This window comes from Hemiscyllium ocellatum, chromosome 10 (genome assembly GCF_020745735.1).
Source record: "Hemiscyllium ocellatum isolate sHemOce1 chromosome 10, sHemOce1.pat.X.cur, whole genome shotgun sequence".
Lineage (NCBI taxonomy): Eukaryota > Metazoa > Chordata > Chondrichthyes > Orectolobiformes > Hemiscylliidae > Hemiscyllium > Hemiscyllium ocellatum.
Genome location: NC_083410.1, coordinates 38772331 through 38916509, shown reverse-complemented (window position 1 = coordinate 38916509; position 144179 = coordinate 38772331). Strand labels below are relative to the sequence as shown.

Genomic DNA, 144179 nt, shown 5'->3' with positions numbered 1-144179 from the left:
GAGATTCTAAGGCGTAGTGCTCCCAGGGTGGCTTTCAGGAAGGGGAGACTGCACCTCCCACCCCTCCAACTTGTTTGAGGATGCCCTGTCCTCCTGCAATGCCAACCAATCAGTTTAGCTGGCAGCTCTAGCAGACCCACCAATGGGAACTGAGTAGTGGATGCTGCTGGGACTGCAAACACATCCCAGTATGAAAACACACATGGTGGCCAAATGCAGTAAAGGACTGGGTTTCAAACAGGGAAAGATTGGGGAACATAGGGAGGCCACATGATGGGTAGGGGGCATTTTTTGCATATCAAGTGGGATGGAAGCAAAAGAGTGGGATGGGGGCATTTCTTGTGAGATGATGATCCTGATGTGCAAACAAAAAAATGGTGGAAATGAAAGTACTTTTTCCTTGTTCCTTCATGGCAAGTGGACACTGTTAGCTGGGCTAGCATTTATTGTACATCCCTCACTTGCCTTGAGAAGGTACTGGTGAGCTGCCATCTTGAATCGCTGCAGTTCATGTGCTGTTGGAGGACCACAATTCCATTGGGGAGGGAGTTCTGTGTCCTGCTCAGTATTTTGAAGCTCTATATTGAAGTATACAAGATGAGGAGGACCATTGACATCAATGACAGGCTTTACTGTTACTTCCTTCTAAGAAAAGATTTGTTTTCCCTTCCTTCCAGCATTTTCAAGAAAGCTGGATCTTCTGAATTCCACCTGCATTGTGGTTCACACAGCATGTTCTTTTGGTCAGTCAGTTTTACATTTTTCAAAAATGGCACACTGGCTACTTAGTCTGGCACCCACCTACCTGCTACTTTCTGGGACCGCAGTACAGGTGACCAGGAAGTTGGGGTGCTAACTGCCAACATATTTTACATGCCCCCTAACTAAAAACTTGCCTGGCAAGGGGCTATGAAATCTAGCCCATGGTGGTTTTTTTTCCCCCGTTACATGTGTCCAGGAGCAAGGTCTTGGTGACTGCAACAAAGCTACCTGTGTTGTATTTTTGTAATGTCTGCCATTTTAACCTGACAACTGATGAGCTTACCTACACAGGCTAACAACATTTTTTATTACATTTCTGGCCACAATTGTTTCTCTGGCCTCAGGGAGCACCTGAGGTCAGAAAAATAAAATTGTATTCATGATCTTATTTTAACAACTGCACATGTGAAGATTATGTCTGCACAGATTTGCCAAAACTCTCAACGGCATACATGTCCTCAAAATAATGGCTTAAAAGATGGCATTTACCATAAGTAATATAAATGCATTCTGCAGGTATTTTCACAGATTAAATAACTTTCTAAAACAAAGCTGAGCATGGCACCTTGTGTTTTTTTAAGATGCTTCATTTCTAAGCTAAGTTGCTCCCCCTTCTACAAAACCAAGCTCAACTGTGTATAATGATGGATAATAAATGTTCAGTCAGTATAAACAAGATGTCATCCCTAATTTGATATATATTTGTTAACGTAGAGTGCAGATTTCCAGCTACGCTTTTAACACAATTTTGTACTGTCTGCCCTGATTGTCTGTCTCGTCTGAAGTCTTCAACAATGATTGCAAGCAACAACTATATAAACACTGTCAGGAACAGAGCTTATTGTGATACTTAGGCTAGATGGGTCACACTGTGTAAGTACCCAAGTTCAAAAAGCTATGGTCAAGCCACACTTGTTACCTACAGAGTTAACTGTCACTGTTAATGCTTACCAAAGCCATTTAGTTTATAGGAGAGGTGGGACTTTGGTCTAGACCAAAGTTTAATGACATTGTTATTGCTTGGCAATAAAAAAGATCAGTTCAATTGTTTTCTCTCAACTGCTTGAAGGTCACATGCATATTGAAGTCTAGACCCTTCAAGCTCAGTAATTTTGGAATAACCACCATAAGTCTAAGTGACAGAGATGGCCAGCACTGCAATAATTATTTAACCCAGGCTGACGGCATTCAAAAACTATACAGAGCTAAAATAGACTCTCTTTGCCATGATTTGATCGAAGAGAGAAGGTTTGAGAATTAAAATTTGCCTAATATCCTGATTATTTTACCCTGAATATACCATGGTTTCAGACCAGATACTCTAAATTGTCGAAGTCCTGAGTGAATGGGTGAATTAGCTTCCTCTGAAGAAGGGTCTGAAATTCTGAAGAAGTGTCGCTGGACCATAACATTAACTTTGATTTCTCTCCACAGATGCTGTCAGACTAGTTGAAATTTTCCAGCAAGTTTTGATTTTGTCTCAGATTTTCTGCATCAGCAGTTCTTTCGATTTTGAATTCGTTCCCATTCTATATTCGGTGGGTCACAGGGTCACAACAAAGTTAATTTAGAAAGGATCTTTCTCCTGTGGCAGTACATGGGGTATTTGGGAACATTGTTTTGAGGGTATAGTGGCGCCACTCATGCCTTGATGTCTGCATCTTAGTGATGTCCAAGTTTCTGATGACATCCTGGAATATCCTGGATATGAAATTTGATCTCTGATCTAACTGGCTTTCAGTGGGCAGACCACACCCAGAGAAGAGTTGGGTCAATTCCTCCAGCATGACTCTAAGGGCAACACTCTCTGAGAAACAGGTAGTCAAATCCATGATGTAAAGATATACTGATGGCCCTGTTTTGTCTTGGGTGAGTTCACGTACAGTTCAAAAACATCTTGGTGAATTATTCACCAAAATGTACCAGAATCATAGTTCAAGGACTTTCCTCAGGTTGGGTTTTTCCACAAGCAGGTTCTGCATAACCTTGTCTGATATTTTGGCAAGTGAAATCGCTGGTTGGTGCGGGCATGGTTTTGTGTATATATCACATACCCAGTGATTAGGATCTTGTGAACTAGCTTCAGTATTTCCCCTAAGGTACCTCAGTAGCACCAATACTTGGTGAATCACAGTCAGCTCCTCATTTGCTGGTCTGTGAGGGAGGTCTCCATTTCCTCATCAGAACTTAATTTTCAATGGAGTAACATTCAGGAGTTGATTCTGTCTCAGTTTTAATGTGAGAGCAGTCTGAACTGGTGTCTTTAACAGTGGGTAGGCTTGTTGGACTGCTACCAAGGAAGTTCTATGTATTACCTCCTTCAGGTCTTCGAAACTCCTGAAAAGGTTTCAGATAACTTGACCAGAAAGTCTTTTGTTTGCAGTCCAACCTCAACCTCCACTGGCTGACTTTGTCTGGCCAAGTACAGCATGACCACAGAATCAGCAAGAGCGAGTAAACTTCCGAAGCTTTCCCTGAATGCTTACTCAGCAGTAATAAATACCATTCTTTGACTGGCTATGTTAACTACAATGCTACCCACTCCCAGGAGATAAAGAAAGCTTCCAACTCTACCTCACAAACATAGGAAGTAAACAAGCACACTGAGCTTCCTTCGCCCTTAAGCCAGTGATATCTTCAGGGGACACAATATCATTCCTTGTCCTCGGTTGGAGCTGTCTCCTTATAACCTACCTTTCTTGTTGTCTTTCCTGAAGTTCTTTCTTTTCTCTCCTTGACCTTTCCTCTCTTTCGCAACACTCATTTTCTCTCTCTTTTTCTTGAAATTCAAATTTCCCCTGCTCCACCTTCATATCTGGACTGTTACTCTTTCCATTTCATTATCCTCAATTTCCACCTCTATGTCATAGAGTCATAGAGATGTACAGCACAGAAACAGACCCTTTGGTCCAATTTGTCCATGCCGACCGGATATCCTAAATTAATCTAGTCCCATTTGCCAGCACTTGTCTCATATCCATCTAAAAGGTTACTATACTCATCCAGATGCCTTTTAAATGTTGCAATTGTACAAGCCTCCACCACTTCCTCTGGCAGCTCATTCCATACATGCACCACCCTCAGTGTGAAAAAGGTCCCTTTTAACTTTTTCTCCTTTCACCCTAAACCTGTACTCCTCAAGTTCTGGACTCCCCCTTAGCCAAGGAAAAGACCTCAGAGAAAAGTCTAATTATCCTATCCATGCCCCTCATGATTTTATAAATCTCTATAATGTCACCCCTCAGCCCCCAACGCTCCAGGGAAAGCAGCCCCAACCTGTTCAACCTCTTCCTATTGCTCAAATCCTCCAACCCTGGCAACATCCTTGTAAATCTTTTCTGAACCTTTTCAAGTTTCACAACATCCTTCCGCTAGGAAGGAGACCAGAATTGCACACACGACAGGTGTCCCCCTGTTCCGTGGGTGATACATTCCAAGAGCTGCCAGGGATGCCCAAAACCTTGGATAGTAGCGAACCCTATCATTTATATGGGAAATTTACCTCCCCAGCAGCCCCTGGTATTATTTCTGGAATGTTCCATGTAATATATTCAGTCTGCAGTAAACTATGGATAACTGAAACCGTGAAAAATGAATCCACAGATATTGGGGTTCCACTGTATTCCAAACGTGGCCTAACCAATGTCCTGTGCAGTCACAACATGACATCCCAACTCCTATACTTGTCATTGGCCACAACTTTGCAAATTTTGGGTTTGCTGGTTTTTAGGTGAAATTCGAATCCCAGTGCCTCACTAAATCTTTTAACTGCTTGAGGAACAGAACTTTTAAATCCTCGAATATAACTTCCCCTAATTGTCCTAGAACCACATTGGCATTGAATGTGAATATTTCAACTCTGAGATAATGCAAACTTTAAAAAGCTTTTGGCAGATTTTTGAAAGATTGGTCTCAAAGATACAGCATACCCACTCTAATTCTCTTGTTTTATTTGTGTGTTTGAATCATGGATGTGAACCCCTGATTTGTTATGACTAGTCTCTGGACGAGTTTCCCAAATTTATTGCAGTTCCTGATGGGATGTGCCAAATTGTCAAGCTTCCAGGCAAGGATGGATGAACCATTCATTCTTTATTCACCTGACCCCTCAGCTGTTTGCAACAAGGTTCATTTCTACAGGATCCTCTCCCTTCCTCTCAGACCAAGTGAATATATGTTTTAAAAGGAGCCAATTTAACCGGACTTCCTTGATTTGGCAAAAGAATGAGTTTATTAGTTACTACAAAATGCAGAAATAATGATGCAACACACATTAGAAATATGAGTCCAAAAAAAATGTAAATTAAAGAAGATAGACAGATCAGTCTCTGAGTTCCTTGAAGACTGGATGATAATGTTGCTGATGGATATTGGACAGTAATGGTAGCACAGATGTTGGTAGATTCCAGGCTGATTTTGAGATGATTGGTTTTGCAGAAAGGCCTTTGACCTGTTTCCTTTATTCTGCATTTTTGCTTGCTTTCCTGGTTTCAGCAGAGAGAGAGAATGGGAGAGACACTCCTCTTTTTATCCTTTTTCTCAGCTACGACCCTCACAGCACACACCTTTAGTGCCAGGGTTGTAATTGTCTCTTAACCACTGTTCTTGAAAAGGGAAAATATAAACAATTCCCTGCTCTCTTTCCTCCCAGCGTATCCACAACATGAGATAATTCACTGGGGATTACAGTTCAGTTTGCAGTGCAGTTCTCTTTTTGAAGTCCTTCTCTTTGACGTTTCTTGGCCCCTGTCAAGTGTGAATATCCACAATTCCCTTTGAGGCTGGGGATAATCCACACTGTCCTTCCAGATGATCACTGAATCACATTGCTCGGAATTTACACTCTCAGTCATATCTTGGCCGCATTTTTGAAAAAAAAAGCGCTTCTTGGAATTAAAGTTTCAATATGTCCATGGATGATCCAGGGTTTTGATCTGTTAGCAAAACTATAAATACCATATTGACCAATTAAAATGTTTTTTTAATCGCTTACAGCTCAGAGAGTCCTATTATGCCCACATCCCTGTTCCATCACTTTCTCATTAAATTAACTGGAAATTGAGTATAATCTTTGGAATTTCAAGTGTTGAAAATTGGGCATACCGCCAGATGAATCACAGATAGCCAAACAAAAATAATGTATGCTGTTTCATTCACAGGACTGAGTTTAACACAAGGTATACCGGACTTTCATAATTAAAGTTAGAGTCCAAAGGGCTGTGGTTCAAAATTGTGCAGCATATTTCGCAATCTAAAGGATAACAGGATGCTTTTATGATGAAAAATGTGGGAGCGAGAACAAACTTTACTAAGTTAATTTAGGATCTACTGGACGTCTTTCTGGAAGATAGCCAATCATGTCACAGCTCAGAGAGATATATTGGGGAATGATCTTTTCACAGGCCCTAAAGAACCTCAAAGTAAAGTTATCAGCTCAAGTTTCAGCTGGAGGAGTAACTGTCTGATATTTTCAGTTTGGCATTTTCCCAGTGTCAATAGTCATGTGGAAAGAAGTGTCCAAAAACACTTCATAACTTTTGTATAAATTTTGTCCATTATTTACAACTGTGCTTCAAAAATCCCAACAGTCTAGCCTTCTGTCCTCTGCTTGTCACGGCATTTCTGCAGCGGTCAATTTGGTAATGGCACACTCACCACCACCTTTGATGCTATGTTCCCAATGAAACCATTATTCTCTATCACTTTGTCAATCCCCTGCTTGTTTAAGCTCAGGCGATGCAGAAATCGAAAAAAAAAGATGAGGCAATGTAACAGTGTAGCAATGTAGGTCGGTAGGACAGGAAGGGGCAGAATGTTTAACAGTAATTGGTCATCAGTGAGTAAAGTCCATGTAAGGACTAATAGTATAGAAAATAATGTAAAGGTTTTTTACCTGACTGCATTAGAACATAAATGATTTAGTCATACAATCGAGCTAGATTGTTTGGGTTTCAATAACAGGGGAAATGTGCTGAATCAACTCCCCACTTTTAAACTCCCTTGGTCAGCTGCAGCAAAGATTTCAAATACTTTTTAGACAACAGTTATATCACACTGGAACTAAATGTAGTTTGCTACATCAAAATTAAGTAGCCAAATATAAGACTTTCTTGAATGATTGAGAAAGAAATTTTATTACCTACTTCCCTCAAGAAAAATAATAAAATGTGACATCAAACACACAAAAACACAGAAATACAGTTTGAAAAAGGGAGATAGTGTCTCATACAAAATAGAAGATCAAGGATGGGCATTTTACAAGTTCTCCTGGTCCTTGATCTGTTAGGTTTTAATCTAAAACCATAATTATTTACTTTTATCCTTAGCAGGAAGGCAATTTGTAGATATCTTTGAGTTCTCAGTGAGTGAATATTCTTCTGATTTGTTTTTCACTGGGTATTGCCTTCTGAGACTCTGAGAGAAACAGGGAGAGAGAATCTTCCAGTTCTTCTGTTACCAATTTATCTTCCTTCTCTCTCTACCCAAAAGCTGTTTGCCTGAAATACAGTTCACTTGTGTATTCCCATGTCTGTTCTTTTATTCAAGATGGATAAATTGTCTAAGCCCTTAATTTCAATATGTGAAACTTCCAAAAAGGTGTGAATCAACCCCAAGTACGAATGTGAGTATCAATGCCTTCTGATACTGATGTTAATTTTTGGTTCAGACTGATTCTTGTTTATTTGTGTCTCCATGAGCTTCATTTAACTTGGTCAGGTGGCCAGTGAAACCCTCTTAAATTAGTGTTTCACCTTTCAGAAAACTATTTTAGTCCATTTAAAATCTCAGGTCTGAAAATCTGATGATGGAAATCAAATATGCAGTTTTACTGTCTTCATAACAAGGCATAATCACCATTGCACGTGCATGATGCTGGGAAATAAGTATGACAAGGTACAAAATGTTTTGAGAAAGGAAGACAGAATGGCAAAGGATAAGTGATAGCCCTGACAGCAAAGGACAATGAAAGGACAGTAAGGCAGGATCTTGACTTCAAAGATTATGAAGCTTAAAAATGATGAATGGTTGTGAGAAATAGCAAGCATTAGAATCATTAAGAGACCCCCTAACAGTTGTTATAGATATTATCTCATCAACCTATGCAGACACATGATTACACAACCATAAGCAGGTGGGACTTAAACTCAGGCCATCAGTTACAGAGTTTGGAACACTACCACTGCAAAAGAGCCCCCTCATGGTAGCTCTGCCTAGTTTTGAACTGAACACCTTTTGTGTGTGTTACATGAATGTGATAGTCACTATGCCATAGAAACAAAACATAACAGTTGTTAGGAGAAAGTGAGGACTGCAGGTGCTGTTGTTAAACCATTAAACTGAGAATTAAACAAGAAGATTTTGCAGTATACACTGAAGGCAATGTAATAATTGTGTGAGTCTTTACTTTTCATATCGACTGGCTCAATCAAATTGGCAAGGCTGCTCCAGAGTATGAGGTTGTAGAATGTTCTTGTTACAATTTCCTGAAACAATGGCAAAACTATTTTATGACTTTTAATGTGTCATGAGACAGGATTAATTAGTGACCTAATAGTAAAAGATCCAATGGGAACTAATAACCATAATACATTTGAATTCCACACTAGATTTGGTGGTGGGATACTTCAGTTACAAACAAAAAATCTGAAACAAAAACAAAGTAATTGCAGAGGTATAAGAGAGCTGACAAAAGTTAAATGAGTAAATAGACTAAGAGGTATCGCAGTAAATAAACCTTTAAAAAAAATTCAAAATGCTCAGCAAAAACACATTCTGTTGAAAGCAAAAAGAAACTGAGCAAGAAAGATCTATCTGTGGTTTACTGAGGAAGTTAAGGATAGCATTTGAATAAAAGGAGAGACCTCTAACATAAAACTTAACAGCAAACCTGAGGGTTGAAATATTTCAAAAAGCAGCAAAGAGTAATCAAAAAGTTAATAAAAGGGAGAAAAAAAATAGAATATGAGAGTAAGCCAGCCAGGAATATAAAGACAGATTGTAAAATCTTTTACAAGTATACAATGTTTAACAGACTGATTTCTCCATGTTGAATTAGGCAGTGAATGACTGTCAAAGATGATAAGAGGATTTTAACAACAAATCTATAGTTAAGCACAATTACCAATTTCTACCTTTCCCTTTAAGACCCCTTCCATGGCCAGAAACTAATTGCCCAGTGGGAAAGAATCCAGCTTTCTTTTTCTTTGAAAAGCTACAACCAAACCACCTTAAAAAAACAGCTTCCAGCACTGCTGACCAGGGGCACTGAAACTATAACAAAAACTAAGGAGGAGGTAAATAAAGGATAAAGGGTAGAGTGTCAGGAAGGGGATTAAATTAAAATGGGGTTGGAAGGGACAAAGAATCTAGGTCTCATTTTTAATAAATTAAGTTACTCACATAATCAGCCGGACAAAAATAAATGAACAACCACTGCCCATCAGGTGCAATGCAGTACTAACTCAAAATAGGAGAGTTCAAGAAGAAAGGGTGGTGATTACATTAAAAGTTTAGTTGGAGGGGATAATAATGCAAACCAGTCCCCCCAGTGCCATAGAATCCAGATTTTATTTTTTATTACATCACTAGCACCAAATCACCCATGTTTCTGATTAAATATTAACAAATTGCCAGTATTTCCTTCCAGGGACAGTGCAACAAGAGGAAAGAGACTAAATTAAAATGGGGTTGGAAGGGGATATAATGCTCTTCAGCTGCTGCAGTAACTACCTTTCTCTAAATAGATCATCGAATCCCAACAGTGTGGAGACAGGCCATCTGGCCCAACAAGCCCACACCATCCCTCCGAAGGGTAACCCACCCTACCCTATTACTCAACACTTACCACTAGCCTAAATATCCCTGAGCACTATGGGCAATTTTAGCATGGCCAATTCACCTGACCTGCACATCTTTGGATTTTGGGAGGAAGCCCACACAGACAAGGGGAGAATGTGCAAACTCCAAACAGAGAGTTGCTCGTGGTTGGAATTGAACCCAGGACCCTGATGCTGTGAGACAGCAGTACTAACCACTGAGCAACCATACCACTCAGGTGTTTATTGTTCTTAAATATCTATCATCTATTTGACAATTGAGACAATTGATTAGGGATAGTCAATATGGTTTTGTGAAGGGTAGGTCATGCCTCACAAACCTTATTGAGTTCTTTGAAAAGGTGACCAAGCAGGTGGATGAGTGTAAAGGAATTGAAGTGGTATATATGGATTTCAGTAAGGTGTTTGATAAGGTTCCCTATGGTAGGCAACTGCACAAAATACAGAGGCATGGGATTGAGGGTGATATAGCAGTTTGGATCAGAAATTGGCTAGCTGAAAGAAGATAGAGGGTGATGGTTGATGGGAAATGTTCATCCTGGAGTTCAGTTATTAGTGGTGTACCTCAAGGCTATGTCTTGGGTCCGCTTCTGTTTGTCATTTTTATAAATGAGAGTGCAGAAGAATGGGTTAGTAAATCTGCGGATTTACTAAGGTCGGTGGAGTTATGGATAGTGGCGAAGGTTGTTAAGGTTACAGAGGGACATAGGCAAGCTGCAGAGCTGAGCTGAGATTTGGCAAATGTGGTTTAATGTAGAAAAGTGTGAGGTGATTCGCTTTGGAAGGAACAACAGGAATAAAGAGTACTGGGGTAATGGTAAAATTCTTGGTAGTGTAGATGAGCAGAGTGATCTCGCTGTCCATGTACATAGATCCCTGAAAGTTGCCAGGGTTGGTAAGAAGCCATAGAGTGTGTTAGCTTTTATTGGTGGAGGGACTGGTTTTCGAAGCCATGACATCATGTTGCAGCTGTACAAAACTTTGGTGCAGCCACATTTGGAGTATTGTGTACAGTTCTTGTCACTGCATTATAGGAAGGATGTGGAAAGGGTTCAGAGGGTATTTACTAGGATGTTAACTGGTATGGAGGGAAGGTCTTATGAGGAAAGGCTGAGGGACATGAGGCTGTTATCATTACAGAGAAGTAGGTTGAGAGATAACTTAATTGAGATATATAAGATAGTCAGATGATTAGATGGTGGACAGTGTGAGCCTTTTTCCTCAGATGGTGATGGCTAGCACAAGGGGACATAACTTTAAATTGAGGGGTGTTAGATATAGGACAATGTCTGGGGTAATTTCTTTACTCAGAGATTAGTAGGGGTGTGGAACACACTGTCTGCAACAGAAATAGACTCACCAACTTTAAGGGCATTTAAATGGTCATTGGATAAACATATGGATGAAAATAGAATAGTGTTGGATAGATAGGCTTTCAGATTGGTTCCATAGGTTGCTGCAACATCGAGAGTCGAAGGGTTTGGGCTGCACGTTCATGTTTTATTTTCTATGTTCTAACCAACACTACCCATCAGGGACAGAGCAACAAGAATACAAAATAAGGGAGGCTAGGAAGAGAGGGAGGGCACTAAATTAAAATGGAGTTAGAGGGGGAAATAATGCACGCTCATTGCCATAGTGCCATAGAAATTAGATCCTTTTCTACAGTTCTACAGTTAAACACCACTAAGAGACCAGTGTAGCTATTAAATTATAGGCTGGCCTATAACCTTGAGTTCTAAAAGTGATAGCCAAAGAACTAATGGATGCATTATTATGATATTTTCACAAAATCCCCTTGTTTCCCTAGTAAATTGGAAGCTAGCAAGTTCAATAGTTCACCTCTGTTCAAGAGAGAAGGGAGAGAGAAGCAGGAAACCACAAGCCTGTTAGCTAGACCTGTCACTTGGTAGATTCTGGGATCTGTTGTCAAAGACATGTCAGGAATGTATTTAGAAAATTGCAGCCTGATCAGATAACATCAACACTGCTTTACATAAGCAAATCATGTTGGACAACCATTAGAGTTTTTTTGACGATGCAACTAGTAGATAGATAAAAAGGAAACAGCAGACGTAATATATTTAGACTTCCAAAAGCACTTGATAAGGTGTCACATAAAGGATTAATATGCAGGTTAAGGGTTCCTGCATTTGGATTGTACCAGCCTCCACCATTTCCTCTGGCAGCTCATTGCATACGCACCGTCCTTTGCATGAAAGGTTTCCCCTTAGGTGCCTTATAAATATTTTCCCTCTCACCTTAGATGTATACCCTCTTGCTTTGGATGTCCCTACCTTGGGAAAAAGACCTTGGCTATTCACCCTATCCATGCCCCTCATGATATTATAAACTTCTATCAGGTCACCTCTCAGCCTCAAAGGCTCCAGTGAAAAAAGCCCCAGCCTATTCAGCCTCTCCCAAAGCTCAAACCCTTTCCATTTCTCTTTCTTCCTTGATGATTCTACTTAGAGGCCATCTCTTTGACCAACATTTAGTCATCTGCTCTAATATTATCTAATGTAGTTTAGAATCTATATGTGTGTCTAAATATAGAACCCATGAAGAACTTGTGGATACTTTATTACATCAATGATGCTTTTCAATGTAAGTTGTTGTATATTTTATGTATTGTTCCATTATTTGGTGGCCATTAAATTGTAGAAACAGAAAATCTAATGCACTGAAGGTGGCCAAGTTTATATTATGTAATCTAATATTGAAGATAAAGCATATCAATGAAAGGTCTTTTGCATCACTTCAGTACAGCCCAGCTGAGAAAGATCTTGAGTAGGAAGCAAAGTCTTTGGCTTTTACTCGAAATTAAATGTCAAAAGTGCTGAACTAGAAAGATCCCATCCATGGATAACATTCACATTATCAGACATCCTTTCAGGAAAATTAGACATTTTGCATACAAAGTACACTCACAACTCATTCGTCTTAGTTTGATTTAACAACTAAGGTAATCCAGAGCCCTTCATCATTCTTGATGAAGGGCTCTGGCCCGAAACGTCGAATTTCCTGTTCCTTGGATGCTGCCTGACCTGCTGTGCTTTAACCAGCAACATATTTTCAGCTAATTCAGAAGTTAAACAAATAACCAGTCCAGTTAAAAATTAAGTTGAATTTAACACACTCTGAGAAATACTGGGCATCCATTCCAATTTAATCCAGTTTTGACTGATTGAAGAAAAACATGCGACACACCACTTTTCCTTTGTACAGATTTTTTAATGTCAACTTTACTACAACAAGCATTGGTCTTGATCGTTTATTTACAAAGTATATGTTCAGAAATTCATGCAAAGTCTCTGCATAACAATGCTGTAAAAAGGGACCTGTGGCATTTACTTCAGAGGAGATTTGAATATGGTCTGCATTTGTCGTTTTAAACTGAAACAGAGGGCACCATTAACTTTCTGAAATTTGTTCACCAGAAACCTTGCTGTTAATTCGCACACATCCATCCTCATGTAAGCAATCAGCTTGCACGGGGTTCATGGATTGCCAGTACGGTTGGGAACAGTTAGGAGTATAATTTTAAAATCCTGTTCCCAGAAAGAAACTCTAGATCTTAACGCCACTGGGACTGTCTGTGTGTAGTTTGCACATGTCTGGGTGGGTTTTCTCTGGATGTTCCAGTTTCCTCCCACAGTCCAAAGATGTGCAGGTTGGGTGGATTGGCCATGCTAAATTGCCCATAGTGTCCTGGGATATGCAAGCATGGTGGATTTGCCATGGGAAATGCAGGGTTACAGGGATAGAATAGGGGGTGGGTCTGGGTGGGATGTTCTTCAGAGGATTAGTGTTGGACTCAATGGGCCAATTGGACTGCTTCCACACTTAGGGATTCTATGATTCTATATTCTGATTTTTAAAGTGAGTGGGGAGGGGGAGATTTAACTAGCCTCGAACTAAAATTCCTGATGAAGAGCTTAAACTCAAAACGTCGACTTTCCTGTTCCTCAGGGGTTGCCTAACCGGCTGTGCTTCTCCACCACCACACGTTTTGACTCCAACCAACAGTCTGTTATCATAGGAATTTGACAAACTGACCCAGGACAAGCCATTGCTCTGCAGGTGTATCATTGATAGGCTCCCAGCCCAAAGAACATCTGGGTCATGGTCATCCACATGGAATGCAAATTAGGGATCATTCAAATTATACTGTTCAATACCTGAGCAGTGTCCCTGCCAAGGCCAGCATGAAAAATCGGTGCGGGCAAAAATCATTTCAAAATTTTTACTTTTAATGTTTGGAAGATTAACCAGCGGTCACTGTATCTGAACTGTTTCTATTTTTAAGTAAATATTTACCCCTTAATCAGTTTATTAGTTCACCCATTTTACTGGGGCAAATTTAGGAAGAGCTGCTTCAACATTGGTTTCATCTCACCTCGAATATTTTGTGGCTCTTTGGCCGGTTTAGTCAACGCCAACCAGAAGGTCTTGAAAGGCTTCTGGCCTGAGATATACAGTCTTTTTGTATTCAGTCAGGGCAATGACTTTCTTGTTCATATGCTTGACAGTCCCAAGCCACATGCTTTGAGGCAGGCCATCCTGGGATGAAGGATCAATAACCAGGAATCCTGTCTCCAAGAGCTATCAACCAATCAGAGGTCAACACCTCTTCAATGTAGGGAGTGCCTTTGGAAGAGTTTTAGAGAGAAAAAAACCTGCAGATGCTGGAATCCAAGGTAGACAGGCAGGAGACTGGAAGATCACAACAAGCCAGGCAGGATCAGGAGGTGGAGAAGTCGACGTTTTGTGTGTAACCCTTCTTCGGACTGGAAGAGTGTGGCAGCTGCTGACCACACATCCAGCACGGGGCCTTTGCCAAAAAAGGAACTGAGGCCAGAAGTAAGAGCAAACTGCAAGTCGAAGAAAAAAAGATTTTGTTGGCCGGGGATGAGGGGGTGCGCATGATTCTCAGAGAGACACCTCTTCTTGATACAAGTTCCCCATCAGCTTTGAACAATGTATCCCTCCTTGGGAGCAAGCAAGCAATTCTCAGACTCCCCTTGGGCAGGCTGTCCCATTGCTCATTGGTTGAATCTCAGCAGCACTGGCCTCAATGGGCATTAATTGCCCACTTAGGGGCCTCAAACAACATCAGAGTAGAAGGTCATTCATGAGCTTTCTTGCCTGCACTTAATTGGGGCTGGGCAAGGCAAGTGTAGAATGTCCCCATCTGCATCCTCTCATTCTAATAAATCCCTCTAAACACGCCTCAAAGGAGGGCATTAAATTCTGGTTGCATTCTGTTACATCACGTGTATTCATTTATTGAGGTGATCTCCCATGATGGCATAAGGTAATTCAATACAGTATTCAAACAGCAGCAATATTATCGCCACTGCACCACAATTGTATTCATAGCCTCACATTTGTTGTCAGTACTTATACAAAAATACTACCATAACCTACAATAAAAACACTGGGAACACAATTAAAGGTGAAACCAACTCATAAGTTGCAGTCATTAAGATTTTCTCAGTGGTTAGCACTGCTGCCTCACAGTGCCAGGGACCCAGGTTCAATTCCTGCCTCAGGCCACTGTCTGTGTGGAGTTTGCACATTCTGCCAGTGTCTGCGTGAGTTTCCGCCAGGTGCACTGGTTTCCTCCCACTATCCAAAGATGTGCAGGTTAGGTAAATTGGTCATGGTAAATTGCTCATAGTATTAGGTGCATTTGTCAGGGAAATGGGTCTGGGTGGGTTACTCTTTGGAGGGTTGGTGAGGATATGTTGGGCCGAAGGGCTTGTTTCCACAATGTAGGGAATCTAATCTAATCTCTCAAACTTTGCAAATTCCCAGAGTTTGTGAGCCTGGAATCCCCAGGAATTAAAGATACACTTGAATGTTTACATGTCTCTATAGGTTGATCAGCACTGGCTTGACCACATGTCTGCAATACTTCAATGATGGGTAGCTATCATGACAAGCAAAAAGAACACTCCTCAGGATTCTGGGTTGTTGCAGGTTTTGTTAAAGTTAATTTTGGATTTGTTGAAGATATGCCTGGAGCTGAGGTTTGTTAAGTTTGTAAAAATGTCTACTCTGCAGACTTTTATGTTCTGCTATCAGAATTATTGGCTTTCCAAACTGCAATAAAATGTTATAGAATATCTTTATGAGGGTTGACATGCATTGTTCCTTTTAACTCCTTACTTATGCTTTTGAGAAGACTATGACACTAATAAACTAATGTTACACAAGAGTTAATACAAAAAAGCAGAACATTTGAGAGATCGTGAATTCAAACCCAACCCATCTCATAACTCATGGCTGGAGACAACATTTTAATCCAGAGCCTGAGTGTTGATCTTCTCTGTCCATGCTCGGGAGCCATCTTTGTGCCAGAGCCTCAGCATCTGCCTCACGGACAATGCTGCACATCAGAGGAGTGTGACTGCAGGTTAGAAATTCCTCAGCTTGCTAGTAAATAGCAATTAGTCTGCCAGGTCAGAGAAAGTCCATTGAATGCTCTAACTGAACAAGAGCTGGAAAATGGCTTTAGACCAATAAGCTCTTTTAAATAAGAATGCAGCCATAAGTGGTCCATTCATCCCATCAAGCCTGCTCCACCATTCAATTAGATCATGGCACATCTTCCAACTCAATACCTCAATGTCTTTGAAGGCTGCATTTTTATATATCTCCTTCACCCAAGTCTTTGCCACATATGGCAATTTCTCAAAGTGGTCGCCACCATCTTTCCCCTCCATCCTGATTTGAGATAGTGGCAGTGAGGTCTGTGATAGCCTTTCCACTCCACCTCCAGTTTTTTTTATTAATTCATAGGAATGTGAGTGCCATTGGTTGGGCTAGCATTTACTGTCCATCCCTCGCTGCCCTCAAGAAGGTGATAGTGCACTGCCTTCTTAAACTGCTGCTGTCCTTGTGCTGTGGGTAGACCCTAATGCTGTCAGGGACAAAATTCCAGAATTTTGACCACGTGACAGTGAAGGAATGCCAATATAATTCCAAGTCGGGATGGTCAGTGGCTTGGGGGGGTCTTGCAGGTGGAGGTGTTCTAGTTCAGGCATTTACGTTCCCAACTGATGTACAGCTAAAGGCTTCATCCCACTGCCTCAGATATTAACCAACAGCAGACAGGGTCTCACTATGTGAGATGCATAACAAGTAAACCTTAGCACCACTGAAAGATAGCCCATGCTCTTGCTGCTGACTCCCCCAACACCCCCCTCCTCCACCAGCACCCTGTAACCCCCATACTTTGACACCTCCTTCTGCCGTCATTCACTGTGCCTGCGTATCTCATGATCTGAGGCCTCTGGTGTGTGTAGTACCAGCAGCTGCCATCATCTCTCCAGTGGCAGTCTTGAGAAAAGACGAGCTGAGAACACCTGATTGGCTGGCAGTTCTTGGCAAGATGGAGTTTGAGGACGGATTGATTCCAGTGAAAAGCTCACTACTGGCCTGTTAAATGCCTGAATTGAGCAAGATTCCAATGTCCTTCTCAAAAAGTGTCAGCTCTCCAGATGACAACCACCACCCCACAAGATTCTTCCCAGAGTCTGACCTAGCATGTGCACACATACAATCCCATGGCACTATTCTGAAGAAGTGTAAGGGTAATTGTTTTCAGTATCCTGACCAATATTTATCCCTCAATTAACATCAGAAGAAATGCATTCTTTGCTTATTACCACATTGCTATTGTGATGGCATTTTGGGAGCTTGCTGTACGTACATTGGCTGCCATGCTGTCTGCATTGCAACACAACTGCCTTTCAAAAGTACGTTGTTGCCTGCAAAGTATCCTGGGGCCATGACAGGGTGCTAAATTAATGCAGCAGCTGTTTTGACCATGGTGGTTATTCAATCCATCCCTTAGATTAGATTATGATTAGATTAGATTACTTACAGTGTGGAAACAGGCCCTTCGGCCCAACAAGTCCACACCGACCCGCCGAAGCGCAACCCACCCATACCCTTACATATACCCCTTACCTAACACTACGGGCAATTTAGCATGGCCAATTCACCTGACCCACACATCTTTGGACTGTGGGAGGAAACCAGAGCACCCGGAGGAAACCCACGCAGACACGGGGAGAACGTGCAAACTCCACACAGTCAGTCGCCTGAGGCGGGAATCGAACCCAGGTCCCTGGCGCTGTGAGGCAGCAGTGCTAACCACTGTGCCACCGTGCACAGTGACATATATTTACCACCCTGCCATCTGAAAAGTCAACAAAGGCACCTTTGGCAAACATGGCACTCCACAGCCATCTCATGCCCCCTGGTGTGTTAATTGATTGGAGATGATACTCATGCTCCTTACACAGGCAAAAACTTCAGAAAACTGTTGGTCAACCTGATTTTGTGGGAGCTTTTTAGTCCCAGCAACATATATGGAAACAGCCAAGCGGACTGAGCCTGCAATCACTCCCCAGATTCAATGTCCTGGAGTCCATTACATGGATCTCACAGTGGGAACGAGGTGAGATGTGGAGCAAGGGGTTTGTGGAGACGAGGTGGGAGAATTAATGTAGAGACAGGAATGAGGGAACACCCACAAAGGCCAGACCCTGGAGGATGGAATCACCCAATGTGGAAATTGGGGCCTCGGGGATGGTAACCCCATCTTTTTTCGACCAAGGCCAATGCAGGGTAATATGATGGATTTTTCCCCATCTTTGAGCTCTGGCCACCAGCTTCATGTGGGACAAGGATGGACCTACTCACACACCCTCCCGGATTGTTGCAAATGGTTTGGAACGGGTGTGGGGGAAGGGGAGGTGGTGGCAGGAAACCTGTGGTAAGATAAAGTAACAAAAAAATTCAGCCCACGGATTTCCATGCAAGAGTTGTTTATTAATGAACAACGACCGAAAATCTGGCTATCCTTTACAATTCAAGGTCATCTCAGCCAATTGTGGCATTAGTATGCCTCTACTGAAATAACAAACTCAGCAGTGACCAGCAATCAGTGTTCCTTGGCTATATGGGATAGCAACTCATTTCACTAGCTAACCAGAACAGTTATTCACCAGTGTTACATTTTCAAAATATTTTCGTTGTCTCAGATTTTCCTTTCTTGTGAAAGAGAGTAGACTTTGGTTTAATTTAAATTGTTCTATTCTGTTGCTGCTGCTATATTCTCTTGTGGTTCAAGAAAACAGCAGCTCTTGATTAATGCTTTCTCAGCAGAGGACTCACAGCTTGTGTCTACATTCCAGTAAGTTTCTCATGATATTGTAAAGTAACAACAGTTACGAATGTTTCTTTTAACTCACCTGATAGTTAGATCTGTTGAAGTTTGGATTACTGGAATGATTTTTTAAAACCATACATTATTGACATTCTAATAAGCATAATTCTGTTTGTGAACTCACCAGTGAAAAGTCTCAATAAATTATTCCTTTCACTTGCTACATAAACCCATAATTCTTGCATTCATTAACTTATTATGGCTTTTACAATTCACTTGCCCATATATGTGTCATTGTAGGATCATTAGGTATTTCTGTGAAAAGCAGCAAATGATGAATTAAGTTAGTATGTGATCCATCTGTATTATCGCAGAGGTAAAGGCAAAACCACCACAGACTTACAGAACCATACGGCTGCTCTCTTACTGGACAGAGATGATTGGTAATGGTTTAACCTGAAGGTGACCATGTGTCTTGCAAAGGGAGGCGTCTAGAAGGAGAGCCGTTCATATCACTTCTATGAAGTGTTTTTCCAAATCCAGCTAGAGCACTGGGTAATGATATGGTCATTAGTTACGAAAATTATCCACTCTGCTTATTTTTGGAATGGAACCACCAATCATTAATGAACTCATGATATTCCCAAATATTACTGTATAGCCTGAGGAACAACAAATCTTTTAGCTTGTTCTGAAGAAGAGTCTTGAAATGCTCACTCTATTTCTCTGTCCACAGGTGCTACCTGACCTGCTGTTTTCTCTATGGTTGTTTGTTTCAGATTTCCAGCGTCTGCAGTAATTTGCCTTTATTCATTTAGTCTGAGTTCTTTGTCTCTCATCTCAGTGGCTTCTCTACTTTGCACATATTTCCTCATGAGAAAATCCTCAAAATGCCATGTTCTGTCATAAGACAAAATAGAGTGAGAAAAGGGTAATCAGTTCTCAGACCTATTCCTTTAATTAGTAATGTGCAGTCTATTTTAGCTCAGTTGGCTGGATGGTTGGTTTACGAAGCAGTGTGATGCTGACAGGGTCAGTTCAATTCCCATCACCAGCTGAAGTTACCATGAAGGACTCTGCTCTCAACTTCTCCCCTTGCCTTAGGTATGGTGGCCGTTGAAAATGTGTTGCTGGTTAAAGCACAGCAGGTTAGGCAGCATCCAAGGACGGCTGGAGGAGGAGCGCCTCATCTTCTGCCTGGAAACCCTCCAACCACAAGGGATGAACTCAGATTTCTCCAGTTTCCTCATTTCCCCTCCCCCCACCTTGTCTCAGTCGGTTCCCTCAACTCAGCACCATCCTCCTAACCTGCAATCTTCTTCCTAACCTCTCCGCCCCCACCCCACTCCGGCCTATCACCCTCACCTTGACCTCCTTCCACCTATCACATCTCCATCGCCCCTCCCCCAAGTCCCTCCTCCCTACCTTTTATCTTAGCCTGCTTGGCACACTCTCCTCATTCCTGATGAAGGGCTTATGCCCAAAATGTCGAATTTCCTATTCCTTGGATGCTGCCTAACCTGCTGTGCTTTAACCAGCAACACATTTTCAACTGTGATCTCCAGCATCTGCAGACCTCATTTTTTACCCTTAGGTATGGTGGCCCTTAGGTTAAGTCATCAGTTTTCTTTCTCTCTCTCTAAAGAATACAGTTCTAGGATCTGCTATGGCTATGGCTATTTGACTTGTCAATCTATGATATTTTGGGAAGATTGTTAGGAGGTTGACAGCAAATGGGAATTCCATCTTTTAAGTGACGATGCATTTTGCTTTTAGTCTTTAAAGTTTAGAATTTGGAAAGCTTTACTTACAGTCACAGTCTTCACATAAATCAAAAAAATATTGTTGTCATATTGATCTTATTTCATCCTGAACTCTGTCATCACTTGTGCACATTCAGAGTCTAACCTAATCTGTGGTAAAGCTGTAATATGGAATATAACTTTGAGCCTAACCACAGTTACTCCCATTAGTCCATGGAATCATGGATGGTAAATGTTGAGACATCCAAAAATGTTTGATAAAATATATAAAATGTATATTATTTAAACATCATTCAATGTGAAAATAATATAAATGGAAAGATACAATAAAGCAAGATTATACATCATGTTTGAGGAAGGTGGAGGAGAAGCAAGTTTAGAAAATTGAGTTCAATTACATTTTTTATTTATTCAGAGAATGTGATTTTTGGCAGGAGGAACCGTATTTATCGCCAATCCTTAATTGTCCTTGAGACAGTATTACGAATATAAGAAGCAGGAGGCAGAGTAGCTCATTCAGCTTCTCCAGCCTGCTCTGCCATTCAACAAGCTGATGGTGAGGCCCCAAGCCTCAACTCTTCTTTTGTCCAGCTCAGCATAGATGACAACTTGCTGCTATTTTTAAAAATCTATTCACTTACTCTTTAAGTTCTTCCAAGTATTCTAACCTCCACAATCTCTTGAGTGAGAATTCCAGATATTTGCTACCTTCTCATAGAATCCCGACAGCGTGAAAGCAGGCCATTTCGCTCGTCAAGTCTACATCAACCATCCAAAGAGCATCCCACCCAGGCATACCCTCCATATCCCTGTAATCCTGCATTTTCCGTGGCTAGTCCACCTAACCTGCACATCTTTGGACAGTGTGAGGAAACTAGAGCACCCAAAGGGAACCCATGCAGACACAGGGAGAATGTGCAAATCCTACATAGATTATCAGGGTGTAATCGAACCTGGGTCCTTTGCTATGTCAGGCAGCAGCGTTAACAACTGTGCCACCCTTTCGGGAAGATATTTCTTTGCATCTCAGTTTTAAATGAGTAACTTTGGAAAGCTTTGTCACTATGCTCCAACAGTTCAAGATTCTCCCACTAGTGGAAACATTTTCTCAACATTTACCCTGTCATGGCTCCACAGAACTTCATTTGTTTCAGTAAGGTCACCCCTTATTCTTCACATCTCTAATGAAAAGTATCTTAGCTGTTATTGATTAGTCATCCCAGGAATCAATCGAATGAATGAATGATTCAATTTAAAGTACAGGAAGCAAAACTGTACACCATACTCCAGGTGCGGCCTCAGCACACCTACTACAGTTGTAACAAGACTATCCTACTTTTAAAGTTTAACTCCTAGAAATAAAAGCCAACATTTTCCTTCTTAATTACTGTTGCACTTGCATGCTAACTTTTGTGTTTCATGCACAAGAACACTCCGAATCCTGGTGTTGCACATTTTTGGAGTCTCTATTCATTTAAAGAAGAATCTGCCTTTTGATTCTCTTACCGAAATGCATGCACCTCACACTTTCCTATATTAAACTCCATCTGCCAAGCTGATTCTAAATAATTCAGGCTCTACAATTAATCCTTGTTGCACTCCACAAGTTGCACCTTTCCAATCTGAAAAGACCCATTCATTAATCCTGACTTTGTGTCTTCTGTGTGTAAACCAATCCTCAATCCATGCTAATATATTATCCTCAGTACCGTGAACTCCTATCTTGTGCAATAATCTTTTGTGGGCACCTTCTTGAATGCCTTCTGAATGCACCCTTAATGAACTCCACTAGTTATATCCTCAAGAGCTCTAGAAAACTTTCCTTTTACAAAATCATGTTGACTTTGTTTGATTGCAGTAAGGTTCTCTAAACAGCCACAACCACCTGATGAAGGAGAGTGCTCCGAAAGCTAGTTCTTCCTATTAAATCTGTTGGACAATAATCTGGTGTCATGTGATTTTTAACTTTGTATACCCCAGTCCAACACCGGCATCTCCACTTTCCTGCTATTTCTTCCTGAATGATGGACTTGAACATTTTCCTGATGGGGAAATATATTTGGCTAACTGGTCTTTAGCTTCTTGCTTTCTGTCTCCCTGCCTTCTTAAAGGGATGGGTCGCACTAGTGGTTTTCCAATCTGCTGGAACTCTCCAGGATCCAGTAAGTTCTAGAACATTGTAACAATGCCTCCAATACTTCTGCAACTACTTCCAATAAAACCTTTGGATGCAAGCTATCAGATCCTGGTGACTTGTCTGTCTTTAGTCCCATAAGGTTGTCAAATACCTTGTCCCTCATAACAGAAACTGCAATACGATCTTTCCTCCCATTAGCGCTTATCTAATATCTTTGAAATGTTTATAGTGCTCTCCAACATGAAGAACAATGCAAAATATTGAGCTAACTTATCTGCCATTTATCTATTTTCCAATATCACCTAATTGCACATGCAACTGAGATTTCGATTGGATACTCTCCCTCGTTGCCTTTGTTAACCATGGGTGATGCATCCTTCATATTAACTTGCTTTGACCAGGATAAATTTTTGCTGAACATTATGAAATATTTGTTTAAATTAAAATCTACTATTACTTATCCACTGATTTTCCCTTTTGTCTATGTTCCAAGCTGGCTTTCGAGGACCCTGTCTTCATGAGTCTGCAACTGTCCTTACTGAAGTTGGGGACACTTGTTAAAACTTGGTTGCTCTCCTTAAAACTGAGTTTAAAATTCTCCCCGTGAGGATCCTTAATCTTATTAATCCTACCTGATTACACATTACTGGATCTAAAGTAGCCAAATCCTGAGTGTGTAACATACTGCTGGAAAAAGCAATCCCCGATGCTCTCTACAAATTCATTTTCTATATCACTCATGCCCAGCTGATTTATCCAGTCAATATGCAGCTTAAAATCACTTACAGCAGTTATAGTGTCCTCATTATATATATCCATTATTTCCTGATTTGTACTTTGTGAGGTGACTCTCAGGGGCCTATTGACAACTCCCACCATGACTTTTTATTCTGCTGCTCCTTATTTCTACCCAAACTAATTCCCCATGATGACTTATTGCACCTATATCATTACCAACCACCAGCATTGATATTTTCCCTTATTAACAAAGCTACCTACTTGCTTTTCCTTTTTATCTATTTTTCTGGCATGTTGAAAACTGAGATCCTAGTCACTGTCACCCAATAGCCACATTTCTGTAATAGCTATTAAGCAATTTTCATTTTTTTAACTAAATGCGCCAGACTCATTTCCAGACTTCTGCTGAAAAGCAGAAGTAACATTGTGTCAAAAAAATACCAATCACTAACCAAGAAAAGAGAATCTAACCATTGTTCCTTGCTATTCAATGGATTATAATCACTGCATCCCTCATGATCAACATTCTGTGCTTTATCATTGACCAGAAACTAAACTGGATCAGCTATATAAATAGGAGAAAGCGAAGACTGCAGATGCTGGAAATCAGAGTCGAGGGAGTGGAACTGGAAAAGCACAGCAGGTCAGGCAACATTTGAGGAGCAGGAGAATCAATGTTTTGGGCATAAGCCCTTCATCAGGAATGAGGCTTGTGGGCCGGGGGGTGGCTGAGAGATAAATGGGAGTGGGGTGTGGAGTTGGGGGGGGGGGGGCAAGAGAGCTGAGAATGCTGAGAAGGTGAGGGAGAAGGCGATAGGTCAGGGAGAAGAGTGGATAGATGGGAAAGGTGATGGATAGGTCATGAGGGTGGTACCGAGTTGGAGGCTTGGACAGGGATAATGTGAGGAGAGGGGAAATGAGGAAACTGGTGAAATCCACATTGATCCCATGTGTTTGCAGGGTCCCAAGGCATCAGATGGTAAAGGTTTGGCAATGGAAGAGGCATGTCCTTGGCGAAGAGGGAGGGGGCATTGAAGTGTTCAGCCAAGGGGTGGTGGGGTTGGTTGGTGCAGGTGTCCCAGAGATGTTTTCTGAAACAATTTGCAAGTAGACATCCTGTCTTCCTGATGTAGAGGAGACCACATCTAGTGCAATGGATACAGTAAATGACATATGAGCTATATAAATACAATGGCTACAAGAGCTGTCAGAAGATATGAAGCTTGCAGGGCCATGACGAACAAAATTTAGCATCTATGCCATTGTACTGACAATCCAGTCTTTCAATTCTTTGACTGTAAGGAAATGCCATTTATATCCATACTTACTGCAGTGGTGCTTATTTATATTATTGAAGCCCTCTTTTCTGGGTTTGTCAGATCTTTTTCATGGTAGCACAGGTCACTTCTGAGAACCTTACCATCTCTTTGAACGCAAGGTCATTCTGAAATTTGAAATACTTTTTTGAAGGCTGTTTTTTGTCATATATTTGTACGAAAATTAACCAGCTCTGGATAAACAGTGAATGGACATATCAATAACCTTCCACCCATTACAGAATTGGCATGTGTATCACTTCACTGTCACCAACTCAATGTTCTGGTGGACACCATTGTGGACACACCATCATGAAAGAATTGTAGTGGTTTTAGAAGAATGTCCAACAACATACTCATGTCAAGAGGTGATGGACCACAAAGTTGCCCCAAGCATTATCCAGATACCACAAGTAAATTTAAAAAGGTTCAGAGAGGTATATGAGGCAATGCTCCTTTAACAAAATAATGTGAATGACAATAATGATGAAAGCTAATTTTTAAAAGCACTTCAAATTTCCACTGTGATCCAAAATAGTCAAATAACATTTAGTATCCTTATTTTATCCTTGTTTAATTTCCTATGTGCTTGCAGCCAAACCACACGGCATTTTTTTTGGCTTCTGTAACCAGAGATAATCTTTGTGGGTTACTTTGCAATGTGCCTGACACTCTCACAATAAGCTGGGTGTACTCTGAACGTAACACTCAATGGATTTTCTTACAATTTTCCATACACCATCAAGTGCAAATATGGATGTGAGTGGTCTTTTTGTTCCTTCTATCAGGTATGTAGAAAAAGTGTCTTTGTCAATCTTTCAGACAATGTCATCAGGGCAAACAGCAGCCCAGTGCAGAGTAGACTGTTTTTTTTTCATAAATTAGGCAGATTCTCAATTGAACAATCACAGACAAAGTTCATGTGAAATAAGCATAAACCCAAATGACAATAGTCAGACACAGTGAGCAGGATTTTTTTTTGTGGTTAGGACATGAACGTCAGCACCAAGGTTGAAAATAATTTATTTTGAAGAGTTCATCTTTAGATTTTCCACAGGACTATTTTTGATTATCATGGTCTTCTGTTCCATTGTCGCTAACTCAGTTATTAGGTGATGCAGTCACATACTATCGATGTCTTCTGTATTTGTGTTAACATATAGAGGGTTTTGCAATCACACTGTTGCAAAATTAGAAGAATTAATTAGTAATCATCACTGCTTCATTAAAATTAAAGCACAATATACAATTAAAGCACTAATTTCCCTGACACCATGCTATTTTAAATGGCACAAGACAAAAGGCGCAAGTTAATCACAAGTGATATTTTAAAACATAATACACTTGCATGCACAAAAATTCAGCATCTTAAACACACTGGCTGTGGACTGGGGAGTCATGGCTCCATGTTTGTTTCTAACACTGTCTCTGCTACACAAGCCTGTATGACACTTTGTATCATGATAACTTGTAAATCCAAATCGTTTGAAAATGGATCAATATTAAATGATACAATTGACAAGTTATTCGCTATAAATTCACACATACAATTTTCGCCCAAATGGTAGTTCCTGAACTCATGCAGCGTTCGGTGAGAGGCAGCAAGTAATCTGAAAAGAATTAATTACTTCAGTTTTCCTGGTTCCCAGTTGGCTGGGTATTCCCTTTTTGAAATGTTTAAACTCCTCTCTCCCCTTTCCAGCTCTTTGCTTCTCTTTTGTCCCTTTCCCTTTTGCAGACTTGCTCTCCTTTTTGCAGACCATTTCTCCCATTGCACCTCCTCTCTCAAACTTGCAGCCTTGCTTCATTTCTGTCTCCCAGGCCTCCAACCTCACTCCCCAAACCATGACCACACCAGCCTCACTCCCTGACTCCTGGCCTCACCAACTCCACTTCCCATTCCCACCTTCCCCTAGTAACCTCGTTCTCCCTCCTTCCCTAGCCCAGTGCCTGGAGGTAGGATCTCATCTCCTACATTCCGCTGACCTTGTCTCAACCCATTCCCCCATCCAGTCTGTGCATCCCACAAACTCATCCTGTCAGCCTTGTCCCTGTTGATCTAGTTTTCCCCCTACCCCCAACTCTTTGGTGGTTTTGAGGTTGAGTTCACACACAAAACTCCTGTGTATCTTCAGTGTTGAACTTCACATCACATCGGTCCTCAGGCCCAATAAAATTTGCGTGCATCCAGCCAATGGGCATGTGTTACTGGATGGTTCAGGTTGTAGGTGGTTACCTGTGGCTGGAAGTCTAATAGAAGACCTTCCAACCCTGAGTGATCAACAGCCTCACTGTTGGAGGTAGGAACTTCTGGTGTTAGTAAGACAGGAAAGGCACTTCAATAGGGGCTGGAGGGACCACCCTCTGAAAATGTTTCTGAATTTAAAGTTGAAACTTATATACATCATAGCTGCGGACCTCCAATTTCAAGGGGTAACTCCACCATTGTGTGACTTATGGCTATTATAGTCCAACAGACATAGCTATTATGGAGGTTAAAAAAGGCATTTGAGACACTCGCCCAAGCTGCCTCACTGACCTGACTGGGATTCAGCTGTTGGGCCTGACCACTGACTGAGCAGCTCCCCAAGGCCCTCAATGTACACTTTAGGAGATTTTACTGGCTAGCTCCTGGTTGTGTGCGGTTCACTGTCATGCCCAGTGCCCCACCCTAAACATTCTCTATTTAAAAGTGTCCAGAAGGAAACAGGTAAATCATTCCACAAGGCCAATTTTATACCCGCGTACCACCCACCCCTTCTCCCCTCAACCATCTCCCAGGCAAATCAAAATTTGGGCCACACTACTATCCCCTACATCCTGATGTTTAAGTCATTTTTGGATTTTACCTGTTGAACCATTCCCTGTTAAGCACTGAACCAGCTTTCTCTGTGCAACAGTGAGACAAAACACTGAAAATTAGCACAATTTCTTCAACTTGATTGAAGGAATCCAGGTTCTGGGCTCCAATCATCAGCCATCAAGAAACAGTATAAAGCATTATTTGAATAACTGCAAGATTTGGCACATTGTTGTTGACAGTGGCAAAATTGTAAATATTTGTTGCACTGCTTTGCAGTGAAATAGAAGTCAGTTTATTGTGACAGCCATACAAAACACAGTGAAGTGTAAACAATTTATGCTGAAACACTTGTGCACCAATGGTAATCAGGTGACCTTTTCAAGTCAGACTGATGCCATTGATGACTACCATGCGTGCCATGAAACAAGCATTGATGCACTTAAATGACCTATTGGAGTCAAAGAACAGCCACAAATTCATGCAAGGTTAAGAGAAATCCATTCAAGCAAAGACTGCAACTTTGCAAGCAGTTACAAAAATTAACAAATAATGTATCTTTGTGAGCAAGGGCACACCTAAAGGAGCTGATCTACCACTCAATAATTATTAAAGACAGAGTGAGTCAACAGAACATTGTTTGTAAATTTTAATAGCATATTGGAGTCCTCTCCTAATCTGCATTTTAATTAGAATTTAACAAACTTTGTGTACCATTAGGTTCCAAGTGCTTCAGCCATATCTGGGTCAGATTACTATGTGCACTGTACGATGATGCTTTGAAGGTCCCAGCATCCAAACGGTAAGTTCCCCATGCCTGATGAGCACTACAGTTTAGGAAACAGAAATTTGTATTATTCATCTCTAAATTTGTTCAGGAAATGGTTGGATACTTTGATGGACATCTGTAGGTTCTTTATGCGTGAATAGGAATAGATTGAACTTCCCTTGTCATCCCTCTTGTATCAGGGTTAGTTTTCATATGTACACTGATGACAGCCAGTTCCTCATCAGACCACCTCTCTCAACTACTTCACTGTTGATAAATTATCAAATTGTTTATCCAATCTCCAGTGCTGCATTGAATCTCTAATTAAATATCGACCAAACCCTTTGTTTTGCTTTCTGCTCACAGCTCCATTCCCTATTTGCCAAATTTATCCTTCTCCCTGAAACTGTCTCAGACTAAACAAGATTGTTAGTAGCTTTGACAATGTTGTTGACCATGACAAAAGCTTTCCACTGTATATTTGCAACATATTTACATTTAAGGCAGCACAGTGGCTCAGTGGTTAGCACTGCTGCCTCACAGCGCCAGGGACCCAGGTTTGATTCTAGCCTTGGGCAATTGTCTGTATGGAGTTCGCATGATTTCTATGAACCAAGATGAACTATTTCCACCTCTGTAAGATTGCTCAACTTCACCCAGCCTCAGCTCATCCTTCTTGTCTTGATTACTCTCTTGAAGTCATCCAAAATTGTGTCACATCCTAATGCGCACCAATTTTCTTCCACTATGCTCAAAGACCTACATAGGCTCCTGACCAAGCTCTGTTTTGATTTAAAATTCTCTTTCAGTTTGCAAATTCCTTCAAGATCTTTCCCTCCCTCACTCTCTCTATCGCACGATCTCCTCCAGGCCCATAGACGGCCAAAATATCTACATGCATTGAATTCTGATTTCTTGAGCATCAAAGATTTTAACTAGGTCACAAGTGGTAGCTGTGCTTTCAGGTGCCTAGATTCCAAGCTCTGGAATTGAATCCCTACACCTCTCACGTAATTTTCCTCCTTTAAGATGTGCCTTAAAACCAACCTCTTTGACCCTTTGGTCAAACAGCATAGCATCTATTTGTATTGCTCAGCATCATATTTTGTTTTTATAAGAACATTGATGAATCACCTTGCAATGTTTTGTTGCATTAAGGACACTATATAAATGTTAATTCTTTTGATGGTGAAATGCCATTGTTTATTTGAAATGGAAGATATTAATGCTCTTCCAGCAATGCTGAAGATCAACTCCTTCACTAATTTGCTGTGTAAAGTACTGCTCTGTCTTATCATTGAAGCATATGAAGAGGTTATTATATGCAACGAGCAAAGAATGACCAAAGCCAGAGACAGTCTGTGGTATACCAGTTTCTCTCAAGCATTGCTTCTCCAATGATTAAGGACAGCTGTCTGAGCACACACCGGTGTGAGGTGTTTAATTAACTTTTTAAATATATTCACTCAACAAGTGGTACACAAAAGCATACACAACAAAGGTTTCCATAAACCTGATTTGCATTTCCTTATATTCTTAGCCCCCTTATTGTTAGGGCTCCACAGGTAGAATTTCCAAGCAAAGTGAAAAATTAAATAAATCACAGGCTTCTTTTCAGTATCATTAAACATTCCTCTGTGTTTGCACAATTAACTGATAAAGCTCCTAAAGCTTCGATGAAAAGACACAAAGTCTTGCACTGAGATCTTAATCTGCCCCAAGATGTGATTGAATATTTACTGCTTGTGTACAGTTGGATTAGTCTCTGCTAAGCTGCTGCTGTCCTGAAAGGGAGATGGGAGGAGGGGATGAAAGAGAAAAAAACAAAAGAGGCAATTAAAAACGCACAAAGCTGATTTTATTTCTCATTCCCTCAAATTGACAGATAAATGCCTTTAAAAAACACAAGAGATCCAGCTGCTGCACCATCTGTCTCATCATTGACGTGGTTGACAGGGCCCTGAGCCGAGTCTGACCCATCTCCCTCACTCCTGCCCTCATCCTTTTCCTTCCCTTCCATAACAGCAGCATGGCTTCCCGGTCCTAAATTACCATCCCACCAGCATCTACATGCAAAGGATCATTAGCCACCATTTCCATCACCCTCAGCAGTTTGCCATAAACAGACACATATTTCCCCCCTCCTCCCTTGTCAACATTCCATAGGAACCGTTCCCTCTGGGACATCTGGGACCATACCTCCTCCATTCCCAACACCTCCTCACACTCCCATGGCACTTTCCCATGAAATTGGCTATTTACTTCTCCCTCCTCAGTATCTTAGGCCCCAGACACATCTTCCAGGTAAAGCAGCCATCTACTTGCACTTCATTCAATCTAATCTACTGCATTCGCTGTTCACAATGTGGACTCCTCTACACTGGGGAGACAAAACACATTAAGTTCTGTCTAAAAATGGCCCCAAGCTTCCAGTTGCCTAACATTTCATCACACTATTGTGGTCCTGTGGCAATATTTCTGTTGCAAAACTGCTGCAGTGTTCCAGTGAGCATCAAAGCAAGCTCAAAGAACAACATCGTATTTTCCACTTCGGAATCCTGCAGCCTCTGAGATTCTCAACATTGAATTCAATAACTTTTAGAGGCAGATTCTGTCCTTCCATACTTTTTACCCACTCCTCCACCTAGAGCCTGTCATGACATGGCTTGGTTTCAGCACATCAAATCCATTCTCACCATTTCTCAGCTCTTATTATGACTTAGCCAGCTTCTCATCTGTCCTAGCTTGCTATCAATAATAGCTTCCTGAAGAAGGGCTCATGCCCGAAACGTCGATTCTCCTGCTCCTTGGATGCTGCCTGACCTGCGGCGCTTTTCCAGCAACACATTTTCAGCTCTGATCTCCAGCATCTGCAGTCCTCACTTTCTCCTACTATCAATAATCCCCTCATCTGTCTACCCCTTTCATGTCTCTCTCTTACTCGCTGGGCTCTCTCTCTCTCTCTCTCTGGGCTCAGTCTCCACTTACCATTCATCCCTCTCCCCACACTCTCCCAATTTCTCTTCAACATACAAATGGCTGTGCCATCACACTGACCCTCCTCTCCAATTTCCTCATGGTATGTCATTTCCCACAACTTTCCCATAGGCACAGTTCTTTCTTCTAAGCATATATGAAAATAGGTCTTTATTAAAGACACTAAGATCCTCTTCCACCTAGCCCCCATGGCACAACGTCTCCCCTCATCAATTAAACTCACTGTGAGTTCCTGGAGAACGTGGAACATTTTCCATATTTTGGGTGTCTTCCCTCGATGAAGACAGACATGGGCAACAAAGTGTTCATTGCCTCTAATGTATCATAGAGTCATAGAGTCATAGAGATGTACAGAATGGAAATAGACCCTTCGGTCCAACCCGTCCATGCTGACCAGATATCCCAACCCAATCTAGTCCCACCTGCCAGCACCCGCCCATATCCCTCCAAACCCTTTCTATTCATCCAAATGCCTCTTAAATGTTGCAACTGTACCAGCTTCCACCACATCCTCTGACAGCTCATTCCATACACGTACCACCCTCTGCATGAAAAAGTTGCCCCTTAGGTCTCTTTTATATCTTTCCCCTCTCACCCTAAACCTATGCCCTCTAGTTCTGGGCTCCCCGACCCCAGGGAGAAGACTTTGTATATTTATCCTATTTATCCATGCCCCTCATAATTTTGTAAACCTCTATAAGGTCACCTCTCAGCCTCTGACGCTCCAGGGAAAACAGCTCCAGCCTGTTCAGCCTCTCCCTGTAGCAGAGATCCCCCAACCCTGGCAACATCCTTGTAAATCTTTTCTGAACCCTTTCAAGTTTCACAACATCTTTCCGATAGGAAGGAGACCAGAATTGCACACAATATTTCAACAGTGGCCTAACCAATGTCCTGTACAGCCGCAATATGATCTCCCAACTTCTGTACACAATACTCTGACCAATAAAGGAAAGCATAGCAAACGCCTTCTTCATTATCCTATCCACCTGTGACTCCACTTTCAAGGAGCAATGAACCTGCACTCCAAGGTCTCTTTGTTCAGCAACACTCCCTAGGACCTTACTATTAAGTGTCTAAGTCCTGCTAAGATTTGCTTTCCCAAAATGCAGCACCTCACATTTATCTGAATTAAACTCCATCTGCCACGTTTCAGCCCATTGGCCCATCTGTCCAGATCCTGCTGTAATCTGAGGTAACCCTCTTTGCTGTCCACTACACCTCCAATTTTGGTGTCATCTGCAAACTTACTAACTGTACCCCTTATGCTCGCATCCAAATCATTTCTGTAAATGACAAAAAGTAGAGGGCCCAGCACCGATCCTTGTGGCACTCTACTGGTCACAGGTCTTCAGTCTGAAAAACTACCCTCCACCACCACCCTCTGTCTTCTACCTTTGAGCCAGTTCTGTATCCAAATAGCTAGTTCTCCCTGTATTCCATGAGATCTAACCTTGCTAATTAGTCTCCCATGGGGAACCTTGTCGAACGTCTTACTGAAGTCCATATAGATCACATTTCCTGCTCTGCCCTCATCAATCTTCTTTGTTACTTCCTCAAAAAACTCAATCAAATTTGTGAGACATGATTTCCCACGCACAAAGCCATGTTGACTATCCCGAATCAATCCTTGCCTTTCCAAATACATGTACATCCTATCCCTTAGGATTCCCTCCAACAACTTGCCCACCACCGAGGTCAGGCTCACCGGACTATAGTTCCCTGGCTTGTCTTTACCGCCCTTCTTAAACAGTGACAGCTCAGACATTGATTGAAAGATAAAGACAGTATTTAATTATCAGTATATCACACTCAAGGCTAAGATCATCGTTCACTGGACTGCAGTCATCCCCATGTTTTCTAAATGCTACATAGATGTGGACACTGTGGCAGGCACGCCAGGGTGATGGAGAAGCACAATTAGCTGCATCTTTAAATGATCCATCAAACCGGCTGGCATGAAAGGGCACCCTTTTGTAAGCCAGCACCACAAACTAGTTACTCAGAATCTATTCCACTGGGTGGACATGTCATTCCCGAAACAGCTGTTTTATCTAATACTCAGTCACAGCAGGAGACTTTCAGAAAGGCAGCAAAAATATTTTAAGGATGCCTACAAAGAACCTAAGAAAAAGTCAAACATACTCACCTGTCCCTGGATTGTGCCAAATCAGAACGGTGAAGCTTCATTTAGGCTAGAAAGGCTGAGTAGTTTACTCCTGCTCCTTGTTCATATGTTCTTCTAAAAAATTTAATGAATTACATTTAAATATCCATTTACATACATCCATTGCATTTCTATTTTAGCAGTGAGCTCAATTATTTCCTTAATAATTATATTAAGTTTCTCTGAGATCATTTTCCTTTCACATTTTTGTACTGGTTGTCCTTAGCTGTCTTTTTTAAGTGAAAACTGATTTTGTTGTAATTTAGGTGTCTGGAAGCTTTAACCATTATCCACGTTAGACTAATTGGTTCAGAGTTGCTTGGTTTAACTTCTTCTCCCTCAATGAACAAGGGTGTGATATTTTAATCCTCCAGTACTCAAATACAACTTCCATTTCCAGAGGTGATTGAAAGATTGTGGTCAAATCCTTTGCTATTTCCTGCCTTACTTCCTTTACTATTCAATGATGCTTTCCATCTGTATGTGGCACTGATTCACTTTAAGATTCAACAACCTTTTCACAAGTATTTTTTTAATCTATAGTAACCCCATTTCATTTACCTAAGTTCTTCTCTTTTAAATCAGGAAATGGAGTAAAGATGGGAACCTCAGGAAAATTAGGTGGTACTGAGCTGCAGTTGACAAGTCCCTGCTTCCTGATGGACTTCATATTATGGTCTTAAAAGGAGTGGTTCATTAGATTTTGATGCATTGGTTCACATTTTCCAAAATTCCTTCGATTTAGGGTAGGTTCCAATAGATTGGAAAATGGCGAATTCCTTTACTCAAAACACAGGGAGAAGGAAGGCAACTGCAGTTAACTTAACATCTGTCATAGGAAAAATGTTAGAAGCTATTGCTAAAGATGTTATAACTGGGCACTTAAATAAACTCAAGGTAATCAGGCAGAATCAACATTTTTTGGAGTCTTTGTAGTTTTTTAAAGAAGTAAGACATGCTGACAAAAGGGAACCAGTGGATGGAGAATTTGTCTACTGCCTTTGTCCTTCCAGATGGATAGTGTTCACGGACTTGGAAGGCACTGTCTAAAGATTTTGGCAAATTTCTTCAGTACATCTTGTAGATAGTACACACTAATGCTCCTCAACATCCGTGGTATAGAGAGTTTTTGCTTGTGGACCTGTTGTCGACCAAGCAACAGTCTTGTCACAGATGATGTTAAGCTTCTTGAGTGTTCTTGGAGTTGCACCCATCCAGGCAAGTCAGGTGTATTGCACCACATGCCTGAATCATGCCTTGTAGATGGTGGATAGGTTTTGGGATTCAGAAGGTGAGTTACTTCCTGCAGCGTTCCTAGCCTCTTACCTGTTTTTGTTATGACAGCATTAATATGTCAAGTCCAGTTGAATTTCTCATCAGTTGTAACCTCCAGAATGTTGATAGTGGGGGATTTAGTGGTGGTAATGCCAATGAATGTTAACAGGCGGTGGTTAGATGTCACTGCCTGACAGTTGTGCAGTGTAAATGTTATGTTCCACTTGTCTGCCCAAGCCTGGATATTATCCAGATCTTATTCCACTTCTGCTTCAGACTGCTTCAGTGTCTAAGGAGTCGCAAATGGTGCCAAACATTGTGCAATCATTAGTGAACATCCCACTTCTGACCTTATGATGGAGGGCAGGTCATTGATGAAGCAGTTGAAGATGGTTGAGCCTCTGACATACCCTGAGGTACTCCTATGGAGATGTCCAGGAGCAGAGATGATTGTCTTCCAACAACCACAACCATCTTCATAAGTGAAAGGTATGGCTCCAACCAGCAGAGAGTTTTCCCCCATATACCCATTGATTCCAGTTTTGCTCAGGCTCCTTAATGCCACACTTGGTCGAAGGCAGCCTTGATATCAAAGGCTGTCTCTCTCAGCTCATCTCTGGAATTCAGTTCTTTTGTCCATGTTTGAACCAAGGCTGTAATGAGATCAGAAGCTGATTGACCCTGGCAGAAACTAAACTGGGCTTCAGTGAGCAGGTTATTATGAGCAAGTGCTGCTTGATAGTACTGTTGATGACACCTTCCATCACTTTACTGATGATCAAGAGTAGACTGATGGGTTGTAGTTGACTGGACAGCATTTGTCCTACTCTTTATGTACAGAACATAGCTGGGCAATTTTCCATATTGTCAGGAAGATGCCAGTCTTGTAGTTGTACTGGAAGAGTAAAAAGTGAGGTCTGCAGATGCTGGAGATCAGAGCTGAAAATGTGTTGCTGGTTAAAGCGCAGCAGGTCAGGCAGCATCCAAGGAACAGGAAATTTGACATTTCGGGCACAAGCCCTTCATCAGGAATGAGGAAAGTATGTCCAGAAGGCTAAGATAAAAGGTAGGGAGGAGGGACTTGGGGGAGGGGCGATGGAGATGTGATAGGTGGAAGGAGGTCAAGGTGAGGGTGATAGGCCGGAGTGGGGTGGGGGCGGAGAGGTCAGGAAGAAAATTGCAGGTTAGGAGGGCGGTGCTGAGTTCGAGGGAATCGACTGAGACAAGGTGGGGGGAGGGGAAATGAGGAAACTGGAGAAATCTGAGTTCATCCCTTGTAGTTGGAGGGTTCCCAGGCGGAAGATGAGGCACTCTTCCTCCAACCGTCGAGTTGTTATGTTTTGGTGATGGAGGAGTCCAAGGACCTGCATGTCCTTGGTGGAGTGGGAGGGAGAGTTAAAGTGTTGAGCCACAGGGTGGTTGGGTTGGTTGGTCCAGGCGTCCCAGAGGTGTTCCCTGAAGCGTTCCGCAAGTAGGCGGCCCGTCTCCCCAATATAGAGGAGGCCACATCGGGTGCAGCGGATGCAATAGATGATGTGTGTGGAGGTGCAGGTGAATTTGTGGTGGATATGGAAGGATCCCTTGGGGCCTTGGAGAGAGGTAAGGGAGGAGGTGTGGGCACAAGTTTTGCATTTCCTGCGGTTGCAGGGGAAGGTACCCGGAGTAGAGGTTGGGTTGGTGGGGGGTGTGGACCTGACGAGGGAGTCACGAAGGGACTGGTCTTTGCGGAACGCTGATAGGGGAGGGGAGGGAAATATATCCCTGGTGGTGGGGTCCGTTTGGAGGTGGCGGAAATGACGGCGGATGATACGCTGTATACGGAGGTTGGTGGGGTGGTAGGTGAGAACCAGTGGCGTTCTGTCCTGGTGGCGGTTGGAGGGGCGGAGCTCAAGGGCGGAGGAGCGGGAAGTGGAGGAGATGCGGTGGAGGGCATCTCCCGGCAAGGCTGGGAGCTAGGACCTGGTGTGGGACTGGAGCTGGGAGTGGGGGCGGGGTTAGGGGCAGGGGCGGGGGGAATCTGCGGTCTTTGAAGAAGGAGGCCATCTGGACTGTACAGTATTGGAACTGGTCCTCCTGGGAGCAGATGCGGCGGAGACGAAGGAATTGGGAATATGGGATGGCGTTTTTACAGGGGGCAGGGTGGGAGGAGGTGTTGTCCAGGTAGCTGTGGGAGTCAGTCGGTTTATAGTAGATGTCTGTGTTGATTCGGTCGCCCGAGATCGAGATGGAAAGGTCTAGGAAGGGGAGGGAGGAGTCTGAGACAGTCCAGGTGAATTTGAGGTCGGGATGGAAGGTGTTGGTAAAGTTGATGAACTGTTCAACCTCCTCGTGGGAGCACGAGGCAGCGCCGCATGCCAACTTTCGTAACCCCGCCCCCGTGCCGACTTCTGTCACCACGCATAACCCCGCCCCTACGCCGACTTCCGTCACCACGTGTGACCCCGCCCCCACACCGAGCTTCGCCTCCACGTCTAACCCCGACCTTACGTCGATCTCCGTCCCCGCCCCTGCTCCTAACCCCGCCCCCACTGCCAGCTCCAGTCCCACACCAGGTCCTAGCTCCCAGTCTTGCCAGATCTTCACCATCCCTCCAGACCTCCCCCTCTCTGAGGATAAAAGATCAGTCCTCAGCAGAGGCCTCACCTTCATTCCCCTACGCCCTCGGATCAATGAGTTCAACACGCGGCGAGATATTGAACAATTCTTCTGCCGCCTTCGCCTCCGTGCCTACTTTTACAACCAAGACTCCCGACCACTCTCTGACGACCCCTTCTCCCGCCTCCAACACACCCCATCCACCTGGACACCCCGTGCTGGCCTCTTACCCGCCATCGATCTATTTATAGCCAACTGCCGCCGCTACATTAACCGACTCAATCTGTCCACCCCTCTTACCCACTCCAACCTCTCACCCTCAGAACGTACAGCCCTCCACTCCCTCCGCTCCAACCCCAACCTTACCATTAAACCGGCAGACAAGGGAGGCGCGGTAGTAGTTTGGCGCACCGACCTTTATACCGCTGTGGCCAAACGCCAGCTCACGGACGCCTCCTCCTATTGCCCCCTTGACCATGGCCCCACCTCCCACCACCAAACCATCATCTCCCAGACCATCCATAACCTCATCACCTCAGGGGATCTCCCATCCACCGCCTCCAACCTCATAGTTCCACAACCCCGTACCGCCCGTTTCTACCTCCTGCCCAAGATCCACAAACCTGACTGCCCCGGCCGACCCATTGTCTCAGCCTGCTCCTGCCCCACCGAACTCATCTCCGCGTACCTCGACACGGTTCTGTCCCCCTTAGTCCAAGAACTCCCCACCTACGTTCAGGACACCACCCACGCCCTCCACCTCGTCCATGATTTTCGCTTCCCCGGTCCCCAACGCCTTATCTTCACGATGGACATCCAGTCCCTGTACACCTCCATCCCCCATCACGAAGGACTCAAAGCCCTCCGCTTCTTCCTTTCCCGCCGCACCAACCAGTATCCTTCCACTGACACCCTCCTTCGACTGACTGAACTGGTCCTCACTCTGAACAACTTCTCTTTCCAATCCTCCCACTTCCTCCAAACTAAAGGAGTTGCCATGGGCACCCGCATGGGCCCCAGCTATGCCTGTCTCTTTGTAGGATATGTGGAACAGTCCATCTTCCGCAACTACACTGGCACCACCCCCCACCTTTTCCTCTGTTACATCGATGACTGTATCGGCGCTGCCTCGTGCTCCCACGAGGAGGTTGAACAGTTCATCAACTTTACCAACACCTTCCATCCCGACCTCAAATTCACCTGGGCTGTCTCAGACTCCTCCCTCCCCTTCCTAGACCTTTCCATCTCTATCTCGGGCGACCGAATCAACACAGACATCTACAATAAACCGACTGACTCCCACAGCTACCTGGACTACAGCTCCTCCCACCCTACCCCCTGTAAAAACGCCATCCCATATTCCCAATTCCTTCGTCTCCGCCGCATCTGCTCCCAGGAGGACCAGTTCCAATACCGTACAGTCCATATGGCCTCCTTCTTCAAAGACCGCAGATTCCCCCCTGACGTGATCGACGATGCCCTCCACCGCATCTCCTCCACTTCCCGCTCCTCCGCCCTTGAGCCCCGCCCCTCCAACCGCCACCAGGACAGAACGCCACTGGTTCTCACCTACCACCCCACCAACCTCCATATACAGCATATCATACGCCGTCATTTCCGCCACCTCCAAACGGACCCCACCACCAGGGATATATTTCCCTCCCCTCCCCTAACAGCGTTCCACAAAGACCAGTCCCTTCGTGACTCCCTCGTCAGGTCCACACCCCCCACCAACCCAACCTCTACTCCCGGCACCTTCCCCTGCAACCGCAGGAAATGCAAAACTTGTGCTCACACCTCCTCCCTTACCTCCTCTAAGGCCCCAAGGGATCCTTCCATATCCACCACAAATTCACCTGCACCTCCACACACATCATCTATTGCATCCGCTGCACCCGATGTGGCCTCCTCTATATTGGGGAGACGGGCCGCCTACTTGCGGAACGCTTCAGGGAACACCTCTGGGACGCCTGGACCAACCAACCCAACCACCCCGTGGCTCTACACTTTAACTCTCCCTCCCACTCCACCGAGGACATGCAGGTCCTTGGACTCCTCCATCGCCAAAACATAACAACACGACGGCTGGAGGAAGTGCGCCTCATCTTCCGCCTGGGAACCCTCCAACCACAAGGGATGAACTCAGATTTCTCCAGTTTCCTCATTTCCCCTCCCCCCACCTTGTCTCAGTCGATTCCCTCGAACTCAGCACCGCCCTCCTAACCTGCAATTTTCTTCCTGACCTCTCCGCCCCCACCCCACTCCAGCCTATCACCCTCACCTTGACCTCCTTCCACCTATCACATCTCCATCGCCCCTCCCCCAAGTCCCTCCTCCCTACCTTTTATCTTAGCCTGCTGGACACACTTTCCTCATTCCTGATGAAGGGCTTGTGCCCGAAACGTCGAATTTCCTGTTCCTTGGATGCTGCCTGACCTGCTGCGCTTTAACCAGCAACACATTGTCAGCTCAGTTGTACTGGAAGAGCTTGGCCAGGCACGTGGCAAATTCTGGAGGACAACTCTTCAATACTATTGACAGAATGTTGTCTTGGCCATAGGATTTGCAGCATCCAGTGTCTCCAGTCATTTCCTAATATTATTTAGAGTGAATTGAATTGGCGGAAGACTGGAATCTATAATACTGGGAACCACTGGAGGGGACCAAGATGGGTCATCCCCTCGATGCTTCTGGCTGAAGACTGATATAAACGCTTCAGCCTTACCTTCTGCACTGATGTGCTGTGCTCCCTCATCATTGAGGATGAGGTTACTTTTGGAGCATTCTCCTCCAGTGAGTTGTTTAATTGCCCATTATCATCCGCGACTAGATATGGCAGGACTGCAGGACTTAAATCTGATCCATTGGTTGTATCATTGATGCTTATGCAGTTTGGCAGACAAGTTGTCCTTTTCTCTTAGCTTCACCAGGTTGACACCTCATCTTCAGAGATGCTTGGTGCTGATCCTGACATGCACCCCCCTGCACTCTCCATTAATCAGGGTTGATCCACTGGCTTGATGGCAATGGTTGAGTGGAGGATATTCCAGATCATGAGGTTGCAAATTGTGTTGCAGGATGATTCTGCTGCTGTTGTTGGCCCACAGCACCTCCTAGATGCCCAGTCAAGTTGCTAAATCTGTTTGAAGCCTGTCACTTTTAGCATAGTGATAATGCCACACAACACGATAGAGGGTATTTGTCTCTACAGGGACTGTGCAGTGTTCACTCTTACTGATATTCTTTCTCTCATGGACAGATGCACCTGTAGCTGGTGGATTGGTAAGGGTGAGATTAAGTTTGCTTTTCCATCTAGTTGGTTCCCTCACCACCTACTGCTGACCCAGTCTTGCAGATACGTCCTTTAGGACCCAACCAACTCAATCATTACTGTTGCTGTTGAGCCACTCTTGTTGGTGGTCACTGAAATCTCCCACCTAGAGTACATCTTGCACCCTCAGTGATTCCTTCAAGTGTTGTTCAATGTGGAGGAGGACTGATTTATCAGCGGAGGGAAGATGGTGCATGGTAATCAGCAGGAGATTTCCTTGCTCTGAGACATGGGATCCAATGTTGAGGATTCCCAGGACAACTTTCTGCCAATTTTATGCCCCACTATGCCACCACCTCTGTCCTGCTTATGTGACAGGATATATCCAGAGATGATGATGTTGGTGTCTGCCAAATTGCCTGTAAGGTATGATTTTGTGACTGTGATTATATCAAGCTGATGTTTGACTATTCTGTGAGGCAGCTCTCCCAATGTTGGCACTAGCCCCAAATGTTTGTAAGGTGGACAGGACTACTTTTGCAGTTTCCGGTGCTCAGGTCCATGTCAGGTAGCCCATGTCAGTTTCATTTCTTTGTTGAGGCTATTTAAAGATGGTTAGAATTGAGGCATTTCAGAAGTGAGGATGGCAGATTTAGTTCCCTAAGTGAACCAGCTGAGTTTTCCCCCTGAAAATCAATAATGGTTTTGTCAATCATTAGATTCTTAATTCGAGATATTGAATTCAGATTCCACCGTGGTGGGATTTGAATCCAGGACATTGGCTGAGAAACTGGATTAATAGTCCAGAGATAATACGATGGCCTCCCCTAATGTGCGACAGTCGGTGAACATCCCCATTTCTGACCTTATGATGGAGGGAAGATGGTGAATAAAAACAAGTCTGATCTGTAATCAGTCCCAATATTTATTTAGGTGTAAGACTTGCCGCATTGTTGGTGCAGTCCACTCGCTCCACTTCACTGAAATAATAAAACATCTTCTCGCTGACGGTCAAATGTCTACTTCAAACGAAGCTCTGTCCGCTTCCCGAGCATTTCAACCTTTTTTGTTTTGCATTTGACTTGGGAAAGGTTACTTAAAGTCTTATTTGCCTGCAATATTACACAGATTCGGCGTCAAATCTCCATATTGTCCATCCCCACATCTTCCTGAGTCCATACACATACAAACGCCGCCTTTCCCAGACCAGAGCATTTTCAGCCCTGTTTACTGTTTGGGGTTTCAGATTGCCTACATCTGCAGTATTTTTGGTTTGCAAGCTGTACGTGAATGTTAACATTCACCTCACTGCAGAACTGGCAATGAAAGCTGCAAACCTGTCTAGACGGAATCAATCAGTATTCGCTCACTGTTTAGAGGCGCGAGAACCCAGTCTCAGGGAACCGGCCAATCTCAGCAATGACCTTCCAGTGATACCTGCTCAACCCACTGTCACACAGGAAGAGTCCAAGGAATGGTTTTGAAGGGACAGATTAGTGAAAAATCAGAAGAATCTTCAGATCTCCAATTATCCGTGAAGAATCGGCTGCTCATGTAAATTATTTTGAGGCGAATATATTTTGGACCCTAGCTTTTGACAGAAATTCCTGCACACTGTATTGTACAAGGCGGGACTTGTAAAAAAAAGGCAAGGGACAAACCCAACCAGGCTACAAGTTGCTATTGGGGTTGGAGCTGGAGCTGATAATGCATAGGTTATATAAAGAAAATGCATACAACCTGATGGTTTCACACACAGTCCGGAAGACTGCTGATGGAAAAACTGACAGTGACGAAAAACATGAACATAATCTTCCAATTATGCTCGGTAACTAGCCAAACAAATTTGTTGATGACTTCGAGATACTGCCTCAACGTCTGGTGCCCTTCCCGTTTACACAATGTCGTGCAATTGCATTTTTAATTTCGGCTTGAAATAATAAATATTAGACAAAGCCAGGGGCAGACATAACTTCAATTAAGGACCACACTTCAAGTCGCCCATCCTGTAAAGTAAATGATGTAAGACTAATGATGTTTGTTTGACAAGTACTACACTGGCTACAAAAAAATGCTGTTTTGGAGTAACTAGTTTTGGAAAAGGCAAAACGATGTGTTTAAACAAAGATTAAAACAATCGTATCCCACAACTGTTTTTACAACACGCTTCGAAGGTTCAATACAACAATTGGGAGATCTCCTCTTCACCTTACCTCACTTTCTGCCCCAGACTGCAACAGAAAACTACTTCCTAAAATCTCTCTGTGATATGCTGCCAACGGACCTCGCAATGTCATGAATTTTAACCGCAGTTTTATCCCGCAGCACATTAGCTTTTCGCTCATATCTCTCACAATAGCCATTTTCATCCACCGCTCTCCCAGTGGATCAGATCCGTGTGGATGGGCGTAACAGAATATTTCTAAACCAACACTTCTGACTGTTTCGATTGAAACGGAAAAGCAGTCAATGGAAAAGCTGGATCTTCGGCCCTCGGCCCTCGAGCCTGCCGCCTTTTTGGCTGTAATATGATCGTCTTTAATTATTGAAAGAAAACAATTATTTCATACAATTATTTAGAGTCGTTTTTCTCCCCGAAATCTAAAAGAATACGCAATATGTTAACGACAATTAATTAATGTGTACATATTAAAGTTGCCAAAAATAAGGCGGCTGGTGAAAAGTGAACCAACTTACACTATTTTTTAACCTTTTTTTCATTCACTGTATTAATAAAGCGCATTGTGCTTGTGATGAGAGGGCTTCTTAAGTATTAACACTGATTGGATGGGGTAGTGTGGCTATTTTAATGTGCTTACTGTTCCTCATTTTGCCAACTGGTGGTTGGAAAATAATGTCCTGTTTGGGAAGGGGAGCGTGAGTATCGTGTTAAAACTTAGTGCTAATTCCAACGCGGAGCTCTTCAAATGATTAGCATTCAATATACCTGAAATTCCTGAACCAGACAATTCCACCTGATGAAGGAGCAGCGCTTCAAAAACTAGTCCTTCCAAATAAACCTGATGGACTATAACCTGGTGTTGTGTGATTTTTAACCTTCTTAACACGGGAAAGCATCGGCACCGCCTGACCTCAACCGCTTTCCTACAGGCGTTTGGAAGTTGTACATTTTTTGTGTAATGGGATAATTAATATTATCCATTATTAATGAACGGATAAGGAAAAGGTTCTCAGAATCAGCTTTAATAGTCGTAACATTGAAGTCTGAGTTTGAAACTTGCGCTCTGGCAAGAAATGAGTCAGCAAATTGACCTTTCGTTTGTAACTGTAACAGGCTCTTTAAACGTGCACATTTACAATCCGAGCTGCATCGTCAAGCGGTCGCCTTGCTGAGAATGTACAACCTGACAATCTCACGGTATCGCCTTTTGTGATAAAAACTGCGTTTGGTGACATTGAGCAAGTCGAGTTGCTTGTGCTGAACGGGAGTAAGAGCCGACTCTCCCAGTCTCGTGTACTAGCCACCTATATTTGTCTATAAGTACATGGCAGATAAAAGACTGAAACCCAATCCAGTGCTAAATTTGGTGCATTTGTAAACTGCTGTCAAACCCGGTTCGTCCAATAACTCGCCGCCCTCGAGCTACCCTCCAGGACACCGATTGCTTAGCACCGTTTCCAGCGCCTGTCACGGATCATTGCAGAACCGAGATTACCAATCACGTTGACTTATGTTTGAAATTTGTCACATTCAATATTTAGATCGGTGTATGTTGCAGAGCGGCCTGGCGCTCGGCAGTTCCTGGAACGTTTAGAAGGGGTGGTTTATGTTGGAAATGGAATAACACAGCCAGGCCAGCGCGTCACTCCCATAACGAATCCTGTGTAAAATGTATCTTTGCAATCAGTCCTGAGGTGGCAGGAACAAATCACCGAGAAAGGTAGAAACAAGGGGGAAGATGAGCTAGAGAGCTGCTTTCCTGCTTCAGTAAAATGCCAGGAAACACAAGATAAAGACTAAGCATGTTGTATATATCCTGACAGTTCAAACCACTGAATATATCCCCAGTCATGTGGTACTGACTCCTCAACAACAGAAATTACATTTTCCAACTATAATATCCAACCTCAGATATTCGGTTTTTGTTTACTCGTTCTAAAGGAATTCGAAACATGATTTTTGGACCTTTTTTCTAAAACAGTTGGTGGGAGCAGGGTGTCTAATTGGTTGCTTTTGTATTCGTCCAAATGAACGTACGCATTCGTTAAAAAGTTACACTCAAAACGAACACGTTTCATGTCGATTTTTGTATATGAATACAAGATCGTGTATATGAATCAAAATAAGCGCTGTGGTGAGATTATGCCAGACCGGGGTGTGTTTTAATGCGGGCGTCAACATGGGAAGCTCGGTTATGCATCGTGTAGGGAACATGAGCTCGGTGTCTACACAAGTTGTCTGCTGTGGGTAATGGAGCAGTGGGAATGGCACTGCTCTGAAATGAGCTGGATTTATTACTTTCAGTGCTCTTGTCAGTCCCTCCGGCCACAGCGTGAAACAGTAGATGGCGTATTTCTTAATTGCAGATCATTTCTGCACTTTCGGTCACCAAATGTGTTTCTTGTTCCGATAGTACCACCCTAACCACAGTAAAGCAAAAATGTGCCATCAAAATAGACCTAACCTCAGTAAACTGCAACTTTGAAAAGAAGGCAAAAGAAAATTTGTTTTAAAAAGTCGGAAATAGTGCAGAAATCGCCTTAAAGCGATTTATGAATTAATTTTAAAAATCCACATAAATTAACAGGAAGGCCTCAAAGACAGACTGAAAAGGGAAGTGCAAGAACGATATTGTACAATGATTTGGGACTTTGGAAGTAAGTCGCCGATGTGATTCAATGATTTGGATTCAGACAAGGGTTGAAGCCAAGCGAAAACACAAACTAAAATTTGAAGCAGCAAACACTAAAAAAAACCTGGCAGCCAGCGTGTGTGGAGAGAGAAAAAAACACGCTCAGGGTTTGAAATGTAGATGCTTTACCCGAATTCTTCAGCCTCTTTTACATGATGTGTCAGTGCTTATTCAAATAACTCTTTACTCTCCTTTTCCACCATACCATCTTAGATTTTTTCCGATAAAGCGTAAGCTCAGGGAATTCTGCTTCGACTGGAGATGGTGTAACTCTCCTTTATCAATCTATTATCGTCTACTTCACATATGTAAGAAAGGCAAAATCCTGCCGTTAATAGAAATCTGTTCCGAAGAAGAGTCATGGTTATATTATTTCATTTCATCCATGTGTTTTGCAGGAAAACTCCTATTAGGTTTTTCTCTATAAATGTCATATACAAATAAAAACAAAGACTGCAGATGCTGGAAACCAGATTCTGGATTAGTGGTGCTGGAAGAGCACAGCAGTTCAGGCAGCATCTGAGGAGCAGCAAAATCATATATAGTCCACTTGTTAAAGTGGAAGAAGCAGCAAGGACTGTATAACACTTAGAGTAGCCATGGGGCGCCTAAACGTCCTCCTTGAAATAGGTTTCATGCAGACATGTTGTTTTAATGTATTTGCACACTTCATTTCTATTAATTGCTTCACAGATTTGAGAAAATGCGCATTAAAAAGCGGCATGAGAAAGGTATCACACAGTCCTTTTGCACCGCTACTATTTTACAATGTGCTGGTGTGAGTCTCAATGCACAGCGACTCCTGCTTTCCCTTTTCCTAAAGCGCTATTGCTTCGAGCTCCCGATAATAGCATCGTACTACTACGGAAAAAAAACCTCGAAGAGGATTCAGCGGGGGTGGGAATGGTTACATAAGCCAGATCGTACGGTGGGCTTCAAATGTTGCCGACTGGATGAGGCTTGCAAATGGTAAGTTATCCCGCATGACCCATTGACTTTAAACAGACGTTTCAGCGAGTAAACTGTAACATTTGCTGACAACAGTAATGAATAACCTGGATGAAAAGCTGCCCAGGTTTGCGCGCCCTTCGTTTGTTACCATTCATCAATTATCACACTAATCAAAACATTTATTATGTTTTGCCTCTTTCCGGCTCCTCCAGAATTTGAAACATGATTGCATTTGTTAATTAGTCGCTAATAGCGAGGTAATGTGCGCTTGATGGATAACCGTGTCATTGCCAATCACGCCACTCATTCATATTCCCAGAGGCGTGGGCGGGACCTGCGCTCGTATTTGTCACATGCACAACCTGGAGGGGCGGGGCCGAAACACGGTATTATAAATTGCCGAATGGTTGGCACATGAAGCAGCCAATAAACGCCGGACATGGGCGGGTATGAACGCTTTGATTGGTTGAGATCAGTGTGGTGGGCGGCATACCTATCGCTCGGTTTCTTTGGGCTGAGCGCCGGTGCGGGGAGGTCGCGGTGTACTCTGGGACCTGTAGTCCCGTGCGGCCCGAGTCCTCAGCGGATGAAGTGGAAGGACTACAACCCCCATGGTGCCGCGCGCGGGCATCCCGCCTGGCTCCTGCAACCTTGTCAATCAGCATGCGTCACGCAGCTTTGCTTATCAAGATTTGGGGGGGGTGGGAGGGGGGAGCGGAGGGGAAGCAACCAATGTGAAGAATACATCATAGGAAAGAAAAAAAAATCCCTCAAGTGTTATCTTCCCTGCAGGGTAGAAATTTTACTGTACAATGTGAACACTCCAGTTTCAAACAGCCGCTTTGCATAGTGCTTCACGCAAAGTCCTTTCGCAGATTCATCAACGAGATGAAACGCAGAAAGATTGCCATCGCCGCTGGGTTTTGCTGTTCATTCTTCCTGGGCACTTTACTGAATTTGTTATTTATCCCTGGATTTGACCATCACCAGCAGCAGCAGCAGCACCGTTTCGAGGGACCAGAGCAAGACCACCTCAGCATCGCCCCGTCCACATATTTCAACCGGGTGACCGACCAAGACCTGTTGAAGCAACTGAGGGAGAGGTACCAGGAGGTTGTCCGCTATCGGCAGCAGCCTGGCTCCACGGCGGCTGCAGGGAGGCTCGCCAGACCACTAGAGAGGCGCCTGATGGACCTCGCACAGAACAGCTCCCCCGACCAACTGCAGCCCCAGCACCAGCCGCAACCACAGAGACACCCCGGTTTCCAGAAGAACCGGCCGCTGACTGCGCCTGGAGAAAGTACCTTCGCCTCCAGCAGCCCAGTTCGGTTCCATTCGCTTCCCCTGGGCTGTCCGGATATTAATAACGCGAGCAATATCCATTATTTAGGCTCCGGCTACACTAAAGCAGTATACAAAGCGGTCCTGAATGAAACGCTGGCAGTGGCCTTAAAGTCAGTGGACTTTGGAGGACACGACATGGAGAACTGTGTCAAGCAGTACGGGGCACTGGAAGATTGCTACAGACTAGCTTCATACAAACTTGTCAAAGAGATGACACTTTTACAACGGCTGCAGCACTCAAACATTCTGAAGGTAAGTGACAGGCATTGTCCATCAGTAACCTATTGGAGCAATTTATTGCTGGGACAACAGAAAAGATTCGGTTTATTTGAGGGATGATTCCTTTGCTCAGAGATTCGTCTTTGAAAAGCCATCCAACTGTCTGATCTTTATTGGTTCAATGTACGCGTGGAAAATATACAGAGCACTTCATGACAACATTGCTATCTCGGCATTGTTTTCAGTCATTCACGATGAGTGCGAAAGCACTAACATCTCAGTTCATTTAAAGATATTTAGCTCACGTGAGTGTGCCAGTGGGTTGGATTTTTCACGGTTCAGCCGGTTCAATACAAAGACCGGTCATTCGGCATCATTTCAGATCATAATGTGATTGTAGAATTAGGTGGCGATGTTAACATGCTTCTCAGCAGGAATTCACTTTTAAAAGTCCTGCAAAAGTAATTCTGCGCTGAAATTTCATTTTTTTTCCCGAATGAATATATGATTTTGAACTTAAGTTAAGCTAAAACTTTTCGTTCTCCACTTGCTGCCTTACTCTGAGCAGATTGTGTCATCGTGTTATAACGTGACCTTTAGGAAATAATTCCTTCTGGAGTTTTCTAATTGTTGAGAATGAAGGGATGGGGGTTGGAGGGGAGAAGGAAGATAGTCTTTTACGGATGAGCTACCCGAGGAGGGTTTCCTTACAGTTGCAGTCTGCCGTCTGGTTTTCCTTCAAAGATTCCTGGCGAACTCCAGAGATTCACTCCCCGTGTACGCAGCCTTTGGCTGAGAATGTGGGCTACATTGCCAGCGCTGTGTGTGCAGAGTCCTCCCTTTGAAGCGGCCGAGTTAAAAGCGGCCACAGTGTGGCTCCGACTGTCGCTGCCGGAAATTTGGAGTGGATTTGGTTTTAACCGCCGGGGTCCGAACCGGGCTTGCAGAGGTTATTTCAGCTTCTAGTGGAAATCATTTGCTGCGGCGTTCGCCCCAGCGGGCTGCGATGCCATTGACGCTAAAAGGCAGCCTCGGCAGCACTTTACAATCAAAATCACGCTGTATTTTAAAACATTGCTCAGAGTATAAAGCCAAGCGCTTCATTCCTCACCACGTGTCCCATGACCGGTTTTAGAAGCACGCAGATATTATGCAAATAGATCTGGTGCATTATCCGTGCAATTTTTAGGAATTTGTGAGATTACCTGTTTAGAGCCCAATGTTTCTGACCAGCGCAGAGGGGCTGGCTGTCTGTCTCTCTCTCTCTCTCGAGGCTTAATTCACTTTCACAGATATGTAAAACAGACTTGCGTCTATTCAGCCCTTCAATTCAGTCCTTCGTTGCCCGACTGCTTTCGGTAGGCAGCACGAGATTGTTCCATACTATTTACCCTCTAACACAACTGCAATGCGATGGCTTTCTGAAGAAGTTTGTGCATAGCCGGACCATACTCTCAATCAGATGAGACATCAGGAACATTATTTTCGTACACACACAGTCAAGAATTTATTGTGGGATGTGTGGGTTGAGACAAATGAATTTATGTTCCCACTTGTAAGGAGTGTTAGATGCTGTTGGTCCAGTTCCTATAGTAACCGTTTTTCGGATCTTTATTAGGGTGAGGGATTTTGTGAGATGCCCAATTTAACGTGTAATGTGCAACAGAATGGGGAAGTTCTGTATTGTTTAGAGGAGGTCTCTCCCTCAAGCCTTGTCCAAACCGCCCAGGGTTGAAGCCGGCTTCAAATAGAAATGTGTCCCCTCATCGGCAAGAAGGGTTAATCTCGAGAGGAAAGCCGTACTTTTCTGGGCGAAGCTGCTCTTACCATTGCAATTGCTGACAGTAATAATATTGTGTGTGTGGTTAGATGTTGTTAACTAAAATGACCAAGCAAAATGTTGTCCTCTGCGGCTATGACAAATCTAACTTCCAGCCCCGCTCCTCACGCCAGTGTACTTAAAATGACAGGCCGAATTTCAACTCGCCAGGAACTGTTGCACTCGCCCGACTCTCCAGCTCTGCACGCCGCTCCCAGATTAAACACAGCATCAAATGTGACCCTGTAAAGATTAGCCAGCAGCCGCCGGGCCGTGAGGGTAGTCGGTCAGTGTGAATTGAAAGTGGACTTTCAGAGAAGAAAAGACCCTCAATGAGCCAATGTTTGTATTGTATTTAGGGAGAAAATCACGCCTGATTATCAGAGTCCCCAAAGGCTAGGTAGAAAAAGATAGATTGCATGGCTGATGTACAAATAAGTCCGAGAGTAGTGAACAGGCGCACCCCCACATCAACATTCAGTGATATTCGGAACGGCCTCTAGACCCATAGCGTTAACTCTGCTGTCTCACCACAGGTACTGAATTCACCTGCTGAAATTATCCAGCAATTTCTATTTTGTTTTGCTTGTGCACTGGGTAAAGTTCATAGTTGCTTTAAAAGAAGTCGAGCCCAGTTAATTAAGCAATGACTGAGTTGAATAAAAGTCGCTGGAGAAACGCAGCAGGTCTGGCAGCATCTGTGGAGAGAAAGCAGAGTTAACGTCTCTGGTCCAGTGACCCTTCTTCAGAACACAGTATCACGTAATGCTGCTGCGGCCTATTGACGACTCTCAGGCTCATTGTGCTGTCTATTCACCAGTAAGGCAGTCACTGATGTTCTATCGGAATTGTGGGGCTGGATTGCAGTGGTAAAGTCACTGGACTAATAATCCAGACCCTCAGGTTAATGCTTTGGGAACATGAGCTCGAATCTCACCAGTAAAGTTGATGAAATTTGAACTCATTACAATAATGGAATAAAATAAGCTTCTCTCAAGGCGATTGTGTTGTCATGAAAAATCCATCTGGTTCACTGATGTCCTTAAGGGAAGGAAATCTGCTATCCTGATTTCATTTGGTCTCCATGTGAGTCTGGACCTACAGCAATGTGGTTGACTCTTGTCTTCCCTCTGGGCTATAGGGATGAGCAATCAATGCTTGCCCAGCCAGTGACACCCGTGAATGAATAAAAACCAAATTGCAATTTATTTTAAACACGACCAATTTCAACGTTGTTATATTTCCCCTGGCAAGAAGAGCCGATGCAAAACTAAACCCACAGATCAGAAACCGCAGACACGATACAGTGAAATAATTCCAATTTGTACTTTGCTTAGACATTTTTTTAAAAAAGTTATCTTTATTGAAGTATATTAGGTGGGCATTGAAGATTGGCCTGCCTCTAGTTCACTGCCCAGTTGTATGCTGGTATGCCCAGACACTGGAGGGATATTTTAGAACACTCAACGCCAGAAATTTTACCGAAGTGGATTGTGACGATGTTAAACGACTGTTATTGCAAGCAAATGTTGCAAGCTGTTATTTGGGAGGGAGGGTGACGGCCGTTTCCCAAATGATTGATTTGAAGTCCCATCCGTTCGGTAAACTAAGGAGGTTTTCAGGGAAAGCTGCTCTCTGGAAATACACACGAACTGGCGCCGTTTGCTGAAGCGGCTGCATGTTCATTCTCCCTTCCCATGAACAGGTGGCCACCTGGGGAGGAAGCTGTCCTGAAACCGCAGTCACTGATGGGAGGGAAATGTCAGTTTCCGCGAGGTCGGTTCATTAAAACAAAAGGCTGGAGCTGAAATTGGACAGAGCGCGCTTGATGCGGATCACTGATTTACGGCCAGACCTTTCACCAGGACAAATTACACTGGGTGGAGCACGCTAAAAGGGAATGTTCCCTGGCCTCGGAGCTTTTATCTCTCGCACTCATTAACCTCCTGTCATTTCAACTATTGCACCTTGTCTTGGCTTTTTTTTAAACAAAAACCCTGTAAATTAACTCCTTCGTTGCATTTTTGAAAAAAAAAGTCCTGGAACTCCAAAATTCTCAGCGTCTGGACTCCCACAGGCCGAAGAATGCATATTTTCCCCGTCAGTGACCTACTGTGAAGCATCTGAAGGAATGTTCAGTGCAATAACTTATTTTTGCATTAAGTAGGGCACTCGAGTAATATTTCAAGGATGCAGAAATATAAATAGCATTTCACTCCGTTACTATTAGTTCTGGATGTATGCGCCCGCACTTGCTGGTTTTCAAGAAACCGAGGCTTTTTTGTGTCTAAACCGCCCCCTGTCTAATTAAAGCAGATGTTAATCCGCTCCTGACACCCGACGCGTGGTCATTCCTCTGTTTATTGACTAGAATTTGCCTCTCAGAGCCGGCAGCCTGAAATGGGTGGATGAGCGGAACCGACAGGCCAACTCCGGGTTGATGCTCAGTTCCCTAAGTTCACTGGCGTGACAGAGTGGAAAGTGGCACCTCAGTGAAGAGGGTTCATGCTGAAAGGTGTTAATGGTGCATTCAGGTCCCATCCCATATTGGTTTTGCTACTTGCTGCGGTACAGTTGAAGCAAGCTGGGTCAGTTACTGCATCAGCATGGCCAGTACAAAGTTAGCAGAAACTGTCATCAGGCTCGGTTGGTTGGGGGTGGGGGAGTGGGAGAGGACACGTAAAGGCGCATCCTGACTCCATGCACTTTCCCTCAGTATTTGGAATCAATATTATTCTGATTAAGGCAGAAATCTCTGATTTAAGGGGCTCATTTTGGGAATGTATTGTAACTTTATAACACGAAAAAATGTCAGAAGCAGAAATGCTAAGGAAAAGAGAATGGGACTCGCTCTTTGCGGTGACAGACGCTCTTTAACCTCACAGCTTTCTGCGTTGGACCTACTATTGACCATTCCCCCCTTTTCCGGTTCACCAACGACTGAGGGTGGTCGCTGTCCCTGCCCAGTTTTGGGAGGAGGAATCGTGGCTGGTTTGTGGGACTCAGCCCTGGGGCCCTCTTTCACCTTTTGTGGGAATGAGCAAGATGCTTCACGTTGAGGCCATTCGGCCCTAAAGGCGTTGCTATTTTGCTATCCCTCGGCGGCAGGACTTTGGTCACAACCCCTCTACGGTCACCGTTAACCCTTTCCAAAAGATGGAAAAGTTCTGATATTTTCCGCAGTGCTGATGGACGGTACACAACTCCCACAGAAAGCCTGACTCCGACTCTGAAATGGAACACCCTCCGATCCAGGGCCATGTGACGGGCAAAGAACAGATTGCCTGAATGAAAGCGTTGTACACAGAGTCCCTGCATTCTGCTGCTCGAATGGTTAATTACTAACTCGTGATAAACCAAAGAACCAGACGAACTACATTTGCTGCCTGTGACATATATTCTGTGAGCTTCATTCGGGTTCTGTTTCATTCCAGGGTCGTTCATTCTGATAGGAAAGGCAGGGCTGCCTGTAATGGAACTGTGTGTGTTGAATACAGACTGGGGCGATACAGTACAACTCAGAGAGACACACTTGTGGCCTTAGATAAACTGAATCCAGTCAATCGATCGATAACGGTTTCCCTTTCAAATATTGAAAACAAAGTCGACTAATCGCATGTGGTTTCAATCTCCGGGGTTGGCCCCATGAGAGGATAAATTCACGGGGTCACAGGTTGTGAAGATGCTGACTGGCTCAGAGAGTTTTTGTTCGATTATGTTTTGTTTTACATCAGTGACAGGGGAAGAGCAGGAGATTGGGATAAAGGGGAAATGCAAATGACTGGAAACTAAACACACTCCTGAAGGGGTGCAACCAATATTCAACTTCTTTGATTTTGCAGCATATGGTCAGCAATGCAAGCGATTCAAGCCCCTCAGATTACTAGGCCCAATTAAATTATACAGTGCGAGAGCCCGTCCAGCAGGCAGTCTAATCCTATTTTCACTAGCCAACATTCAAACGGGTACTGTTAAGAATCCTGGACCCCCGGAACGAACCTGCCTTCAGCATTTATGTTGTTACGGGAGTGTGCTCCAGCAGTATAATATGCAAAGAGGGAAAGCATAGGGCTCAGCAGGATTATTTAGCAAAGTCGATGAACGTGCAACCAGCTCTCCTGATTCAGGCTGCAATTTATTTCCCCTGGAATCTGTTCCAATTCAATTAACATTATAAACAACGGGGAAAGGTCGTTGCTGCCTTTAATAATTTTTAAGGAAAATGCACAAAATGCTAAATGATGTTAGTGAAAATATTGAAATATTACTTTACATTTTAGATACTAACGTGAGTGTAAAAGAAAGTGACAATGAAGTTATACTTTTGTTTTTGAAGGATCTGGAAAGTGGTGAACATCAACATGGAGCTAACTCTGCGCCAATAGAATTAATTCAGAAGTGAGCATTTTATTCGAAGTCAGATTTAGAGTTACAAAGCTTTCCAGTCATGTAAGGCAATTGTATAGGAGAGGCTTTGCCACAGATTATGTAGCAGTCAATGGGGGTATATTTCACTGCAGCAGTACAATTGAGCAGAAACACAGAGGATTTCAGATTTCAGATTCCACCACAGCAATTAAGAATTTGAATTCAATTAAAAATATCTGGAATTGGGTTAAACTATCTGTTCTCAGTAAGAGTGAACATGAAATAGTTTATCGTTAAGAAAACAACTGGTCCAACAAAATTTTTTATAGAAGGAAACTTGTTACCTTTACCTGCTCTGGTCTGTACATGCACCCAGTCCCACACAAACTAATTTCCCTTTGAAATCACTTATGAAACCAGACAGTAGTATTTAACTATTGCATAGAATATATTGCCGCAGTTCAAGAGGTTCACCTTCAATATTTGAGGCCAAACACAAAAGGACAAGGAGAGTCAGCTTTCCTTGTAGTGTCCTCATCCTGAAAATGATATATTGAGGCCAGGGAATGTGATTCACTCCCGGTAATATTCCAGGTGGTTGACATACTGCATGAGTCATGCCAAAGTGCAGTATCTGAGAAGGCTCAGGCTAATTAGGAATGATTACAATTCAGATGTATGCTGGACTATATAGATCTTCAAAGATGTCACCCATTTGCAGTGCATCAACAATGTCAATGGAAAGCAATTGTAATCTCAGTTCTCATGTGATGCTATGTGCTATCTCTACAATAACAGTGTGTTTTTCAATCTCTATATCTTGTTGTCCAATACCCTGGGTTTGATCTCTTGACACATGTTCTTGCAAAGCACTCTGACCAGAATCAGGAACAGAATTCTTGGTTGACTTTCTTCCTGTCCAAATGAGAGATGTACGGCCATTGGTAGCATCTCACTGGCTGAGAACAGCTAAGTCATGGAGTGAACTTACATCATTTCTGGTTTAAATTGTGCTGGATTGATCACTTCTGAAGGGTAAATGAAAGGTTACCTGGACAATAAATTCTCGTTTCTCCCTTCATTGGTGTGTCTTCACACAATACCTTCTATAAGTATTATTGACATGGGTAAGGGAGGAAAAGAAACGCACATCTTGTGACCAATCTCAGAAAATCTGTGGGCTATTCTTATCCAAATTAGAAATGCTGTGCTCCAAGGTTCTCCATCAGCAAGAAATTTTCATGGAGCACAACATTTCCATTCTTACCACTTCCACGAGGAGCCAGCCAGAGAAGATCAACCTGTTCTCAGCAATCTAATCTAATATCTAAGTATTTTCTAGGCATGCTCCTTAGTTCCATTGCAATCTATTTTGACCATGTTACCTTGATCTACTTATATCTTACTGTCAAATCTATGAAAAGCTAGATTCTCTGTCTAAAATATTTTAGAATATTCTCGTTGCTCTCCTCTGTACCACCTATTGAGCTTTATATATATCATGAGATAAATAAAATGAACAGTAACAACTCAAAATTGTTACTACTGATTTTGTCATTTATAGGCTAAAGCATTTTCCAAGGTACCTCACCCATTTTTATCCTGTGTATATGTTTCAGGATAAAACATTCATTTTCACTAACATACAGGAAAACATCATGACTCTATCTAGTGCAATGATAAGGAAAACTCACTTTTGCGTTAAAACCTCATTGGAGAGTGGCACAAGACAGCTTCCGAATCACACAGAAATTCTCTCCCCAGTGATTCTGTTTGTTATTCACTTCACACAACAAAACAGGGCCCATTTTTCTTGCATATTCATTCACAAGGGTCCGTTGCTTGCTTGCTGTTAACTTACTGATGACAGCTTAATAAGGTCCTCTCTTTGTGTTTCATCCCAATGAGCTTGTCAAGCTTTGTGTGTCAGGCTAACCTTTCTCTTTTTTCCCCCTCTGGGGAAGGGGCAGTTGTGTCACTATTATTTAGAAGAATGAAGGACTTTTAAGAGACCAGGACTGTGACAGATTGTACTGAGGTCGTCACTTATATAAAAACCTACAAGATTTAGGTTTTTATTATGAAAACCTTTGGTAAACAGTTTGGCTTAGAGCTATAAAAAAGACATTAAGGACATTTATCAGTTAGCAAAATGCAAATTCAGAAGTTTTGATTTTACAGGTAAAATATTCAAAACTAGGGAGTGTTTGCAGAAATAAACAAGAGCAACAAAGAAAGGTACAAGTTTATCTTTAAAAAAATACTGTCTGAAAAATATCATTTTCTTCATTATATTTGAAAATGGCAACAAACTTGAACTGATTAAAGAAAAAGAATCAGTTTTAAAATGATTAGATAAAAGCAGCAAGCAATTTCCAATCTGCATTCTCAGTAGTCAGACTGAAAATAATTTATTTAGAAAGGGTTGCTTTCTCTTTCAATAGTAAAGGTTAAACTGCACAGTATAGTACAGAAGGTCACAAGTGTATATATGGTTGGGCGTAAGTTAAACCAACAGTGATAAATTGGCAATTTGTGAAATGTTGGATAAAGTAAATTTCATCAAATTGAATTTATTATTTAATAATTTGAGTTAATGTTATTCGATTGAAATCGTACTTTATGTATGAAATGCAAGCAGTGTATGAATCCCTCATGTTCTCACTTTGTATCTTTTTAATCAGTTCACATTTATTTGGTTCTGACAAGTTTGTATGTTGATGCTGATGCACTGTTTTTGAAGCAAACATGAAACATTTGTTTAAAATAATCCTTTCCACAAGCTATGTAGAATTTATCATAAATGTGAGCATTTAGAGCACTGAGACAAATTGTGTACAAATCCACAATAATAGTCCCAGATTTCACTCTGCTTTGTACAAGGATAAACTTTAGGAAATGGTAATGATAGGGGGCTGGGTGGTGAACTCACTGTGAGTGCAAAGCACAAATTACCCATAATTTATCACTAACCATCAGGCTGTCAATTTAGTATCTCAAGATCCTGCAAGAAAACTGGTGTTGCTAATTGAAATGTCACACTGATGAAGGGAGTAGTTCTGAGATTGGGGCTAACGCACATGTTAGGGTTGAGAAAATGAAGTTTGAATCAATGTATAACTTCTGTAGTAATTTACTTAATTCTTAAGTCTTATAATAGGTGTAAACAGTGAGGGAAAATACTGCCATCCCTCACTTTGACAAAATTAAAACTGACCATCCCTCAAAATAATTTGTTTGAGGTTGTTTATATTCCTAATTCTTTAATGGAGCAACTAAATTCATGAAACAGTAAAGACCAAAATCACAGTTACTTATGGTCAGGTTTAACTGTGGCCATCTATTTTATAACTATTTGATTTTCTTTTACACTGTCCCTTTTCTACCTGGTGGGAACAGTTGAGTTCAACCCCCATATGTTTTGTAATGAACAATCCTTTGACCTGATTATCTTTTATTAAATGTTTTGTTGCAAAAGTGGCAGGGCATGCCATAGGCAAAAAATAATCCTAATCATAGGACCATACAGAGCTGCTATATTTCCAAGAAATTCAGTCCTACTGCTTTGATTTAATAAAATTGTTTGGATTCATTGAGATTTAGTTTTACTGCAGTGAAGAATGCTCACATTTATCAGCATTGTATGATAGAAATATGTTGACAGGCAGGGGTCTCTCTATCTAACTAGTGGTTACACTGTGGAATTCACTCCCACAAAGTAGATGAAATAAATAGCATTTCTTTTAAGAGCTGAGGGAAAAAGCAATAAAAGTTTGATAAACTAAGGTGAGAACTGACTAATGGAGCAAAACAGTGGTACATGAATGAAATGGTCTGTTTTGGTGCTAATAAATTGGTTAAATACAATATAAGAGATCCGAGATATCATGCTTATAATGTTTTGATAGCCCATTGGTTATTTTACAGCAATATTAGATGTAGACAGTGCTTTTCTATAAAGTAATCTTTTTTATTAAACATTCTGCTATTCTTATGTTTTTTTCCCTCCTTTGTGCCTGCAGCTGTATGGTTACTGTTATCAGGACAGCAATGACATCGCAGACACATTGACCACTATCACAGAGCTTGGGTCTCCACTGGAGATGATTCAGCTTCTACAAACTTCATGGGAGGAGAGGTTCCGAGTAAGTAATGAGAGGCTCTGAAGCTTCGAGTGGGAAGCTGATGGTGGTGGTGGGGGGGTGGGTGAGGTAGGAAAAAGTGCTGGGAATCATGGAAAGAAAATGCCTCAGCCACAAAAGAATTTCGTTTCCAAAACAATTTTCTTTCTCTGGGATTAAAGGTTGCCTGGTAAACAAGGTAGCCTTTTCAAATCTTCTAATTAGTCAGGCATTTGTTAGCCAAACCTAACTATTTTCATCTGGTTGAGCATAATGAGATAATTTCTCTTGTGTTTTGTTTAGGATCTGGGACTTAACATTCCAATTGCTTCAACATTTAAAAATAAAGTAATGCTTTTCTGTATCTTTCCCATGTTTCTCATGAAACATCAGAATATCTGGACACGCATAGGAATGTACAAATTAGGAGCAGGGAGCAGGAATAGGCACTTAGCCTCTTGAGCCTACTCTGCCATTTAATAAGGTCATGGCTGATCTGATTATTCTACATTCCCACCTCGATACTGTTTCGCCCACACTCCATCTGAAGATTCTGCTTCCATTGCCTTTTGAGAAAGAGACTTCCCAGCTCATGACATCCTATGAGGAAAAAAAAATCTGTTGTAAATGGGAGACTCCCTTTTGAAATAGTGACACCTGGTTTTAGGTTCTCCGACACAAGGAAACATCGTTTCCACATCCATCCTGTCAAGATCTCTTAAGATCTTATATATTTCAGTCAAGGTTCTTTTACACCTCTGAATTCCAATGGATATAATCTTGCCTATCCAAACCTTTCTCCCAACGATTCCAATCATTAGCATCCTTACTTAAATAAGGAGGCAACAGTTCTTCAGATATTTTCAGCAATTACCTATATGACTGAAGCATAACCTTTCTAATTTTACATTCAATTCTCATTGCAATAATTGGTAACATTTTAACAATTTTAATAATTACTTGTACCTGCATCCTAATATGTTATTAGATTAGACTTACAGTGTGGAAACAGGCCCTTCGGCCCAACAAGTCCACACTGACCCGCCGAAGCACAACCCACCCATACCCCTACATTTATCCCTTACCTAACACTACGGGCAATTTAGCATGGCCAATTCACCTGACCCGCACATCTTTGTGACTGTGGGAGGAAACCGGAGCACCCGGAGGAAACCCACGCAGACACGGGGAGAACGTGCAAACTCCACACAGTCAGTCGCCTGAGTCGGGAATTGAACCCGGGTCTACAGGCGCTGTGAGGCAGCAGTGCTAACCACTGTGCCACCGTGCCGCCCACACGGTGATTCATGCACTAGGACACTGAGGGCCCCTCTGCATCTCAGAGCACTGCAATCTCTCACCATTTTGTTAATGTGCTTCCTTTTCATTCTTACAGCCAAAATGAACAATTTCGCATTTTCTGACATTATATTCCCTATGCCTGAGCTTTGCTCACTGACATATCACTTTGTAGTCTTCTAATGTCCTCTTCATGACCTACTTTCCTACCTCTCTTAGTGCCAACATACTCCCGAACTTTCTATGTTAACAGAGGCTCAGGTCTTTGAATGCTACATAAAATTACCCAGAAAGAGACAAGTCTCAAACACAACAAGCAACTTGGAAAGAGAGATCCGTTTTTGTATTTGCCATGAATAATATCCATTAAATTTAGTTCTTTCACTCTGCCTAATATGTACCTTTCTCAACTGAGATTTTGCAATTTTCAGGGCAAGAGGGAAAAAGACAAAGTTAAATTTCATTTGTTTTCTTACTGTTAGAAAATAATTCTTTAGTTTCTCTTTAATTTTCTCGCCAAGGTAAGCCTCCTGTCTTCTCAGTCAGGGTGGCAAGCCCATCCAGTGGATGGGCATTGCTACCACCAATAGTTGTCTTCAGATCTCTTCTGGAAGGCACTATTCACTAGTGCAGGAAGTCCCAGCTTGGGGGAGAGAGTGTTTTTTTTGGCATCCCAAAAAAAGCTCCCTTATATGAAACCAAAAGCAAATGTTAGTTGTTTCATTCAATGAGGCAACGTTTTGATGTAATGAAGTACAGATTACTTTGAGTTCTCCATTCATTTATTGGTGTTACTAAGAACATTAAAGAGCTATCTCTTACTAGGTCTCAATGGATTTTCCATGTTTCCTTTCTGAAGTAGATAAATGGAAAGCCCTAGGTAGTTTGTATTCTTGCTATTCCTTCCATAGTGTTTTATTTTACTTCCCAGAAAGTACAAATTAACTTGAATTGCAAGCTGTCAAATAAATCAAAGAGCTCAGACTCTTGAAATTACACCACTTCTCAGATTCATTAAATGTGTCTGTTCTTTTGTGTAGTGTAAATATAGTGAACTTTCCTCTGTTGTGCTGCCATACTATACTTTGTGTTTAAAGATGCTAAATGATATAAAAGTGTGATATGAAAACACAGCTTGAAATTGTCTTCTGAACTGAGCAATATGTCTCAGGTCCAATTTGCAGTCTGTGCTAAAGTAACCAGTCTTAGCCAGAGCATCAGTTCAGGTTCCAGGATTTTTGATCACTGCCTTATGTAGCTAAATACATTGCAAGTGAGGACAGAAATTGACTCAGCTGTATGAAGCAGTATAACTTATTGACATTCCTATTTAAAGAGTAAACTACTTGCATGAGATACAGACTAGTTCCAAGGAAATGGCATTTTCTGGACTGTGTGTCATTGTGCAGTGGCATTGAGAGAAATGGATTGCAGCAAGAGACATTGATTGTAACAACAGAGAGAAACTAAAACTGAACACGCAGGTGTAAAGGCATGGAAAGTCTAAGAAGGTCAATCATGTTGGCCAGTTTGTTGTTCATATATAGCTCATTTCCGTTGAACTTTCTCCTTATATATTATTGTTAAATGGACAGTATGTGAGAGTATATTTTGCAAAGCTCTGTCTTTTGGATCTTTTTAAAACTGAGGCTAATTGTACCTTGTGCTGTTTTCGTTGCAGATATGTTTGAGTTTGATACGTTTACTACACTATTTGGCCCATTCACCTCTTGGCTCAGTGACTTTGTTGGACTTTCGTCCTCGACAATTTGTTATTGTTGATGGTGAACTAAAAGTGACGGATTTGGATGATGCCAGTATCAGTGACACACCCTGCTCAAGCAACAGTGACTGTTTTATGGAATTTCCAGCCCGAAATTTCACTTTAATATGCTCCTTGGAGGGCAGATGCCAAAACATGAATGAAAAACGGAATCTCTACAATGCCTATAGGTAATTGCTTCTTTCACTGCTGAACGTGTCAGCAGAGCTCAGATTGCAACTTCTGCTATTGTCTGAAACTGCCTGTTTGTCAGTTTCATCACTATGCAAAATTGCTTTGAAACTACATTCCACTTTGTAAAGAACATGTGTAATTTACTTCATTCTGTGGTTCTCAGAAGGGATAATATGTCCAAACATGATGCAGTCTGATATGGGCTTAGTGTTTATTATGACAAGAGAAAAAAAACAATGAATAGTGAGAGAGTTTGCAATCATCCCAATGTTTTTATACAGTTCAGTCATAATCTTGACAATAACAGAAAAAGTGTTAAATGACCAATTTATTCTAATCTTCACAGATAGATATAGTTTGCCCCATTCAGTTCCTTTCAGAAATATACAAGCTACACAAAGCATCACTTAGCCACTAAGACGAGCATTGCAATGAGAATGTTCCAAGATGTTACAGATACTGGAGGACAGAAATCTGGCCCTTCAAGATGTTATGGGATCAATATATTGAATTTCACTGCACGTAAGATTGTTGAATTTTCACGTGCTAAGTAGAACATGGGCGTGCACATCTTGTAACTAGAAACCATTAAAGAAACTGCTGCCAAATGTTCTTATTTCCTTGAATTACTACAAAGCGGCTGTGGAAATGGTAGAAAGTGAGTTTGAGGGTGGAATTGTGTCTGGAGTTGAGAATAATATTGATCAAAAGCGACATCTCCCAGGGCATCATTCTTGAATATTATGTAGGGATTAAAAATAAATTCAACACCAATTACCTAGTAATGAACTGAAGATACTATCACACTGCAATAAATGGCTGTAAGTGATTTGCTGGTATACCTAGCTTTTTTCATAAACAGGAAACAGTATCAGAGACTTGAGCACATAATCTCCAACGGTGGAGTTACGCAGATGTTGAAACTGAAGGTCTGTCTGCCCTTGCATATTGATGTAACAGTGTAATTCAAGGAAGAGCGGGGGTGTTCTCCCAGTGTCTTGTCCAACATCTTTCCCTTAACCTACACTGAAAGCCAATAATGTGTTTACTTCACCCCAGTTTGTGGGAACTTACTTTCTCTAAATCTGTTGCAGTGTTTCCTATGTTATAGTAATTCTGAAGTATTTAATTGGTTAATAAGCAATTTGAGATGCTTTGAGATCATGAAAGTAATGTTTTTTTTTCCTTTGTAATTCTAATGTGGATATCATTGCATGTGGTAAAACATGTTTAGTCCAAAGCAAATGGAATGTTCTGGAGCCTAATTTAATGACTAATCATTGGTTCTATGGTGTTGACAATTTGACTATTCTTCCTACGTAATGTATCATATCATCATGGGTCCAATTTTCAATTGCCAAACATCTGCCCATTTTCACCTGAAAAATGAGCAGAGGACAATTGGAATTAGAACAACGCCTTTAACGGATACTATTTTTAGACTGAAAGTGAGCAAGCAGCTCAACCACATTAATCTAATGGAATGCTATTTAAGTATGCAAGTCAGTACTATAGGAGAAAGTGAGGACTGCATATGTTGGAGGTCAGAGTCGAGAGTGTGGTGCTGGAAAAGCACAGCAGGTCAGGCAGCATCTGAGGAGCAGGAGAATCAACATTTCAGGCAGGAACCCTTCATCAGGAATTTCCAATGGTGGAGTCAGTATTTTACTCTGGTTATGGTGCTTTGATTCAGTTAGAGTCAGGATGAGTGTGCACATTTGCACTGTTCTTTCAGGAGTTGAGCTGTCTAACCAGGAGCTGGCTGATGAATTAGCTTTGGGGAAACTTTAATTTGAGCCAAGAGGAGCAAGTGCTTTCTCAGCCCAAAAGAAATCTCAGGTGGACTACCCTTAAAATTAATCAGGTGGTCTGACAGGTTGCTTTAGATTTGATGTTATTTCCATTGATTTCACAACGATAGTTTGCACTAGGCAGGGAGGCTAAACATCTACATCCATGTTTTTACCATTACATGATCTTATGAAACATAACAGGGAAATTATACTAAAACAAAACAAAAAAAAACTGCAGATGATGGAGACCTGAAACAAACAAAACCAGAAATTGCTGGAGAAATTCAGCAGGTCTGGCAGGACAGTTCTGAAGAAGATTCACTGCATTCAAAGCATTAATTCTGTTTCTTGTTCAGCAAAGCGGCCCTACCTGCTGAGTTATTTTTGTTTGCTTCAGGAAAATGATACTCTCAACTTTGGTAACTTCTTAATTTCATAAAACTCAAAAATAACAGGAAACCTAGTGAGAAGGTGATTGCACTTGTCACATAGTGATAATGTGAAAAAGCAGCTTGTTTTACACCCCAGCCAAGTGACTTTAATGGAAATTAAGATTGGGCAATTTGTATGACAGCCTGCCGATCTGTTATTGTCCTTTTGCCGTTTCTAACACATTAACAAGGTAATTTCTGAATAAGATTTATGTGACTGATCTGTAAAATAATGGAAGTAAATCTTAACTTAGTAGGGGCACTAAATGGGCCATTGTGGATTGCTCATTTGTTCTACACATTACACAACTTCCTTTTCCATCAACATAATTCCCTTATTTGAGCAACTCTGCAAAGGTTGAATTTCACATCCATTGATTCCAATCTCATGTTTGTAACTAAGCACAAATCCTACCTTTTCAACCCAAAATTGATAATCTGTTCATAGGGTGAAAGAATTATTGGCAATAAGTGCTGATTCATAGTAGAGTGTTAATTGATACCTAGATAAAAATTGACTGATTGGCATTCAGACTAGAGATTCCATATATGGCAAGCTCAGAAATGGGCAGAGAAGAGAAATGAAAAATCTCTTACTCATTAAGGAGTCTAACACAGCTCAATATCTGCTCACATTGCAGGTTTTTCTTTACCTACCTCTTGCCACACAGTGCCCCATCAAGTCTGCGGTCACTGCTGGATACCGTAGTGAATGCCACAGGTATGAAATTGTAATATTTATTACTCTGGCTTTATTCTGTTTGAAGGTTTCAGTTTACATAATGTAGATTTAGAAATGTTTTGGATAAGTGGAGTATCAGAATTCTGTAATTACAGTAGATTAGGATTGAAGGTATAAGTAACTAGAGTAATAAAAACACAAATTGGCTTTATAATCTTGATAACACTGTCACGTTTATTATTAAAGCTTTATATTTTATGATCACATAAACCCTTTCTTTATTGAATATGTTTCTATGCACAGAGCAAGCCACTTACAGCCACGAATGTTGTTTTGATTGCTTTCCAGCTGCTCCTTTGTATTTTATCTAATGTGATCTCCTGATTTAGCTTGCGCAATTTAGCAACAGCAAACAACATTGCTGATAACATACATTTATTTATCCGCTGTCAATTTAAAGAAAAAAAAGGTGTTTCACAGAGGACTAAAAGAAAAGTATGCATTACGTCAATGAAGAAATTAGGAAAGGTGACCAAAATATTTGGACAAATACGTACATTATAAGAAGGGTTTTAAAGGAGGAGAGGTTGGTGCCGGGACAAAGGTGATGGAGGTGCAGTTCCATTGTGTGAGACCCAGTCTACTGCAGGCATGGCTGCCAGGAACATAATCAGACTATCATAAATCAAAGATTACTGCTGGCTAAGGCCACTACAGTTAACAATTTCTGCTCTAGCAGTCAGTCCCACTTGTTGTGGCCTTTTTCCAATTTACACCAAATGAAATGGATTTGTCTGCCCATTCTGTCACCTTGTCTAAATTGACCGGCATCATTATTTGCTGTATCATGAATAGTTCATTAATAAGTCAGCATGTGGGTTTGTCACTATGGGTAGGAGGTCCAGCCGCAATGCATAGTACAGCTTAACATTGCAAATCCCTTTCTCAATCAGATGGGGGTGGAGGTGTGGGAACGATGGGGGTTGGGTGGGTATTGAGGTCAGGGGGAACTCACTGGTTCAACTACCATCTGTTGTTGAGTCAAATACTAAAGGTTCAGTGACGAGAGTCATTCTATAAAACGTTCTTCCATTCCCTCGGAATGACATATCCTTCTATTATACAGGTTAGAAGGGAAGGGAGGACTCAAGAGACTGAGATAGAGTTTTAAGCAGAGAACCTGGAGAATTCTCAGGATAGAGGAGACTCCAGAATTAAACACAATGCCATGCATTTTAAATCTGAGGCACTAGGCAATTTCTTTATTTTATTTTTATTCATTCATGGAATATGGGCATTATTGGCCAGATCAAAGTTCGATATTTTGCATTAGATATCAAGATTAGATAAGGTGGATTAGATACAGCCTTTGTAGTACTTATCAGTACCATTCCTAATTGCTTTTGAGACAGTGATGGTGAGTTACTTTCTTGAACCACCGCCGTCTTTGGAGTGGGGGACACTGAAGATGCTGTTAGTATTAGAGTTCCAGGATTTTGATCCAATGACAATGAAGAAATGTTGATGTAGTTCCATGTCAGGATGATGTGTTGAATGGCGGGGAACTTCCAGTTGCTGATGTTTCTATGGATCAGCTGTCTTTCTCAATGAGAAAATCATTTGTAACAGAAACAAAGCACCATAAGAACCTGATGTATTTCAAAGAAATCCCATCCCATTCTTCCAAATTCCAGTAAGTACGCACCCTGCTGACTAAATCCCTCTTCTTACAACAATCCTGCTTTCCCAAAAGTAAGTCTGGTGAATCTTCGCTGCATTCCCTGTAAGGCAAGTTTATAATTTCTTGGATAAGGAAACTAAAACAGCGCATCATATTACATGTGTGGTCTCACTAAGGCCCTACATAACTGCAGTAAGACTTCCAAATTCCAATACTCAAACCCTCTTGCAGTGCCTTCCTAACTGTTTGCTGTACTGGCATGCCTCCTTTTAGTGACCGATGGACAAGGATATCCAGGTTCCTTTGTACATCATTTCCTGAGTTATCACTATTTAATTGCCATTCTGTTTTTCCTCCTACCAAAGTGGATAACTTTACATTTATCAATAAATACTACATCTGCCGGGCATTTGCCTATTCAGTCAACTTGTCTAATTGACGTGAAGCCTTTTAACATCCTGCACACCATTATCAATCCCAAGTTTTGTGTTGGATTGAATTGGTATAAGTAAGACTGTCCTCACAACGAACACAGACAAAGAGCTGCTCCCATTTTGTTATATAATTTCCTTTATTTTTGAAACCAAAGGCTAAAACAGAATTGGACTCTCATTCTTTTTGAAGTTTGGGTTATGGAATAATCAAAAGGTTTTTTTGGGAATGAAGGGAATTTGCAAGTATGCATAGGACAGGAAATAATTGGCTTTCTTTCAGCACTGCTGCACCTCCTTTTCACTCAGAACATAGTAGCGAGCCATACAACAAACTCTCTTTGGGCTGGCTAGTCACCTTTGGTGGTCAGCAGGGAAAAGGACCTCATGTCCACTATTGCATCCGCCAAAACCTTGGTCCCTCTGCCCTGCATGTGGGGAATAGCTTGACTTTTCTGTGAGACATTTTGAGGATTGAGCACACTGAAGCCTGGGAAGTCACTTCTGGTTGGCAATGTCTTTAGTGGTGTGCAGCTGGGCTTGAAATAGTTCAACAGAGGTGTGGAAGCTGGAAAGTCTGGCCAGAGGTGAGCACATCCTCCTTGTTCCCAAATGACATTGCTGAGATGGAAAGTGGAAAAGCACATGAGGAAACTCCCCTGAAACATGTCTGACCGGACACCACAAAACTCACTCACCCACAACTGGAAATGGGAAAATTTAACTCCATATTCCTATCCTAAGTACCAATTTAAATTGTCTCCTTTAAACAAGTAACAGATAAGTTACAGGCTTATAAAGGTTCATATCCTGTTTTAATTATATGTTTGCAAGAAAAACTTGGCTACAATGATTCATTCTCACTCAATTTAGCTTTAGATCCACACTGATTATAGAACAAAATATGCAACTTTCTACCTGTATGAAGTCCAATTCTTTGGAAATGGTCCATTCAGTAAATGGATCGTATAAAGATATCGCCTTTATGGTGTTTATCAGTAGCTTGGTATTTCAAACAATACTTGCTTGCTGCAAAACAGGTGCAAACATGTTTCAATCTTTCAAACATAAATGTATCTTGTCACAAACATCCAGAACTTCCATGTGTGATACTGCAGCAAAAGGTGCCATTCAGCCACTTCTTTCACCAACACACACACTGGCACTTGAGACTGTTTATGTCATTACATTAGACCATTAGAGATAAGAGCAGATTTAGGACATTCAGCCCATTGAGTCTGCTCCACTGTTTGATCATGGCTAAAAAGTTTCTCAACTCCAGCCTCCTGCCTTCTCCCTTTGATCGCCTTACTAATCAAGAACCTGTCTATCTCTATATTAAATGTAGTCAATGACTTGAGCTTCTGTGGCAACGAGTTCCATAGATTCATCATCCTCTGGCTGAAGAAATCCCTCCTCATCTCAGTTAAAAGAGTCATCCCTTCCCTCTGACGCTGTGTCCTTGGGTGCAAGTCTCTTCTACCAGTGGAAACATCGTCTCCATATTCACATTATCCAGGCCTCTCAGTATTCTGTGAGTTTCAATAAGATTCCCCCTTTGTACTTCTAAACTCCACCGAGTATAGACCCAGAATCCTGAACTGCTTCTCATATGACAAGCCCTTTATCCTCCATCATTCTTGCAAACTCTTTTGGACACTCCTCCAATGTCAGCACATCCATCCATAGGTACAGGGTTTGAAACGACACACAAAATTCCAAATGCGGACTGACCATTTGCCTTCCTAACTGCCAAATGAACCTGCATGTTAGCTGTAAGAGAATCTTGAAATAGGACATCTAAATCCCTTTATTGCTTCAGTTTTATGAAGTACTTCTCCATTTAGAAAACAGTTGCTTCTACCTTGGGATAAATTTCTTCTGTGCCTCTCAAATTTCCCCCAGGACCTCCTGTTGTTGCTGCTTCACTGACTTACCTGCTAGGCTCCCCTTTCAATCAACTCTGGACAGCTCCTCCCTCATGTCTTTGTCGTTCCCTTTACTCAATTATAATACTGTTACATACCAGTCCACCTTCTCCCTCTACAACTGCAGGGTGAACTCTATCATATTATGGTCATCATCCTCTAGGAGTTCCTTTACCTTAAACTCCCTTATCAAGTCTGCCTCATTACATATCAGCAAATCCAGAATTTATCACAAACTGCTCCAAAACACCATTTCATAGACATTCCACAATTTCCTTTTCTTGGGATCTCCAAACAACGTGACTTTCCCGGTCCAACTATACATTGAAGTCCCCCACGATTATTGTAATTGTGCCTTTCTTACATGCCTTTTCTAACTCCTAATTTATTTTCTGCCCTATGTGCTGACTACTGCTAGGAGGCATTACATAACTCCCATCAGAGTCTTTTCCCCTTTGCAGTTCCTCAACTCGATCCTCACTGATTCTATGCCTTCTGACTCTATATCCCATGCTATTGATTTAATTTCATTTATTTCTAACAAGGTAACTCTGCGCCCCTCTGCCCATCTGCCTGTCCTTTTGATATCTTTGGATGTTTTGTTCTCAGCCTGGTTCCCCTTGCAGCTATGTTTCTGTGTTGCCCACCACATCATACCTGCTAATTTCGATCTGCGAGCGGGCTCATTACCTTATTTTGTACATTGTTTGCATTTAATTACAACACTCTCAGTCCTGCATTGACTGCTCCCCTTCTCATAGTTGCCCCCTTATTTCCTGTACCTAGAGGTAGATTTCTGACTCTTGCCATGCTCTCTGTCCCTTTACTTGTGGAAACTTTAATAACCTCTCCTGAGCTCTCCGTACATATAACTAATTTAAAATCCTTGTATCTTAGATTTACCTCCATTTGTACCATCAGTTCATCTCCCTTATTCTGAATGCTTTGTGCATTCAGATACAAAGCCTTTAAGCTTGTTGTATTGTCAAGTTTCCCTGCATTTTTGTTGTTTGTTGATACAAGATGACATTCACACATTTTGCACCTTCCTCTTAGCTTCCTTTGGGAATCGGTTTAGCTCAGGTGGCTGTATTGTTGGTTTGTAGAGCAGTATGATGCCAACAGCGTGGGTTCATTATCCCTGACTGGTTTGTGGTTACCATGGAGGACTCTCCTTCTCAACCTCTTCCCTTGTCTGAGGCCTGATCGCCCTCAGGTTAAATCACCATCTGTTGCTTCTCTCTAATGATACAGCAGCCCCCTTATCTGATCTGGTAAAACTATGGTGACATAACCACAACAACTTCTGTTAACAATCAACCCCATCATAACCAACAATCCTACCTTCCCTTCATCTTTGATTCTGTTATTTTCCATGCAACTAAATCTCATCCTCCTGCCTACTACTTAAAGCCCTATCTACAGCCCTGGTTAGATTAAGTTAGATTCCCTAGAATATGGAAACAGGCCCTTCAGTTCAACAAGTCCACACCAACCCTCCGAAGAGTAACCCATCCAGACACAGTCCCCTACCCTATATTTACCCCTTACTAATGCACCTAACACTATGCGCAATTTAGCACGGCCAATTCACCTGACCTGCACATCTTTTGGATTGTGGGAGGAAACCGGAGCACCCGGAGGAAACCCACGTTAATACGGGGAGATAGTGCAAACTGCATACAGGCAGTCACCCGAGGTGGGAATCAAACCCGGTCCCTGGTGCTGTGAGACAGCAGTGCTAACCACTGAGCCACTGTGCCACTCCAAAATGAAATTATGCGATTCGCAAGGACTTTGATCCCAGTAAAGTCAGGTGGAGCCATCCCATTGGAACAAGTCCTGGGTGCCAGTGTTTCATAAATTCAAGTTTTCACTTGGAAGACGGTGGACTATTGTGGGAGTGAGGAAGAAGAAATTAGAAGGCAATGCCATTTAGTCACTCGATCTTTGGCATCCCTCTTTCACATGCACTTGGTTGGGAGAGGAATTTGTCAACTCAACATGAGAAGTACAGAGATGGGACTCACTTCTACCAATATGTGTATGTAATTGAGAAAGAATAGATAACATTATTGGATATCATGCTTATAATGCCAATGGCACTCTCAAGGACATTAATAACACATTGGTAAGTTTTAAAGGTTATTATTACTGTCAAACACAACTAAGGACCCTATTGTTATAAATTTAAAAATATTTGAATTGAAAGTATTTTATATCTTAACAACCCTAAACCTTATAATATCCCCAAATGATACAACATAATAAGCACATCCTGGAGTTGCAGCTTACTCCACATATGCAAATACTCCACATGGTGTTAGTTGTAAATTAGCAAACCAAATGCAACTGTTGGAGCAAAGGCTTTTGACTGTGTCTCTGGCTGTAGCCGATGGTTTGTGACATTCCTGATGCATGAATACATTTCAATGAAAGTAATATAAAACTCGAAACATCATATGTATTTTTTTTTGTAACAACCTAGTTTCCCTTTTTCTCTTCTTTTTGTCTGCATAATTTAATGTACCTTTATTATCTAAATCAAAGATATACTCAAATGCCATTTTACAGTTAAGAAGGATTGAAACTTTAATACCTAATACACTGTTGTCTGTTTTCTACTATGGAGATGCCTGTATCCTCCTGTGCATTGCCAAACTATAGCATAATTGAGATCAGGAGGTGGACCCATTGCCTAGCTGCCCCTACCCCTGCCACTTCATAGTCCAGAACATCAGATTTGTGTTTGATTTCTTGAATGGAGAAGCCTAGGTGAAGATCTGAGGTCTACAATGCAATCATGAGAAGAATTGAAGGCAGTGAAAATAAGAAAGTAGTGGCTAAATGTCTCGATAGTTTGTAAGGCCCTGTGGAAAGAATAGAAAAACTAACTAATCGTTACAATGAGTACAATGAGTATTGAATTCAAACAGTTTGAATGCAGGGTCTCAGAAGCAAGACAAGAGGAAATTGTTCAGAGCAGCATCACCATGTTGAAAAGCTAAAATGAAAAGAGAAAGTTACATTGTACTCAATGATTGAAGGATAAAAGAAAACATTTAACTGAAACATTGTTTGTTTTGCAGGGGAGTTACGCTGGGGTATAGATGAAACACTGACTCAGCTAGAGGAAGTTCTGTACCTGTTCAAGAGTGGGTTATATCTGCAGAATGTCACAAGAAGCCAAACGTCTGGTAAGGCAGCTTTGATTACGCTAACTACAAAACTGCTAAGCATACTGTTTGAGCATCAGGTTGAATGGAGGGGGAAAAGGATCTTTTATTCAAGACAGATTATTTCATTGATTTAAATGTTCAAAGAATTTTGAAACGAGTTTGTGGTTTGAGCTCTACGAAAGCACGGTGTACAAAGGAAAATAATTATAAAGTAATGTTACATATTTTAATCCTGGTATGCGAATAGGTGGGGCGATATTATGTCTGTACTTAGTCCAATTCTGTGGATGGCTTAGAAAAATATACCTTTCATTTTATTTCATAGCAAGCCATGTTGAGTAATTTTATTTTGATAATGCTGTGAATTTAAGTAACAAACCTTTTTGATGTTTGAGACGGATGTTTGTGTCAAAATCCATGTTGTACCTGAACAATGTTGTCAAGGAACTTTCTATTTAGGTCCAGTTTTCTGTGCTCTATTCAATGTGATTGTAGGCTGTGGGGTAGGAGGAGTGGGAGTAATGTAATAGGTCAACACTGTTTCACTGCGTGGCCATGAAAGAGCACATTGTCCACAATTTATTGAACACCAAAATGTAGGAGCAGGATCTGCCTCTTCACAGAATAAGATGAAAAAGAAAAATGAAACAAATACAGAAAATACTGGATAAACCCAGCAGGTCTGGAAGCATCTATGAAGAGAGTAACAGAGTTTACGTTTCAGAGTCTGATGTGACTCTTTTTCATAACTAATGAATTTTTACAATTCTGGATCAGAACAAGAAGCACCAATAAATATGTCATCAATGTACTAGAGAAAGAGTTGTGGGTGGGGTCCTGAGAAGGACTGGAACAAATAATGTTCCACATACCTTACAAAAAGACAGGATCCATGTGGGTGATGAAATGAAAAGTAAGCTGCTCTCTTTCAAGATGTCAGCATTTACCTAATGTCAGCATTTTTGCTTTTGAATCAGAAGCAAGTGGATTCAAGTCCTAATATAGAAACAATGGAGACAAAAATCTATGCTGATACATTATACCACACTGAGAGAGTGCTGCACTGTTAGAGGTGCAAATATTTAGATGCTTGATATAAATCAAGCATGTGTCCTGTAGTGGATATAAGATATGGCATGGCAGTATTTTGAACAAGAGAAAAGGAATTTTCCTGGAGTTCTGATTAATATTTATCTTGAAATCTGGCAGTTTTTTGTTTCTGTTTTGAGGCATTCCTGTCAACAAAGTAAAGGTGCATTTTTCTACACTAATATAGTGGTCAGTTCCACTGTTTTTAAAAAAAACCTATCAAAATAGCCACCGAGCACTTTAGGAATTGCTGAGGTTGTGAAAGACATGAAGTAATTGCGAGCGATGTTTCCTCTAAGTTACTTGAAACCAACCAACAATTTGAAAAGTACTGTGCAGTCAACAAACAGGCCACCGACAACCAATGCTCCTGATAAGTTGAGTGTGTAAATACACAATGTTGTTTACAAATTTCTATAAAGAACAATTTGAATTTGTTTTTTGACCTGAAGAATAGATTAACAATTCTCAATCAGTTCTTTCATCTGAAAAACAATAAAACATATCTTCCGATGTGCCAATATTCCCATGTGTGAACACGCCGGTGTGTGTGCATGTCTGTGTGACAACAGGCTAGTGTATACATGTGAGTCCAGGCATTTGTTCATATGTGCAGTGGGGAGCCAGAAAAAGTAGCTTTAATAAGAAAGTTGAAATGTCATGCTTGAATCTTCCTGGATACACAGAGGTAGGCTCAAAGAAAGTATCTGAAAAAAATGTTGTAAAAACCACATGGTTCATTTATCTGGCATGTTCCTATCTCTGTCTGATTCTGTCTTGGATTGTTGAAACCGGTAAGGACAGCAGTGGGCAGCCTATTCAAGTAGATCCTGGTGGCAGCTGGATTCTCAGTGAAGCCAAAGTCCAGGTGGTACTGGTGGTTCTTTGCCAGCTGTTGGCTGTGGTGGCTCAAAGGGTTTCTTTACTTGCCCCATCCATCAGCGGCACAGGGGTCAGAGCACCGAGAGGAGTTGGGAGTATGTTTTAATCCAGAGGGTGAATTAGCAGCTGTGCTCACATTTTAATGATAAAAATCTAACACATTCTCAGAACGTGCCTCAAGATGGTGATGTCCTCGCACTCACTATCCTACTGCGTCATTGCTCTCCTCTATTGTCCAGGATGCAGGCCCATTGGGTTGGGTTTGAAGCCTCAAGAACCAGTCTACCATTTGTAATTGGATGGCCATCATAGAACTGGCTAATTTGGAGGCTGCCTCACACAACATTGCACCTATGGATGAGTTGCTGGCAAGGGTGGTGTCTGGACCCTGTAATGGTCTGAACCCACAATTAATTTTTAAAGCACATAACAATCTATGCAAACACCACATATGCTATGTGTACAATTCACATTCATAAACCCATCTATCACTCTACCAAAAATATTTACAGATATTTGTAACCCCTGACAACTGGTCTTGAAATTATAAGTCTGTATCTATATATCGGACTTTCAGCTGCTCTGCTTTGAAGCTACTTTATTTTAATTAAAAACAAATAATTTGAGTAGTTAGTTAGAGGTTTGATGTGAATAGGTTTCTGTATTCAGGTTGCAAGTTGAGATGCTCTTTGATCCAGATGTTTCTCTTGTTAGTCACACTGCAGAATGCTTTTTCTCAGCTCTGCACATCCTCTAGTTGGGAAGGTGTCTCTCCAAGATACTTGTGTGTGCCATATATATATTATATATATTTACACTTATCTGCCATGCAAGAGAGCCAGAAATCATAAGGGGTGTAGATAGCGTTAATGGTAAGTGTCCCTTCCCGAGGGTGGGGGAACATCAAGACGAGGGGGCATATTTCTAAGGTGAGTGGAGAGAAATTTAAAAATGACAGAAGGGGCAAATTCTTTACAGAGGGTGGTTTGCATGTGGAATGAACCTCCTGAGGAAGTGGTGGATGTGGATTCAGTTGCAAAGTTTGAAAGACACCTAGATAAATACATGAATAGGAAAGGTTTGGAGGGATATGGGCCAGGTTCAGCCAGGTGGGACTAGTTTAGTTTAGGATTATGTTCGAAACGGACTGGTTGGACAGAAGGGTCTGTAACTCCTGATTGTAGACCTTCTTTAAATTGCCTCCTACCCACCCTGCAGAGTCGGAGGTACTAGAGGACTGAAGCTGTGGCTAACAGTCACCCCATTATCTACAATGATGGGATAGGAGCTGTATCCATCATTCATTTGAAGCTTTTAAGTCTCCATAGGGAACCTGGCATCTTGGGGCATTCTCCCAGTCACCATTTACAGTGGCAGTGTCCATCTCTCAGTGAGGACATCTGCCACTCAGAACCTTGGCTTTTCCCATTGGTTCTGTGGGTGTGCAGTCTGCCCGCTGGTCCAGTTGGACGGGTCTCCTGTTCACTGAATTGGCGGGGAGATGTCATGAACACTGGCTTTACAGTTGTCATGCCTCCATAGTCTCACCAGACCATGGAGGTTGCTCTCATTTGAGAGAAGCAACTGGTGGTGATTTAACCTGAGAACCACCAGACCTCAGGCAGGGGACAAGGTTGTGAAGGCGAGTCCTTCATGGTAACCTCAAATGGTATTTGGCATCACACCGCTCCATAAACCAACAAGCCAGCCAACTGAGGTAAACCAATTCCCAGCTTGATAGTGAAGATAGTTAAATTCCTCCCAATAAGTCTGTCTTGCTTTACGAATAAAACAGCATAGCCATGACTTAACATGAGCAACTACCACACAAAATTTGTCCAAAGAAATAAAAAAGACCAATACTGGAAATTCATAGCTGGTCTGTCAGCACCAGAAGGATAAAAGACAGCTTAAACGTTTGGGAAGGTCCCTTCATTAGAAACCAGCCTTTTATCTTTCACTCGTTCCTGTTAACTCTCCCGTGTACAGCATGCATTTAATAAAAAAACCAAGCACAACAAAAGTTCACATTGCATTTCCTGTGTGTCTCAGAGTCACTGCATTCTTTGTTTAATGTTGTAATGTTCAAATCTGTCACATTCCATCCACCTGAATAAGAAGACAAAATAAAAACATTTGGGTATTGTAAAGATGAATTCTGAACAGGTTGGGGTTGTGGGCAGACTCGAGGCTGACTGAAATCGGGTTGTCCAGTCTTTCTGGCTGGCTGTGGGTTGTTTGATTTGAAATGGGCGTCTGTCGCTTACCGCTTCACTGCAGCTGTATAGCAAAGGGAGGCGAGTGATGATTGATTGTGAAGTTCAGAGCTGGGAATAGAAAGGACAGAAAAGCCATTCATTGTCAAACAGAACTGAAATAAACCCAGATTGTCTGTAGTTACCTTGCTTCATAATTAGCATAAGAAGCTGCACAGGTGTTCCGAAGATTTGCTAATTCTTTGGGATCTGTTATGCTCTCTGCTGACTGATGCCTGTCATCGCATTAAATTTATTCACATCACCACAATAAATACAACAAACATTTCCTTTGTCGAGGAAGTGCGAGGAAGGCTGTGCTTTCTCGGGTGGTAGCTGATCTCAGTTTAAGTGCTAAACTGGGACCCTTCGGTGAGGTGCTGTGGATGACCTGCTGTGCACTGATTTGACTTTTTGAAAAATGATGAGAAATTCATTACATCAAGAAAATGAGCGCAGGAATAACAGGAAAGCTGTCCTCAGTTTTTGTCTGGCCTTGTTCAGGCTTGTTCAGTTTTCTCACTTTCTCCCTCTCTTTCTATCTGTTCATCACTTTCGCACTCTCCCTCCCTGTCTCCCTCTCAATTTATATTTATTGCCCTCTCCTTTCATCCTCTTGTTGCCTGTATCACGTTCTTACACTCCTGTTTTTCTTTCCCATTCTGCCTGTCATATTGTTTCTCCCTCCTGTCCTATTTCTCTCTCTGCCTTTCTCACACCTTGTACTTGCTTTTCAAATTGCTTTGGATAGCTGAAGCCTGGATAACATCTGGGTCAAAGCATCGCATTAAATAGGGTAGACCATTTCCGGTATGAAGTCTAAATTTAGTGTAGTGCTGGTTGTCCATGTGAATGCTCTGTTGGGGCTGGAGGCCATCTCACCATCAAAGAAGAGATGTGCATTACCAGGAGTAGGGAGCTGTTGCTGCTGCAGAGTATGAGGGACAATGGCAGCAAAAGATTGGCTTAAGCTGCCATTGCAGAATGGAGCAGGCAGCCCCTCAGAGGGCCAGCAGCCTAAGTGGACTGGTGAGTGATTATGTTTTTGATTATGTATGTCTGTTGATTCTTCTCAGATATCTATGCTGTTATAAAGGCTGGTTGTAGCTACAGGGAGTCACAGAATTTAGAGTGAAGCTGCTTTGTTTTTGAGCTGAATTTGAAGCAGAGAAACATGGAAAATGGGAGAAAGAGGAGAGAATTCAGATCATTATGACTTTTCCGTCATTCAATATGGTCATGACTGATCTTTTACCTCAACTGCGTACTCCCACTCTCTTCTTAGACCCTTGATGTTTTTGGTGTCTAAAAATCCATCCACTTCATTCTTAAACATAATTTCGTGATTTGACCTCCATCAACTGTTGAGTTAGAAAATTCCAGAGGGTCACCATCCTGTGCGTGAAGAAATGTCTAATTTTCTAAGTTTTAAATTCAGTCTGTATATCCTAAATGATCCACTCCATTTCTTGGGACTGTGATCTCTTGTGGACACCCCAGATCGAGGGAACATCACCCTTGCACCAAACCTGTCCACCTCTGTCAGAAATTTATACATTTCAATCAAATCACCTTCAGAACTCTAGTGAACACAGCCAAGTTGACCCAATCTCTACTGACATGACCAACATGCTATCCCAAGAATCAACCCAGTGAAAACTTGCTGAACCATATCAATGGCAAATATATTTCTGCTTGGGCAAGCACTCCTGGGTTTCACCGACTGTTGACTAACCAGTCTGTCATTCCCTTTTCTCACTTTTCCTTCTTTCTTTAAGTATTGGGGCTACATTTGCCATCTTTCAATCTGCTGGACTGTTGCAAAATGTACAGAACTAACACATTCACGATTCCTATGACCAGCTCCTTTCATACCCTGGGGGATTTACCTGCATTCTAGTACTATTGCTTTATCCATCACTCTCTTTACTAATACTGATTTCCTGCAAACCTTCCTTCCCAAAGACCCTGGCTTCCCTACAATTTCTGGGAAATTGGATAGATATATGAATAGGAAAGGTTTGGAGGGATATGGGCCAGGAGCAGGTAGGTGGGACTAGTTTAGTTTGGGATTAGGTTCAACATGGACTAGTTTGGACCGAAAGGTCTGTTTCCATGCTGTATGACTCTATGCCTCTATGACAGAACTAAAGTAGTTGTTTAATGGCTGTGCCATTTCCTTGATCTCCTTGATGAATTCTCCCATTTCAGACTCTAAGAGGTGTACATTGCAAATGAAACTTCTGCTTAGAATAGAAATTGATGTATTGTCTATCCATATTTCCGAGGCAAATATGCCACTCTAATCATTTGGAAAATGACTCAATGAAAGGTGATACCACAATTCAGTAGAAAATTCCCCCAGGTTCCAACATTCTCTACCACATAGAAAAACTTCTCAGTTCTCCCCACATTGAGCCTGACAGTTGTGCACTAATAGACACTAAATTGTTCAGGTTCGCTGATTTACCAATTGAAAATGCTGACTTGTTAAGAAGCTCCTGAAATTATAGAACATTAATTGGAGGTGAATGGTTCCCCTGTTTCCACCCCTTCCTGCCCTCTCTTTGTAAATGGAATGCATCTGTACATGTTGGGATCCAGAAACGTGTAGAAGGTCATTTTACAGTCACTGGACAACCATTCCCAACTCACAGAGAGCGGTGAAAAATCTAGCCCCTTAATTCTTTCTTTCTAATCTGCCATTTGCAGGTTTTACTATTTTGCTCTCAATCAGATTTATTCCCTTTCTGTCTCTTCTATGCCTTTTCTATTTATATTTTTGTCCAGCTTTTGTTCAGTTCATCCTGCCCATCCTTTTACTCTGTCAGTCCCACAAGCTGCTCAATTTTTTTCTGAAATATTATCCTGGGTACCAGGATAATATGACTATTTCTAAGCTGTAAGTTGTCCAGTGTGCAGGCGTTCTACTCCAGGTTGAAAAGATTAGCTTAGGCCTCCCTCTGCCATTGGTTTCACTACCCTGGCCAAGAGACCCTTGGGACTCCATTCCTGGCCAAGATTAGCTATGTAACTTGGCCGTATGGGACGTATATCTATGGACATTTGATTGCAGCCCCTCACCCACTCATCAATATTGTATTATTTCTTAACTCTCAGAAATGCAGTGTGCCTTTAAGACAGATGACATCTTTGTCTCACCTGCAGTACTCTCTCTGTAATGGAGACAGTGCAGCCAACAATCTCGCAGTCAGCTATATGTAGTGTAATGTAACTATAATATCAGTAAGCATTAAACTCAGACTACCCTATAAATCTGATATATTATAACAGTTTAAATGGCTAGAACTGTTAATAAACTCTGAGACATCCATCTCAACAAGAACTCTGTCTTTGTAGTATAGGTTGTGTAAGCTAGTGTATAGGATAGCAGTCGGAACATATCATACTGACAGAGGAGTTTGACCCTAGAAACCACATCAGTCAGCTGGCACTTTTTGTTGAGTTTTGCTGAGAACGCCCATGAGACCTGAATAATCACATCTCACATTGCCAAGGCCTGTCAATTTCCTGTTCACTTCAGCCCAACTCCCACCAGGAGCCAAATTAAGACTAGATTCAAAGTAACAAGTGCATTACTGTATTCTGTAACTATATTCTTCCATCAATTGAAAGAATAACACACTTCATAGTTCTACTGCAGCTAAAGATTTTCTATCCCTCCCTCCACCCCAGGAGAAATCTCAATTGCTAGCACAACTGTAGTATGTACCCACAAAACAATATCGAGTTGATCCCACTATATTTCTGTTGGTGTAACTAGACTGTTGTGTTTCTCTCTCCTCTAAATAAGGAACTACCAGGTGTGAAAGAGTAGAAGTCACAAAAATAGATGTATAAATTTAACATGTGAATGACAAAAATTAAAAATACAAGAAATTTTATTTCAAATAAATCGATAGGAAGAGTGCATTTAAAGATGATAGAGTAACACAGGGCTGCAATAATATGGGGGAACTGCTTATGGGCCAAAGGCAGGTATGTGGATTTAAACTACAGATCAGCCATGATCACATTGAAATGTGGAACAGGCTCGAGGGGTTGAATGGGCTACTCCTGTTCCTGTATTCCTATCTAATACAATGTGTTTGCGTAGGCATATCTCATAGCTTAGAAATTAATATGTATAAACTGTATGCTTTCAGTAACTTGTATGAATGACATTTTAATTTAATGGAGTTGGTTGGGTTTAACTGGGGAATCACTTTTCCCCAATAATTGGGAGCAAATTGAAACTATGGTGGCTGGGTTAAGAGATGCAAGTTTATAAAAATATATGGAAAGCTTGGATTCATTCCTAACTTCCCTCAGCCGACTTTCTGGATTACAATAGTTGCTAATTGGAAATTGTTCGCGGTGTGTGTTGCCTATTTTGGGCACTTGATTGTACAATGTGTGCTTTCCTAGGTGAAATATGTCAGTCGTATGACGAGAATTGATTAAACTTGGCATAACATCCATCTTGTTGCTTTGTGATGAGAAGGTAAATAGAAGAGTGGATTTGTATCTTCATTGCCTGGGCAGTAATCTGACAGATTAAGTCCCTCATCCATTATAGAATCCATCTTTTTCTCATTCCAGTGGAACTGATTAATGGTTGTAATGGTTGAGAGATGCATCCACTAGATTACCATTCAGACAGTCAAGCTGAAAACTGACTACACTTGCCACAGAGAGCAGATAAGAGGAATGTTGTGATTTGAACTTATATTTTGTGACTACTTTGCAACATCACATTAATAAAATGACACTTAGTGCAGCATAGAATAGGCAGCGATGTCCTTTGAACTTTCCTTTTTTAGCTTGAAAGGGTTCAGAAAAGATTTACAAGGATGTTGCCAGGGTTGGAGGATTTGAGCTATTGGGAGAGGCTGAACAGGCTGCGGCTGTTTTCCCTGGAGCGTCGGAGGCTAAGGGGTGACCTTATAGAGGTTTACAAAATTATGAGTGGTATGGATAGGGTAAATAGGCAAAGTCTTTTCCCTGGGGTCGGGGAGTCCAGAACAAGAGGGCATAGGTTTAGGATGAGAGGGGAAGGATATAGAAGAGACCTAAGGGGCAACTTTTTCACACAGAGGGTGGTACGGGTATGGAATGAGCTGCCAGAGGAATGTGGGGAGGCTGGTACAATTGCAACATTTAAGAGACATTTGGATGGGTATATGAATAGGAAGGGTTTGGAGGGAAATGGGCCAGGTACTGGCAGGTGGGAGTAGATTGGTTTAGGATATCTGGTCGGCATGGATGGGTTGGACTGAAGGCTCTGTTTCTGTGCTGTACATCTCTTTGACTCTATTTTTTTTGTTTTGTCTTTTTGTGAGCACACATCTAAATGCTGAACCTACGTTTTATTTTGTTGCAGCTGTATTTCTGGAAAGATGTTGTATTTGCAGGTGATAACTTGGGAAAGCCTGGCAGTTTTCCAGCCAGGATCTGCATTAAGCAGTAAATCACAACCTGACTGCTGTGGGTAGAGTAAATGGTCATTAAGGCTGATTAAATTCAGCTTCAGGAGTTCTTGAGACAAGCTGAATAAAGAGACCACAATCTATTGCATCTATTACATTGCATTTAACTGTAAAGTGAGTTTGTTTGACCCTACAGGCTTTTGGGATATGGGCTTATTGGAAATGTATACAAGACTGAGTTATTACTGGTGAATTGTGCCTGTTATAATCGGTTTTGTGTTTTTTTTACCTATATTTACAGCAGCATGCCTAAAGGCGAAATGTAACAGATCATTTTGTACTCACCAAGGCTGTTTACATGTGATGTATGGTATTCATTCTTTGAAAGAAGCATGACTGTCAAGTTAATTCAACTCCAATAACATATTAATCGGAAAAGGAAATTGCCGTTAAATTTTAAGATTTTTATCAAGAATTTTGTTAAAAGAAGCAAATGTTCAATTGAGCAATGTGACCTTATTTCTGTTGAAACCAAAGAATTGATCAAGCATTAATGAAGACCTGCAGTCACTTTTTTAGCACATTACTATCCGTCCTTAAAAGTATTAGTTTGAAGTATTAAAGTGGGTATGGAGAATCTGCTGACCAGCAATATAAAACTATACTACAGTGTCCATTTTCTCCCTGTTTTTTTGAAGATACTGGGTTATGTCTTCATGGGAACCTAATGTCCTCTGGTACTTGACCCAAGTTCTATCCTTCATGTCTGAGCTTGAATTGTTTGAATGAGAAGGCTTACAGCTGAATTCCAACCCAACTTTGTCCAATGTCCACACATATCCATGGTATCACTGTAAAATGATCAGGAGCAGTAATTCAACCTGATTATTTTCATCCTTTTAGGTCAGGGGCATTGAGGATAGTCATGCAGCCAGTACCTCAGTTGAGGTTAGTCAATGGGATCAAACTTTCAATTGTCCTTGTCTACTGGCTCAAGACTGCACTGAGGAATACATTTATGAATTGAGCATCTGGGTGGGACTTGGTTTTCTTTCTACAGTAGAGTATTGACTCCTAAGGTACAATTTGACAGCCTGGACCGGCAGGTTCAGGGCTTGTAGATAATTCCCAGGGTAGCTTTCCTGCTGCCTTCCTGCCCATTCATTACTTTATAGAAGGCAAGGAAAGGTCATCCAATTGAAGTTTTTAAATACATGCTAAATTACTGGCCCTCTCTTACCCAGTAACATTTTTTTGGGGGGGAGTTGGGGTAACGGAAGAGGTTTACAGTGAAGCCTGACAGATGACTCAGTTTGGATCTCAGGGGAGAAAGCATCATCCTTCTTTTATTGGCACCCTTTCAAGATTGACCAAATCCAGAAGTTTTCACCCTAGGCACCCTCCCACCCCAAAACCCAAATGCTCCATTCTCTCCTCACCTTGCCATGTCAACCTTGCTCTTGCTATCACCACTAAAGCCCCATCCAGTTCCCTACAGTTACCTCCATCTTGGGATCCAGGATAGAGAATCTAAGGGTTGCTTGCAAATCAAGCTGTGGCCAGTGCTGCCCGTCAATCAGATTGGCCGCCCTCTCTCCGAGGCAGAATGTTTTCCTGAGCGAGGGACAGAAATCCTGCTCATGCAGGCATTAAATTGCTGAGGGACAGCCTGCATCATTGGGATATGTACCCTGCCAAACCTTCTGGTAGCAGCGCGAGACGCCCTGCTAGCTGCATAAGGAAAATGAGATGCTGGGAAAGGAATTCTTGAGCCTGGGGACAAAGAACTGTTCAATTATCAAAAATGATTAACTTTTAAAACGATAGCATGGAATAAAATAAAACTTTACAACTGCAGCCAAAATCCAAAAATGCAAATTGTAAGTGAACATGTGTGAGCAAAACAAGTTGTTTAGAGTCCTTATTTATAAGGCTGCAGCATGCAAATTATAATACATGCTGTTTAACCTAAAAACTTTAAGTAAAAGGAAAAGAACTAGTCTAAGGCAAGGGCTGTGATCACCAACACAGTTCAACCTTTAGAAATGACAAAATACCCAATAGAAGTTGCCAGGAAATATTACCGCAGGCTACAACTTGAAACTGCTTAAGTCTTGTCTGGGAACTGAGTTGCCTGAAGGGAGAGAAACATCAAACAGTCTTATTAAATAGCATCTTAGCCACAGTTTTGAAACATTGCTGATATCAAACCTAATAGTTTTTTAAAATAACTGCTTTAATTTGCCTTCCCAATGTTGATGATATTTTTAATATAATTTACCACTGCATGTGTGGATTAATGCTTAAATACATTACATGAAATGAAAATGTGTGATGTTATTGCTGTGCATACAATGTAAGTAGTATTTTAAAAGATTATTAGGGTGTAAATCAACCATAACACTGCTGTTTGTACAATAATTTAGTACTGTGAGCCTTTACATTTTATTCAGACTTTTTGGGTGAAGGGCTGTCTTGGTAGGACACAAGGCTGAACTCAGCTAAGCCTCAGTAAAATCTAAAGGTTCTAAAGGTTCCAAAGGGAGTAATTGCTGTTTGAAAAGGGCCAGGATGTCTGGTCAGTTTAATTTTGTTGTATACTGTTTGGAGTGAGGCTGGTCACTGCTGATGGGAAATCTGTAGTTTTTTTTAATCTGAGATTTGCTTTGATTGACTGAAAGGTACGGAAGTAGTTGTGGACCCAACAGGATCTGGCACAGAGATGTAAAGAAGTTTATAACACTGGCATAGCTTTTGCATACCTGCATGAACTGTTGTAGGAAGTCCCACTTTTCCAGGAGATTCAGCAGGTGTCTCTGATCATTGCCAACCTTCTCTTGGCTAATGTCCAAAATCATCCATATGAAAGTCTCAAGATCTTTGCAGAATGGGTGGTAATCCCTCAGCAATATATTGTTACCACTCACATAATAAGTCCTAATGGCCTATCAATCAGACAAAATGCTCCTTCTCATTCAAAGATAAAAGTACATGGAGATTCATGTGGGTAATGCCTGACATTCATTTTTAGCAATGCACATTTATTGCTCATTCATAGTTATTCTCAGAATGCCATTGGAGAGTCTTTTTCTTGAAATTGCTTCTGGCCATTTGATCTGGCTGCATTCATCTGGGCAAGTGGAAAGTCTCCTATCCATAACATGGCTCTGAAAATGCTTTTGGGCATCAGGAGATGGCCCGCCTGCGACAGAATCCCTGCACCCTGATCTACCTCATTCTGTGTCATAATCTTTCTATTTCTCTGTGCTGTCATCATCACAACATTTATGAGCCAGCTTCAGTTGAGTTTTTGGCCAGTGGACCTCCTTCAGGATGCAATTGACATGAAACTCAGTGAAGATAATTTGAATGCAAAGGAGAGGTGATTAGGCTCCGTCTTGTTGGTGATGCTCATAGTATACCTTGTACTCAGGCCCAGGGACAGAAAGCATGAGCCCTGGTGCTGCTCCCAACCCTACCCCAGTGCCTAGCCTGAGCCTAGTGTTTCTGGTCTCACCCTAAGCACTGTGGCTACATCCTGGTCTGAGCACAGCAGGTCTCTTGGAGTTTTGGGCTCCAATTATTGGCTCCTGATGTAAGCCCAAGCCCCCCCCTCCCTCAGTCCTGGGGCCTACTAGCATCTGAGATGTATCAACTAAATCTGAACATTATCCCAACCTTGCTGCATGGACTGCTTTTTTTTATCTGAGGAATTGTGTTATAGAGCTTTGATTTCTGTTAACCCAGCAGTGATCAGCCCCACTCCTGACCTTATGATGGTGAGAAAATCATTGATAAATAAAGTTAGTGACCTGGGGAATTTCTGAAACTAAGATGGTGACCTTCAATGACCACTGTCATCCTTTGATCTAGGTGCAACTCCAGTCACTGGATTGGAGCAGAGAATAACAAACAGCCCTAGACAGAATAAGTGAGTGAGCAAATCTTTGACAGATCAAGTTCAATGGAGGAAAATATGAGGTTGTCCACTTTGAGTCTGAGAAGAAGAAACAAAATATATTCTTGATGGTGAGAGGTTACAATTAGCAGCTGTCGAGAGACAAAGGGATTTAGGTGTATACGCACTGACAACTAAGAGCTAGTACACAAGTACAAAAGACAATCAACAAGGTTAATAGAATGTCAGCCATTAGGTCAAGTGATGCTTCAGTTATACAGAGAGCTTTGATCATACTTCATCTGCATTCAGTTCTCAACACAGGGCTTCAAAATGTATATATTTACCCTGAAAGGCATATTGTGCAAATTCAGCCAAATTAGTTCTGGGTGAAAAGTTTATTTTTTTCCTAATAGGCTAAAAGGTTAAATTATGTGTACTGATTGCAAAAACCTGACTTTAATTCCTTTGAGTTTGGATGGTTGTGGGATGACTGAAATTTGGCTGTTTAAAATGATATAAGGATTTAATATGGTGAGTGATGAGATATAACTTCCACTGGTGGGAGCATTCAAAACAAGGAAAATAAAGCAAAAATTGTAAAGTTATTTAAGAACACCTTTGCACGTGAACTACAGTGATACCTCGATTTCACTAACCCTACCCAAACAGTGTGCAGTCTGCATTCAAATATACAAAACTAGTCTTGCTTGCTTGTTTTGGGTGGAGTTGGGGAATCAAGACATATAGAACAAACAGAGGTTAATCAAACTGAGGGATTGATCAATTGTAATGAATTGAATTGAGAAACAGGCTCAAGAAAACACTACTACTGTTGCTATAGCGATAGAGGAGTTTGAGGCATAGTTGATAGGATTGATTCCATGACCATCATTATGTCTGGCTGTTGCTTGATTAGTCTTCAATTGTCACTAGGTGTTAGTGGCGAGTACTTTGCGGTATTAGGTAGGTTGGATGTGCCTTTGTGGGCCCTGATTTGTTGTTGACTCTGAGGTCAAATGGTTCCTCTATTTTGTCCTTCTAGCAATTTGATACATGTAATTAGATTGTCAGAGTACTTCAGAAGTTATTTTCTCGAAGAATCAGAAATTACTATTCACTTCATTCTCACTGTCCCATAGTACAACCATGTGTGTCATTGATCCATTATCATAGCACACTAATTCCAAGGAGTGGTGAGAATACCTGAGGGTAAAACCATATGAATTTTCTCTACAATTCCCAATCAAGAAAAGTTACAGCAAATCACAATAGCTCATAAATCTTATTAATCCAATTTAATTTAGTCCTTGCAATCAAATTACAGTCCAATGTACACATTATTAGTGTAAAGGTCCTATATAATGTCGAGCTTTTTATGAAACTTTTGAATCATCTTTAAATAATGTATCCGGATAGTTCTCACCAGTCTGAAGAAGAGTCATATTCTTTTCCTTTTGTCTCTTTGTCACAGTCGTCCCTAGGACTTTCAGTTTCCATTTCAGACTTTCAACTCAGCAATACTTTTCTCTTGCACTATTAGGTCTGCCTGGTTACAATGGGGCAAATTAGCATCCCTGCTATTTGTTAACTGAAACAAAAAGGCCTACTTAAGTTGCAAACTTATTCTCTGCAACTGGATTGCTGTTGTTTTCTAGCAACCCGGCCAGCTTTAGTTTGAAGGACTGCAGGAAATTTATTGTTATTGCAACCTTCATGGAAGAAAATGAGCTGATGCCTGTCTTAAAAATGACACCGTAACAGTACTGAGGATTAATACACATGCAAACTCCAGTCTGATCAAGCTGACTATCGATATGAAAACAGATGCATCAAGTTGTAGCATCTCATAGTGATTTTAGGGGGGGATGGGGGTCAGGCTGAGATTGGTACCTATTTTCTCCTTGTTGGTTACAGTAGAATCCAGGAGGACCCAAGGGTAGGCTGTGCGAACATGATTGTCTTCACATGTGCATTATCAGCAGGGGTTGCTGGATTGTGATCAAGAGCAGGAACCCCAGCCAGCTTCCCAAAACTGAAGAAAACTGTGCAATTCATAACATTTCTGTCCCTTATTGAGGTCAGCTTACTGAACATACAGTCTAGAGATCGTGTCAGTGAATATCTCAGTGAATTATTATTAAGTATTATTAATTTTTAAGTATCATAATCACAAGTAGAACGAACTTGACTTATAAAATCGTTGAAATTGCTATGAAATTAAGGCCGTTTCATTTAATGTACAAAATAAAATGTAATCATTATTCAGTTTTGTATGTGTAAGCAGGAGACTAATTATTTGTCTTTAACTATGATAACTTAACAGCTTCCATATAGCAATATCTGCAACATTTAAACATATGTAAACATTTCATTTCAGCCTTCCCTTTGCCATTTACCTGGCCAGTTGTGTGGATTCCAGCACTGCATGGAACACATGTTACCACTTTAACATGATTTGGAAGACCAGTCTAATAGCAGCCTCAAGTAGCTCCATGTAAACAGTTTAATGCAAAAGGAAGGCATGCTGACTGACAATGTGCAGGAACGTGTAATAAATGATGATGAAAGTGTTGGGAAATTGTATTACCATGTGGTGAAGAAGTGCTTTCACACATGTGAAAGGTTGTAAATAGTGGCTTCGGTTATTGCACTCTCCTGCACAAATGAAAAATCAACAATGGTCTCTCTGTATAACTTGAAGTACTTTTTTTGGACAGGGCTATTCCTTTCTAAAAAGTGATTTACTGTACTTCTCTGGACCCAGTGGAGACTTTCCATTTCACACAGTGTCCAAGTCCGAAAGGCTGACTGGATGTTCAGCTTTCCAAACAGCATTGGCGCTCCTCTGAAATAAGTCACTGAACAGCAGACTCAGGATGATTCTGTTTCCAATTTTCCCTCCCTCTCACTGGGGAAAACACCTGCCTCAGATCATTGCTTCTTTGCAGCAATGTCAGAGCTCTGAAACATATTCTAAAAACTGTCTTAGTGATCAGATGATCAAGTGATGAAAAGCATTTTAAGAAATGGCTTGCACTAAGTTATTTATAACTAGAGTTGTGCAACTGAATTCTTTGTGCCTGTTTGAATAGTCATTCACATTGAGAAACCATGAGGAATGATAATGAAAGAAAAATTCCATTTACTGTAATTCATTTTTAACAATAAACTGGGCGGTTTAATGGATAAACATATTCATTCTTGAGTACCAACTCTTTTTTGCCTGTTTTCTTTCCTCATCTTTCAGAGTTATTGTGTTAAAATATGAGGATGACTTGAGCCAAGTGCTGGAAATTGGGCATTGAGTAGATTGATGCTTTATCTGTGGATCATAGAGGAAACTGTGCATGTGAAAGTGCAGTCAGAGCAAATTTTCCTTCGCAGTGTCTCAAATATGACTTGTGCATGTTGGATCTTGTGAGGAAGGTGTAAATTTACTGGAGCTCTTTGTGAAATTAGGGTGTGATAACCCAAACTGTTGAATCAACTTATGTCTGACTTTATTGATGTTTTCGTGGAAGTGCAAAATAATTTCTTTATGTAATCCACATGCCTGATGAAACGTGCTAATTGTAATTTCTTTTGTTAAATGTCTCTATATTGGAATCTTACTTCGATTAAATTTCTCTAAAGTATTTTTTATTGTTAACAACTGAATTAGAATTAGAATCACTACAGTGTGGAAACAGGCCCTTCGGCCCAACAAGTCCACACCAACCCTCCGAAGAGAAACCCATCTAGACTGCATTGGATTAAATTTGAATGTCTACATCTTAAGTTTGATCCAATATTTTTAGGCAGATGAAAGGAATTTCTTTTTAGCAGTGTTTCCTTGAATTTTACTCACCTTGCAGTTAACTGATTCAATCGAATCTGATGGCCTGGTTTCAAGTGTATTGCTCTTCTGATAAGTTGTTTCAGCTGCCATTGAGAAGGTTTGAGCAGACAGCAACTTCACCTTGAACCAATGAGAAGACTCTGAGATGTCTGTAGGAGTCAGTAGATTAATCTACTGCCCAAGCATCATTGGGCGATTTGGCCTAAATTAGAGTGGTAAAACCTCTACAGAGTGCTAACTCTGATCCATTGCACACAATTAATGGCAAAATCCTCTCAATAGTTACTTGGATTAATATGCTACCAGATATGATTTCAAGCCACACAAACCAGGAAAATTCTAGTTTCAGACTTTGATCTGTGTGAGGGGGCTGGTCTCATTTCAGTTTGCTGTTGGAGTCATAGATCTGATTTTTCGATAAGCTACAGAGAGACAAGAAAATCAGCTGAGGTGCCATTAATGATCACTTGACAATCACCACTGCCAGCAAGTGTTTGTATGTGGACAGTGCAGTCACCTTCCCAATATGTGGGAATTGGGGGGTTGGGAGTATTGGTCGTGGTGGTGTCCATTAGCTGAGTCTGCCGGAAATATGAGAAATACTAGACGTGGCTGGGAGAACCTGATTTGTCGCTGCCACAAGATGAAAGGGCATTTAAAAGTGAAAACCCAGGACCAGTCATAAATACCAGTATACCTGACCTCAATTGATGATTTAATCTTTATTGATAAGATAACTCTTGAACCAGCTTTAATACAGTATTTCATTCATTATTCCCTCTAGTCGTTGATACAGTAAAGTCCCTGATATCCGGCTTCGAAGCATCTGGAATTGTTTTTTCAAATCTTGGATGCCAGTTGCATGTCAATTCTGGAAGTTTGGGATCCAGATAATGCGGTCTTCCCTGTAGGTGAATGATGGTAACTTGGATAAGGTAATGGAAGTACCTGCTAAAGTCCCAGCAGGTCCGTACCTTCCCTGAAGGAGACTTAGGAAGAGAAAAGACCAATTTTTAGCTTTCTAAACCTGGCTCCTGTGGACATGCTTAGAGTAACAGTGGTGGTTAAACAACATCATTAGTCCCTTATCGTATTTTAATGTATGACACTGCAGTGAAGTACCTTAAGAGGTTTTGTAGTGTTCAAGGCGATGCACAAATATATATTGTTTTTGTGGATATTTTGGGAGCAAGTTGCTATTTTCTTTTGCCTGAACTATCCACAGGCTTTTTGATTGCTTAGTTAACTCTCTGGCCAGCAGCACATGAATTTTATATTCACTGGCTGGTATGGATCTTCCGCAGCCACTGGGGAAATACTTATGACAAGGTATTGTAGTTGTGATTATTGTTTGCTGTTATTTAATGGGTTATGATGTAGGCTACATTATACAGCAGCAGCTAAAGTTGCCACAGAAATAAATTCAAGTGGAAGTTACTCAATAATATGAATGTGTCATTACAGGGATACGTGATGCTGAGAGTGTACTTCAGCAAAAACTTCAAACAACAGAGGAAGGTTAAATGGTGGAGTCTACAAACAGCTGCAAATCAAAAAAAATCTTCATTAGTGATTATTTTAATTTGCTGCTGCATGGCTTACCTTTAAAGTTCTGAGGCAGCTGGGGAGTTGAGAGACAGGACACGTATCTTTTCTCCTTGAACCACACAGAAAAGAGGGAGTTCATGAAGGAAAACTAGACTGAATGGCAGCCAAGGGTGCAGTACAGGGCAGGCCAGAAGAACTGGGCAAGAATCAAACCGACATGCTTCATGTAATCCTTTCTTAGAATCCCATCAAGAAACCTTTTTTTGTCAAACAGAGCAAGAAACGTTTTGTTAATTAAAAGCCTCTGCACTATTCATGTTCAGAGAGAAGAAAAGCAAAATAGTTTTGTGTTTCTGATTTGGGGGGGGAGGGGCTGAAGACGCCAGTTCAGCGCTAACAGCAACAATCAAACTCAGTGTTTGGGATTTGATGAAGAAATAGTTCAGTTGAATGGATGCTACTTATTAAAAGCTGCATTCTTTCTGTGAGAACTAAATAGAATAGAGACATGCACTTCACAGGGTAATGGATATTGAATTTGCTGAACCAAATTTATCTGCAACATCTTTTTCAGAAGTATGTCAGCTTTCTGTAGATTTAATAGATAGAGCTTTGTGCAGTGAATCACAAAGGAACTTTTGAAGTTACGGTCAGTGCCATTTTTTTACATTTTATTTTAGGTGGTTGAAGGGATCACAAACACCTATTTCCTATATGCTTGTGAATAATTAAAAAGTCGATGATTAGACATTTAAACACTTGACTGCTGGAGTGCGTTAAATGTATCATATTGTTCCTTTATTTAAAAAAAACACAATTAGTTGCTCTTGAGAATTTTGCTTTCAATCTGCTGTTTAATTTAGTGAAGTATTGTTCATTGTAGAGCAAATGGAAGTTTGAAGAAATAAATGTACAAAATACAGAAAGTGCAGAACAGGTCAGTTAGCAGCAGAAAAAGAAAAAGCAGATTCACTCTTTGGTTTTAGTGTATTTCCAATTTTTATTTCGGAAGTTTTTAATTGTATGTATGAAAGTGTTGTTTGCTAGCAATACAGTCAGTGACATGTTCCTGTATGGCTGAGATGGCAGACAGATATGCAGGTCTTGGGTTTAATACAAGAAGGGCTTATGCCCGAAATGTCAATTCTCCTTCTCCTATGATGCTGCCTGACCTGTTGCGCTTTTCCAGCACCACATTTTTCAGTTTTAATAGAAAAGTGACCAAGTGCATGTTAGTGTTTCGGGAATTGCTTTCCATCCCTCTCAGTGTATACCCTCTCACTGATCCGTTCTCTTTTGAAATGGGCCAAATATGAACTCACTACCAGAAAGACCATTGTGTCTGAGCATATGTCCATGCTATGTTTTGCCTTTAAACTACGGTGGCACTATGTTGCCTGTAACTAAGATGCACAGAATGAAGACCAACTGACTTTTGAAAGCTGAGTAAGTGAATGTGTTTGAGAATTTGAGATTTTTTTCTTAACACCATTAAACAACAATTTAAGAGGATGTGTTGTCATGTTATCATGTATCTTGTAAACAGATAACCATTTTTTTATATCAACGATACAATGGTGCATATATATAAATAAATACTTGATGTGCTTTGACAGTGGCTTACTACAAAGGTTTGTCATTTAATGATATTTATCAGCACAACTATAGAAGGCCCAAGGTCTAATACTTACTCTGTTGGTTGCAGCCTAGGTGATGTTAGAGCTGTTACAGTTATACCCTTCTGTTAGGAGAGACTAAAATCAACTAAGGTTTGCCATTCTAGTCACTGTCCAGCAATTACACATGTGTGGATATTGGGTGTGAATGTATGAGGTGGTATAGTCTGCTTATGCACAATATTCCAATTTGTATGTGGAGAATGGTCATCTGGGCAAAATACTGCAGTGCCAAGCAAGCTATATGTAGCAGCAAGATTCACTGCCTTTGGAGAGTGTGGCAAATTGGGAAGTAAATATAGAAACCACATAGCCAAGCAAAAGATATGTTAAACCTGATCTTTATATCATATTACATTGTTGTCACACAGTAGTTTTGCCAGGAACTAAACCTTCACAAGAACCTCCTTGGTGGTATATTTACCAAGGATGTTGTAGCTATAAGCTTTTTATTACAGAGGAAATCCATCCTTGTGAAGTTCCAGGCCCACAGTTAACTACTTACTCATTTCTTTAGTCTGACTTTAAAAGCTCACCGTTTAGTATTTTGAGTCCCATTTAATGGCATTGAATTGACTGTACAAAGCATCCATTTGTCCAGACTGAATGTGACAGCCCCAGTCCCTAAGGTTATAAATCTATTAGTTAATCCATTTTAATTGCATGTGGCCAGGTCAGCAATGCTTTCCTTAAGAGTGTGCCGCACTTAATAATCAACTAGAAGAAAGTGAGGACTGCAGATGCTGGAGATCAGAGTCGAGGAGTGTGGTGCTGGAAAAGCACAGCAAGTCAGGCAGCATCCGAGGAGCAGGAGAATTTCTGCAGCATCCATTCCTGATGAAGGGCTTATGCCTGAAACATCAACGTTTCTGCTTGCTCCTCGGATGCTGCCTGACCTGCTGTGTTTTTTCAGCGCCACACTCTTTGACTCCTGCACCTAATAATCAAAGGAAGAACTGGACAATCTACAGTCAAACACATTACACCACAATATCTTAATTCATCTATTTCCAATTAAATCACTATGTTGTGGATCTCTTTACAATCTGTGTGATTTGGAAGAAAAATCTGGAATTTTACATTCCCAACCCCCTCACCCACCTGTGGTATGCAAGCAGATGAGGTGGTGTGCCCATCACTTACTCACCTCCCCGGGGATTTCACCTGTGATGGGTGGGTGTTGGGGGGCACCCAACATTGAGCCAACAGAGATCTTCAAGTGGGTAATTGATTGACTCCTCCTGCTTGCACTGTGTTGAGGAGGCGGGGTGGGGGAGAATGCTCAGGTGATGTGATGCTGTAGTGCTGGCAAGGGAGAATGGTCCTTGTTACTTGGGCACTCTGTGCTCCATTAAGATCTTTTCCCACCTCCATGTCCGTGGAAGGGACCACCCAAGCTTGCTTATCTCTGCTGGTACAGTTGCCACCTCACAAGAGTTTGCCCTACTTGCCCCAGTAATGCTGGCCCTACTTTCTTGGTTATCCAACTACCTTTCCGTCTCCTCATAGGAAACTGACTGCAGTTCCTACTGTGGCAGTGCCAGGCATCTCCTTGGAGCTCTTGGAGGTGGTATCTTGTCCGATTCCCTGCAAGCCATAACATACCGTTGTAATTCACTTGCTGTGCCAGTATACCACAACATTTTTCTTGCTGTCCAGTAAGCGAGAAAGAGCAACAGAACATTTTCACAAACTACCATTTGATCTGAGGAGAGAGTATGTGTGTGAGGAAAAAGAGTGAGGAAGGAATAAGAAATGGTGGAAGAAAGTAGGTTAGTGCCACTCAAAAGACTCTTGCACGGTAAGTGACAGGTGCACGTCTGCGCTTTTGGCCCAATATATGCTTTCACGAATATGATTCCCAGCTGACGATCTCCATCTTTCCATTTGTCGAACAGTTAAAGTTCTGCTTGATATCAAAACACTGGTGAAAATCACAAATTAAAAAAGATAACTTGGGTAAACGTTATGTACTGCAGATACTCCTTCTTCACTGTACATTCCTATGATCGAAGGACAACTTGGACCCATGGCATTTTAGTCTTACCTTGAGAAAAAATATAATAAGGGGAGAATATGGATCATCTCAAAAGATACAACCAACATAGGGATTTTGTGATGAGTAAACTCACTGTAATCTTTGTAGGTTGTGTTCCAATGGAAGAGAATTCTACAATTCTTGTTGCTGTAAAGTTGTTTTCATCTCAGTTTCATGTGAAGAGCAATTGCATTAAGAAAAAGGATTAATTTGTATTAAACGCCTTAAAGTACTTTTTGTCAGGTATATTGTATGAACTATTTCCACTTGTTGAAAATTCTAGAACCAGCAAAGATATTAGAAAGCGCTTCTACACACGAAGAGTGTTGTAGGCTTGGAACTCTCTTTCTCAAACAGCAGTTGATGCTAAATCATTTGTTAAATTTGTATCTGAGATAGACAAGTATTACTTGACCAAGGCTATCAAGAGATACAGGCCTATGGCAGACATATGGAATTAGATCAAAGATCAGCCATAATCTTATTGAATGGCAGAGCAGGCCTGAGGGGCTGAATAGCCTATTCCTTTTCCTATGTATCAAGAGATCTGGAGATGGTATGTGGAAGTAAGATATAGATCACCTATAATGTAATTGGATCATGGAGCAACTCAAAGGGCTGAATGGTCTATTCCAATTTCCATATTCCTACGCTCCAAAATGCTAATCTATATTCTAGAATGGAATAAGCAAAGAAATTTGAATAAAATTCACTGAATGATAAAAGTAAAGCAATTAACATTCTTTTGAAATCAAAATCAGACCAGGCTTGAGTTCAAAGAATCATTGGTTGGGGCAGGTAATTACAGATGTTTAATCTTTCCACGTTGTGATCTATGATAGTGAGGTACTATTTGATGGGAGATCACAATCACATGTAAGAATGAATACAGTACTGGCTCTTATAATTACAAATAACTAGGCCAAGGTAAAAAATGCAACTATAATTGTAATTATTTGTTGCAGTTCATCTTAGCGTTCTGACTTTATATCAGATTAGCGAAAGCACTGCACCAAGATTAAAGCAGCATTCCAGAGATGTATATTTCAACAAAATCTTATTTGAAAGCAACATTTTGTCATACTTGGGTGGTTATTGCAGGTTCAGGTCATGTTCAATCATGTCATGAAACAACAACGCAACACCAAAAACATTTATCTGGATTTTGAAAAGACATTCAATTATGTGTCCAATGATAGACTAATAAATAAGGTCAAAGAATATAGAGTCAGAGGACAAGTGGCAGAATGGATTGCTAGTTTCAAGACTGCAGTCAGAGAGTGAATATAAAGCTTAGTTATTGCTAGTGGCTGAAGGAAGGAGATTGGTATTTCACAAGGATTGACTTTAGGATCACTGCTATTCACAATTTATGTTAAAGCTTTGGAATGGAATCAAAAATTAAACTTCTGGATTTGCAAGAAATATCACGTTGGGTGAGGATAGGTTCTAAGGAAAACTGCATATGATTGTAGGAGGACATTAATAAACTTGCACAATGGATAAATAATTGGCAAATGAAGCTCAAAACTGGGACATGTGAGATAGTAAATTTAAAAAGAAGAATAGGGAGGTTTCCTATTGCCCATCACTACTCAAGAACTATTGAGTTTTCAAACTCTTAACTCTTGGTCAAAGAGATGCATTTTAAAACCTGTCCAACCGCTGTTTCATGGCTGTTGAAGTGGAATTTTCACAGAAAGGTTTGTGCTGTGTGCCCATTCCTAGTATTATTTCTAAATCCTTTTGCTCCTGGAAGGGTTGGGAAGAAACCATGCGCAGCTGGGGGTTGGGACAGACGCCAGGGGTTGGGGTAGATGTGGACATCTGTTCGGTAAGGAAGACCTTAGGGAAGAAAGAAAGGCTGCAAGGCTGGATGGGGGGCAAACAAAAGGGTTGCATGGATGGAATGAAGGGACTTTTGCATGGGTGGGAAGGAAAGCTGTAGAGACAGGAAAGTGCAGAGGCTGCAAGGAGGGGAGAAGAGGGAAGATACAAGGAAGGGGAAGGGAAGGGAAGGCTGCAAAGGGGAGAGAATTATTTTAAACCTGCCAACTTGCTAACAGCCAGGGAAGTTAAGTAGATGATGTAATGAATTCCTTGCAAATAATGTGGAATCACTAGTTTAAGGTTGCATATGTTCAGGAACTACTAAATGGGGAAACATCTATTGGATGCTATTGCAATGAATACTGTGGCAATTGTTGCATTTAAATCAGACACCGAGATCCAAGATGCATAAAAAAAGGGTTGTGACTGCATAATTAAATCTTGCAGCTTTGTGCTATACATTGAGAACACCTTGACTACAACCATTTGTGGAACGTGAGTTTTGGATGATGGTGTTTGGCTGTAGGAGTGCATATCAGATGTTTTGAGAAAACGTTTATTACAAAATTATCCCTGTTGCATTGTGCCTTTTTTAAAATACTGTCGTAAGTAAAAAGATTCATGCTTTCATTGCATGCTACAGTGTAACTTTAATGGAAGCTTGGTTCATTATTTAGGATATTGATGCATTTTTCACATTCTACTTTGGCGTGTGTCCAAATACCCCTTTCGTCAAAAATATGCGAGGTATTGTTGCTAAATGACTGCATATTCTAATAAACCAGTCAGGTTGAATGAATAAGGAGCCCTGAAAAGCCAAAAAATCAAAACTGCAGCACTCAAGGAAATGTCAAAATTTGCTGTCAACAGAAGTATTTTAGATTCTGTCTAGAGATCATAAAAATAAATTACAAGATTAGATTAGATTACTTACAAGTTTCTTTTTTACCCATTGATAGGCCAGGATTTGACATACTGAGCAGTAGCACCTAGCAAATGCAGCTCGTCATGTTGTATTGTTCTTGTTTTGATGGCTTCTTTCATTCAGTGACATTAAAACAAACATGACAATCTGCAGAAGGTTTGTAGCCAGCCATTCACATGTCTTAGTCATGCCACCTGACCAACCATACTAACTACGCATTGGAAAAGGGCTTAAAAAGGATCGTCTGTTAGCAGACACTAGGGACTCATTGGATAGAAAGTGCTCATCATCTAGTTATGCCTGATAAATCATGACCCGTTGAGCAAGGAATTGTTGCCAGTAAATGGAAATAAATGTACAATGATTGATAGAAAAGATCAAGCGAACATACATGACAGTGGCAGAGTAATGTTTTCTTCTGGTTGGAGGGGAAGGTTTGGCAAGGGAAGATGAGAAAGAAGATTGAAAATTGGCTGAAATACAGTGATCTTAACCTTCCTGTACTATCACACATTGCATCATTTAACTTGCCTTGTGTAGCAACCTTGGACACACTCTTTAAATGGAACGTGGTCCAGATCTGATGTACTGCATATCAGAGTAGTGGGAGCTGATGTCCAAGCCTTAAACTAATCTTTAAATTAAGTGCCTGCATGGACACTCGTACCATTGCCGGAAAATAGCTCATATAAAAACTGGAAGGTATTTAGGACTGTGTCTACATTTCATAATGCATGAATGGATTTAATGTGTTCTCACAGTAATTTGTTTATAATGGCTGGACCATTTGATCATTGATCATTTGCCATACTTTTCTGATATGGAAGTTTACGAGGACAACTCGCCTTCCTATAGATAGTGGAAGATTCGTGAGCTGCTCACAATTGCCAGCTCCTTGAGTATGTGCACTTAATTTGTGATATTTCTCTCGCTGGAGAGCACCAGAAGGTAAGACATGTTGGGAGGTGAAATTTGCAAGATTTATAGGGATAGAGAGTAAGAGCAAAAACCAAAACCAAAATAAAAAGGTGAATTCATCTCCATGATGTGTTGATGCAGTTTGTGTGGTTGCCTCACTGTTCACAATAGAAAGTCAGGATGTGTTTCACCAGGCTTATGCAGATCAGTATGCTTCATAATTCATTGATATTAAGCTCATTTATTCATTTGGTTTGCAGAGTACAAACAATTAGCCAATGTTGCTGTCCCAGATGAAAATTATCGGTGCTGGCCATCTTATCACCATGAAGGCTGCTTGCTGTCTGTCTACGACCTTAATGAGGCCAAGGAGATATGTGATAACCATTCTCAGTGCCATGCCTTTGTTCTGACTAATCAGACAACTTGGACAGGTAAGCCTTATTACAGTACACTACAGACAAAATCCAATATGATGACAACAAGTTGTCCTATTGGAGGCAAATGTAGTGAGAATATTGGCCTGGTCAGAGTTATGTTTAGCTCCAATTCACTATTTTTTTTAACTAATGAGAGATTCCAGGTGATAACCCATTTAACTGTTCGATTTCTCATTCTATAAAAGAGATCTTACCTTCCTCATTTCCTTCCTTGGTCTTGCTGATTCAAAGTGAAAGATAAATCCATTGGTGACAACCCTCAGGGGAATCCTTGCCATGTCCACTTCTTGCACTCTTACTTTATTACATTTAAATGTGAAGCTGCACAGTATCAAGACAGTCTTAAAATGAGGCTTGTTTCCATGAGCTTGGTTAACAATAATTTGATACTTCTAGAACGTCCAAATTCAAAAGGAACTGACTGTTTTATAAGTATTTGAAAAAGAAATACCAATGTTAAGAAAACGCTTAGATTATGGACTGTCTTGAACTATGAGAATTTCTAAAGAGAAAAGTGCTGTGCAGTACTTCACATAGAGAGGGACAGGAGTTTAACTTAAAAAAAAGTCACAGCGAACCACAGTGTGCATTCCAGTGGTGAACTGGATGAACTACTGATCTATATTTCTGTGTCATATCTTGATGAATGCTCCAGTGATTGCTGACAGCACAGGCTAGGATCGAGTCCAGCTGTTGGAGAATGCGAGTGGGAGTTCAGTTCAGCTTGTATGAGGTCAGGGTGTGAAAACACCAGGCACCGATGAAATCTGCAAATGACACTCTCCTGAAAGATGGCTTTAATTACTTTTAGGAGCTGCAGAAGGATAACCAGTCTAGCAGTTACCATAATAGGTGTTTGTCTGTCAGCATAATATGCTGCTTCTGTAATTTAACAGGAAGTTTTGAAAACAAAGTTCTGTCTAATTAAAGTGGATATTTGAAGGAAAGTCATCATTTGGCATTACCTTGATAAGGTTTCCTGAAACAGACTGGAGTAGATTCCAGCAGTTCAGGATTTCCTTTTTCACTTGAGTATAATTATGACCAGGTATTACTTCTCTTCCATTCACAGGTCGCCATCTTGTTTTCTTCAAAACCAGCTCAAATCATATAGTGCCTGCTGCAGAGAAAATAACATTTGTAAAAGTGGCAAACTGAGTACCAGTTGAACCTTGGACACTCAAGAATTTATGCCATCCTAGCAGGGAATAAAAACCAAGGCCGACTGCAGGATGAAGTGCTTCTGCTCTGGTGCTCGTGTCTTTTTCCTCCATGGGGTATCGTGTAATGGAATGAAAGGAAGGGTGATCGGGATCACCTGGAAAATGTGCAATACTGTGAGGGTGGAGGATAGTGAGCAGAAGAATAATTGACATGGGTATGTGGCTTTCTAATACAAGGTCACTGCCATTTATTTTGACATTATTTAATCTGGAAATCTCCTCCACTTCTCTTGTCACTGTTCAAGCACAGAAACCACCTCAGAATGCTGAGAGAAATAAGCCAAACCATTAAGTCACTGTTCGGAGTAGATGAGGAGGGCATTTTGAAAGTGATAGTAATGGCAACAATTCCAAAATGTCAGGGTACAGAAATAAATTTAGTCACACTAAGCTCAGGCATTTTCAATCTTGGAATCATTTTTATTTATTGGTGTTATTGTTCCCACCCTACCTAACTTGCTACACAGTGACATCATGCAAAGACTTGTTCCAATCTTCACTGATGTTATTCCTAATAGCTGAAAGGGGAATTTATGCAAATAATTGGGAAATGGATCCCCCATTCCAAATGCTTTCTCTATCTGCCAAAATCTCAGGGAAACTCAGGTTTGAGACCTATCCCTTAAAGATAGGTCTTTGGAATACTAATGAGTTCAGAAGAAATTCTTCTTTTCTGCTAAATTACCTTCATGCCTAATTCGAAGGCACTAAACTTTCCCAGTCACTTGACTAATCTACTACCTAATAACAAAACCAACATTCATCAATTCAGTGCTGTTCAGTAACATTAGCAGAGAAGGAGAACCTAAGAACGCAGGAAAATTCAAGCATTGATATACACCAAGAACACAATCACAAGTGACGCAAGGTGTATTTTGAAATGTATTTTCTGCGATGGACAAAGTTTGTCTTGCTTATTTGCTTTCAGTGAAAGTATTGTTGATGCAATGACATCTGTTATGATCCTTTCTAGCTCCAAGAGGTAATTTTCCAGCATGACATTTCAGTGAGGGAGTATCACCGAATGGATCTCATATTGGAAATTGTGATGTGCACTGTGCATAATTTCTTTGTTATTGTCTTATGGCATCATATAACTCATGCCTGAATTTTTGAAATGGATGAGGCTTTCCACTGAGAGCGTAGAGGCAGAAAATCACCTCTTTAGCATTTTTTAAAAATGTGATATACATGTTTTAATGCACATTTATTTATTTTTTGGTATTGAAACAGCATTAAACTTGATGAAGTGAGTATCGAGTGTGTTGTGTTGAGTGTGAGTTCTTGTGTTACACTGTGATCTGGGATCGCTCTAGGACACAATGTTATGCTTCTCATCAGTTTTCATGCTCTCCAGTTGCAGTAAACTAGGTACATCTGGGATGGTTTGCTTGAAGTGGTGGTGGAGCTGCAGCTGCCAGGCAGTGGTGAGGGTATGTGGGAAATGGAAATTGCTTAGTGAACTGTGGGTAAATGTAGTCACGCACTGGGGAAATTGTTTGCTGCAGTGTTGGGATGGTAAAATGGCACTTTTCCTCCATCACTGCAGTTTGAAAGTTCTGTACATGTTGCCTGTGTGATTTGGCTGTAGCTGGAACTGCTGGTGTATATCCCGCCTGATGAAGAGCTTATACTCGAAACATTGACTCTCTTGCTCCAAGGATGCTGCCTGACCAGTTGTGCTTTTCCAGCGCCACACTTGTTGTCTCTGATCTCCAGTATCTGCAGTCCTCACCTTCTCCTAGTGTGACAGCCTTGTTCAGTCTGGCAATCATAAAATCATTGCAATGTGGAAAGAGGCCATTCGCCCTATCAAGTCCACACTGACCCCTCAAAAAAGCATCCCACCCAGAAGCAGCCCCCACTTTATACCCATAATCCCACCTTTCCCTTGGCCAATCCACCTAACCTGCACACCATTAGATTGTGAGAGGAAAGCCAGAGCACTCGGAGGAAACCCACAGGGAGTCACACGAAGCTGGGATTGAACCCAGGTCCCTGGTACTACGAGGTAGTAGTGTTAATCATGGAGCCACCATGCGCCCATCACTCAGTTGCAGAACATGATCTACAAAGGATGTGCTTAGTGTGTGGTGAGTGTCATGTGCGGCCTGAACAAAATAATTTTTGATTACCCACTTGATTAATCTAAAATTTAGCACAGTCCATTAAAGCCTTTTAAAATACGGGAGGAGGAGAAAGAAGCAGGGTTCCAGCCTCCCAAGCAGCTCGTTGAAATAGATAAATTTGGAAGACAAATAATGTGTTTAAAGCAGTTAACAGATGGACAGTACTTCTGATTAAAGAAATGTCAGTGTTGAATGGGGCAGGTGTGATGGATTGCTTGTTACGTTATCCTCACTGTGAGGTTCAAACAGGCTGACCTGCCCTTTTGCCTGTTCAAACACATCCACTCACTATCGCTCTGTCTTGAGAAGAGCTCTAACCCTTGCTCTGAAAGAAGATCCAGGGATCTGTCGAATGGCTGACCTAGAGCTCAAGATAAACAAATCTGAGGGGAAAAAAAGCACAGCTGAATGATATTTGCTCAGTACAAGACCAGCAGCCATTGATGAAAAGTGACTGTGGAGCAGTGGGATAACTAGATCTAGGAATACAGAATGATTTTGTATACATTTCCTTAAACTTCCGAATGCTGGTGCTACTTTATTTATCTATAGTCCACTTTAATATATTTGTCTCAGAAAGAAAATCCTTTGATGTTTTAAGATGTCTTCAGTTACAACAGTCATGGAATAAAAGTGCCCAATTTGCTAATAATGATTGGAGCTGGATAATTGACAAATTTCGCTTTGTGTGAATGTATGAGGAGTGGCTCACTGCTTGTAGAGTTTAAAAGGACAGCGCAGCACCACTATGCTCATCCATCCAAATGTTGAACTAAATGCACTAGTCCCCCCGGATCCGCGGTGTATACATTGCAAGACCTACTGCGGAAGCCTGAAACCATGGATAGATTAAATTCGATTTCCTACAGTGTGAAAACAGGTCCTTTGGCCCAACAAGTCCACACTGACCCTCCCAAAGAGTAACCCTCTGCAGCACCTAACACTATGGGCAATTTAGAATGGCAAGTTCACCTGGCCTGCACATCTTTGGACTGTGGGAGGAAACCAGAGCACCCAGAGAGAATGTGAAACTCCACACAGACAGTCGCCAGAGACTGGAATTGAATCTATGTCCCTGGCGCTGTGAGGCAGCAGTGTTAACCACTGAGCCACCTCTATGCAAACCCATTAATTTAAATAGGAAATTTACCATCCCAGCTGCCCCCTGGCCCCTGTAACATGTTTGGGCTGCAGCAAACAGCGTGTAACTGAAACTGCAGAAAGCTGGACCCGCGAGTACGGGGGGTTGCCCTGTATACACACATAGCACTTCCTTTCTTCCTTTGTTCTCCCTGTTCTTTTCCCATCTTTGGAAGACACTTTTTAACATTGCAATAGAGTTCCCAAAAGTACAAGAGCCTTTTTTAGTTCTTGCCTAATTACTTTTTTTAAAATTTCAAAAATATACTTTATTCATAAAATATATCTTACAGTCACACATGCAGTTCTGTTCTGTACAGTAGCATATCAAGGAAACAAACAAATATTGGAGTTTGTCTATCAAAACAAACCAAAGGCATTTCTTACTTGAAATGTATTATATTTGCATGTATTTGAGGCACAGGGAGAGTCCAATAACTGCACACAAGGACCTCAGACAGTGGTCTGTCCCCACTGTGCCTTGGCAGCAGCTCCCCCAAGCTTTAGTGCATCCTGCAACACAGTTCTTGCCTAATTACTCTTCAAATGGGAGCCAAAAACACTCTAGTTTTGGAGGCTCTTTCTAGTTGCATACATTAGCTAAGCTTCAACTTGGGTTGTCTGCCAAGTACAGTATTGCTTGATCTCAATATCACCTCAGGAGGAAGGATGGATCAGTATACCAACTCCTTGGTACCTTTTCACTTAAATTTTCACTGTCATTTCTGGCACTTCAGTAAAGGGGTAATAACTTGTTAACATCATACACTCCATCTTCCATCATTTGTGCTCAGCAGTAACTGCAGAAAAGGCTCTAGGCCAGCACTTCCCAAACCTATTCCCGGTGTGATCACATTTTAGTGCCTGAGGTAATTTTGTGATACCAGAGTGAAAATTGGGGGTGGTTGTGTGGGGAGCCTTGGCAAGTTATTGAACAGGTGGGCTGAGAGTTTTGTTGTGGTGGTGGTGTTGAGGGAAGTTGGAAGTTGTTGAGTGGAAAGCAGGAGAGTTATCACCAGTTATTCAGTGAGCCATGTGAAGGCTACTGAAAGCTTTATAAAATCTTTCGCCTTCACTATTTCTTAGCGACCAAAAATGATATCACTTCAGGAAAACCCAGCTCAACCCCTACACAAACAAGGACTTCTTGAATCAGCCTCTCTTCCTTTCCTTCCTAAACAAAGAGGAGGAACAGCATTGGGCAGCCAGGCTGTAGTGGGCATAAAATGACACCTATCCACTGAAACTTTCACCCTAGAGATTTAACAGGGGCATTTCTACAAGCCTAAGGAGCTATTTGATGTCATTAACAAAAGAGGAAGAAGCAAAATTGGGAAAAAGCCTTAGTACAATGAGTTCCTATGATATAGAATGCACTGCTTGAGAGCATTTGGAAGCAGCTTTGATACTTTTCAGAAGAGGAATTGGATAAATACAAGCAGAACGTTTTGTTGGGCTATGGAACAAAGACAGGTGAGTGCTTCTTTCAAGCATAAGAAATGTCTTCCTTTTGACCTTTACTGTTCTTTTAAAATGAGCAATAAATAGAATCTGTTATAAAGGACTGTTTTAAGAGCCATGAAAAGTCACTGATATCATAATGATATTGAAAATCGTTTCCCCACTATAACATCTAAATGTTCCGTTGTCAGTCCTGAGAGGGTTTCCTCTCCTTCCCACCAAAGATATACAGTTTTGCCTGCACTCTACACAATACACAGCTCTCATTCTTTCTATGGTATGGGTGGCATGGTGGCACAGTGGTTAGCACTGCTGCCTCACATCGCCAGAGATCCAGGTTCAATTCCTGCCTCAGGCAACTGTCTGTGTAGAGTTTGTGCATTCTCCCCATGTTGTGTGGGTTTCCTCCAACAATCCAAAAATGTGCAGGTTAGTTGAATTGACCATGCTAAATTGTTAGGTGAAGGGGTAAATGCAGGTGGGTTGGTGTGGATTTGTTGGGCTGAAGGGCCTGTTTCCACATTGAAAGTAATCTAATCATATTAAAAAAAGCTTTTAAATCTTGTCAACAACAGTAGTTTAAATCAAAAGCCAAGCTGTTATCATTTTGCTTCACCTTGGCATAGGTGTGAACTCTTTAATTTAATCTTGTCTTCTCCTAAGTACTGCAAACATATCAACAATCTTGGAAATGGCTCTCTATTACGATCCTTCATGGGTCTGTTTGAACTGAGATGGCCTTCATCTGATGCAATGTGACTTGATGTAGTTTACATCTTGGTGAAAGTGAGTACTACAGATGCAGGAGATGAGAACCAAGAGTGTGGTGCTGGAAAAGCACAGCAGGTCAGGCAGCATCCGAGGAGCAGGAAAATTGACGTTTTGGGCAAAAAACCCTTCACCAGGAATGAGTAATTTACACCTTGTGTAAACCTGCCCAACCCAAATATTTTAACAATATTTAGGTCATGGAGGTGGTGTTCAAGGCCAGTTTTGCTGCAATCAAGAAAAGTTGCTAGGAAAACTCAGCAGCTCTGGCAGCATCTGTGGAGACAAAGCAGAGTTAGCATTTAAGGTTTTGAAGAAGGGTCACTGAACCCAAAATGTTAACTCTGCTTTCTCTGCACAGATGCTGCCAGAGCTGCTGAGTTTCTCCAACAATTTCTACTTTTGTTTCAGATCTGTGGCTTTCACATATTTTTGTTTATTATATAAGAGGGAAAGCATCATCCTTATTAATTTCTGTTAGACTGCTGTACTTCTCATAGCCATTTATCCCTGGAGGAAAAAGTTGCGCAGTATTCATGAGACCAATAAAATCCGATCTTCAACTGTCATTCTGGAGCCAGACGAGTCACCTAGTTCTGATGCTGCAGCCTCTGAGGCAACAGTCTGAAAATCCACTGAAAAAGTACCAATGACCCATAGTGTCCTTTTTAATGAAGATCTAGCTGAAGGTTCGCCACACTCCAAAAGCCATCCTTTGCATTAGCATTCATTCCGGTAATGGATGCCTCTGCTTAGTCAGCTTTCTTGTGTGTTCCTTAGTACTTAGATGTAAATTTGATACTGTGCAAGCATTTGCCTTCTGAAAGCTGATCTCTGACTATTGGACCTCTGGGTTCTTTACCTGGGGAGGCGGGTTGTGGGGGTGGAAGGATGCAGTGAAGAATATTTCCAGTCAGCAACACCTCACTCTCTAACTTGCAGTGTCAACTATTCCTGCTCATTCATGTGCTGTTGTTTAGCTCAATACAGTCTTCTATGACACATTCTGTTCTTCCTCAGATGTCTCAGCACTGGTAATTGAAAGGCAGTGATTGAGTGAAGGCACATATACTGAAGTGCTGGCACAGCCAGATGTAAAGGGGACTGAAACCCTTACTTCCATTTCTTCAAAAGATCTAGGCAAAGGAAAGAGGTTAAAATGACAAGGGACAGACTTCACATTTCACTTTCTGGAAGCTGAGTAATTTGAGGTTTTTGTGACACGACTTAAAGTCTGATGCAATAAGATGAGAAAGAATAGAAGCAGAGTATAATGACAAGTATGTGGCTGGCCTATCTCTTACTATCCCTCTATACAGTGCTCCTCTTATAACAACTCTCCCAGGTACTCCACTGCTTCTTTTCTGTTGGGATGAGCAGGCAATGATTTAATGTTTTGCTGCCTGTCACCTTTTATGCCTCAGCTGTTATAAGATCATCTTTTGTTATAAAAATATTACAAAATGTGAGAATGACTTCTGGTTGAGATGCCATCAAAACCAGGTGTTTGCATAATAATTTTATTGACTGTTGTTAGGAACATTAAACTGAGCAACCACATGCAAATTAATGTTTTAGGGCTGAAATCACTGGAGGAATACTTGCAGGATTAAGGTTAGAGGTTGTTATGACCAGTCCTTCCCAAGTAAGATTCCTCAATTTGTTATGGTTCCAGACGGAGACTCCAACTTGTTCATCTCCTGGGAGAGGAGGGATGCACGGGCTCCTCATCTTTATTCACTCACCCTCTGGATCACAATGAGATTAATTAGAAAACAGATCCCTTCATATTGTGGGTAACTTTCTACCAGACCCATCGATAAATTACAGTCACCAGAGAAATGGTACTGAGTAAGTTATTGGAGCTGAGAAATGCCTGGCTCCTGATGAATTTCAAACTATGGTGTTAAAAGAAGTGATGAGTGAGGTATTTGATGCATTGGTTTTAATTTTCTGAAACTCCTTAGATTCAGTGAAGACTCCATTAAAATGGAAAATTGCACATTAGAACCTATTGCTAAAGACATTATAGAGGGGCATTTAGATAAGTTCTAAGTGATCAGGCAGAATCAACTTGGTTTTGTGGGAAGGAAATCATATTTAACCATCTATTGGAACTTTTTTGAGAAAGGACATGCTGCAGTTAAAGGTAAACCATAGATGTTGTATATTTCGACTTTTAGAAGGCATTTGATAAAGTGGCACATTAAAGGTTAGAGGGAAAAATAAACAGTCATGGTGTAGAGGATAGATTCTTGGTACCTTGACTGGCTAACAAGAAGAGACAGTAGGCAGTAATGGGTCATTTTCTGGTTGGCAGGATATAGCAAGTGATATTGCACAGTAATCGATGCTGGGACCTCATTGTTTGCAGTTTATATGACTGACCTGAATGAAAGACTTGTATGTTGACCAAATTTACTTATGCTACAAAGATTATTAGGAAAGTAAGTTGTGAAGGGGACAGAAGGATGCTGCAAAAGATTATAGACAAGTTAAATGAATGGACAAATACCTGGCAAATGGAGATCATTGTGACATTATCAGTTCTCATAGGATAAATAAAAACAATGTATGATAGCTAAATGGTAAGAGATTGTAGAGCTCTGAGATGCAGAAGGATCTGTGTCACCTCGCACGTGAATCAAAAAGGCTGGTGTATAGGTACAGCAAATAATTTAGCAAGCTATTGAATGTTATAATTTATTGTGAAGGGAATTGAGTACAAATGTAGTGAGGTCATGCTTCAGTCGTATATTGCAGATGTGGCCTCTTCAGTAATGTATACAATATGTGTACAGTTTTTGTTTTATTTGAAAAGGATATAATCCCTTGGAAAGGGTTTGGAGAAGGTTTACCAGACCAAAATCTTAAATGGGCAGGATGTCTTCTGAGGGAAGTTTGGACAGGCTATCTGCTAACAATCAGAAGATGAAGAGGTGGCCGGATTGAAATGTAACCTAAGGCATCATGAGTGGGGTTTTGAGAAGAGGATGTTTCCTCATCTGGGAGACTAGGGGTCACTGATTAAAAGTAAGGGGTGGTCCATTTAAAACAGAGGAGGTGAATTTTTTTTTCTCATAAACATTATGAGTCCTTAAATCTCTTGTCCTGATAAATTAATGGATGAAGAGTTTTGGAATTTTTTAGGGCTAAGCTGGATGGAGTTTTGGTAGGACAAAGGGTGAAGGTTTTTCGGAGGAGGTGGGAAAGTAGGTTTGAGTTTCTAAACAAATCAGGCATGGTCTTATTAAATGGCAGAGCAAGCTTGATGGATTAAATACCCTTGTCCTGTTCCCTGTTCCTATTTGCATCGTAGATTGTTATGAAAACCTTTCAGTTTCACAATTTCCCTTCGGGGGAAACCTGCTGTCTGTCTATACAGGACATGAGACCACACCAATATAGTCAATCCTTAATGGCCCTCTGAAATGGCCTGGGAAGCCACTGACATGAAACTGTTACAGAAAAGTTCAATACAAATAACAACAGATGGACCACCTAGCATCAAAACTATAAAGACATATGTTGCTCTGTTGACCTTACAATGTCATCCTCACTAAATAATACTAACATTCTGAGAGCTGTCTCAAAAACTAGTCAAATCTCTGCACTATACTTTACAGTGAATGCCTCTATCATCATCCGTCAACATGCATTGTTTAATCATCAGTGCAGACCCACCAAAAGTGGCAGAGCAGTGGTACACTATTGGAGCAAGTGGTCCTGGGAGTCCTCAACATTGACTCTGGACTCTAGGAAGTTCCATGGCATAATATCAAACATGGGTAATCTCCTGGTTTCCAGCTACTAAATCTTACAGCTGATGAAACAGTGTTCCACTCTGTTGGAAGATGCACTGTAGATACCAGTGGCACTGGGTGAAGAACCTAAATGTCCATTATCAAGAGGACCACTGCTGGCTAAGTCCTGAAGAACATTCTTGCCAAAATATGCCTGTGGCTCATGCTGAAAGAACTAACAAGAGCTTTTTAAAAAAACTACTTCACTTTTTATTAGGTGCATTTGTTTATGGCAGTATTGAAAGGAATAGTCACTGCACAGTCTTTGATGGTGTTCCACCTTCACACTGAAGATAGATTCTACTTTCTTTACTCAGAGAGTAGTAGGGGTATGGAATGCACTGCCTGCAACAGTAGTTGAGTCGCCAACTTTAAGGGCATTTAAATGGTCATTGGATAGGCATATTAGATTAGATTTCCTACAGTGTAGAAACAGGCCCTTCGGCCCAACAAGTCTGCACCGACCCTCCGAAGAGTAACTCACCCAGACCCATTTCCCGCTGACGAATGCACCTAACACTACGGGCAATTTAGTATGGCCATACACCTGAATTGCACATCTTTGGACTGTGGGAGGAAACCAGAGCACCCAGAGGAAACCCACGCAGACATGGTGGGGATGTGCAAACTCCACACAGCTTGTCGCCTTACGCTGGAATTGAACCTGGGATCCTAATACTGTGAGGCAGCAGTGCTAACCACTGAGCCACCGAATGTGATAGAGTAGGTTAGATGGGCTTCAGATTGATTTCACAGGTCGGCGCAACATCGAGGGCCGAAGAGCCTGTTCTGCACTGTAATGTTCCATGTTCTGTAGACTCCATTCTGCTGTGTGACACTATCCATGTGTTGGGATCGATTCAGATTGATTAAAACAAGCAACTATTAGATGCTGTTGGTCATCAGCAGTGATAGAACTTTATTCACAATGTATAACCTCAGAGACTGGCATAACCATCACAGAACTCTTTCTATCAAGTTGGAGAGCCAACCCTGATTCAATGATGAATGTAGACCATTCCAGGAGCAATATTAGCACACCGAAGATGAGATGTTGATCTGATTAAGCTTTGACACAGGAATCCATAGAGGAAACATGTGGCAGATAGAGGTAAGCACAACCATCAGATCAGAGGTCCTATCACATTCAGTCATCATTGGTTTTGGCCATTAACAAAAACAGCACAGGCATTTCCAGTCTTAATGATAGTGTGACCCAGAATTTCAACACAAAAGACAAGGTTAAAGATGTGTAACCTTTCTCAGATATAAGTGCAATGTGGGTGATTCACTTTGGCCTCTTCCCGAGGTTCCTACCAATGTAGTTGCCAGTCTTCAACCAATTTGATTCATTCAGTATGGTATGAAGAAACACCTGAAGGCACTGGATACAACAAAGGCTTTGACCACATCTCAGCAGGATTGCTGTAATTATACTGTGCTCCTAGCCAAGCCATTCCAGTACAGCAACAGCATTGGTAATGACCTCAAAATGGGGAAAATTTCCCAGGTATATCCGGTCCACAAAAAGTAGGACAAATCCAATCAACCGATACCACTCAGTTTTCTCTCCGTAATCAGAAAAATGATGGAACACGCCATTGACAGTGGTATCAAATGCAGTTGCTCTGCAGCAACCCCCCAGTTAGTTTCTTCAAAGGGCATTTCACCCCATACCTTATTACAACCTTGGTCCAGCATGGACTAAAGAGCTGAATTCCAGCATTGGTGGGACAGTAACCGTCCTTGACATAAGCAGCTTTTGACAGAATGTATTGGTGTCATACCTTGCACAATGGAACATGGTTACAATTGTTGGAAGCCAATCATCTCAGTCCCAGCAGATTGCTGCAGTAGTTCCTTGGGGTAGTGCCCTAGGCCAATCCATTTTTGGCTACATCATCAATACCATCCTCCATCATAAGGTCACAGTGGGGATGTTTACAGATATTTACAGTGTTCAGAACCATTCATGATTGTTTAGGTACTGCATGAAGCAAGACTCAGATGATCTTCAGCCTTTGGTCATTGGTGGCAAGTGGCATTCACATCATACAAGTGCCAGGCAATGACTGTCTTCAACAAGCATTACTATTGTGGTATCCTGCAAGATCAACATTCTGGGACTGCAAAGTTGTTTAGAAACTTAAGGGTTCAGGCATATACATACCGTGGCTATCCTAGGAAAGCGCAGTGGCTGGGAACTTTGTGGCAAGAAACTCACCTCCCGATCCCCAAAGCCACACTTCAAAGGCAATTAGTGATGGACAATAAACACTGACCTTGCCAACACAGCTTACACGAATGGGAAAAAAATTGTGAAAAATCTGGATTCCAATATCCATACATTTTCCAGCAAAAGTCATTGGGTACCAATCAGTGGTAGAAATCCTGAACCACTTTCACTTTTTAACCAAGAGCTGTGAAGCTGATTGTTGTGTTCAGTCTACTGACCTGATATCAGAAACTCAGTACTGACACAGGATTAAAACCAGCAGTCCTATCGTCTTTTAAGAACAGACTTTTATTAATAGATCAATTAGTCATAAAAATAAAAATCAAGCTTTGTTATGGCAGGGATTTAAGAAATGAAATACTTGATGATAATGAGAGTGCTGAATATAGGAAAATGTCAGCTTGAATTATTTGTTGTAGGTATCCAGGAGCTTAATGTTCTCAAACTTTCAGCCAAGCTGGATAGATGCCCATCACTAAAGAAAGCTAATGGTTTCATTATGTAATTTGTTGGCAATATTTAATATAGACTTCAGTTTGTATTCCCTAAATGCCGGCTTAGCAGCTACAGAAAAGTTGGTGTTTCCACAACAAATTGTATACATATCTTTCTGTTAGTCACTTGCACAAAGTGCTAATATTGGACTAGCACCAAACCCTAACAACCTTTTCTTTTGTTGTGAAGTCCAGGGAATTGCACAGTGGAGACACCCCTCAGCCTACCAGCTGATTGGAAATGTAGGCATCGACTGTCATTTTCTTGCTTAATCCTCCGGAGGATTCTGGAGTCTCACACATGATTGAAAAGCTGTCGTTCCAAGCAAACACCAAATTCAAGAACAATTAGTTAAAGATTAAAAAGATGTGCTTGGTTTGTTCTTCTGAGATTTCTTCTCTCCAGAGCCTTCTAAGAGATTACAATATGGCCACACTTCATGTGGGCACTTGAAACAGGAAACACTTGACAACATTTGGAGGATATCACAAGCAACCATGATTCTCCATTTACCCAATGGCCACCCACAAGCCCTTGTATTAGGGTTCACTGGATAGTGATCAGGAGCAGATGCTAGCCATGAAGCTCAATATAAAACCTATATAAAATCAATTAATTCAGCATAAACCTTCAATTGAACATCGGTGCCCTCAATGTCATATCATGTGACAGATGTGTTCATTGGTAATTTTCTGATGTTATTTCAGATTTTCGAGGAATTTCTGCAGCAGCAAAATGACAAATACTACTGACTATTATCTCTCAAACATCTGGTGCAGGTGTACTTAACTGACCAACACTAAAACACCATTTCTTCACGAACCCCCCAAGATTTTCAATCAGGTTTTAAATGCCCATGTCTCAGGTTAGAGACTGAAATAGTGGCCCTGTACATGCTTACGTTTCAACTTGAACTATTTGCTTTCCCCCAAATTGCAGGATTTGTGAGTAAATAAGGATTTCTGATAACCTGCCCCATGCCTTTAATGCACATTGATGATACTGTGATATATGGGAAAGCTTGAATTGGTACCACTGCAGGATACTAACACTGTTCAACATTCCCATAGCATTTCAGGGTGCTAACATTTTTTAAGGATTGTAGCAAAATATTACTGAGTGAGCGTCCTTCAAATTTTCTCAAAGAAATCTTCATGAGGAATTCAGTAAGTGTAAGAGCTGTATCTGGAGAAAGGAAAGAAATTGAGCAATGTGCCTGAATTATTAGTTTATGCTCTATGCTGGCCATATAATTCTCAGTATTCTCGGTAAGCAACTTCAGAAAGGCTAATAGCAAATTCAGTGGCACAAATGAAAATAAATACCCAGAATCAAGAGTTAAAATGCAAAAGACACTGTCCTCTTGTTCCATTAAGTTTAGAATGAGTCATCACAAAGGTTCTTTAATTGTGCTCTTCGGACACCTGTGACGTTTTGGAAATATTTTCAAATCAACCTGTTCAGGAATGTTATTACACACTTGTGAAACAGGCCGGACGTGAACTTAGGCCTCCTGTCTCTGAAACAGCACATTGCCACAACATCACAAAGTCCTCATGTGTGGCATTCTTTAAAGTTATGCCCATCCCTAATTGACTGAGAAAGTGATAGTGGGTCTTCTGATTAGAGCTATTGTGGTTCTTCTGCAACTGGTGAACTTGGAAGGATTTTCATGATATTGACTCAGTGATGAAAGATAGTGCTACATGATAAATCCAGGGTGGAATAAGCAGAGGTTCACATAATTGCTGTTCTCAGCCAATTTGTTTTGCCAGCTACTGTGGAGTTGGGAGGTGTAAACCCTGATTTGTGAGCTACAGCTGAGTTTCCATCTTTAGCCACAGTGGAAAGGGGGATAGCCAGCTCCAGTCTAGTGGTAAGGGCACAGATCAAGCAGACTGCTTTATCCTGAAATGAGTTGAGTTTTTTGACTGTTGCGGCATTTGTTTCGAATCCAGGTGAGTGGTGAGCTTTCTATCATGGACTTACTTGAGCCTTGCAGATGGTGGAGAAGTTTTGAGGAGCAGGAAAGTGAGCTAACAATTACACAGTTGAGAGTGTGGTGCTGGAAACGCACAGCAGGTCAGGCAGCATCTGAAGAGCAGGAGAGTCGATGTTTTGGGCAAAAGCCCTTCATCAGGGCTCCTCAGACTCTTGTCTCTAATCTCCAGTATCTGTAGTTCTCATTCTTGCCTAACAGTTATGCAGTATCTAGTCTCTGTCCTGTCCTGCATGAACGTTGTTAATGTGACTGGCCCAGTTAAGCTCTGGCCAGTGTTGACCCTCAAAGCTGCTCATAGTGGATGAGAGGGTTCGCATTTTACCATATTTTAATAGAATGGGCATGGTTAGGCCATGTAAGACGTTGTTGGTATGCCAGGAGATAGCTGCTATGGAATAACTTAGTGAGGGGAGCAGTTAATTCTCTTGCACGTGCCTGCAGTTCCAGAAGTCTTTGCATTTAGCTATTTATTAACATTACATAAAGTTATCCACACTGTTTGGTCAAAAACTAAGGAGCTCGAGATGAAGGTGGGTGGGATTGCTAACTTTGCACGTTTAACTAAAGCTACTCGTAATCATTCAATCCTTTGCTTTCATGCCCTCGGCTCCATTATAATTGGGGACAGGAATGTTCGTAGTGCTTCCTCCTCCCTTCCAATTTTTGATTGATATCTAAAACTCAACTATCATTTCAATCAGTGAAATTCCTCCCACCTTGAGCTGCATACTCACATTCATAATTAACCCTCCACCCTGCCCTGGTGACCTCTCTATCCTTGACAGGCCCCCTTGCCATATACCCTTTCTCCTTCTGCCTCCATCCCTCAGTCATTCTCTGTGACCTTTGACAACAAAACTACTGACATCCAATCTCAATCATTGTACGGCATCAATGAATACTTCCCAAAGAGAACAAAAGGCTTCTAACACTTTGTAATAAATATTGGCTCATCATCCAGCTTAGTCATAATGGAGAATTGAAGAATGTAAGAGAAATCTGGGAGGTGAGAATTTATGATGATGTAACATTATACTGACAGCATACAAAACCATGTGGTGACTAGTTTTGACTTGTTAGTTTAATGATCTTTCCATCCCACCTACCACAGTGTAACAGCACACAATGGAAAACACAAAAAGTAGACATTGTCTTCACAAGGGCCATGCAGTAGTCATTCTTTTCACTGACTTCATGGATACATAGATTTGTAAGCAGCAAGTTAGTGAGGACAAAGTGAAGTAAGTTACTTCCCCAAGTTAGTTCCATCACCGCTGACTCAGGCTCAGTTTCCAAGCTTGATCTTAGAATTCAGCCAACCTCATTGGGAATCAGACCTCGAAAGCACTTCTTGTCATTGACATTGGGACCCCTCAGCCAGAATACATTCTCTGCCTTGGACTTTCTTAATGGGTGTGTTCTTCTGGGTACACCTGGAGAAACGAGAAAGGCCAATTGTGCAGGTGGCCAAAATGCAGAATCCTGGCAATAAGATTAATTCTTTGCAATTGCATTCTCAGAAATGTAAAGGTGGGTCCAGCTTCCTAACAGCAAACTTCTTAGGTCCTTTGCTTGCAATTGCATCTCACATGAGCTCAATAAAATGCCAGCTCATAGAAATAAGATCCCTCTCCCATAAGTGAAGCTCCTGACAAGCAAACATGATTTCAGGTTCATAATAGAGACAAGCGGAAATAAATTAGTCATCTTTGAAAGCTTTGGAATGGGTAGATATTGCTGTGTTTCCTTTAGGGACCGATTGTCTGTGCTACTATTGAGGCTGGGTGGCTGTTGTTTAAGTTGCAAAATAGATGGGGAGTTCCAGGGTCAAAGGTGCGATGGCCTCATAGGGGAGGTTTCTAATGTGAAGAGCAGGAACCCCAGAAATTGAGAGAACTAAGGGTCAGGGTGGCCTGTGGACGTTGCTGGGAGTGCACTCAGGATAGAGAACAAGCATATGGTTGACTACTTTAATGAGGCCCAGTGTAAAGGCGGGAAGCTCTAGATGGGAGGTTACTCCTAACAAGGGAACAATTGAGAAAATGGGGGTTGACTTGATGGGCTGAATGACCTGTTTCTACTGTAGGGATTCTATGATAAAGTTCTGAAATGATCAATCTCTGCTATTTATTCAAATCCATCTCCTCATGCGTACATGAAGTTGGGGTAAGTGAACCCTGCACTTATACAAGCTATGACATGTAAGATGGTGCTAAATTATGGGGCCACTTTCTATTCTGCCTGAGACACCCACAGTTGTTGAGTTGGTCAGGATATGGGAGCAGGGCATTTGCCCGAAATGTCTATTTTCCTGCTCCTCGGGTGCTGCTTTTCCAGCACCACTCTAATCTAGACTAGGATATTGCGAGGCAATGCCAGTTCAAATAATACTCTTGTCTCCGTGTCCCTTAAGTATGTGCCAGGTCCTTCAATGCCAAAAGAAAATGGTGGGACAAGAGCTTGCTGTCCTCCTGCTCATCAGATCCACTATTCTACATGCGGATGGCTGGGAAATCCAAGATTCAGAGGTTAGGTCTAATTGCTTTCTTAATCACTTCAACAGCTTCTTAGTTACTTATCCCTGCTTTCTTTCAATCCTGATCCAGAGAAATATGAAAAGGAGTTGAGAATTAATTCAACACCAATTTCCAAGATTCCTGCACAATGCCAAAACCCATCCCCACTGGCTGGAAAAATTCAGTTCACTATTCCCATAGAGTGGTGATATTTTATCCTCCGCAATGCAAGCGACTGATCTGAGTTTAAACTGACGAGGCTTAACAATGCCAAACGGCATTAGTTAGTTAAGTCCTTCGATATGAAACTAGTGAACTCTTTCAAATCTCACCAAAGGGCATTGTACCCAATCCATGCAGGATATTAATAGAAAGTTGTCAGCACTTTAAAGCAGATAAAAGTCAGAGGAACTGTTCCAAGATCATTTGATAAGAGGCCTGTGATTAGAAGATTCAGGGTTCATGGGAAGGGAGATATATTTTAACCCCTGACTCCTGGATTTCATAGTTGTGGGACTTCTTTCCTGACCTGTCTACACCTTGCAAGGTTTCACTAAACAAAATCAGAAGTTGCCAGAAAAACCCAGCAGGTCTGGCAGCATCTCTGGAGAGAAATCAGAGTTAATGTTTCTGGTCTGGTAACCCTTCTTCAGATGGGGTTTGATGGTAGCTAGGAAAAAGTCATTTTTTTCTGCAGAAGATAAGGTGGGAGGATGGGTAAGAGTAAATGATAGGTGGAGATAGAGCCCAAAAAGAGTGAAGAACAGTTAGGCAGACAAAAGAATGGATAATAGTCAGCCCGGGAGAATGAGTAGCTCACTAATGTAGTGGGTGTAATAGTGGACCATGTGATAACAAGGCTTGTGTGTGGGGGTTAGGGTAAGGACATGGAAGAAAGTGCCTGAAGCCCTAAAGTTATTAAACTTAATATTGAGTCCAGAAGGCTGTAGGGTTCCCACGCAGAAAATGAAATGTTGTTCGTCCAGCTTGTGCTGAGCTTCACTGGAGCACTGCAGCAAGCCTGAGACAAAGAAACTGAGCAGGGAACATGGTGATGTGTTGAAATGGCAGGCACCAATGCTCAGGGTCTTTTGCAGTTGCTGGGGAAGGTGTCATGGGTCCATGGGGGGTGTTGGTTGTGAAGGAGAAGGGAACCAGGGTATCCTGGAGTGAACAGTCTTAGTGAAAGTCTGGCAAAGGGGGAAGGGGAATATGTGTCTGATGGTGGCATCTCGCTGGAGGTAGCATAAATAGAGGCCAATGATCTTCTGGGGGACTCTTTCGCTGTAGTGGGAGGGAAGGTGGGGGGTGGGGGGGGGGGTGGGGGGGGGGGTGGGGGGGGGTGAGGGCTGAAGTCCGGGAGATGGGTTGAACCCAACTGAGGGCCCTGTCAACAACGGTGGTGGGGAATCCTGGGTTGAGGAAGAAGATGGACATTTTGGAGGCCCCCTTGATGAAATTGGCATAATCAGAACAGATGTGACGGAGAAAGTGGAACTGGGTGAATGGTATGAAGTCTATACAGGAAGCAGGGTGTGAAGATGTATAGTGAAGGTAACTGTGGGAGTCAGTGGGTTTGTTGTGGATATCGGTGGCTAGCCTATCTCCAGAAATAGAAACAGATGTCGAGGAAAGGAAGGGAGGAGTCAGAGATGGACCAGATGAAGATAAGAGAGGGTTGGAAACAGGAAGTGAAATTGATAAACTTTTCCAATCGTGGACGAGGGAGGAATTACCAGTGATATCGTTGGTATACCAGAGAAAGAGTTGTTGGTGGGGGCTGGAATAGGACTGGAATAAGGAATGTTCTACCAACTCACAAAGAGACGGGCTTGACTGGGGCCCATGCAGGCACCCATGACCAGCACTCTGACCTGAAGAAAGTGAGAGGAGTTAAAAGAGAAGCTGTTCAGAGTCAGGCCAAGCTCGGCCAGGCAGAGGAGAGTGGCGGTGGATGGGGACGGTTCAGACCTTTTTTGCAGGAAGAAACAGAGATCCCCGTGACCATCCCCGCGGGGGATAGAGGTGTGAAGAGATTGCATGTCCATGGTAAAGAGAAGACAACTGAGCCTGCAAACTGGAAGTTCTGCAACTGATGAAATGCATCTGAGGAATCGCAGATGTAAATCGGAAGCGACTTGACTGGGGAGAAAAAAACTTAAAAATCACACGACACCAGGTTATAGTCCAACAGGTTTAATTGGAAACACTAGCTTTTGGAGCGCCATTCCTTCATCAGCTGTGGGTCCTTACAAGTCATTTTTCTTCATCCAGTTTACGCAGAGTCAAGTAGATTCTGAATTGGATTCCCATCCTGTTAACTTAATTAGCTGCCAACCCAGACTGAAGCAGCAATTTCCTCAACACCAAGAAAATATACCTCTGCAAAGCTGATGAAGAAGCGTTGCTCCAAAAGCTAGTGCTTCTAATTAAACCTGTTGGACTATAACGTGGTGTTGTGTGATTTTTAACTTTGTTCACCCCAGTCCAACACCGGCATCTCCAAATCGAGAAAAAAAGACTGGTTTAACTATAGTAAGTTCCCAGTGGGAAGAGCTTCTTCAGTGAAATGGATAAGCTCAGAAGCCTTTGATAAGTTACAATGAACAGCTCCAACCATTGAGTGCTGTTCAAAACACTTAGTATCTCAGAGGGTGCTTGAGAAGTGACTGACAACTACACCTGTCAATGTTGCAATAACCTGCCGCTGCATTGTTACATGACCATTTCTCCGGGTGATTGCTCATTATTTGCAAGACATGATTTGGAGACGCCGATATTGGTGTTTTGTAAAGCCAGTTTGGTGATGCTATTTGTTTGAGTAAAGGAGCATGACTTACTTTCTCAGTTTATCAATTTTGGATTTATGTATTTAGCATCTAACATTTTGTTTCTTCCATATTTATGACTTTAATGGTGCAGGCTTCAGTCACTTTGCAGAGGTATATTTTCTTGGTGTTGAGGAAATTGCTGCTTCAGTCTGGGTTGTCAGCTAATTAAGTTAACAGGATGGGAATCCAGTTCAGAATCTACTTGGCTCTGCGTAAACTGGATGAAAAAAAAATGACTTGTAAAGACCCACAGCTTCATGTTCAAATGGATGTCATTGGGGGTTTGGTCCAGTCAAGCTCAAGGGCTTATTCTTGTAAATCATACCCCTATTGTCCAAATATTTGAAGCAGACCCCTCTTCAGTGATTCCCCTTCACATGAGAGGAAGTGCATTGCGTTATCTTCTGTACGCTGATTTACATATAACTGAGAAGCTCATCTTAAAGCTGCTGTCATCGCTTTGGTGGTTAGCTTCCATGCCATAGGATCAAACCATAAAGATTTAATGTAATTGACAGAAGAGCTCGGGGTTACTTGAAGGAGAAAATGTTTCTGCAGTCAGTTATTATGACCTGGACTGTTAATGTTTGATTGGATGGTGGAAGTGGATTCACCACAGCTTTCAAATGGAAAATGGATAAATACTTGAAAATAAAACCCTGCAATGGTGAAAGAAAAGGGCGGATGAAGGGGCTTTTGAAAACATCATTCATGGAATTTGAGTATTGCTGGCTGAGTCCCCAAATTTATTGCCCGTCCCCAAATTCTAGCTGAAGCATCTGTGAAAGTGCTCACAGATGCATGATGGCTGAAAGTTGTTCTTCTGTGATGTATCATTTCAGTGATTCGAAAACGCAAAAGGAGAAATAACAAGATTTTTGGTTATTATTGCTACATGAGTGTGTCAACGTTGGTGTCCACATAAATTGCACTCATCCTAAATCTCAACTGAAGACTGTTTATGTCAGGGCTTCCCAAAGTTGGGGGTGGGTTAGGGAGGTGGATTCCAAGTGGACATTTGAGCTGAAAGGTTGGAGTCCTGAGCCCTGAGGCAACAATAGCTGCCACACAGCTCAATCTGAGTTAAAGCAGTCGTACTCTGGCTCAAACAGGTTCCAGCCCCCACCCTCCTACTCTCCTCTCACAGTCCTCATTGAGGGCTCGTGACAATTTGTAAGCCTTGATATAAGGTCACAGTGGGAAAAAGTTCAGGAAGCACTTGTTTAAATACTTCCTGAATCAGAAAATAAACCGTGGTGAGGCCGTGTGATTGGCGCTATGGCCATAGCTGTTGGTAGAAGGTAGAGGGGTTTTATACAGTCATAGAGATGTACAGCATGGAAACAGACCCTTCGCTCCAACTCATCCCTCCCTGCTTTGATTTACTCTGCCTCAGAAATTAAGGAATAGTTGTGCAAAATCTTGTCACAATGTCTCTTTCTAAAATCTAATGCTTTTAGTGAAAACTGACAAATTAAGAGCAAGCTTTGTAACCAAGGCAATGGTTATGAAGATCCTTTTGTTTCTTTCTGAATATGTCAGTCGATTTAAAAAGAATCTGTTTTTATCTTAACAGTGACTGCTGCTGATTTTATCAGTGAAATGGCTTGAAGCAGTTATTGGGTTGGCTCTGTACTGAATGTGAGGGAGTTCATTTAGTTTCAGTAAATATGCGACTCTTTAGCACAGGGATGATATAAGCAGTCCTGCTATCTCATCTGCCTTGCCCTATCAGGCCCAGTGTGACTCCTCCTAGTCCCTAATGACGTTATCTCATTACTCATTCTAAAAGGCAATGACAGGGACGAACTCTCTGCTAGTCCCTGGGTGTCTCTTTCAGTTTAATGGGGGCTGCAATATTGGACTAGCCTGGATCCAAATCTGATCCATCCAATCGAGGAAAATATTTTACCAGGAACGTATGCAATTTCCTCAACTTGTAGCATGTTTTACCAGGGGTCAGGCATTCTCAGGCAGGCCTAAAAGAATGTTCCCTCCCCTTGAAGTGTTTGAAATTGTTCCAGGGTGCAGCAGAGTTCTCCATATCAATAGTCTCATCTGAACACCCACAGTAGTGAAAGAGAATGAAAGTAGCAAAACAATAAAAAGCAATATGGATCTATTGGTAATATGTCCGTGTGCTACTATGTTTTTCAGAGCGACATTGCTGTGGGAACAATAAATAAAATGCACTCCACTCCCAAGCTTTTCTCTCAGCCATAAAACAAAAGTTCCAAATCATTTACCGCACCTAAATTTGGAACCTCAGGGGCATTGGCTCCAGTTGAAAAAGGCTTTGTGAGAATTCCTCAGCAGCATTGTCTCACTCTATCATTTACTTTTTTTTTGCCAATGTTATCTTTCCTCTCCCAAAGTCAGCACATGACTTTTGTTTTTGTAAATTATGCTAACCTTTTTCCTTCCCTTTTGGTGTGGTCCATTCACCACCAGAACATCAGTCTCGCTAATCTCATTTGAACTGGCAGAAACTCCGACTGTAATCCTTCAAATCTCCTTGTATCTGCATACATTACTGCTTTGTGACACACGCCTGCCATTGGAATGTGCAGGTTAAATTGCCCTAAAAAGGGAATGTAAACAGCAGCCCACCAGCTGTCTGATGCCTTGAGAAACTATGCCAGTTTAAAGAGCAGAGGTGTGAACAATACTACTGCTGAACACTTCAGATTAACATAACTCTGTTGCAAGATCAACCCAATTAAAATGGATGTAAAAAGATTGTAAGCACCTATTGTCATGTTGGTTTATCTGTGAATTTGGCTCAATAAAACTGCAACCAGGGCAAAATAATGTTTTCCAAAGGCATTCTAACTTAACCAGCATTTAGAAGCCAGGAAGCAGACTCCATAGTGTGCACCTTGTGTGTATCTGCAGGGCTGTTGTGTTGGCACAATGCCACCAATTGTACCAGTTATGCAATCCACTAACCAGGTACTAGATTCAAACTGACCCATCAGTATAAATTTTCAGGTGTTGTGGAAAAGCACTTCCTGATTTCTCTCCTAAATCTCGAAGTTGGGGTTTCTAACTGCAAATTAGGCAAAATGATCAGCTTAAAACATGGTCTGATGACATGTTGAGTTAGCAAGATGGTGTCACCACACCAGGTCATCTACTACACAAGAAGAGTGAAAGCTTGTCTGCCGTTTTCAAATCATCAATCAATAAGCTTCCAAGCTTTTTAAAGAATCAGTTGTGTCCAAGTTTGTTATTACCTGCTGAAACTTCTGGGAAGCAGATGGGAAAAATGTTGAGAGCAGGGACAATGGGAGGATAAAGGGCCTGCTCCCAGCACCAGCTCCAAATTGGGATGGTAAATGTGGAGAAGCCAATATGTTTCCACTTGCTAACTTTTTTGAGCCTGCTGTAGGAAATAAAGAAAGGTTTAGACAGTGAGAGGCTTTTAAATTAATTGCTAGCTGCAACATATTTGAGCTATTGGGAAAGGCTGAATAGGCTGTGGCTGTTTTCTTTGGAGCGTGGAGGCTGATGAGTGACCTTATAGAGGTTTATAAAATCATGACAGGCATGGATAGTTAAATAGACAAGATCTTTTCCCTGGGGTGGGGGAGTCCAGAACTAGAGGGCATATGAGAGGGAAAACATATAGAAAAGACCTAAGGGGCATTTTCATGCAGAGGGTGGTGCGTATGTGGAATGGGCTGCCAGAGGAAATGGTGGAGGCTGGTACAATTGTAACATTTAAAAGGTATCTGGATGGGTATATGAATAGGAAAGGTTTGGAGGGATATGGGCCGGGTGCTGGCAGATGGGACTAGATTGGGTTGGAATATCTGGTTGGCCTGGATGAATTGGACCAAAGGGTCTGTTTCTGTGCTGTATATCTCTATGACTCTATGACCCGAACTGCTTTGTTTTCACCAAATATCTGTTATTCGCTCAAAACCTCTGTCCCAGCCTAGACTTTGATTGGTTACAGAACCCTCTTTTGTCATTGGTTGATTTCACACAGAGAGGCTGCTATCTACTCTCCTAATCCTGATACATCGAACTGAGGTCTTGTCCCCTCTTGGACCATTGCCTTCATCTCCATCGCTCAGCAAAACTCCAGTACAGTCAATTCGGACATAACGTGATAATTCCGTTCTCGTGCAATCTTGTGTTATTAGGAAATAGTGCAATAGCAGCACCATTTAAACTAATGAGGTCAGAATTGCATTTTGGCCAATACAGATAAGGACAGTTTGCATTCTACAAATAACAGTCTAAATTCTTCAATCACGTAAAAGCCCGTTTGCATTGAAGAAGCACACGTTGTAGCAGAACCGACTGTATAATATTAAAACCCACCCCCCTTAGAATCCAATTTCATATGTCCCCTTATCCTCAATTATTCATTAAAACAGAGGATGTCTCTGTATCCACCTCAATTAATACGTTTAATATTTTAAGTAATGTAATAATGGAATGAAGAATGAATAAGTAATGTCAGATCTCCCATTTTTGCATATTTCAGAAATTTCAAGGTCCCACATGCAAATGATCCTGGTTGTTATCAAATCCACATGACTTTCCTGCAGAAGGTTTGATTTATTCGAAGCAATATCATAATGATAGCTATCCAATGGGTTTCAGATCCTCATTTAAGAAGCAACCAAAATTATTGGCTTTTCAAATCATCACAAGCTATTGCTTAGCACAGCAAGTGGTTCAAGAACTAAATTAAGCAGCAAATTAAATTTGGGAAATAGTAGGAAAGGAAGAAGGAGGGATCACATTAACTTATGGGATATTACCAGAGAAGATCATTGAAGTTAGTAGCATCAATATTTTCAAGAGATATTTGTATCTTTTTGGAAGTGAGAAGCTCATAGAGATATTGTGAAAAAGTGGGTGTTGGAATCAGTATCTGTCAAAGGGTATTTGTCTTGTAACTTTATTTATTATTCTTGATGGGAAAGTGGACATTGCCACAAAGCCTATTACTTTTTTAAGATTAGGTTTCCTACAGTGTGGAAACAGGCCCTTCAGCCCAACCCGACCCTCTGAAGAGTAACCCACCCAGACCTATTTCCCTTTAACTAATGCACCTAACACTATGGACAATTTAGCATGGCCAATTCACTTGACACCTGACCTGCACATCTTTGGGCTGTGGGAGGAAACCCACATAGACACAGGGAGAATGTGCAAACTCCACACAGACAGCCCAAGGCTGGAATCAAATCTGGGACTCTAGAGCTGTGAGGCAGCAGTGCTAACCACTGGGCCACCATGCCACCTACTTAGGGTGTCCAATAGAAAGTGATGGTGAATCTTCTTCTTGAAGTGCTGCAGTTCATGTGGGTTACCATTGACCAGAAACTGAACTAGACAGATCATAAAAAGGCTATGAGCTGGTCAGAAGTAGGAATCCTGCAGCTACTAACTCACCTCCTGACTCCCCAAAGCCTGTCTACTACCTGCAAGATACCTGTCAAGAGTGGGATGGAATTCTCCCCAGTTGCCATGATGAGTGTTGCTGTAACAACACTTGAGAAGCTTGACACCCTCCAGGGCAAAGCATCCAGCTTGATGGGTACACATTCACTCCCTCCACCAGCAACTCTCAGTCATGGCGGTGTGTACCATCTCCATGATGTACCACAGAAATTCAAAAGGGCTCCTTAATTAGTATCTTTCAAATCCACACTACCATCTAGAAAGATAAGGGCAGTCAATATATGGCAACACCACCATCTCCAATTTCTCCTCCATGGCACTCACCATCCTGATTGAAAATATCTTACCATTTCTTCAGTGTCGCTGAGTCAAAGTCCAGGAATTCCCTCTCTAACAGCATTGTATGTCTACCTACAGCACATGGAATGCAGTGGTTCAAGAAGGCAGCTCACTACCACCTTCTCAAGGGTACTAGAGATGAGCAATAAATGCTGGCCCAGCCAGTAACGCCCATGTCCCATGAATAGATAAATAAAATAGTCCATTGTAATGTTAGGAAGGGGGTTCCAAATTCACATTGCCAACAATTCTTATGCTGTATGTTCTTATATCTTTAGTATCTTTCATGAAACAAATAAATCTATTATAGTATGATGCCTTTGAGCTAGTCACACAAACAGGCAGTCCGCAGGTTACGAATGGGTTCCATTCTTGAGTCTATTCACAAGTTGACTTGTGCACATTGCTGGACAATATAAAATAGCTGTTTGTAAGTATGATGAAATCTTTATTTGAAAGTATTAATAATACACCCCAGTGTAGGATTGCTTCATAAGTGCAATCGTTCGTAAGTCAAACATTTGTAAATAAGGAAGCCCCGGTATAACTTACCTATATCCTGCCTTTTATCCCCTGAACTAATGCAATCATTGTATTTGGATGTCCTCTTTCTTTATATTCAGAAGTTTTTTTTTCGATGGCTGGGTGAAGCACTGCAGACCTCACTGGGAAGAGCTGCAAACTTCTGCTTAATGAACGGAGAGTAATGGTTTGTTAAATACTAGGAAATCATTGTCCCAGTTCACAGAATCACATCCTTCTCTCTTTCCTCCATACAGTGCAGCTGTCAGCTGTGTTTTATGGACTTTCACTTGAAGCTGCACCGAATGCTGTTTTAATTTCAAACCACAAAGAGAAAAAAAGAATTGTGTGGGTGTGCTGTGACCATTCTATGATTTTATGAATTTATGTTTCACAGCAAATTCTGTCCTTCCACAATAGCTTGGGCAGGAATTTAATAGCAAACCGTTATGAGGGAAATGGGAGAATGTTCACAGATTCATAGCTGCAAAAATTTGTATTTCATTCTAATGATAGTGATGGGATCTATCACATTTACATAGTACTGAGACACTAAACAGCTATTGAACAAAAAACTTCACTTCAATTAATGTTTGGGAAGGTGGTTATTTAACCAAGGAAGAAATTTGAGAAATTCGGAATAGTTAAATATCTTTTTTCAGAATAAGGAAAATTAAAATGGAAAATAGTTACAGAGAACCATGTATAATGTATACACTAGAGAAACAGCTCATTAGTCCTAATTAGCGCTTGAAATGTGTGAAGGCAGTCGGACAAACAGCCATGGTGATCAATGGCAGCAGTGAAGCCTCAGGGCTCCAGGAGTTCAATGACCCCACATGAAGTTCAAGTTCAGTGAATTTCTCCATCTGGTTTACACTAGCCTTAGCTCTTCACAACAACCCCTCCCATCCGTCTTAGTCTCATGTTATCAGCATATCTTCAATTCATTTCTCCCTCATATGTTTAACTAAATTCTCCTTAAATGTATTCCTCCTAATTTGTTATATTGCTCCATTGTGACTTGGGATCTATATGTATGCATAATTAACCAGACTTCCACTTCACCCATTACCGCACTACAGTCTTGGGATTGAATTGTCAATGTATCAGTACACAGTACATGGTGTAATCATATGTCCAGCAGTTCCACAGATTTCAGTGCTGGGTCCACTTTTATTTGTCATTTATATAAATCATTTGGATGAGAACCTAGAAGGCATGGTTAACAAGTTTGTGGATGACACCAAGATTGGTGGTAAATCAGACAATGAAGAAGGTTATCTAAGATTACAAACAGATATTGATCAATTGGGTCAATGGGATGAAGAGTGGCAAATGGAGTTTACTTTGGATAAATGTGAGATATTGTGTTTTGGTAAAACAATCAAGGGCAGGACTTATAATTACAATTAAATACAATTAAATACAATTAAAAGTAGGGCATTGAGTAATGTTGTGGAACAAAGAGACCTTGGGGTTCAGGTACATAATTCTTTGAAGTTTACAACACATATGGATAGGGTGGTTAAGAAGATGTTTAGCGTGCTTGCCTTCATTGCTCAGGTGTTTGAGTATAGGAGTTAGGACATAATGTTGATGTTGTACAGGACATTGGTGGTGAGACCTCTTCAGGAGTATTGTGTCCAGTTCTGGTTGCTTGTTATTGGAAGGATATTATTAAGCTGGAGAGGGTTCAGAAGAGATTTATGAGGACGTTGCTGGGAATGGAGGGTTTGAATTATGGGGAGTGGCTAGGTCAACTGGGACCTTTTTCACTGGAGCCATAGTCAAAGGGTCTGTTTCCATGCCTTATGACTCTGTGGCTCTATGTGTGTTCAACAATGCTCCAGTATTGAGAATTCAGTTTAAGGTTAAGTTTGGTTTAGAGGAATCGACCTGAATTAGTGCCAGAGAAGAGGAGAAAAACTGAGTGAATTATACAAAATCAAAATGGCTCTTGTCTCACACACAGCTCCAGCCCTAGATAAATTGGGAGGCTGTTCATGTACCACGGAAGTTTAAACAAAAACTCATACTGATTTTCAGTCATTTTCTAAAAGGCATTAATGAAAAGGAAAGAGTCAGTTACATTCTTTCAAGGGCAGATGGTAAAGGCAGTTTAATAGCTCCGAGATCAATGAGGATGACATTAAAATCAACTATATAGCAAATTTGAGAACATTAGTACACATTCCCAGTTAAGGTTCAGTCATCAGATCCACTGACATAAGTTTCCAAGCCTGAGGCAGAAATAATGTGGGCCTGTTGACAGTTTCTTAAAAAGATGAGAACTAAAGCCAACAAATGGAAATGCAAAGTAACAGCTACAAGGCTGTTAGATCAGGTACTTAGAGGCTTAGTGCACCCTGAAGTACACAAAATTATGACTGGAATGGACAAGCCCACAATATCAGTGGTTACAGACATTGCCAGCGTAGATGAAGTCTCAAGGAGACAGATGAAGACATTGACTACCGAAATGGCTAACCTTCATTGAAGTGAAGACAAAGGCAGCAGGACCGATACGTTGAAACAGCAACAAAGGGATATATGCCAGTGAGAGAGACATGCAAGACATGCAAATGACTACATGAGTTCACAGACAAAAGGAAATGTCCTGTATCATAATCAAACTGCAGAGTTCATGCAAAGCCCAATCACTGGGAAAAGTTATGCAAAAAGAGAAAGAAAATGGTAAAAGAGTTACCAGGGACTGAGCAACAAAGTCAGCAGGAGGGAGAGAAAAGAACAAAATGTTATCGAAACGATGGAAGATGACAAGGTGTTTGAAAATATTTTAGACATAGCAACCATAAACTATTTCAAATAATTGGATGTAATAATTCCCAGAAAGAAGTGATACCAGTCACCATTCAGATGAAGAAGAGGTTACTATATAAGCCCACAGCAATATATATGAAGCTGAAGCTCAGAAACACAGAAACATAGTAAATAGGAAGAGGAGGCGGCCAGTCAGCCCTCTGAGCCTGCTCTGCCATTCGATACCATCATGGCTGACCATCCAACTCAATGCCATGATCTTACTTTCACCCCATACCCTTTGATTTATTTAGCCTTAATAACTGTCTAACTCCTTCTTGATTCTAGAAAACAGAGTAAGATTGTCCTGTTCAAATTGTGCCTGCAATTTTGAAAACTATTAGATACGCAAAGAAAGCAACATTATGCTGACTGCATAGGAGGAACTGAGATTTGACAGCTCAAACCTACTGAAATGAGAGGGACACATGAAGGAAAACATGTTAACTGTCTGTTCCATGTCACTGAAACAGGTGGTCCTGCTATCCTCATTCTGAATTCCACCACTGGCCATCATTTACACTGTGAAAGCATTGCTTCAGTTGGAGTTAAGCACATGCAGATAGAGGACATTAATTGGATCTCCAGCATCTGTAATCTTCACTTCCTCCAATGTGAACGCATATAAATAGACAACTTTGGTCACAGAGTGGAGTTGGAGACATACATTTTACCACTAATGTTTGACTCTGTGAATAAATATATTCCAAGTGAAGGCTGGCTGTGTTTTCTCTTCTTCACCAACTGGCTATCAGGTGTTCAAGAACGTGCATTTGGGAACTGTTTGAAGAATGCAGAATCTTTTAATACAGTATGGGTTCATTCTTATCCATTAGAAGCTATCTGCAACATGCAAACAAAATGGCACATCTTGGTTATCTCCATTATTCTGCATTGAATTACCTTTCCAAAATGACGTATATATAAGCTTCTCATAATTTCCAAAACCTGCATAGTTTGAAAGAGAATCTCTTAAAACAGATTAATTTATTTTACTCCCCATGCTCCATTTATGTTGTATTTAGACAAAAATGTTTTATTTTTCTCCCAAAGTAATTTGCATCAATTGTTTGCAGTGCTTTTACTTGCTACCATACTACTATTTGAAAACATGTTTTTGAATATTACCAGGAAACCTGCCAGATGTCTGTGATACATGAAAGAGGCTATTGTGCAGTTGGAACTTGTAATAATTTTTGAGTGCAACATGTGTGGGTTTAACAATGAATTTTTTTTTACAAACCATAATAATGGAGTTAGATCATAGATTTTATTAAAGTTGTGAGATCCCTAAAGAAGTTTTCAGTTATTTTAACATTCAGTGCAGGATAATCCTTTAAACTTCCAGTGGAATACCACATGAAAACAGGAATCTATTTCAACTGCTTCCTTATGAAAAGAACATTTCTATATTTCGGTTGTAGAAAAGCCGATCTCATTTGGGTAATACCTTGTATTTGTCAATCTTCATTTCTCAAAATTCTGGACCAAACTATGCTCTGTTCTTTCAAGTGGAGTCTCTCTTTAAAACAGTATCTAAGAAGTGTTTTGTTTCCCCTTTATGATAAAACAGTTGCTTTTCCTTAAAAACTGGCAATTCTGTAGAAAGCATATGGCTAGTCAATGTGTACTGTTGCTTTTGTGGAAGACACCATTTTTTTTCCTCATATTTCTGGATCAGATCCAAGAAGTATGAGAAACAAGTTCCATCTACCTCTAACCTCTGATCTTTTTGCTTCCAGTCAGAGTCTATCTTATCTCATTTTGTTTCATCTAACCTTTTATTGTCAATGCTTCTCTGAACTGTTGTCTCTTGTTCCTTTTATACTACAAAAATATCATAGGTGAAAAGTTATGAGGAGATTGTGGAGTTACGTTCAAATTCATACGCAGACTCTGACCAATCGGACATATGTGAAAATATGTGAAGCCCTGACTGCTTTGTAACAAAGTAATAACACCATATTTTGCCACAGGAAACAGAAAAGAGTCACATTCTTAATTTATTACACACTAGCATCTTGATTTCAGCAGGAAGCCAGTTACTTCCCTGTAGAAAGCCAGCGAAGATCCTGAAGTGAATAACATGACCACAAGGTCACGGCTCTGGCTAGAGTTCTAGCCAGATCATTACAGTTCTAGAGTAATGATCACAAAGATTCTGAGAGCCTGTATATCTTCAATATATGGCAAGAGTGTTCAAGCTCTTGTCTTTGGGGTCACATATAAAATCAAAGTCCACATTCTGATTTAGCTGCATACATTTCAGTTGCCGACATTAAATTGGTCTGCTTGTTTTGGCTGAAGATTTGGCTATCATTGAGACAATAAAACTAAAAACTGCCCTTTCTGAGCCAAGATCACAAAATTCAAATAACTTCAATAAAAATAATTGCAAGAAGAAACCTGAATTGCTTGATCTTAAAGGATCAAGCATAGAGTCATAGAGATGTACAGCATGGAAACAGACCCTTCGGTCCAACTTAGCCATGCTGACCAGATACCCTAAATTAATCCAGTCCCATTTGACCCATATATCTCTAAACCTTCCTATTTGTATATCCATCCAGCCTTTTAAATGCTGTAATTGTACCCGCCTCCACCATTTCCTCTGGCAGCTCATTCCATATGCGCACCACTCTCTGCATGAAAAAGTTACCCCTTAGGACCCTTTTAAATCTTTCCCCTCTCATCTTAAACTTATGTCCTCTAGATTTGGATTCCCCCACCCTGTGAAAAAACCTTGGCTATTCACCCTATTTATGTGCTCATGACTTTCTAAACCTCAGCCTTCGAAACTCCAGGGGAAATAGCCCCAGGCCATTCAGCCTCTCCCTATAGCTCAAACCCTCCTATCAAGGAGTCAATGTACAAATATTGTCTGAAAGTCACATGATAGATACTATTGATGTGTAGCACAGGACAAACCTAAAACAAAAGTAGCTGAAAGTATAAAATAGAAGTAAAAGTATATAATTGCACAGTTTTCCACTTTTACTTATCGGTGAAATTTTCATTACCTCATGATATACGGACAAAATCAAATAATTACATGGCTAATCGAGTGCATTGACAACACACAGTGTTGCACTTTGGAATATTGCATCCTGTTTTTCTAGGATGTTTGCTATCCTGTACAGATTACATTTACATTAAACATTTGTTTTGAACATTGGATTCTTTGTTCAGAACTTCATACTCTTATCTCCCACTTTACAATAATTTAGCAAATCCACAAAAGTGGCTTTGTTCCCAATAATTAAATATTCAAAGGTCAGCATGTTTGTGAGGAGGAACTCATTAATAAATAGCTGTCTTAGTGCTGCACTGCTTTTGCCCTTCAAACCTTCATAAACTTCATTCATAAAGGAAATAGAGAGAGTACAAGGCCAACATGTTCCAATAAAGACAAATGGTGGGACCATTCTGTGAACACTGGATATTAAGGGATATGCAGGATTGACGATCAGAGAAATAGAAGCTTATGCCAGATTCTGAGGACTCAAAATAACAGGAGTGTGAATATGCAAGAAGAAGCTTATAAATTAGGTCAACAAAAAGGGGGCATGAAAGAATAATGGCTGGTCAAATAAAGGGAAATCCTCAGTTATTTTACAAGTACCTTAAGGATCAGAACATAATTGTAAAAGCATAGGGCCTATTAAAGATCACAATGGTAATTTGTGTATGGAGCCAGAGGACGTTGGTAGGGTTCATAATGATTACTTTGTGTGAAAAGGCTGATGTGGGTATAGCAATCAGGGAGAAAGATTGTGATACGTTTAAAAAAATTAAGACAGACAAAATTGAGGTTCTGAATGGCCTGGCAAGTTTAAAATCTCCAGGGTTGGATGAAATAAAGCCCAGGGTGTTAAGTGAGGCAAGTTATACAGTCATAGAGTCACAGAGTCTACAGCACGGAAATAGACCCATACTTGCCCATACCCTAAATTAGTCTAATCCCATTTGCCAGAATTTGGCCCATATCCCCCTAAACCGTTCCTATTCATATACCCAGCCAGATGCCTTTTAATTGTTGTAATTGTACCAGCCTCCACCACTTCCTCTGGCAGCTCATTCCATACATGCACCACCCTTTGCCTGAAAAAATTGCCCCTTAGGTCCCTTTTAAATCTTTCCCCTCTCACCTTAAACCTATGGCCTCTAAAGATCTTGTCTATTTACCCTATCCATGCCCCTCATGTTATTATAAACCTCTATAAGTTCGCCCTGCAGCCTCCGACGCTCCAGGAAAAACAGCCCTAGCCTGTTCAGCCTCTCCCAATAGCTCAAACCCTCCAACCCTGGCAACATCCTTGTACATCATTGCTGAACCCCTTCAAGTTTCACAACATTGTTCCTATAGAAGGGAAACCAGAGTTGCACACAATATTCCAAAAGTGACCGAACTAATGTCCTGTACAGTCCCAACTCGTATATTCAATGCTCTAACCAATAAAGGAAAGCATACCAAACACCTTCTTCACTATCCTATCTACCTGCAAATCTACTTTCAAGGAACTATGAACTTGTACTCCAAGGTCTCTTTGTTCAGCAACACTCTTCAGGACCTTACCATTAAGTGTATGAGTCCTGCCCTGATTTGCTTTTCCAAAATATAAGACCTCACATTTATATAAATTAAACTCTACCTGCCACTCTTCAGCTCAAGTGAGGAAATAGCAGAGTTGTAGCCAATAATTTTCAATTCCTGTCTGGCCACAGGAGAGATGTCAGAAAACTGAAGGACAGCCAAAGTGAGACTTTTATTCAAGATGAGAGAAAGAGATAAAATGAGAAGTTTCAGGCCGGTCAGTCTAACCTCAGTGGTGGGGAAACTATTGGAAGCAATTCTGAGGAGAGGCAGAGATTGATCAAGAACATTCAGGATGATTTTGTTAAGAGAAGGTCATGTCAAACCAACTTGATTGAATTTTTTGAAGATGTGACCAGGTTATCTGATGAGGAAAATGCATCTAGTGTAGTCTACTTGAACCTTCAGCGAAGATTTTCATAGATTTATAGAGACTTACAACATGGAAACAGTCCCTTCAACCCAACTTGTCCATGCCGGCCAGTTTTCACAATTAAATTAGTCTCATTTGCCTATGTTTGGTCCATGTCTCTCCATACCTATCCCATCCATGAACCTGTCCAAAGGTTTCTTAAATGACAAAATTGTATTCACCTCTACCACCATCTCTGGCAATCAATTCCAGACACTCATTCCAGATTTTGATAAGGTCCTGCACTGGAAATTGACAATGAAGGTAAAAATTCATGGGATCAAAGAAAACTTGGCTAATTGGATCCAGAACTGGCTGAATGTCAGGAAGAGAGGGTAATGGTCGATGGCTGTTATTTTGACTGGAAAACTGTGTATAGTGGGATTCTACAGGGATCAGTGCTGGACCCTCGCTGTTTGTGGTATACGTTAATAATTTAGACTTGAACATAGGACGGCTGATCATTAAGTTTGCAAATGATATTAAGATTGGTGGGGTGGTAAAAGGTGAGGAGGATATAGAAGGGCTGGTCAGGTCAGCTGATCAGCAGCAAATGGAATTCAGTCTGATGAAGTTGGGAAGGACAAACAAGACAAAGAAATACATAATGAACAGTAGGGAGGCACCAAGGATCGGGGGACTTTACTGGACATGTCCACTCCTCATTAAGCTATCAGGACAGGTAGATAAAATGGTTAATAAGTCATATGTGTCACTCGTCTTTATTAGCTAAGGCGTAGAATTTAACAGCATGGATGTTATACTGGAAATTGATTGGTCCACAGATACAGTATTGTGTGCAGTTCTGAGATCCACTTTAAAGGTGGGTTGTGGAGAGGGGAAAGAAGAGATTTACCAGGATGTTGCCTGGGCTGGAGAGTTTTACAAAGAGAGATTGGACAGATCGAGGTTGTTTTCCTCAAAGCAGCGAGGACTGAGGGGGATCTTGATTGAGATGAATAAAATTATGAAGGGCACAGATTGGATAGACCAGAAGGAACATTTCCTCTTGGTGGAGGGATCAATGACCAGAGGGTGTCGACTTAAGGGAAAGGTCAGGAGGTTGTGAGAGGATTAAAGGAATTTTTTTTTGTTTATCCAGAAGTTGGAGAGAATCTAAAACTCACTGGCTGTAACGCTGTTGGAGATAGAAAATAGTATTTAGTTGTGTATTTTAGGTGCCAAAATGGTCCAAGTACTGGAAAATTGGATTAGAATAATTAGATGATTGTTTTTGACAAGCGTAGACTCAATGGATGGTAGGGTCATTTTTCTGTGCTGTAGAATGCTATGTCTCTATTATAATAAGTGCACAAAATATCATGTTCAGAGATACATAATGTGCAGCAAAGGAGAGATAGCCTGGTTCAACCTTAAAAAACATCATATTACGAGACTTAGATTACTTACAGTTTGGAAACAGGCCCTTTGGCCCAACAAGTCCACACCGACCCTCCAAAGAGGCACCCACCCAGACCCATTCCCCTACATTTACTCCTTCACCTAACACTACGGGCAATTCAGCATGGCCAATTCACCTAATCTGGACTGTGGGAGGAAACTGGAGCATTCGGAGGAAACCCAGGCAGACACAGGGAGAATGTGCAAACTCCACACAGACAGTTGCCCAAGGTAGGAATTGAACCCGGGTTTCTGATGCTGTGAGGCAGCAGTGCTAACCACTGAGCCACCATGCCGCCCCTATTTGTAAAGAACATTTGCTATGCAGTGCAGCTAAATAATTTGATATTTGTATTCCTTGCATTACTTGACTGTGAATCTCCCTCTGGTCTGGAAGGAAAGTGAATAATTTTAAATGACGCTTTATTGGGTTGTCATCACATCCCAAATGACATTTTTGAGAATTCATTCATGGGATATGGACTTAACTGGCAAGGTTAGCATCAATTGTCCATCCCTAGTCTCCCTTAAGAAGGTGGTAATGCCTTCTCGAACTGCTGCAGGCCTTGAAATCAGGGTCACCCATGTTGCCACTAGAGAAGGAGTTCCAGGAGTGTGATCCAGTGACAGTGAAGGGACTATATAGTTCCATTTCCAGTTCCATGTCAGGATGGTCTGTGACCTGGAGGGGATCTTGCAGGTGGTGATGTTCTCATGGATCTGCTTGTTTAGATTCCCTTCAACGCATGCTCCTTGATGCTGAGCAGGGACAGACACTGCCAACTCACCTTTTCAGCTTTTCTATTTATGATTGCACCAAGGTTGTAATGAGATCAGGAGCTGAGTGACCCTGGAAGAACCCAAACTGAGTGTGATTGAGCAGGTCATCATTTTTTAGCACTGTTAATGACCTTTTCCATCCTAACACTGATGATCAAAAGTAGGCTGATAGGGTGGCAACTGGCCAGATTGGATGGGTTCTGTTTTTCTGTGGAATGGGTGTACTTGGGCAATTTTCCACATTTCCATGTAAATACCAGAAGCATATGAATGAATGAATTATTCTTTGAAGTACAGTGAGTACATAAGAAAAAATGTTAGCCTCTTCATGCGCATGATGTGGCCGTGCCAGTGTTGGACTTGGGTGGACAAAGTTAAAAATCACACAACACCAGGTTATAATCCAACAGGTTTGGTTGGAAGTAGTAGCTTTCAGAGTGCTGCTGCTTCATCAGGTAACTAATGGGGCAGGATCATAAGACACAGAATTGATGGCAAAAGATCACAGTATTATGCAATTAAAATGATATATTGAACAAACCTAGATTGCTGTTAAGTCTATCATCCCTTAGAACGGGTTGCAGGTTTTGGTTCATTAATATGTAAATCCCAGAACTTCTTTTAAGACACATTCTCAAAATAACTTAAGGTTTTATTTAAAAAGGTGACACCTCAGCTCAGCTCAGCTCAGCGTATGAAAGGAGAAAGGTTAGAGTCTGTCTGTATCCCAATCTTGAGTCTGACTGGTTCTTTTTCCAAAGTAGGAATTTATAAGATGTTATTTTGGATTGACTATCTGCATTGACTGCCTGCAGGTTGTGTGCTTTTTGAGAGAAAAAAAAGAATGAATCTTCAAATACAATTCTGCAAATGCAAATTCACCCCATAGACGTGTGTGTGTGTGTGTGTGTGAGAGAGAGAGGGGGGGGGGGGGGGGAGGGGGGAGAGAGTGTGTATGTGCATGCATGTGAGTGTGAGTGTGAGTGTGTGTGAGAGCATCTGTGTTTGCCTGTGTGCATGTTTGGTAGGTGTGCACATGAGTGTGGCAGAATATAAGCATATGAGAGGGTGTGTGTATGTGGGGGGGAGGGGGTGTATTTGCGTGTGTCTGAGAGAGTGTGTGTGTGTGTGTGTGTGTGTGTGTGTGTATAGTGCAGTGGGATCACCTGTAGAGAGACATGAATCCAAGGTCCCGGTTGAGGCCATTCTCATGGGTACCGAGCTTGGTGATCAGCCTCTGCTCAGCCACTCTGTGTTGTTGTATATCCTGAAGTCTGCCTTGAAGGACTGTCACCCGAAGATCCGAGACCAAATGTCCTTGACCGTTGAAGTGTTCCCCAACTGGGTGGGAACATTCCTGTTTGGTGATTGTTGTGCGGTGTCCATTTATCTGTTGTTGTAGCATCTGTTTGGTTTTGCCAGGAATCATTTGGGTTTTGTAACATGAAAATGTGGAGAGGCAGCAAAACATACTCATTACAGACACCAGGTTCCTGATGAAGGACTTATGACCGAAACATCGATTCTACTCCGCGGATGCTGTCTAACCTGCTGTGCTTTTCCAGCGCCACACTCTCGGCACCCATCCTCGACACCTTCACTATTCAACTGATAGGAATTAAAAACTCAGGTGATGCCTTGTCCCATAAGAATCGCAGCATGGCCAGCAATCCTGGAGTGTCTCTGCTGGCATTTTTGTGGCTGCTATGGCAGGTAATCCGCTGCACTCTTGGAGGCCAGCCAGATTTTCAGGAGTTTGCAGAAGTCATCAGTCCAAGGCAGATAAGCATATAGGCAAACAAACTCAAGTGCGGTGCTCTGAGCAGCGCTGAAGGTAGCTCTTATGCGATTAGCATCTGTACATGTATTCACGCTGATTGACTTGTTTCCTTTTCACCCAAGAAGAACAGGCTCACGTATTGACATGTTAGCCCACACAAAGGAGTATTTTCTTCACTGGTTCATGCCAGCTGGAAAGTCCGTGCTGTTTGCTACACTGTGCAAGTCACTGGTGGTGAAATGGTGTCCATTAAGAACATGAGCTGTGAGCTCGGTAGGGACCATGGGCAAACTCTGGTTTGCCATTTTAAACAATACTTCTGGGTCTCCCAAAAATGACAAAGCACTCTTTGAAGGTAATTTTTTTTGGGGGGGAGCTCTTCTTACTCACCCGCTTTGGAGTGTTTGGAAAATTGTAACATAATATTTACCCCCATTTTCTCGTCACTTTTCTGCTAAACAAATGAACATACTCCACAAAGAAAAATTCACCCCATCCCCATCCAAATCAGAGATAACTGAACTGAACACATTTTAAAGGAAACTTCCTGTGGCATAATCATGAATAAAAGTTTTTATCCTGTTGTACCAATGTCAACACAGAACAATAGCATTCAGAATGAAGTGAATTAAGTATATTTAAATGTATGTTTCATGATAGCTGACTATATATATTTTTGATTCACATATTCAAGTATGTTATAACATGTCTTGGGCAGGGGGGACTTGAACCCAGGTCTTCTGGAGCCCTATATTCTTAGAAGAGAATTAAGGCAGGTGGCTGGATCTAATGCTCTCCTTCAAATGGGTTTGAAGGTGGGAAGGACATGTTAAATCTGGTGGGCAGCCTGTAACACAACCTATCTGCCTTCCTTAGTCCACAATGCAATTGCAATTGCAGATGTGTTGCCTGTTCTGCAACTGATATCCACATCTGGGCAATGCATGTCCACTTAAAGCTCACCAGCATTTAATTAGTAATGGGAGGGCCCTAACCCAGCATCGTGTCTGTCACATTTCCCTGATCAAGCTGGTGTCAGATGATTGGTGGGGGGGGGTGCGAGATGCCCTCTTTTGGTCCACTGGCGGCTACCTTCACTTCCTCGGTGCAACACCCACAGATTTTTTTTCCCGATGGCTTTTCAAATCTCAGCCCCCACCCCCCGCTCAAATTCCAGACACTTTTGATGTCATAATCCAGCACAGTTCCCCTCCTCTTCGCCAACGTGCAGTACCTGCAGGGGCCACCATTCTTGCTGGTGCTACCAGTACAGTGAAAGCTGCTTGCCTCTGATTGGTCAGTATCTCTCTGAAGCAAGATCTCCTGTCCCTGAGGAGAAGGAATCCTACCTCCAGCCTCTAAGTGACTATGGGGTTGCCATTTCTGCTGTGAGTGGGCTCTGCCCTGACTTTTTAACTGGTGGAGGGTAGGGAACTAGGGAACATTGTAGTGGGAATCATGGCTCTCTGTATAATTTAGTCTATATACAGACAATAGTTCCTAGATTCAATATCTGTTCGTTATAGAGTGAAGTAAGTAAGAGTATGCATTTACATAGAGTCTTTCATGACTTTCATAATCAAATATTCTTTATAGCTGCTGAATGACATTAAAAGTTTAATTGTGCAATCCGGGAAACCAATTTGCATTTGCACAGTGAAGTCCCAAGAGCAGTGCGATAATGGTTAAGTAATCTGTTTTACTGATGTTATTTGAGGGATACATATTGACTAGCACATCAGGGGAAATCCTGGGAACTATATTGAATTGTGCCATGGGATCTTTTTACATTCTTCTGAGAAGTTAGATAAATTCTTGGTTTAATATCACACTTGAGAGGCAGCAACCTGTACAATGCAGCACCCCTTCTGCATGTCAGGCTGGTAACTGTTTGCATCTTGTGCTTAGTTCCTGGAGTGGGATTTAAGCACCCAGCCATCTGACTGGCAGGCAAGATTGCCATCCTTACCTATTGTTAAACATTGGACTCTAACCTTTGGATTTGAGGGTGAAACTGACCCACAGCTGACCACAATCATATAACCCCCACCAAGAACTGCATGTGTATATTTGCAAAGCAGGAATAAGTTTGGAAGTCATTGAATACCTGACCAAGGGATAGGATCATTCCATGCAGTCCTCACCCAAGGATCATTTCAATTCTGATCAAGCTCAGAAACAATGACTAATTTTCCACCTTTAATCCATGGGCACCCATGTCAATCTAGTGTTTTATAAAAAAATTCTTTCATCGTCAGCAAGGCCAGAATTTGTTGTCCATCCCAAATCACATTTGAGCTGTGTCACTAGCTATGTCATTTCAGAGGGTAATTAAGAGTTATTTGCACTGTTGTGAGTCTAGAGTCACACATAGGCTAGAGACAGGGAAGGATGGGGGTGGGGGGGTTCCCTTCCCTAAGGATGTTAATAAATCAGATGCATTTTCAACCACAACTAATGGTTTCATAGTCATATCTATTATGACTAGAGTCATAGAGTCATAGAGTCATAGAGATATGCAGCACAGAAGCAGGCCTTTTGGTCCAACTCGTCCATTCCAACCAGATAGCCTAAATTAATCTAGTCCCATTTTCCACCAATTGGTTCATATTCCTCTAAACCCTTCGTATTCATGTACCCACCAGACCATTTTAAATGCTGCAATTGTACTCACATCCACCACTTCCTCTGGTAGCTCATTCCATATACACATCACCATCTGTGTGAAAAAGTTGCCCCAGAGGTCCCTTTCATATTTTTCTATTTTACCTTAAATGGTGGCACAGTGGCTCAGTGGTTAGCACTGATGCTTCACAGTGCAAGGGACCTGGGTTCAATTCCAGCCTTGGGAGACTGTCTGTGTGGAGTTTGCACATTCTCCCTGTTTCTGTGTGGGTTTTCTCTAGGTGCTCTGGTTTCCTCCCATAGTCCAAAGATGTGCAGGTTAGGTGAATTGGTCATGCTAAATTGACCATAGTGGTCTGGGATGTGTAGGTTGTGTGCATTACTTGTGGGAAATGTAAAGTGATAAGGTAGGGGAATGGGTCTGGATGGGATACTCTTTGGTGGGTCGATGTGGACTTGTTGGGCTGAATGGCCAGTTTCCACACTGTAGAGATTCTTCTATGATTAAACCTATGTATGCCCTCTAGTTTTGGACTCCCTGACCTTGGGAAAAACACTTTGGCTATTCACCCTGTCCATGCCCCCCATGGTTTTATAAACCTCCATAAGATTTCAGTTCCAAATTTTTAAAATTGAAAACAAATTCTGCCAGTTGTTGTGATAGGATATGATTTTGTTATCCTCGGATTGCAGGATTTGTGATATTATCGCTTCACCATTGCCTTACATCATTCTGGTCAAAATCAACTGACTGGTCATAGATCAGGGATTGACCCTATGACCTTTTTAGTATATAAAACTTTGCACAGACAATACATTTACTCATTGAGTATTTAAGGGCAACGTCTAAGTGAAACCCCCAAACCATTTCATATATAAACATGGGGAAATGACAAATGAATGAGACGAAGTATATTGCTTCTCCAGAAAACTAACCCAGAAACAATGGACCAATTGGTCTTCTTTTGTGCTGTTGATGTTCCAGGTAGTTTGGTTCAATTAGAACAGATTTGTCATTCTTGGCATCATTTCAGATCTGTTGACACTATTGGCTTACCTTGCTGTAAACTCAAAAGAATATTTCATTTCTGATTATTATTCCTATTGTGCATTTATAAAATTGATCGCATTTATGTGATAATAACAAGGATGAACCCTATAGAGATGACAGGTCACAGAAAGGGGTTACGAGGGAAGGAGGGGGAGTAACAGCAGCATGTATAGGGGGCCTGGTTTTCAGCAGGGTTCCTCTTGCCAATCACCATTGAATGTGTAATCACACCATCCCTTGAAATATGTCAGGATTTGCTTGTCGTGCCCCCCACTCCCACTCCTGTACACACCTCTCCCCTTGCTGGATTAATTGCAACGATGAAGAAAACCCCTCAAGTGTGCAGTTAATGCCATTCCTTCAGTTAATGCCTTCCCACCCTGGACTTAACTGGGGTAGAAATGAGAAGGTGACAAGTTCCCATTCACACCCTTCCACTTAAATAAATGCTGCCAGCATCAAATCCATCACAGGCTAAGGGCACAAGATTCCACACCCTATATTTTCACATATAAATATATATTCTACATTATAGACATTAAAATATCACTCATTTAATTTAATAAAAATAAAAACAAATATTACAGCAGAGCTACAGTTTGGAATGCAGAACTCTATCTGGTCATCCTCTGTCTTTCATAGTTTACACTCAAAAATTCATAAGAAATGTTATTTCGACACATAACACTGTGGGCTCTGTTAACCATCAGTGGAATCAGTAATTCCTCAATTATTAATCATCTGGCATTTCCAGTGAGTGAAGTAAACATCATAACCTCAACTTTCACTCCTTACTGTCTCCTGTTACTCCAGCATTTGGTTAAAGTCCTGTCATGTAAAAACTTCATAATGTTATTGATTTACTTTAAATAAATATAAGTTCTTTTGATTTTTCTCCTTAATTATTGATCCTCAGTCTGTCCTGTTGAATATTTGTCTCGCACGGTGGCATGCATTGTTAAACTGCCAACTAGAAATTATCCATATGAGTCATTTTCAAATTATTTGCTCAAAAAATAAATCTGCACTAATTTAGACTCACGTCAACTCCTTTTGGACTGTATGATAGTCATAAATATATATCTGTAATGTCGAATTAACAAACAATTTGATAATCATGCTATTAGTTTCTATCTCCCCACTGTTAATATAGGTCAGGAGCAAACAATACCTCTTCTGAGAATTCTACTTCCTAAATCTTTGAAACTTAGCTGCCCTTAGACCAACTGAGGTCCTTATGTGGGCAGTTAATGGGCCTTGTCGCAGGATTAGGTGAGCACCTTACCACCTGAGGAGGCTGCAGACGGTTCTGTTGTGATTGGGCACTCTGTGATCTGTGGGGAGCATTCAGCCCTCCTATTACTGCCATTATCCACTACAAATCCCACCATCACTAAATCCCAATCAACACCTCTTCTCGATCCAGACAGCCGCATTTAAGTGATCCCACTGATCCTGATCTCACTTGCCCAAACTCCGCGACTGCTGAGGGTTAGCCATTCCAGCCTCAGCATTCACCACTGCTGTCAATGGTTTGATGGAACTGTTGAGCTCTGATTGGTTGACAGCGCTCAGAGGCAGGACATCCTGCCTTAGAGGAATCGAAGCTATGACTTCAGGTAACTAATTATCACATACAATTGTGCCTTTCTGGCAGGCAGATGCAAGCTTGTGAATGCTGGCCAGTGGTTTATTTGGTTCCATGCTATTTAAATTCCTAAGCTGTGCTCACTTTAATAACCAAGAAAGTAACCAGATATGGTTAGATTCTGCTCCAGTAATACTCCCAAACCAATAACACTGGTTGTGGTCAAGAGATCCTATACTGTGAGCTCCTCATGGGGAAGGTCAACAATTAAAGTCAACCTTCACTTCTCCATTGCTGGTTAATTGGAAGAGATGTCACACCTCTGTAAGTTTAACAAAGCATGATGGGTGAAGGGGACGTGAAGTATGTGACAGTATGGATGAGCCAACTTGTTGTTATTGTAAAACAGACAGCGGAGGTCATTTAGACCATTGGAGTTTGAAAGAACTTCCTGCTTTGTCTCATTTGTTTGCACTTTTCCCATGCTCTCATTACCTTTCAAATATCTATCCACTTTCTTTTTAAAATCAATCATGATTTTTACATTCAAATTAACTCATGTAAACTGCAGGGTTCAAGTCAGCCATTTCAGGAATGTCTTGTCAGGATGCATTTTCTGCAGTTCTGCAGCAGGCCAGACAGACTGACTATAAAATTAGGATAGTGGTATCCCTTAGGAACTATGCAATCCAAAATAAACCTGAAACTTGAATCTTAAACGATATTGTGAAACTCCTCTGTAAAATCCAGCTCATTATGCAACTCAGGCAAAATGATTGAGACATATTTGGTTTGATAAGGAACTGCTGTTTCTTCAGGAACGCATTTACAGATCTTGTTTTAATTGAATCCTGGGGAATCCACAGGGATCTGATACCAAGACTGCAAAGCTTGCCAACTCAGTACAAATCCCAGTGATAAACAAATTGTGCAAATACAAACACTGCACAGTTTTCTGCATAATGTGGGTGGTAAGATGCTTATCAGAACTCTTTCTCTTAATCTTCTAGAAGGTTGAGTTGGTTCCTGCCCACCCTGTCATTTCAGATAATATCTGATGAAGTGGAGCAAAGGAGCGTTTAAAGCAAAAAATGCAAAACATTTACAGCAACCATAAATTGCAATTGAAGAATTTTAATAGAAATTAACGACAATCCCTGCTGTTTTCTGTGAATAAAATCTGATCCCCTTCAGCTTCACATGAAGTAATGTAATACAGTTGATTTTCTAATCACAGTACAATCATTGGGTGCATGGGAGATCAATAACTATGCTTCTCCGTTGTTTGTATATATATGGCACCAACACAGTAGGAATAATCACACAACATACTTTCACTTGTACCTGGGAGATTACATTAGGCTGTAGCCATGAGTGTTACCATGTCCTCCAGTATTTGGAGCTACCCCGAAACAAACAGACATGTACGGTGGCACTCCAAGTTTGGGGAAGTTAAGCCCTCACTGTGTGACCTCTGCCTTCCCTAACCACATACTGAACTATAGTTGCTGATGTTAAGTCTACCAGCCCAATGACTGGTATATGGTAGCATGTAACTTCATAGACCAGAAATGATTTGACATTGATTGAGTGCCACTGACAGCAGATTCACAGAAATTTGCTTCAGAAACCACACTGAAATCTATATGACCCAGTCACTGGAGACCTGAGAATCATTGAATTCCTACAAAATGGAGCCAAGCCATTTTGTCCATTGGGTCAACACCACCCTCCGATGAACATCCCACCCAGATCCATCCCCCAACCTATCCCTGTAAG

General features: G+C 41.5%; 1 protein-coding gene and 1 long non-coding RNA gene across 2 annotated transcripts; one reads left to right on the top strand and one right to left on the bottom strand.

The window, feature by feature from the left end:
• Positions 1-25756: 25756 nt before the first annotated feature.
• On the bottom strand, positions 25757-42950 carry LOC132819395 (uncharacterized). The gene is made up of 4 exons (XR_009645076.1): positions 42825-42950; positions 33453-33545; positions 28252-28364; positions 25757-25917 (listed from the first exon to the last, which is right to left on the bottom strand). It is a non-coding gene; the product is annotated as an uncharacterized LOC132819395 (long non-coding RNA).
• Positions 42951-47170: 4220 nt separating this feature from the next.
• Positions 47171-100934, top strand: pkdcca (protein kinase domain containing, cytoplasmic a). The gene is made up of 7 exons (XM_060831411.1): positions 47171-48032; positions 58209-58331; positions 61288-61559; positions 64429-64508; positions 71599-71706; positions 98278-98451; positions 99530-100934. Exons 1-7 carry the CDS (start codon positions 47325-47327, stop codon positions 99613-99615), a joined length of 1551 nt encoding a protein of 516 aa, XP_060687394.1. The 5' UTR covers positions 47171-47324; the 3' UTR covers positions 99616-100934.
• The last annotated feature ends 43245 nt before the right edge of the window (positions 100935-144179 follow it).

Excerpts from the sequence above, each read along its gene's own strand:
- pkdcca (XM_060831411.1), top strand. The coding sequence starts at position 47,325 with ATGAAACGCAGAAAGATTGCCATCGCCGCTGGGTTTTGCTGTTCATTC. Across the intron at positions 64,509-71,598 it reads TACCGTAGTGAATGCCACAG|GGGAGTTACGCTGGGGTATA; the intron begins GTATGAAATTGT and ends TTTGTTTTGCAG. Across the intron at positions 71,707-98,277 it reads CACAAGAAGCCAAACGTCTG|AGTACAAACAATTAGCCAAT; the intron begins GTAAGGCAGCTT and ends TTTGGTTTGCAG.